The sequence below is a fragment of the Polyodon spathula genome, chromosome 4, assembly GCF_017654505.1.
Source record: "Polyodon spathula isolate WHYD16114869_AA chromosome 4, ASM1765450v1, whole genome shotgun sequence".
Lineage (NCBI taxonomy): Eukaryota > Metazoa > Chordata > Actinopteri > Acipenseriformes > Polyodontidae > Polyodon > Polyodon spathula.
Window position 1 is genome coordinate 44,768,891 of NC_054537.1, and position 144,179 is coordinate 44,913,069.

The 144,179-nt window shown below is 38.5% G+C and overlaps 1 protein-coding gene and 1 long non-coding RNA gene across 5 annotated transcripts; both read right to left on the minus strand.

Annotated features, from left to right (window-relative positions):
* Positions 1–2,759: 2,759 nt before the first annotated feature.
* LOC121314573 (solute carrier family 12 member 7-like) lies at positions 2,760–119,617 on the minus strand. Of its 4 annotated transcripts, XM_041247989.1 has the most exons (26): positions 119,319–119,617; positions 65,083–65,177; positions 64,633–64,764; positions 62,231–62,377; positions 56,430–56,484; positions 43,317–43,447; positions 42,905–43,143; positions 42,196–42,407; positions 41,622–41,783; positions 40,349–40,447; positions 39,746–39,803; positions 34,707–34,881; positions 33,470–33,588; positions 27,073–27,171; positions 23,311–23,430; positions 22,184–22,288; positions 21,671–21,839; positions 19,618–19,813; positions 19,166–19,335; positions 18,844–18,975; positions 18,395–18,502; positions 17,551–17,658; positions 13,445–13,617; positions 11,069–11,083; positions 4,398–4,531; positions 2,760–3,295 (listed from the first exon to the last, which is right to left on the minus strand). In XM_041247989.1, the coding sequence occupies exons 1-26, from the start codon at positions 119,506–119,508 to the stop codon at positions 3,204–3,206; spliced, it is 3,435 nt and encodes a 1,144-aa protein (XP_041103923.1). In that variant the 5' UTR covers positions 119,509–119,617; the 3' UTR covers positions 2,760–3,203. The 4 variants fall into 4 exon arrangements, with proteins under 4 accessions (XP_041103923.1, XP_041103925.1, XP_041103924.1 ...); XM_041247991.1 differs by lacking the exon at positions 17,551–17,658; XM_041247990.1 differs by lacking the exon at positions 11,069–11,083.
* Positions 89,729–92,370, minus strand: LOC121314574. The gene is made up of 3 exons (XR_005950121.1): positions 92,170–92,370; positions 91,213–91,301; positions 89,729–89,842 (listed from the first exon to the last, which is right to left on the minus strand). It is a non-coding gene; the product is annotated as an uncharacterized LOC121314574 (long non-coding RNA).
* Positions 119,618–144,179: the final 24,562 nt, after the last annotated feature.

Here is a 144,179-nt window from a genome sequence, read left to right on the forward strand (position 1 = left end):
TGAGTAGGGGGGTTTTCCTTACCTGAGTGCTGAGCAGTTCGTATTTAGTTCTGCAGGGTGCGTGGTCAGGCTGGAGAGGCTGGGCTCTTTCCCCCAGAGCAGCCGTGTTTCAGCTGCTCATTATCATTAATTTTCGCGCAGGTAGCCGTCAAGCACCCACGGACGAGGCCTCCGGCCAAATTTATTATTCACTCAGGCCGAGTGCCCTTCAAAGTTCATTAAATCATCTGTAATTGCAATCAATAAATCATTCATTCATTGTGGATTCTCCGTGCTGAAATGATTAGACTACACCTCAACTGGATGGACCAAGTCTTTGATTTCTGTTGTTATCAGATTACATCAGATTACAGTTAATACCGACATCAGCAAAGTTATTACCTGCAGTGTTATTATGTCAAAGTAGGGTTTGGATTTAGACCATTCTAGATTTTATTACTTGGGGGCCAGGTTTATGAAGCTCTTCAAACTTTGCCCTTTTATTTTCATGAAATGAAAATTACACAGTTAATGTTACAATGCTAGTAATACGAGTCGTCAAATTCACAAAATCAGTTGGTTGTTGCTAATGTTGTAACATTAACAGTTTAAATTTCATCTCACAGAAATGTTTGCAAATTGCAATTTCTTTATAGTTTTCTTTTTCTATTCCATACTCCACAGCAAGACAGAAATGATGCAGGCATGATTTAAAGTGCAGAAGATACTGAAAATCAGAAGTATTTATATTTTCACTTTCTTCCTATTACAGTCAAACATTAACACACTGAAAAAAAACACCACCACCACTTTAATCACACAATACAAACCTAAAGTGCATTTATTAGTTACTTTAAAAGAAAAAACCTTTGTGCTTGACAGTATATCAACTTGTAAAACCTGTGTAAAACACCAGCTAGTTTATAGTTCTGCAAAGCACAAACAGCTATAATTAACCGGGGCATGGCATTTCATATGTACTGTGATAAAATGAAAATGGCAATTGATGTTGCACAATGTATGCATGTTTGTTTCGACTTGAGAGCGCTGTCATTACATCATTACTGCATTTATTGTTTTTAATATCTCTGTTCTTATTGAATATCCCTGACCAAGCTTGAAATTGTATAATGTTCTGTGGCAATGTTGCCCTGCCCGTGTATTTTGTGTTGTATGTTGTGTGTTAATGTTGGTGTATGGTTATTGGTACACAGGATATAAATGGGTCTGTGGAACATGAGTTGTTTAAAATGTATATTTGTATTTAGGCACGAGGATTGCACAGCCCTTCACGTTTAGGTAAAATGTAATAATATGTGAGCACGGGGAATTGCACTTTATTAATTCACGTGCAGTTATACCGTGACTCCAATTGTATGATTGATTAGCAATCGAGTCTCAGTACAGCTGCATAAAAGCAGCATGTTTTCACCCACTCGGGGTTGTGTGTTCGGTGAGTGGAGAACAGGATTGGAGACGGAGGTAATAATTGTAGTAATAGTTAAAATACAAGCTCACTGTGTTTTGTCTTTGTAGTCCGTTTTGTTTGTCTTTTTGTTTTGGCTATGAGTGCCGTGTCCTTTGTCTTGTTTGTCTTTCAACCTTTTCTGTCTGTTTCGTTATTAAATACTGAGCGAGAACAATCGCTCAGCTTCACCAAACCCCACCTCTCTGTTGTTTATTTCTTGGTTCCTGGTTCTGGTCTGACATCACCCACTACAGCTGTCTTTGTGACATGTTCTTATTTACTTAATTTTTTAAATTGTATTTTACTTTTTTGCGTTGTAAATGTATCAATGAACCAAATGTATTATGGCTTTCAATAAGTAAAAAATATGGCAGGGACGGGAGTTGCAATTTACATAGCAAACAATGTGACAAAAAGTAGCTTCAATTTTGATCAAAAAGACTAGATTCATTCACCCCTAGTTTTATTAATAAATACTATGGAATGGCTCTCATTCTGTACATCACACACGTATTATTATTGCTTTTGATATAAACTAACAAACATATTATTAAAACAAATTTATTAAAAAAAAAAAAAAGTTTGACACTAAAATTCCAACATTATTGCATTGCTCAAAATGTATGGGCAAATCTACGTTCCTTCTAATTTTTTAATTTTTTGTTTTTTCATGAAATGATATGCTTCAGTTTATGTGTGGAATGTGTCCATTTTAATGCGCTAATTATTACTCTACAATAATCAAATCTACAAATTGCACACCCCTTGTTACAACAAATACACTGAAACACATGCTTTCACTATCCAAAATCTTAATTCTCACTACACAGTATAACAAATGCACAGGGAACAATGAACAAAAAAAAAAAAAAAAAAATCAAAAGATGTTTTTTTGGATATGTAAACCTTATTTAAAAGATTTTGCTTTAACAAGTGTAACAGCAACAAGTCATGAATTTTAAAACCAGTTTTACTGAAATATACATTTGCAGCAAAAGGGGTAGAAACATTGGACATCCTGCTTTGCTGGCCTCTCTATTTGAATACATTGCTTTACAATTTTAGTTTCAGAAAATGAATCACATTTTTATTATTGCAGTTCAGTCAAAACAAACTATAGATCTGTCCTACAGAAAGCCAATAAATGTAGCATCCTATTTAAAATAAAGGTGCTAAACCGGATTTGAAATGCATCACTAAATACTGTGTATGTACAAGGAATTATGGGCTGCATTGCATCAAGGAGTGAAATATGAAGTGTGCAATATTATTCTGGGGTCTCAATACATGCTTTATGCTTTATTAAAAAATAAATAAAACCCTACACCTAAAATAATGTTATTTTCTACTAGTTTCTAAAGGCTGGTTGGCCTACTAAATAAAACTGGTTATTAAATGTTTCTAAAATATGTTAATGCCATTTATCACATACTGTACAGGTATAGATGGAGCTTACTAACAAATAAAGCATAACTAGTGCTGGTGTGCTTGTGGATTCTGCATTGACATAGTGGTCTACTGCATTTGTCTTTGCACAGGCTGGAGCACCAGCTGTTCATAAAGATAGATACAGTGTTCCTGTTTCACTACCATTATTTCATTACATGTTCCCAGGTAGCACATCCTTTCAAAATGAACACCACTTTCTATAGCTGTGCTGGTATATCACTTGCACTAAGCAGGTTTTTATTTGAGGTCCAAAATCCAGTCTAGTGCCGAGTAGTGTTTTCTTGTCAGCTTCTCCTTTGAATCAGACCTAGGAGTAAATAGTGATCACCTCCCGTCCACCACCCCGAACCAGAAGAACTCTGTTGAGGCCCTCTGTTAGGACTTCTAAAAACTCCATATCTGAAGAACTTCACTCAAGGTTAATTAACTGTATCTCAGGTGACTTCCAACATGCAGCAGTATAAGCCTTAGTTACCTCTAAAACTCTTTATCCAGAGTTTTATAGGTTTAAATAAAACATGACATGTAACACTGTTTTTAATTGAGTGTATCCACACAGTCAGTGACGCCGTCGGTGGGGGGGGGGAAACTGGGACAATAATGTAATATTGTCAAAACACTTGTCCATTGAAGTTCTGACAATATTTTTTCACTAATTTAGGAGTGGTTTCTGGGTAACTCCAGTCAAGAGAGATTCATTGAAGGTTAAAACAAACTCATAGTGAATGTACATGCTAAGATTAATAAACAACGCAGAACTTTTCAGTGACATCAGGATTTGTGTGTTGTTAAAATAACTAAAAAAAATAAATAAATACATTTAGGCTTCTCATGTAGATCTGAAGAAGAAAACACAGGTTGTTATTATAAACCACTGGGGGGAAATTTTTCAGATGGTGCACACAGGTCATATATTTTAATTGTGAGTCTACAGCTATGGCCAAAAGTATTGTATCATCCTATAGAATTAACACGTTTTGCTTCATAAAGTTTTCCATATATTTAAAAAACTGACAATTGAAAAATGTGACAATTCAAAATCTAACATGAAATATTACTACTACTATGGCTTCTTGTAGATTTCTGTGATATGACTTTGTAGTTTCTTTGATTACATAAATAAAATATCTAAATTATGTTCATATAGTTATTTATAGCACCTAAAATTTTGATGATGCAACATTTTCGGCCACAGCTGTATATAATGGAACATATGATGAATGTTTACAGTATATATAAATCGTTAGGGAATGTATGATTCAAATAGGTTTACTGTATTTTGACCAAGCTGAACCTATTTATTCTTTAATCGAGACTGTCTTAACATGGAAAACAAACTAGAAGAGTGTTTACAGGGCAAATCCTGTCAATGTGGACTCGCTGGATTGAGGAGGGGGCCCTTTTCAAAGGACTTGTCCCAGGCCCTACATTTCCTGCCTACGGCCCTGCATACAATGTTATATTTTATGCATAAAACCTGGAAAGCAGAAATAAAGGATACAGTTCTCATCCCCACATTTGTTTTTCGGCGGTCCAGGCATGTTCAGCAACACCAGATGAGCATCCTGGGATTTATTTACAACCACCTCATTAAGTTTCACTGCAGTGTGCATTCTCCTCACATTTGACTGATTCCTGCAACAGAGTACTGTATGTTATTTTGGTGCCAGGACAAAGTAAGATATACACTATTTGGCATGTTACACCTGTCTTAGGAGATCAAATCAGTTTTAGATAACTAAGTTTCTCACATATTATACACATTGTGTATTAACTACACGGTACCTGAGTGTAACAATTACTGTACATAATCCCCATGTGTGTTATCAGCATTGGCCTACAGGTGGTGCCATACCTTTGTCATTAAAGTAAGCATGCTGATTTAGCAGATATTTGTTTGTACTGAATTATATTTGGCTGATTCTAAAGCTTGGAAATATGTAACATACGACTGCTCAACTCTGAACCTGGTTCATACGATAATTGGGTATTAAGTACAAAGTCTCCAAAGTCCAACATATTCTTGGAGGCAGGTCATTATACAGCCGCAGACAAAAAGTATTGGCACCTGTGATAGAGATGGCTGTAGGGTGATGTTAGACCAGGGAAATGAAACCACAACACTGTAGTACTGGTGGGCAAATTGAAACACTACGGCGCTCAGTGCTTTATTAAATAATAAACAAAAGATTTAAGTAAAACACAACTACACAAAAGAAAAGGGCACCTTGGCCAAACAAATAAATAATAATCAGAAACTAGTAGTATATTGGTTGTAAAATCAGCATATGCAGCAATTACACTATCCCCGAACAAGAAAAGCTGCAGGCTTTTATATTCTGGCCGAGGGGTTAACTAGCTGGTAATTATCTTATTACCCCTCAGCCATAGTCTGCACCAATTTAATAAGGATGCATGACTGTCAGCTAGTTAAATAATCAGTAGCAGAACACTGTAACTAAGCTCCATTGTAAAGTCAGTAGCCAAAAAAAGAGGTAAATGATTCCAACATCTGTTGAAGAATGTTTTGGCAACATAGCAGATGATAGCCAAGACAAAGGACTTGGATTCACATTTAGCAAACTGCAACAAAGGAAATGGCTACAGAACAGTACCAAAGAAATATAGGAAAGAGACAGAGGGTATAAAGGAGGAGTACAAATCAAGCATGCCGGTTCTCGCTACAGCAGCAGGCGGCAGTGGAGAACATGAAAAGGCAACGGATGTGGCTGGAGGAGACAGCCTCTATATTAAATGTCATTTTGTACCCATACTGGGACGTGGCTCAGATTAGCTCAGTGGGCAACCCCATACCAATAAGGAATAGGGGAGAGTCATTTAGACCCTCACCTCACAGATTAGGGGAGGTAGCAAGACTCTTAATATATCCATAGTTTTTCTTTGTAGTCTGGTTTAGTGTTTTTTGTTTTCCTTTTTCCTTTGATCTTTTGGTTTTTCACTTATCTATTTATTAAACTGGCCCTTGCATGTGCTAAAAGAACTGTGGCAACAAAAAGAAAACAAACAATGGAACAAGCTACCATTGTCGGTTATAAAATAAAACTGTGCGTCTGTGGAGCGTCTCAAAGAACATCTCTGACTCTCCCACACACCCCCTATTAAACAAGACATAAAGGGCCCAGATTTCATCAACAAGATGTAACATACTGGTTAAGAATCATCATAAGTGTTTAGAAGCCATAATAAAAGCAAAAAGAGAATATGCAAACTACGAAAGCAGGGGAGCCAATACTTTTGTCATGAACAAATACTTTCAATGAAATAAGTTTGTTGTTTTTTTTTTTTAAGATTATTTGTTAAATTACTAGACATGGTGTGTTTTGCTTTTTGTTTTATTGAGAAGTGGTTAAAGTTTACCAAATGCTTGTCCCTAATCTGTTACCTTGAATTATGGTATAAGTGTAGGTGCCAATACTTTTGTCTGCGATAAAACTGAATCAACTTCCTTTTCAAAATTTAAATTAATGAATGCCTCTCCTGATAAATACAAAATGAAAAAGTAATAAAACAAACACCCCACAACACTACAATTCCAACCGAGCCACAAATAGTTTGCAAGTTCAGCAGCTTAAAGATCAACTTCGTAGGGTTACGAAATATCAGTGGATTTAGCAAATGCATTCTTCTGTATCATTTTCTGTTTTAGTCTTGACACCCTGGTGACTTTTGATATCTATTACACTTAGAGCAAATGTGACAATCACTAGGGGAATGGTTCTACAGGGGATATTTTAATGGTTACTCTCTGGTATACCTGATGCAATTTCAACATAAGGCCACAGAGGTGCTTTAAACTTCAGAGATTGAAATAGTCACCAGGAAGTGAAACAGCAAATGATACAAATTGTATCTAAACAAGTGGAAAACATTACTTTAGTTAATACAGCTAGGATATTTCATATGCATACCAAGATGCTCTCTAATTATATAAGCGATATATAGTAGCTTGGTTTGAAATCCAGCCCTAGCGATGAGTTGTTAATTATACAGAATCCTGGAGGCACAATTTTCTTAAATACATAATTTGGTTTACACTGAAAATGAGAAGGTCAAAGTCAATATTAGCATTTATCCCTATAAGATATACCTGCATGATAATCAATGTTTGACATGCATTAAATAATAATTATTAAATAAAGACCTACAGCTATGGTCAAAAATTTTAGGACTGAGTCATACGTAATTAAAAAAAAAAAAAAAAAAAAAAAAAAAACAAAAAAAAAACACATGAACATAATTTAGATCTTTTACTTAACATCATGTAATCAAAGAAACTACAAAATGATATTGCAAAAGTCTACCAGAAGCCATAATAGTAGTACAGTATATGGAAAAATACAAAGTGGTATGTAATTCAATATGTTAACATATCATTATTCAACATGTTTGATTTGACTTTATGAAGCAAAATGTGTTAATTATATAGGATTATATGAAACTACTGTCCATAGCTGTGTATATATGTATGGGATTATCAATGTTAATGTTACACCTGACATTAACTGTGGAAACCCAAACTGTTGGAACAGACAACAAAAAAACAATAACATTTTACTTTAAAAATATCAGTACATATATTAAAATCACAGTATTTGAACGAAATGGCTAAAATATGTAACAATACTTCTCTTCTTTTATAGATATGTATTTAATAATTTAATGGTGCAACACTGCACAATGGTCTTTTTGGAAAAAACAGTACAATTCTAGCTAACATATTTTTGTGCCAGGTACAGTGCTAGAGTATACGACAATGGCTGTTTAGTAAAGCATGCTTTTCTGCTTTTCAAAGATGTAAATAGCTTTGTAAGCGCATTTCATATCTGTATGCATTATTAGACCATTATAACACCAGCATATGCTTTCCGTATTAATAATTTCTACAGTCTAAAAAACATCCTGTGTACAACTTGTGGAAAACAGTTTAAACTGAAGAAATATGTACCTATTTATTTCTTAATTTTAGAAAACTTTATTAAAAGATTAATAAAAAATTATTATATATTATATATATATATATATTATATTATATATATAGATATATATAATGAAATACCAACCAAAACGTGCAAAAACACTCAAGACTATATATAATATATATATATATATATATATATAAAAATACTATAATAGTATCTATATATATATATATATATATTATATATATATATATATATATATATATAGGGTTGAGTAGGCAGTTTAATGTTAAACCCAATTTCTGTACTTTAATAACTCTGACCCTGTTCAATGGATTTGCACGAAAATTTAGATGTGTGGTCCCTTTGGTTAGATCTCTTGATGTGGGTCATTTCCTTCTGCTCGGATATATGGATTCCGAGAGCCAGATAGTGAAATTTTTTTTTTAATTTTTTGCTGGTTTGTTTTGTCAGTCTCCAGCTCCAAAATGGTTTGGAATTTGCCTTTGAGTCTTAGTGGGGCCAGTACAGCTTCCATGCACTTCGAAAAGGCATGGGGAGCTAGAACTCATACGCTGTTCCCTGAAAGGCGAACTGCAGGTACTTCCTGTGCACCGGTGTTGGAAACAGGCTTCTTTGAGGTTCACCGTGGTGCACCAGTCACCTGACCTGAATGATTGCAACAGCTGTAACATTGTCAACTTTTTTAACCTCTTTCGGCACAGATACAGGTTGACCTGTCTGAGGTTGAGGATCGGTCTGAGACAACCATCCCATTTGGCCACTAAGAAGTACCTGGAGTAGAACCTTCCTCCAACTGGAGGTGGTCAATCATGCGAATAGCCCATTTATGCAGCAGAGCTGCACCTCGTGAGACACCACTAGAGAATCCTGTGGGTCCGTGACCAAAGTTACAGTCATGCCCTGAAAAAGGAAGGGGAGCATGCTTGAACTGCAGAGTGTAGCTGGTCTGAACGGTAGTAAGCACCCAGATGTCCGTGGTGCACTGACGTCAATACTCCAGATGGCTCATCTGAAAAGGGACCCTGGGCCTGTGGCAGCAAACTCCTAGGGCCGCTGCTCAACTTGTGGCATCCTTGGACAGGAGCGCTAAACTAAGCGCTTGTAGCAGCGCGCCAATTGAAGCTTCTACTGGCAGAAATTCGGTAGGGTGTCCATAGACTGGGAAAATAGGGTGTCCATAGACTGGGAAACAGCAGGAGCTGTAGCTGGGTGACCCCAGGGTGACTGATCTCAAAAAGAAAGTCCGGGTGCACTGAGTGGGGAACAGGAGAGATGGTAGGCTCTTCATTAAAGATAGATTACCTTGTCTCACCTTCTATATGCCAGGGCACGTGCAAGACTGCAGTGACCCTCTTGATCAGTGGTAGAAGCACTGCCGACAGGAAGTGCTTAACCGCAAGGAACGTGCTGTCTGACTCCACGTCCTCAGACAGGAACAACAGCTCCTGTTCTCCCACCTCCTCAGCGGCGGTGACGGACAGCATGTCACCCTGCTGCTAATCTGCACTCGTAACCCTTCGGAACCCCAAGGCAACAGGCAGGACAGACGGCGCAAAATGTTCCTTGGTGGGAAACTGCTAACTAGACCTTCTCCATCTTCTCAGAGTCTGCCAATTGCTTGGATCGGCCACTCTCCTTACTCTTCCTCGGAGGAGGAAAAGGAGAGGCATGAGGATGAGGAATACCACAAGGATGGCTTCCTGCATGGGCTTCTTTCCGGGGTGTGTCGTCCGCTCTCCGTTGGCACAGAGCCATGGGGGGAAGATGCAGCCACCTCTCTAACAGAGGGTGATGGGGAAGAGCACTGTGCAGGAGTGACGGATGCAGAGCACTCTGTAACGCTGTAGGAGAGACATTTCTCCAGTCATTATGTAAGTCGTAATGCAGTGTACAGTAACATTGCACAGGTGCTGCCTCAGTCTGCTTAAAGACAACAACAGGGCTGATTAAGAACAAGAACAAAAACTAGACTGGCTTGGTACTGGACCAGGGATGTAAGCACTGGTCGGTAGTGGGTTGGAACCAGGACAGTACCAGGATAATACGGGGTCGGTTCGGTGAGTTTAGCACTGGGTCGGTACAGTATGCGAGAACGGATTGGGTTGGTGATCTCGGTACTGGTACGGGTCTACTCAGTTCACAGTTACTGCAGGTAGCACTGTACAGGGATGCCCAACTGTGCAAACTACTGGCAAAGCCACTCGGTCAGTACTCACACGAGACTGAGGGAAGCCTGCCTGTTAGAATGAGCTGCTCTCACTACAGAATGCAATGCAGACAAGCCTGCAAGAAAATTCTCATACTAAATACAGTAACAACATTTACTTTATTATAAAAACCATCTCGGAATTGTGGCCGAAGCCAAAACAAAATACATTAACTCCAGCCGGAGTTATTGCAGCCTGGGAGGAGAGCACAAAGTCAGCCGACTTACGTTGCTTGATCCCTGAGAAGGGGTGACAAGCTGCTGGCTTCATGCAGGGCAAAAGGTCGCTGCGGGACATAACAAACTGGCCTTATCTGATATGCTTCTCCTGTCAGGTCAGTCTTGAAATGAAAATGGCACTGAGATCTGTGAGCGCTGTCATTTTATGCCCTCGGGGGTGGGGCATGACTGCGTCACAGGCTCTGCAAGCAGCTTTGACATATTTTATTCAAGGTTGGGGTCTTTAAGTGTTAAATACCCATTTGTTAATGGTTACATTTCGTACTTGAAAGGGAACTTTTGTTGCATGGTTGCATTTCCCACTATAGGATTGAACTGTCACAGTTCAAAAAATCACTCAAGCTAGGTTTTTCTGCAACTGCAACATTTTCAGTTAGTTACATGTGCAGAATGTGAACATAGGAGTGTAGGACCTAGTGTATTCTACAGCAAGCAATTCTTAAGTACTGTACTCTTCATTCAATTTTTTATATAGAAAGCAAGCGCTACATTATATCACACATGCTATATATTACAGATCACATGCAAATAAAAGCATAACCTTCCAGCTCACAGGACATTTATTATGTTTAAATAAAATGTACACAGTTTAGTGATCAGAAAACTATATGCCAAGATTTTAGAATATTAAAAAGGTTTAGATAAAAATTCAATTTGAAAACTTTGTTTTGTTCTTTGTGTGCTGAAAGGGAATAAAATGAAAGAAACACCAAAACAGAACTACTATCACACACAGCCTAAGTTAAAGTAAATGAGACTTACAGACTTTCCCATTCTCTAGAAGGTAAAAAAAAAAAAAAAAATCAGAAATCATGAAGATTTTACATCTATATCGTTTACAGATATAAAAAAAAAAAAAATTGTGAAATAAAAAAAGCGTTATTTCTAGGGGTACAGAATATCTTTACAAGAAATGAATTATTTTCTGTTGTCTCATGTGACAGACCTTAAAAGTTAATATCAAAATAACCATACTTGTTTATATGGTATAGAGGTACATAAAAGATGACCAATGCAGAAGCTAGGGTTGTGCAATTCCCTTTAACATATTTTTTGTCGACAGTAATTCAATGAAGCTGATTTAAACGTGCAGATTCTATAACACTGAACCAACCGGATCTGTTCATTTGGGTCAGTGGCAATCAGTGGCAATTATCTTCTGGACTGAGTGATTTAAAAGCCCCCCATTTTCCTTACTGTTGTAGAGATGAGTACAAATCAAACTCATATTTACTCAATTTATCTGCGTTTATTTGTCATACCTTTCTTTTATTCGTTTGAAATAAAATCCTTTTGATTTCACTTTCTGACTTGTGTCCGTTCCCATAGAAACCCATCTTTGTGAATTCTGGGACTGTAGTCGTGGGCAACACTTAACATTAAACTTGCCAACAACTGTATCTCCCAGTATACTACAACAGAATCAAAAGCAGTTGCTAGTTTTTCAACATGTTTTGTGTCAGTTTACAGCCTCACCTGAGGTACGGTAGTAAAAATGCAGCTCCTCGGGTGACGAAAATGTGCTTTCAATCAGCTTTAAATGACTCAAGTAATTTTCATTGAATTGTGCAGATGAGGGAAATACTTTACTATTCATCTTAGATATTATGTTACCTTTCTGTACAATTAATAATGAAAGTTACATTAAAATTAACAGAGAAATGTAGCACCATATTTTTGCAGGAGCTCAGATAAGCAGGGAAAGCTGCTTTATTTTTAAAATGCGTATTTAGAGTTTCTACTGTCATTTCTATCTCCCCCAATTTAGTATATCCAATTATCTTTCCTCAACACAAATATAACACCTCATAGAAGGTCAACGGAGAATGTTTGACACAGCATCATGCATCCAGTTTCTATCCAAATAAAATCTACTACACCAACATCCTATGCTCTTTTTGAAACACTACTGAGGAACAAAACACCCACATCAATGGCACAGTCCTACAGAGAAAGTGTAGTGATTTGTAAAATACCAATGAAAAGTGATGTGTTTATTATAAACATTACAGGGTGTTCTGTAAGCAGCTTTACAATGCACCATTAATACTAACAGGATTTGCAGTACAGCCACCTGGGCAAAAAAATCATAAGTAATAAACCCAGACAATGGACCTATGATGTTCATACCTTACAGATTACTTAGAGTGGTTCATAAGTTCAATATGGTTTTTATGATGGCTAGTCACTGTTATACTCCATTGTCCTATATCAGATTTTAAGGGGTGAAAGTAGGAACATCTTTAAGCAATTCCTACATGGGGTGTAACGACTCACTGTGTATTGATGATACTTTGCTTAGATGATATATTGTACCATTGTATGTATTGTACTACAAGACCAAAAGCACAACATTGTATTGCTCATTGCAGTTCATCAAATGGTTTTTGAATGAAGAATAAGTGTGTTTTATAGTTTGTCCCATCTATCCTATTTAATTGCTGTCTTTACACAAAATGGTCTATCATTAAATGACGATTTCATCTTATTATGCATTACACATATATCCCATCAGCACCACCACATATATTGTGATGCATACTGTACTGCTACCTGCATATCATGACACATATTGTGACATTAATGTACAGTTAAAACCCCTAATACCTACCATTTGAAAACATACTTGTAATTTACATTACTCAACTGGGGATATTCAGACCTGTCAACTCTCCCGTATTCACCGGGACTCTGGACTCTTTGGATTTTGGACTCTTCCCCCAGACATCTCCCGGGACAGATTTTCTCCTATATTTTGCTCAAAATGCTGTTAACCCCCTTATGTCAGCAAACCTTTAATGTCTGCAAAAGTCATGACCGGTGTGTGGTTACTGCAATCCCTGTCTATACTTGGCAGGGTTTAGGAACCAGGGGAGCCCTGTGGCAGGCATGCATTCAGCGTGTGAGTCAAGTTCACATACTTAGCCACGCACCTGGACCGCAGAACACAAACAGTTAAAAAGGTATCACCTTTGCACCTCCCCCCACTCCTGATTTTGTATTTTCAAAAGTTGACAGGTATGGATATTGTGAAAGCATCAACCAGCTGATAGGATTTAGGAATATAACCCATACTGCATGCTTTAAAGTTGGCCACTTGACATCTCCCACACTGAACTACTGAAAACGAGTACTTACGGTTTCATGTTGAAGAGGTCCTTGACCCCCATTCCTGCAGGTTCTCTGTTTCTGTTCCTTTCAGCAATGTACTTCTCTTTGGTCCACGTCATGTGGACTCGATCTGGAACAGCATCAACCTTCTCGCTAATGGCTGCATGCGATGCTGTGTTTCTGTCGTGGATTAACTGGGCCTGAGATGAACAAAATGGAGCACTGAAGCAGTTCTCAAAAATCAGAGTATTGCAGCTTCACGCAGCTGCAGCTGAAACATATCAGGCTTATGTTGGCACCCTTGTGACACAATATGAATGAAAAACCAGTAATTTTTAACCACAAGGATGATTGCAGTAGGCTTATTAATAGGGTGATAAAGATATTTACCTCTGTTATTAATTACGTAGGGATAATTCTACAATACCTGTAAAGTGACCCATTTTAGTTTGCTCATTACACTTGCTGTTTCACATTTTACATATTTTTTTGTATAGAACAGGGAAATAATGTGGGTTTTAAATTGTTGATTTATTTTTTGTTTAATCCTTAATATAATATTAGCATACAAGTAGGCTACAGTCTATAAGTGCCAATATTACAGAACCATTACTCCAGTTAGCAAGTATTAAAGGTACAGAGAAAGGGACAGAACCTGGGGAGGGACAATGTACTGCTAAAACACCAGCAAGCAAAACAACGAATCTTCATTGATGTTGTCATATGCCACACTAAACACTGAGTATCTGCCATTCACTTAACAACACAAGCAGCATCAAATCTCAGATTGCAAATTGCTAACTAAAGGTGTCTCAAATTAATGGGCCTTGAATGAATACCAAACTGTAAATAAAAATCGTCTTTGAATAAAGTGAGTTTCTTTGTGTGAAAGCTACATTACAGATACAAAATACGAAATGGGGTGTGCGAGGAAAATAATAGTTGAGAGGTGGATAGGCTTTGACATGCAGTACAGGTGTTGGGATAATGGAATACTTTGAGTGCCATTCTTTCTTATTATGGAAAACAAATCAATTTACTGTTGGTACATCCACATACCACTTAAATGCAGAAGACAAACAATTCTGAGAACTGATTCTCTCCAATTTTTTTGTTTGGTTTTATATACAGTACGTACAATATCTATACTGTTGCCTTGTTACATTTATTGTACCGCATGCAAGTGCCATGTTGTATAAATTTAAATACTTACACGACATTTAGAATATGTATATTTGACATGAAAGCTGAGAGTGATGGGGACGAATATAATATTTGTGGGTATACACTGTATAGGAAAGACAGGCAGGACAGACGAGGAGGAGGGGTAGCGCTATACATAAACAGTCTTGAAGCAGGTGTTAAACCTGGACAAAGAAAATAAAACCGTATGGGTCAGAATAAAGACAAAAATTCAAAGGGCATAATAATAGGAGCATGCTATAGACCGCCAGATTCAGACGGTGAGCACAATAATCTGTTAAACAATGACATTAGAAATGTGTGTAGCAAAGGAGAAGCCATACTAATGGGGGATTTCAACTTCCCCCAAATAAAATGGGAAAACCCGGTGGGTAGCGCGAAGGATGAAATAGAAATGGTGGAAATGACAAATGACTGCTTCCTAACACAATTTGTCAAGGCAACTAGAGGGGAGGCATGCCTTGATTTAGTCTTTTCAAATAACGAAGATAGAATAACTAAAACAGAGGTCAGAGAACCACTGGCAAACTCAGACCACAACATGGTCTAATTTGAAGTGTTTTTTAAATCCCCAAAAGTAAAGACTAAAGCTAAGGTTTACAATTTTAGAAAAGCAAACCATGAAACAGAAACTAACAGAAGTAGATTGGAGTAAAATAGAGAAAACACCCACAGAAGAAGGATGGTTGTTCTTCAAAAATGTAGTACTAGAGGCGCAAAACAATTACATCCCTAAAGTAGGACAAATCTAAATGTAAAACTAAAGCCAAAATGGTTTAATAGATCAATTAAAAAAATATTCAGCGAAAAAAGGCACTTTTTAAAAAAGGACCAAAAAGAAAGTACACAGAAAGAGTACACAGAACTGCTGCAAGTCAAAAAGGAAGTTAGAAAGGCCAAGAGAGAAATAGAAATGAACATTGCTGCTAAAACCAATTCCAAAATGTTTTTTCCAATATTACAACAGCAAGAGAACATTCAAAGAGGAGATTAAATGTTTAAGAGATACAAATGGCAAAATCGTAGAGGAAGAAAAAAAAAAAATTGCAAATATGTTAAATGATTACTTTTCACAAGTTTTTACAAAGGAAGTGACAACATGCCCCACATGGTTCCTATCCAGTTTTAAATAACTTTAGCATAACAGAGGCAGAAGTTGTTAAAGGGACTAGGAGCTCTTAAAATAAACAAATCCCCTGGGCCGGATGAGATCCTCCCAGTAGTTCAAAGAAATGAAAGAAGTAATTTACAAACCGCTAACCAAGATCATGCAGCAGTCTCTTGACACAGGGGTGGTACCGCAAGACTGGAAAATTGCAAACGTAATACCGATCCACAAAAAGTTGAACCAGGTAACTACAGACCAATTATTATATGTAAACTTATGGAAACTATAATAAGAGCCAAAATGGAAAATTACCTATATGGTAACAGTACTGGGAGACAGTCAACATGGTTTTAGGAAAGGGAGATCGTGCCTAACTAACTTGCTTGATTTCTTTTGAGGATGCAACATCGATAATGGATAATTGCAAAGCATATGACATGGTTTATTTAGATTTCCAGAAAGCTTTTGACAAAGTCCCGCACAAAAGATTAATTCTCAAACTGAACGCAGTAGGGATTCAAGGAAACACATGTACATGGATTAGGGAGTGGTTAACATGTAGAAAACAGAAAGTACTGATTAGAGGAAAAACCTCAAATGGAGTGTGGTAACCAGCGGTGTACCACAGGGATCAGTATTAGGTCCTCTGCTATTCTAATCTACATTAATGATTTAGATTCTGGTATAGTAAGCAAACTTGTTAAATTTGCAGACGACACAAAAATAGGAGGAGTGGCAAACACTGTTGCAGCAGCAAAGGTCATTCAAAATGATCTAGACAAGATTCAGAACTGGGCAGACACATGGCAAATGACATTTAATAGAGAAAAGTGTAAGGTACTGCACGCAGGAAATAAAAATGTACATTATAAATATCATATGGGAGATATTGAAATTGGAGAAGGAATCTATGAAAAAGACCTAGGAGTTTTTGTTGACTCAGAAATGTCTTCATCTAGACAATGTGGGGAAGCTATAAAAAAGGCTAACAAGATGCTCGGATACATTGTGAAAAGTGTTGAATTTAAATCAAGGGAAGTAATGTTAAAACTGTACAATGCACTTGTAAGACCTCATCTTGAATACCAGTTCTGGTCACCTCGCTATAAAAAAGATATTGCTGCTCTAGAAAGAGTGCAAAGAAGAGCGACCAGAATTATTCCGGGCTTAAAAGGCATGTCATATGCAGACAACTGTACTACGTGGCGACCTAATTCAAGCATTAAAAATTCTAAAAGGTATTGACAGTGTGGACGCAAGGGACTTTTTTCAGCCTGAAAAAAGAAACAAGGACCAGGGGTCACAAATGGAGTTTAGAAAAAGGGGCATTCAGAACAGAAAATAGGAGAACTTTTTTACACAGAGAATTGTGAGGGTCTGGAATCAACTCCCCAGTAATGTTGTTGAAGCTGACACCCTGGGATCCTTCAAGAAGCTGCTTGATGAGATTTTGGGATCAATAAGCTACTAACAACCAAACGAGCAAGATGGGCCGAATGGCCTCCTCTCGTTTGTAAACTTTCTTATGTTCTTATGTTCTTAAATCCTTGTCCATTTTTCAAACACTAATTAAAAAGCAAAATGATGGAATATTTCTAAAATACTTTTAAATGTCAGTACTTTCTATGTTTTGTGGAGTAATACTTTAGTTTCTTTCAAAAGACGGAAGTTTAATTAGTTTTATTTCAGCCTTCAGTTATTTTCATTATTTTTTTAAGTAGCTATTTTTCATTTCAGTTACTTAGTTTAGTGAGTTTTGCTGTGGCACTCTAAGTATTGGAATGGGAATGGCGTTGGGAGGAGTCACAAGTACTTGGACTACCTCTTTGTCTGCAAGCTGTATGACAGTTTCATCTTGGCCATCAGACGGCTGAATAGAGTGGTTCTTTCTTCTAATGGAGCTACGAGACCAGTCAGTGATGCTCTGAATCTGGGACACCATGGTCACCAGGTACAGACAAAACAGGAGAGTCAACAGTTGGTTATATTGAAGTAACACTAAAATTCTGCTGCTCCTGGAAGCCATTAGTTGTATTAGTTCTGTTATTCACTAAGGACCAAACCAACCACAATAAAACCAAGCAACTGTACTCATCGTACACTTAAAAAATAAAATTGCAAACAAAAAGATGCCTGGTATTGAACATTTCTAACTTTTGTTATTGATCAATCAAATAGTTAACTTTTTCTCTTATACTTAACCTTGTCCCTGCAATACCACTCATCTCTAACTCCTTCAAGCACACAGAAGCACAACCACATTCACAAAATAACATACAGTAAAGCAATTCATTTATATAATGATTACTATACCTGTTTCAGTCCTTGTATTAATCTATTATTATTGCATTTTTATTAAATAAAACATTGCTCAATTTCTGTAATCGAATGATTATTTCATAGTCAATGATCTTTATTCTAAAAGCTTTTTTACTAAAAAAAAAAAAAAAAAAAAAAATGCAAAGAAAAAAACAAAAACAAAACAACTAGGATTTCCAGTGTATGAAGTCTCTGCTGTTGATGAATAGATACAATTATAGTCAGAAGAAAACAAACCAGAAGTTTACACAATTATAGATATAAAACAAAAATGTAAAAAAAATACATATTTGTTATCCAATATCTTTTTTGCAAGATATATTGTGTGGACAGGAATACAGGGTTACCTCTCGTTCTCGTTCAGTCCTGGAGAGCTGCATCTGCTTCAGCATCTGAGATCTCTGCTCCATCACCAGAGTCTTTTCATATGTGAAGGCGGAAATGTCACTTTCATGCTGATTAATAAAACAAAGCACAAATAAAACAAATGCATAATATTCATTATTATTCATAATATTACTTATTGAATAACACATGTCTTTCTCTTCTATAGAAAAATTCAAAAAAACAAAAAATTTGATACTGCCCACTAATTGTAACGCACTAAAGGTTTTGGGAACAAAAAACACATAAACAAACAAATATTGACATATGTATAGTAACTGTTTCCTTGGAAACAGAGTGCAGAAAAAATAACACTTTGAAAGGGTAAAACACACAGGAACAAAACAACACAGTGAGTTACAAAGTGACAAAGTGCACAAATCACAATTATAGTACAACAGGAAGGGCTTACCATTTCAACTACCTCTACCTCTGCGTTAAGCCGCAAGTGGTATAAAAACATCTGCAAGTCTTTCTTCATCTGAATACTATTGTCATCCAACTGGGCCACAGTAAAGATGCGCATTTTACATTTCCTCCACACCTGAAAAGACCCATTAACATTTTAACTGGAGGTGGTGCTCAGAAGTACATGAGTTTATACAGAGGTTGAACATTATTTAATGAGATTTAAATCAACACATCATCCATATTTCAAGGCTAAATAAACAAGTGTATAACACCTGAACGGTCAACCCCAATACAGCTGCTTTAGAAATAAATGAGTTAAATACCTTGTGCTGTTGAAGAAGGAAGGGCAATAGCATAAGCAGTCCTCCATCGTGGACGATCCACCAGACATCAATTGTTCCATTGCTAAAGCGCTCTTGGTTGCTTGGAAATGAGTCAATGTTTTTAGCAACCAGCAGAGCCTGGTGTGCTGCAGTCGTCTCCCTTACGGTCTCTGCAATACAAAAGGGAAAAATCATTATGCTGGTATCCTGCTCATCGAATGGGTGACTAACTGATGCTCGTTTAGGCATCCAGCAATTTTGTCACATTTCAGATATAAGCTCACTTTTAATTTGTGCCTTGAGCTATATCTTAGTTTAATTAATACCACCCTACTGTTGCAAGCATCTGTCTCAAAATGTGACGTAGAGACAATGTTATGTGTGATCAGTGTAACATTTCGCTTCATGCTTTCAACTTTCTGCAGAAGACAGCAAAAATGAATGGCACCTACCAATAAAATTCCTCCAGGAGATGGGATCCTCTTGTTCTTTCCACAAATTTGGCCAGGCCATAAGAACAGTGTTGTGCTTCATTCCTCCCAAGCCTGCAGACTGGATGAGGTGGGAAACCCCATCTCGTAAATTAGAAGATACTACAACATGACAGAAACCTTTGGTCTTCTCTGCAGCCATCGCAGACTTAACATTCTTTAAAGCAAAACAACAAACAAAAAAATAAAAATAAATAAATAATAAATAAATACTAAAATCACATATTAATATTCAGATATCCATTGAAGATTTGAATATTCGCAAAACATTATCAAAGCCATAATATGTAACACTGTATTAAAGTTGAAAAATATCACATAAGTAAAAATATATTCTGAAAGCCTAACTTTAGTGAATTAAATGCAAAACAAAGGGTGCTTTACAACAGTGGCTGACGGTAAATATATTAGCCTTCGGATGAAGTGAGCTTTGTTCCCCTATTCAGAATGTAAGGTGATGATATGTTGGCTGCCATGGGAGGTAGACCACTAGAGTAGACCTACAGTAGACCACTAGAGGTCATCGGTCTGCAACATAATGGTGTAGGTGTGCAATGAATGGATAGTGATCACTACAATTTATCATAGGTGAATACAATTAAGCTATCATTACCTAGCCTTGGGGAGCTATTTAAAGCCCGTTGATAGCAGTGTTCCGGGTTGAGAAGTATGATACCTATGGTATGTGAAACGGTGTTCGGTAAATGATCAACTGTTATATTTTGAGGAAGTACATTCACAGGAAAATGGCTTAGCCATCCAGTTATCAGTTCAGGGACAGACCTGAGATAGGTGTTATTTAAATTTTTGTAAACAGTGTTAATTTTTCTGTAAAAATCTTTACTTTCATTCAACTCACGTCTTTTTGAAGATTTATTTCCACCTGCTGACCACGTTACCACAGTATTTAAGTTAAAAACAGCACATAATCATTCCCATTGTTGTGTCTCCATAATATACAAAGTGGCCGCTGACACATTTTCATTAAAAAATAATACTGGAAAAGAGGGTGTTGTGCAAGAAAATTTTAAAAAAGTATATTTATTCACCATTTTATTATATTCCACATAACAAATAACAAAAACTAGGAAACATTTATTTTACAAGTTGGGCCTGTGTTGTAAAATGTGAGGCATTTTAGAGTGACATACCTCATCTGTATTATATGGCACAGAAATGACCGTGATTGACTCAAATCTGAAGCAGCACCAGAGACTTTAGGTAGAGATCACTATTTTGCAGCTTGTGTTGCTTGTGCTTCCTATTTGTTCCAGCACTAGTATTATTAACCCGATATTGACAAATGCTGTTTCCAGGCAACCCACAGTTACAACACAGCTACAGCTTACAAAAAGAGCCAAAAACCAGCATATGGGTCATGTTAACGGTAACATTAAATTATAAAAACATAAAATACTGCCTGAATACAACATTTTGAAATACAAATTTAAACATGCTCTGCCTTTGGTAAGTTTAGCATACATTTTTGCCACTAACTATCCTAAAAAATAAATGCAAATCATGGCGACCATATTGTTGTTTGAGTTTGACATTTCCAAGAATTTCCAAATATACAGTCCATATCCTACATATTGTATATGTGTAAGCTGCAGTATGTTATGGCATTATTTTATATCTATGTGGATGGTGATATATCAAAATTCTACGGATTCTTAGACCTTAAAAACCAACTTCAGTCTCCCTCGATGGTGATAACGGAGGGATTATATCTCTTATTTGTGGTCACATTTTACCGTAACGATACGCAATTAGAAGTTTGTTTTTTGCCCAGGAAAGATTACAAATGAAAATTCTCTCCATTGGGAAGTCTTAGGGGCATCATTTCAGAGCACATGAGCTGCCTTGTGGTCTCCTTGTATCTATAATGTAGTTAATCAACAGAAATTATGAGGTAGCTTCAAAGGAAAAATAAACAATGACCATAACAGCAGTGAAAAAATAAAAACCCCAAAATGAGTTTGCACAGATAATACATCCCAAAATATCCTGGTACCTGCTCAGACTGTTTTGCTTCTGGGCGCTTTGCCATATATGTCCCCTCAATCACAGACCCAACTATGGTCAGTCCCTTCCCTGCCTTCAGCTGTGTGGTAAATGAGAGGAGTCCAGCATGTTTAACATTCTGTTCCGAGTCCAAGTTCAATAACACCATCAGCTGGGGCCTAACAAGAGACAAATCACAAAGCATTTTTGTTTTTAAAAAACAGCTATTTTCTAATTATTGTGAAAGTGCATATTTGTAGTATGAAAATCACAAAAGAACACCAAAAAAGTAAACAGCAGGCTGGGCATTTTAACTTAAAACAAATCTACGAGGAACGCAACAGGTATACAAAGGTAACTGTTTTTTTTAAATTATTTTTTTTAAGTAATTCATTTGTAGAGGGTGGGCTTTTAAATATCAGATATTGACAATCATATTTGAACCTGTCCTGTGCTTTGTTTATTTCAGTTAACATGCTTAATACAAGGATGTAGTTTTCCATCACATACAGTAAGAGCTTACCTCCAGTTCTTTGTGTGAGGAGGGGCTTCCTCCAGCCTGATCAGAGCATAGCGAGCTGCATTGAGAGACAAACCTCTGATTCCATCACCCCATTCCTTTTCAGCTCTAACAAAATAATATAACAAATGTACATGTTCCATATGATGAATTTACACACAATGCTATAAACTGAATGTACAGTAAACAGATAAATGGTGTACTATTTCATGTATTATGCTACTATCATGTATTATGTACTTTCCACTGTATTTAATGTATTATGCATTTTTTTTTTTTTTTTTTTTTTTTTTACCATATATCATGTATTATGCATTTCTCTGTATTTTAAGTACAGATTTTCTTGTAATTACTGCATCTTGTAAAGCACTTTGTGATGGTGTTCCACTATGAAACGTGCTATATAAAATAAAGATTGATTGATTGATTGATAAGGAACTACAAAATAAAAGGACCAGGCAAGTGATTCACTTTAGTTTTTATATTACACTACATAAATGCAAACTGCTTCTTTTTTTTCAGTTAGTTTCTTAATTGGATGGGAGCAATTACATCACTGTAAGATTTCCAGATTTTTTTAAATGTGTCACAACAGGCCATTTAATTTTTTGCATGGTTCTTTAACATGAATCAGGTATGTTAGTAACCATGACACAACAAACTACTTACACAGACTGACAGGCAGGAATCTCTTTATATCACCAGATTCTAATATTCACAATAACTTGTGCAAAAGAACTGCCTAAAAAGTTTCAGCATAACTGGATACATGTGTCTCTACATAGATGTAAACCATAGCGATGTGCCTACAAATGGGTGTTTGCAATATATGGCAGTAGCCAGGCATATGCATCCCTTGCAATAGAAACTAAGTGTGATAATGAAGTTATTGGTTTTATAAAGAGAATACTGATGTAGATTGAACTGCTTCTCCAATTCAGATTTAGGTCACAGTTTCTGTGTTTAAAAAAAAAAAAATAGATCAAGTAGACAAAAAGTGTGGCACTGGCAAAGTCAGATGAAAAATTGTCAGTCTAAATGATTTAGTTGCCTCTTAACAAATTCTACAAACAATACATACATATCAAGAGAATACTTAATGTACAAAAAATAAAATACGCTGTTCTTACCCTCTGTATTCAATATATTTGTATATACATCCAGCAATCAACATGGCAACCAAGGCGTAGTACCAAGAACAGATGAACATTAAGGCAAGACAAAGGCTCATTCCCAGGAATGAAAGAGTCCTAGTGAAATAAACATATTAATACAGCTTCAATACATAAAAACAAAAATGATAAAAAAGATGAATGTCCATGCACAGCATAATGGAATTTAGACAGATATTTGGACAAAGACAAAACCTTCCATGAGTATGACACTTATGTCCACAATGTTAGGTTATTATCATAACCTTGGTTCCCTGAAATAGAAATTTACCCATTACCTAATGGGTATTTATCCTAAAGACCTTGATAGCCTGAATATGATATATGAAAGCTTCAAGTCAGAGCCAATGATGTAGTCGTGCCCGCCCCCGAGGGCATAACTGGACTGCAGACACAGACATCATCATCATCACCATTCTTCCTTCAATCCTGCTGCAATCATGGACGCAGTGACCTTGAAAGTTAATGGTTACATTTCTGTTTCATGGAACCACGGTTATAATAATAACTACTGTTCCCTATCAAGTACGAAATGTAATCATTACCCAATGGATAGAAATATCAAAGCTGTCGCTAGGCAATATTGCAGACCAACTGGAATGCCACAAGGCTAGGTCAAGGCCACTTTGACTTTACCACGAGGAACCCCAGAACAAGTACCTAGGGCTAACAACTGAGGGAGAAACTCACCTCTATGTCTATGTGTAAGGGTTGACCAGGAAGTCGCCCTTAATACTTGTCCCAAAGCCAGTGTTTTTGTAGATCCACAACCTAAGTCTGTAGAACCTAGTAAAGATATGGGTAGTAACCCTGTGATGTGGTACTCCCCACCCCTGTACACATTATGTATTATTTTGTATTTTATTATGTATTACGTTTTGAACGAAAAGGCAAAAACTTGTCTGCCATTGTTTGTTATTGTTTTTAAATACCTCATGAAAATGCGTGACTGTCAAAGTAATTATTGAATTAGCAGACAGGCATGCATATTTATTAAACTCGTGCAGACTATGGCTGAGGGGTTAATAAGATAATTAATAGCCAGTTAATCCCTCGTCCATAATATACAAGACCTGCAGCTTTGGCTGCACGGGGTGGGTTGTCCAGAGGAGGAAAGAGACAAGTAAGAACCTATACTGCTGTTGTTGTGAATTCATTTCCTGGTCTGATGTCACCACCAGCCATCCATGTCACAATCCCACACCGATATATTGAAAACGTCACTGACAGGGCTCCCAAGTGGCACATCCAGCAAAGGATGAAATCTATGAAAAAGACCTAGGAGTTTTTGTTGACTCAGAAATGTCTTCATCTAGACAATGTGGGGAAGCTATAAAAAAGGCTAACAAGATGCTCGGATACATTGTGAAAAGTGTTGAATTTAAATCAAGGGAAGTAATGTTAAAACTGTACAATGCACTAGTAAGACCTCATCTTGAATATTGTGTGCAGTTCTGGTCACCTCGCTATAAAAAAGATATCGCTGCTCTAGAAAGAGTGCAAAGAAGAGTGACCAGAATTATTCCGGGCTTAAAAGGCATGTCATATGCAGACAGGCTAAAAGAATTGAATCTGTTCAGTCTTGAACAAAGAAGACTACGTGGCAACCTAATTCAAGCATTCAAAATTCTAAAAGGTAATGACAGTGTCGACCCAAGGGACTTTTTCAGCCTGAAAAAAGAAACAAGGACCAGGGGTCACAAATGGAGTTTAGTCAAAGGGACATTCAGAACAGAAAATAGGAGGCACTTTTTTACATAGAGAATTGTGAGGGTCTGGAATCAACTCCCCAGTAATGTTGTTGAAGCTGACACCCTGGGATCCTTCAAGAAGCTGCTTGATGAGATTTTGGGATCAATAAGCTATTAACAACCAAACGAGCAAGATGGGCCGAATGGCCTCCTCTCGTTTGTAAACTTTCTTATGTTCTTATGTTCTTATATAGACTGGGGATCGCAGGTTCGAGTCCAGGCTATGACACAGCCGACCGTGACAGGGAGCTCCAAGGGGGTGGTGCACAATTGGCCCAGCACTGCTCAGGTAGGGAGGGCTTAGGTCGGCAGGGGAATCCATGGATCACCGCACATCACTGACCCCTGTGGCCGATAGGGCGCCAGTGGTTCTGCAGCGGAGCCTCCAGATCTGTGTTGTCCTCCAGCACTATAGGTCTATTGGCCTCACTGTGGATCCGCAGTGCAAAAAATGATGGATTGGCAGGAGCACGTTTCGGAGGACGCATGGGGGGGGTGCAAGCGGTGGGCTGAGGATACAGATACCAATTGGGCACACTAAATTGAGGAGAATACCAGGGTAAAAAAAACTGAAGACAACTACTTTTTTTTTTTTTTTTTTTAATGTCATTGACAGATGCACCCTGGAATAAAACCCATGAAGTTGCAAGGCACCTGAAGGAATGGGCAGTGAGCTTTTTGGTGGGGGCAAGTTGGCCAGCTCATAGGCAGTCCTGACTGTGTCCGCTATCCATTTGGACAGCCTCTGCCTAGACAGGGCTTGACCATGGGACTCTGTCCCAGAGCAGTGAACACATTGTCGGGTCTGCCTCCAACTTTTTCTCCTGTCAACATAGCACGCCGGGGCCCACAGTGGGCACAGCATCTGGAACTGAGCTCCTTGTCAGACTGGAAGGAGGTGGAAAGAAGTCTCCAAATCCACAGACTGGTTGACATGGAATGCCGAGATAGCGTTCGGCAAAAGGCAGGATTGGTACAGAGCGTAACGCTTTTCCTGGCCTCTGTAAAAATTAAGCAGGTTCTCACTAAGGAGAAACCCTGAATCTCTCGCTCACCCGCTTTGTGAAGGTGAGAGTAAGCAAACAATCACTAGAGCAATAACATTTGAACTCAGCTGAATGTGTGGGCTCAAATTGAAGCTTCAAGAGTGCATTGAGCACCATGTTTAACCTCTAGCGAGGAACAATGGCCTTCATAGGCCCAAACCACTTGCAACGCGTTTTGCCCTGCCAGGAAGCTTAGCTCCTGGGTAGAGAGAGTCATTTTTACATGGCAAGCCGAATGGCTGTGCTGCATTCACATTTCTGTGAAAAAAAACAAACAGGAAAATACAAATTTTCTTACACAACAGTAATAATTTTCAAAACAAAAAATGAAATAAATATGTTTAAACTTCAAACAAAGTCAGCAGCCAGACAGCACAAGTATTTGACCTCAGGTTGTTCAATCCCAGGAAAAGGGCGATGGAGCCATTACCTTCGCGCGGGACACAAGGCCGCTGCGGGACTAACAAAAACCATGGCTCAGTGCACAATAAGTGTAAGTAATAACTACAATAAGCATGTAACAATAAATTGCATTAATCAGTGTAATTACACAAGCGAATAAGCAGATATAAGTAGTTTGATACTTATCTGTTCATAGACCCTCCTGCTCAGGTTTGGATGAAAGGTAAAATTACAACGTCTGTGTCTCCAGTCGAGTTATGCCCTCGGAGGTGGGCACGACTGTTTCAGAGGCTCTGATGTACAGCTTTGATATATCTTATTCAGGTTATCAGGGTCTTTAGGATAAATACCCATGAGGTAATGCTTACATTTTGTACTTGACAGGGAACCATGTTTCATCACAAATGGAGTGGTAAGCTCAGACTGGACTAATGTTTTTAGGAAGGTGCTTTGTTAAAATTGCAAAGTACAGGAAGGAGTAAAAACACTGAAGAACAAAAATGTACAGCCTGTTGTCTCACCAGTGATAGAATTTAAAGCGGGGTCTCCAGTTAGGCGTACAAAGCAGCGTTTGTACAGCACAAGCCAGGTTTACAAACATGTAGCACATCAAGAAGAACCTGTAAACATAAACGTAGTGCATGCCTATGAGTCAAGGCAATAAGTCACTCAAATTCATCCAGTGATTTAAATCAGTGTGGTCTATTTCACTTATCAACATTAGAAATTATGTTATATTTTAATACAATATAATAATATAATATTTAAATTCCATGTTAATGGTGAATCAAAATTTTATGTGTGTGTGTGTGTATGTGTGTGTGTATATATATATATATATATATATATATATATATATATATATATATATATATATATATATATATATATATATATATATATATATATACACACACACATATACACACACACACACTGTGTTCACCTACACATTGTAAATAATATATGAACGTATGTATAGTTTATATAATATAATATGTTCCTTATGTGTGTGTGTGTGTGTGTGTGTGTATATATATACAGTGCCTTGCAAAAGTATTCAGACCCCTGACCAATTCTCTCATATTACCGAATTACAAATAGTACATTGAAATTTCGTTCTGTTTGATATTTTATTTTTAAACACTGAAACTCAGAATCAATTATTGTAAGGTGACATTGGTTTTATGTTGGGAAATATTTTTAAGAAAAATAAAAAAAACTGAAATATCTTGCTTGCATAAGTATTCAACCCCTGTGCTGTGGAAGCTCCCAGTTTGCACCGATGAAAGAAATTGCCCTAACGAGGACACAATTACCTTACCATTGGCCTCCACCTGTGAACCATTAAAGTTGCTGTCACATTTTCTGGATAAAAACCCCACTGTTGAAGGATCATTGGTAAGGCTGTGAATCTGAAGGAAAATGAAGACCAAAGAGCATTCTACAGAAGTTACAAATAAAGTAATACAAATGCACAGATTGGGGAAAGGGTACAAAATAATATCCAAGTGTTTGGATATCCCAGTGAGCACAGTTGGATCAATAATCAGGAAGTGGAAGCTGCATCACACCACCCAGGCACTGCCAAGAAAAGGCCGTACCTCAAAACTCAGCGCTCAAACAAGAAGGAGACTTGTGAGAGAAGCCACAGAGAGGCCAACAATCACTTTGAAGGAGCTACAGAGTTCAGTGGCTGGGAGTGGAGTAATGGTGCACCAGTCAACCATATCAAGCGCTCTTCATAACACTGGCCTGTATGGGAGGGTGGCAAGAAAGAAGCCGTTACTCAAAAAGTACCATCTGAAAGCACGTCTGGAGTTTGCCAGAAAGCATAAGTGTGACCCAGCTGCAATGTGGGAAAAGTTTTTGTGGTCAGATGAGACCAAGATAGAGCTTTCTGGCCAAAACTCAAAGCGCTGTGTGTGGCGCAAACCTAACACTGCCCATGCTTCAAGACACACCATCCCTACAGTGAAGTATGGTGGTGGCAGCATCATGCTGTGGGGATGCTTCTCATCAGCAGGGACTGGACATTTTGTTACAATTGAAGGAAGAATGGATGGAGCAAAATACAGGAAAATACTGCAAGAGAATCTGCTTCAGTCCGCTAAAAAACTGAAGCTTGGGAGGAAATTCACCTTTCAGCAGGATAATGATCCCAAGTACAAGGCCAAAGCAATATTGGAGTGGCTCAAGAACAAAAAGGTGAATGTCAAACAGTGGCCCAGTCAAAGTCCTGATCTCAATCCCATTGAGAATCTGTGGCACTATTTGAAAATTGCAGTCCACAAGCGTCGTCCAACCAACCTGAACAACCTGGAGCAAATCTGCCAAAAAGAATGGGCCAAAATCACTCCGACACTGTGTGCAAAGCTGGTACATACTTACCCCAAAAGACTTAAAGCTGTTATTGCAGCGAAAGGTGGCTCTACCAAATATTAATGTGTGGGGGTTGAATATTTATGCAATCAAGATATTTCAGTTTTTTATTTTTCTTAAAAATATTTCCAACATAAAACCAATGTCACCTTACAATAACTGATTTTGAGTTTAAGTGTTTTAAAATAAAATATCAAACAGAACGAAATTTCAATGTACCATTTGTAATTCAGTAATATGAGAGAATTGGTCAGGGGTCTGAATACTTTTGCAAGGCACTGTATATATATATATATATATATATATATATATATATATATATATATATATATATATATATATATAGTCAATATCAATTCTCATTAATACAAATTCAGGGGACCAGCAGAAAAAAAAGAATCAAGAATCTAAAGTAAAATGCATACTGTCAGTTTTTATTGAAGTTACAGTAACCCTAAAATCAAATTTAAATTCCTAAACAATGACAAGTATTATAAAATGTAAACATACTGTGCGTTTTACTGATGATATGCCTGGAAGTACACTGCAAATGAACTGCAGTTGAAACCAGCATGTCCCATTCTGCTAATATTTTTAAACCACAAAAGCAAGGCATTCTTAACATCAGGGTATTGAACGAATCAAAAGCATTGACGACTTGTATCCACAGTTTGCTGTTCATAAGCCAGTATTATTGTAACCCTTTTTTTTTTTAAATGGTTGTGTTTGTGGAACTGTTGAAATCTATATCTTTTTCTTGTATGGCTCTGCATTTTCCATTGCTTTCAACACTTCCACTTTTGTCTGAAAGGATAGTGCATGGTTTTATGTGAGAACTATGGCAACTCGTGTTAAGTGAATTCATATTATGAGAGGCAATTTACAACAAATGACTGTAAATTTTGCGGGTTCCTTGTACTATCTGGTCTATTATTCGTTTTAATGAGAATTGACTAATTCCCTACATTACCATTTTAATATACTTGAATGCATGCAACGCAATGAGTGCACTTGACATTTACATATAAACTTAGTCATATAACTACTTTATGGAGCAAAGCACTAAAAGTGAAGGACTTGCTGTGAATGTCAAGTTTATTTAAAAAAAAAAAAAAACTTTCTGACGTATCTACTGTCAAATTGAGTTTCAGAATCACAAACATCTAATCTGAAGTACCACCTGTGTGCTAAACAGGCTTTCACTTCTCAAAATAAACATCCTAGCAACAACATAAAAACAGAATAATAGATGGGCTTCAGTGAGTAATTCCACCTAGGGTTTATGTGATGTTATAAAACTATAAGAACGTTAGGTTCAGTAGTTTATAAACTGTCACAGAAACCTGATTATTTTTTTTATAATATATGGATATTATCTGTGATAAAAAAAGTCAATAAACGGGTGTTAAGGTTCCAATTGCAAGTGAATTTAATGAATAATAATAACGTAAATTAAGTCAATATTAAAGAATCTAATGGTGAATTAAACTGGGTAGATAATGAACTAATAACGTACTTTTAAGGAGAATGTGTTTCAATGAGGTATGCTTTTTTTTTATTAGTCGCTCTCAGAGATTTGTGTGGCCACTTTGCTCCCGTTGGTGAAAATCATTGTAAATCTTCAGAGAGACAGATTTGTTAAAAGTGCCTAAAAAACATGAATTGTAGGTGTTGTCGAGTGATTTAAAACAAGGCATTTTGTTTGAAAGTGGTAGGGGTGCACAGGAGTCAAATATGGGTCAAAGGTCTAACAATCTTCTTCATGAATATGCCATCATGACATCACTACTGCTGTATTGTGCCTTTTTTTCGAATGGTTCAAGATGCAAATATAGCCATCATCCATTTTTTATATATATATATATATATATATATATATATATATATATATATATATATATATATATATCATCATCATCATCATCTTCAGCCTTTTTCTATCCATTCCTTCCTTTTCCTGCTTCTTCTTCTTTCCCAGCATGTGACTTTCCATACGTTGTTGGAAATTTTTGAGTCATTTTTGCACTGAGGGTCCAGGTTTTGCCTCCGTAAGTTAGCACTGACTTTCCTTTTGAGGCACAGGGGTAGTTTCCCTTTCAGAACCATGCTTAATCTTCCAAAGGCACTCCAGCCAATTTTTACTCTTCTATTGATTTTGCACATTTGGTTATCCGCTGCTGAAACTAACTGTCCTAAGTATATATAGTTATTGACTTCTTTTGCCTGTGGAGTGGTATATTTATTGAACATGACTTGAGTCTTCTTCAGGTTCATTTTCAAACCCGCTTTGATGCTAGCCTTGTGTAGTTCTTGTATTCTTGTTTGTAATTCTTCTGGGCACGTTGTAAATGTGAGGATATTGTCAGCAAATTGTAGGTGATTCAAGTAGACTCCATTGATTTTCAGCTCCTTATTTTCCCAATCCAGTGTTTTGAAAATGTCTTCTAGGGTGGCCGTGAAGAGCTTTGGGGAAATTGTATCTCCTTGATGAACTCCTTTTTCAATCTTGATTTTGTCGCTGTTTTCATGGAGTCTTACTGTGGATGTTGCATTCTTGTATATGGTGCTGATCAAGTGTCTGTACATTTTCTCAATTCCTTGTTTTTTCAGAGAACTTAATACAGATCTTGTGTAAACAGAGTCAAAGGCTTTTTCATAGTCAATGAATCCCAAGCAAAGTGGTAGTTCGTACTCGCGGGTGGTTTAAATCACTTGCCGTACAACTTGAAGATGATCCACTGTGCTAAATCCTCTCCTGAATCCTGCTTGCTCATTTGAATCTGCCGAGTCAAATTTATCTTGAAGTCTGTTTGTAAAAATGTTGTAGATTATTGGAAGTAAGCTAATAGGTCTGTAATTCTTCTTTATCTCCTCTCTTATGTAAAGTATCACTGATTTGTTGTTCCAGCCATTTGGCACTTTCTTTTGCTTATTACAATCTGTAAAAGTACGCAACAGTATTTCTGTCAGTTCTTCACCTCCTTCTTTCACAATGTCAATCGTTATGCCGTCTTCTCCAGATGCCTTTCCTGTCTTCATATGATAACATGTTTCACTTCTTCCGGTAGAATGCCTGGAACTTCTTCCTCGGGTGCGTTTTCTCTTTTCATCTTGATAGAATTTTCTATAAGTCTTCGACTCTTCAGAATCAATTGTTTGATTGCTAAAATCTGTTTTTTCCTGATGATTAGTCTTTGTTTTGCTTTCTTTACAGTTTTCTCTACCAATCTACAGCTGAACGACCGTGTATCCTCAGTAATGCGCTTTCTTACTGTCTTGCAGAGCTCAGTGCATTCAATCTTTGACTTCAGAGCTGCTGTTTGTTTCATTTCCCTTCTTTTCTTCATGAGGTCTTTTGTCTCTTGCATGATCTTGTGGTCGCACTTTGGAGTGGATCCAGATGAGCCAATGGGTGATGAGTGGGTGGGCCACCCAGCGAATTTAAAACAATCTGCATGTAGTTTTCATTTCTGTTCAATGAGGATCGAGAATAAAAAACTTTTTTTTTTATTACTGTCTCGTGTTTTGTGAATTAAAATTCCAGATTAAAACAATGGGCTGACTGTCTACCTTTACTATATATATATATATATATATATATATATATATATATATATATATATATATATATATATATATATATATATATATAAAACCTAACCTGGTTTTGGGTTTTAACTTAAACACCAGTTGATTCTTTTAATCTGAACAGGGACAGACTAAACCTGTTCCCTGTAAAAATCGGTTTAAAAAAAACCTCTTTTGTTTATGCTGCGGAAATGCTGTATACCTCCTTCTCGCTTGTCTCCTCTCCAAACATCATTGTTTCATGTAAACAACCCAATCAAACAATTAATAAAAACAATTATACAATTAAGAGAACGTTAGGAGACCGTCACCAACATGGACTCCTAACCTTCCCATCTTTACTAAGATGACGTGTACACTCCTTACCCTAGGGTCCTAAAGCCTCCAAAAACATACACACAGTATATAATCAAATTTTTGGCAGTGGTTTTGTAACTAATAACAAATAAAATGGCAGTTTGTCATGGAATTTAGAATGTAGTGGTGCGCAGTGATTTACTCAGTGTGAAGCGGCTCATTAGTATGCAAGCCATTGTACACGCTATACATAGGCATGGTCATGTGATGCTGATGTGAGGTGGTTATTTTTCCACGCTGTGTTTTATATATATATATATATATATATATATATATATATATATATATATATATATATATATATATATATATATATATAGATATAGATATAGATATAGATATTAGAGGTTGGCACGGGTAGAAAAAAATGTTTAGTTTCGAAAAATGTGTCTTTCGCTGGGAGCCGCACTTGAACTGCCCGGGACCTGTGGTTTGGCCACCTCTGACATATTTTATACAGCCCATGCAGATACCTTTTAGGAAACATTTTCAAATGCTCTAGAATGTATTGGCAACTCTACTACCAGTACAACACACACCCGCATGTGGGTTATTTCTTACTTACTGTTTAGATGGACAGTGTATACTTACATTGAGAGAATGGGTGCTACACTGTCAAGAGATGCTATCAGAATGCCTATTTCACAAATGCCTGCAGTGAGTAGCAAAGCCCAGGTTGGTTCTCCATTTGCTTTACCGTGACCAAACACCTAAATATGAGGAGCAGAAAAAAAAGATATTCATTTATAACCTTAATTTGAGCCACACATTAGGAATATTACTAAAGTGTCTTTTTTCATTTAGGAAACATAGCCATACTCCGGGTGCCTGCAGGTGGCCTGTACACAGTTCAGAACTGTGTGGTCCTCTAGTGCTGTAAGTTCTGGACATGGCTGCACTGCAGGCTTGCAGAGTGAAAAAAAAGTGGATGACTGATGGCACTCATTTCAGAGCTCGTCTTTGTCTCTCCAGAGTTAGTTGCAGCGGTGAGCCACGTTGAATAATAATTGGACATTCCAAAATTGGGAGAAAATTGGAAAAATTTATAAAAATAAAATATAGCCATACTAAGAAACTCTCTTTCTCTGACGCATGTTGAGAGACTGATGCATGCTTTTATAACATCTAGAGTTGATTACTGAAAGAAATGATCTACACACCAATGTATTGGTATGTATATATATATATATATATATATATATATATATATATATATATATATATATATATATATATATATATATATATATATATAGATTGATTGCAGTTTTAACAAGAACACATTACCCCTGTGTTAGCAGCCGCTGGCATTCTTTGACTTATAAAACTTTAAAATGTTGCTCCCCTATATCGAAAAGATTTTCTGATCCAATATATCCCTAGTCACTCTCTTCGATCACACGATGGTTTGCCCAGTATTCCACGGATACAGAAAAAGAATGCAGGTGGCAGTGTGTAACTCTAGAGTCCCTAAGTTGTGGAATGATCTAAAAGGATCTGTAAGCGAGGCACCATCTCTTGATGCTTTTAAAGTAAGATTAAAAACACACTTTGAGAATTTAGCATATATATTTTAAAGGGAGAATTAATCAGCCTATTTTGTACTATTTCTTTTTTTCTATAAACGATGTATCTTTTGCTACTGCGTAAAAACACAATTTTGATGTATGTAATTTAAAGGGGTTGTTTATCATGTTATTTTACTATTTCTCCAAATTGTTTTATATCATATTCATTTTTTTTTTTAGCTGTAAAGTGCTTTTATATAAGAAATACAGACTGATTGATTGAAACTGGGAAAAAATTATTCCAGACACTTTTTTCTTACTTGTAGAAAAGGCACTATTCCGTCTCTTGCAATGGCCTGCAGCAGACGAGGTGCTCCTGTAAGACTCTGCAGACCAGCTCCGCATGTGGAGAATAAAGAGCCAATGACAATCACCCATGGGGAGGGCCATGATAAAATACCAATCACCAGATTCCCGCTGACTGCCTCCCCAAACCTTTTAGAAAAAAACAATAACAATTTCAGTCTTAACAACACTATTATATGTTAAAGTAGTGTCCAAGGGTATATGTCAAGCTGGTTTAGTAGAGAAAGAGAAGAAATTATAACCCTTTTCAGCATTTTCCTTTTATGTTGTCTCATGCCCAGGCTGTTGAAATGGTAGAGGTTTGGTGTTCTCAACATCTTTTAATTTTGTGAGGATTAGCCCTGTGGGAACTGCAGGTTACCATATACAGGGCACAAGGAGGAATACGTTTCTTATAGTTTATCATATCTGCAATTCACACTTAATGTAATACTTTTATTGATTTACATTGTGTAAAGTCTTAACAGAACAATAACAATAGCATACAGATACAGGTGTGATGAAACTCACTTTCTGAGTGATTATCTTTAGGAACTGTGAAGTTTTTAGGTATCAATTATATGGAATAAAACATTAGGTTATTAGCATAACCCTGTAACCATTACTGTATGGATATATACCTCCTAAAGACCCCGAAACCTGAATAAGATATACCAAAGCTGTTCATAGAGTTTGTGACGCAGTCATGGCCCGCCCCCGACGCACTGCGGTCAAAGATCTCAGCGTCATTTTTCCTTCAAGTCTGCTGCCATCATGGACGCAGCAACACTGAAGGTTAATGGTTACATTTCTATTTCAAGGAATGTGACAGAAATACAATGAATCTTGGTTGTAAATCTCCCTCCCGACCTGTGAGGGCGCTAAGCAGCGGGAAGAGGGTTCTTTGGATGGGGTGGCCTGACAGTTCTTTCCCCGGGTCGGGGAGTCGATCAGTCTGGAAGAACTCGAAACTCGAAACAGATTGTAAAGGCAGCTGCACTCGTTTACCAAGGGGTCATGCGTGACAGCATATACGGGTGACAGAGAATCGTAGTCTGTTCCTTCACATTGGTTTGTAGTGAGTAAGAACAAGAAGGACAGTAAAAGTGTATCTAAAACTAAAATCGTGAGTGTTGTGTTTTGTTTGTTTGTAATTGTCTTGTCTTGTCTTGTACGTTACTAGATTGTTAACTTCCAGAGCTGTCACCAAGGGCCAACACTAAACCAGACAACACTGCACCTCTGTCACAAATATAAACCTGTATCACCCACCATTAGCACTACTGCACACACACAGGACTGGTGACCGTGCTGGTATCATTGTGGGATGGATAGTGTGTATTATTTGGGACTGTCTGTTCTTGTTATATACCCCGTGCTGTACACATTGGTGTGTACTGCCGGGGACTTATTATTTGGTCGCCAGACCTGGAAATACAAAATAAAACATTTCTAAAACTGGATTTCAATCATCTCTGTCTGCTTCTTTTCACGCACTGCATCACTCCTGCACCTGTATACAATAAAACACTTTGCCACAGGGAACCAGTTATGATAACAGTACAAAATGTAACCATTACTGTATTGGTAAGTGTACCAAAGCCGTCACAAGGGCAAGAACGATTTGTGTGTTACCATACGGAACTACAGTAACAAGTAGCTAGGGCTAAAATATTGAGGGAGAAACTCACCTCTATGCCTGTGCTGTAAGGGTCGACTGAGAAGCTGCCCTTAACACTCTGGTTCCAGAACTAGGGTTTTGAGGATCCCAACTTTAAGTCTGTAGAACCTTGTAAAGGTATGTGCAGTAGCCCACACCGCTGCATTGTAAATGTTCTTGACAGATGCACCCTGGAATAAAGCCCCTGAAGTTGACATGCCCCTAGTGAAATATATAGTGAGCTTTTTCTGTAGGGGGCAAGTTGGCTCGCTCAGAGGCAGTCCTGATTTGAACAGCAGCTGCTTAGACAGGGCTTGACCATGGGATTTGGCCCCATAGTAGACAAAAAATTGTTCGGACTGCCTCCAACTTTTCGTCCTGCCAATGTAGTATGCCAGGCCCCGAACTGGGCAGAGCACATGGAACAAGAAATCCGTTTTGAGTGATAATTAGTGCATTAAGCACCACGTTTAGCCTCCAGCGAGAAATAATATCCATCAGAAGCCAATAAGCCCCTTTCAAAAATTGTCCCGCTAGGAAGTGAGATCCTGGGGAGGTCGGGTCAATTTTGACCTAGCAAGCCGAAATGGTTGTCAGATAGATATTTAACGTGGAGGGGGAACTTGTCAAAACGGTTCTGCAAAATTTGAAGTATAACTGCAATGGGACAGGTCGTGGGTTTGACACAATGGCAGACACAATGTCTGAAAAACATCAAATGCAGCTAGGGGCCAGACCCAGAGCTGCAGGGGACGATGGGTCGGGATGCCATGAGGTCCTCCATGTCTGACTGAGCAGGTCCCAGCGCTTGGGCAGTCTCCACGGATGGCCGCTCAGGAGTCTCAGCGGCCAATAAGGGGCTACTAGGAGCACCTTGGCCTCAGCAAATTGTACTGGTAGGCTACCAGGATGCTATTATATTTGCCCAGCCTTGCGGCGAATACACTGGCTGAATAGGCATGCTTGAGGATCACCTCAGAGACCAGGCAGTGTACTTGGACAGGAGCACTAAATTAGGCGCCAGGCCCAGATCCAGTTCTCGGCATCATATACCTTATATAGGCCATCCATCAACCAGGAAACAAAAGGATCTGTTGCCGGGTGATCCCAGGAAGACTTGATTTAAAAAGAAACAGGGGAGAGATGGTAAGCACATTATGGAATATGGTCCAGGGCACTTACAAAATTGCAGTGGCCCTTTTTATCAGCAACAGGATCTTTGCTGACAGGGAGAGCTTAACTGCAGGGGATGCACTGTCAGACTCCACATCCTCAGACGGGACCACCACCTTCTGTTCGCCCACCTCCTTAGAGGTCATGTCCTCTTGTGGCCAATCTGCGGTTGTAGCTCCCCGGGGCCCCAAGGGGACCGACGGGGCAGGCGGTGCTGAACATTCCTACAATAATTCTGCGAGAACAGTTCCTTGGTGGCAAACAGCTGCCCACAGTTTCGTCTGGAACAGCGACTCCTCTTCTTCCTCGGGGGAGAACGAGAAGCAGAGAAAGATGAGGAAGACCATAAAGAAGGTTCTCTGCGTGAGCTACTTTCCTGGGTGCGTCGTCCTGTCTCCCTTGGCATAGAACCATGGGATGAGGATACAGCTACCTCTCTAACAGAGGGTGATGGGAAAGAGTGCTGTGCAGAAACTGTGGTTCACCAGTGCCTCCTTGGCATGCTCTGATCCCAGGCAGAAAGAGCATCTACTGTGCTGGTCCTCACCAGACAGACTGGCTTTGCATGTGTCGCAAGGATAAAACCCAGGCATGATGCAAGAAGTAAGCAGTGCAGTATGCAGTATACTGATGTACAGGTGCTGCCTCAATCTGTCAGTAAAGGGCCATGTAGAACTGTGTAGAAACCGGGTCGGTACCAGGTCTGTTCTGTATTGGTTTGGTGACTTTTAGCACCGGGTCGCTACAGTATGGTCCCGGGTCGGTTCGTGATTTTAGCACCAGGTCGGTACGATACCGGTTTGGTGAGTTTAGCACCGGGCCGGTACAGTACAGGTACAGTACTGGGTCGAAAATGGTTCGGTCCCAGTTCAGTATCGGTATAGTACAGGGATGCCCATAGGGATGCCCGCCTGTACAAGCCACTGACAAAATCACTCAGTCAGTACTCACACAAGACTGAGGGAAGCATTCTTGTTAGAATAAACTAACAACCTTCGTAATGGTGATGGTAAAGCTGTCACTAAAACACTGTGGGATAGATTGCAAGCAACCACAACCGATGCAAGTATCTTGGTCCTGCGCAGCCCAATAGCTGCTCTCACTACACGTGTGCCGTAACACCACGTTACAAACACGCCTGCGCTCTGTAAAAATAGAAAAATTCACAAGGAGAAAAAAACTTCAACAAATTAAACAGTAATTAAACAATTGCATAAATAATTTTAAAAAAATGTCTCGTGATTTTAGCCAAAGCCAAAACGAGCAATAAATAACTCCCAGCCAAAACTATTGCAGCCTAGGGGGAGAGCACAAAGTCAGCCGACTTATGTTGCTTGATCCCTGGAAAGGAGTGACTCAAACCACTGGCAGCTTTGATATCTTATTCAGGTTTCGGGTCTTTAAGGGGTAAATACCTATATGGTAATGATTACATTTCGTACTTGAAAGGGAACATGTCACTTACTCAACGCAAAACGATGCGTCCCTGAGTTTCCCTTGTTTACACAATTATTATCAATCAATAAATATCTGACAGCCTAACACTTTTTATATTTCTTTTATCCTTTTGATATGAAATTCATTTTTTCACTTTCCTTAATATCCTGATGTGTCATCTCTGCAGTGAATTGTGGGCTTGTTGTCCTGGGCAAGGTGTAATCAATAATTAAACTTAAATAAATAGCTTGTTAGCTTTAACAAACGGTCACATTTACATGACGAATCAGTTTCATTTCCTAGTTTTGCAACATATTTTAATTTTCAGTTTGTGGCCTTGGTATTGCAGTACAGCGGTACAAAAGTCAGTGCGGATTGCGATTAATTGGTATTCAATTGTAAGGGTGAGGGAAGGGCAGCTTCTCTTGTTTTGAAATCAACACATTAATAAACAGACGTTTTTGATTTATTTCATACCTGCCGACAAATACTTCTTAATTATTATTATAATAATTATTTGGAAAATCAGCACACGCCTAGATAAAAGTGCATGCTACAATATAATCTACATAATCAACAAAAGAAACAGAACTTTATTGCAGTGATTGGAGCCATTCCATTTTTTTGTGAGTTTAATTAGACACACCTGATACCCCATCAGGTATACATTATGTTGTTTCTTGCATTGTAAATCTATGAATAGTTAAACATGTTTTTAGAAATGGAAATTTGTAATTCTCTTACTTGTCTCTTAAAACCACACCTTCAATGCAAGCACCAAACAATACAACACAAGACATATCTGTTTTAGTTAATTAAGGTATAATCTGTTTAAAAAGATTAACAATAATTGTCAAGTATAAAGTGCAGTTGTAGTTATATTTTCATATAAATGACATTTTAGAACATTAACAAATATTTAAAAAAAATATAAAAAAAAAAAAAAAAAAAAAAAAAAAAAAAAAAACACCCAAAGAGTTTTGAATTATTTTAGCACAAACAGCAAATATGATTTACATAAACATAGCATCCAATATTATCAAATACATGATTTACAATAGTGCTGACTGACTGACTATTTTTACCTTGACTATTCACCTCCGGTTTCAAAAATGATGCGATTAAACCAGTATTGCAAAAAACAATGGGTGCTACAAAATTAAAGCAAGCAAAGTTTTTTCACTAGCGCAAAGTTGCTCTCACTTTGTCAAGCAACCTGGTTTAAAAAAACCACCTTATTAAAGTCTGAGTGCAAACTGAATGTTTGTTTTGCTTGGACTTATTCAAATACCATACTGCAAAATACAAAAACAGTATGACTGGTAGAAAGTTTATTTAAAAGGATACAAATAAATGAGGTGGTTGCTATAGCCATAATGGTGCCAACAGGGATGGACTTCTGAGCATCCTTAAGATCGCCTGATCTGTTAGAACCTGCCATGATACCTGAAGAAACAAAACATTAATTTTACATAGAAACAAGTAAAAAGTACAGTACACATTTCATACTTTCAATCTTAGAAAGTAAATATTTAACAATGGAACATATGAAGATATATATATATATTATATATATATATATATATATATATATATATATATATATATATATACACACCCTTTTTATTTTATTTAGAATTATGCTTTTTAGCTCAGGGTTGTACAGTTTTATTTTTAAAATAAAAATAAACTCAATATGCCAACTTAAGTTGGATTTTTAAACAAACAAATAAGCTTTTTGTCTCAAAAGGACACAAGCTGTCCTTACCAAGTTTCTTCCTCAGCATCGTTCTTTTGTGCATGTGGCCAGGTTAACTTGACAATCAATAACCAAATTTACCCAGCAGGCCACATTCTGCACTTGGATTTCCATTCTTCATTCTCCTTAAACCACATCCCCGCCAAACACTAAATGCATTTACAGTACTGATATATAATACTCATGTGAAGGGTCTTTACCTGTCACTCATACAGCCTAATTATTTGCCTTAACAACTGATATGTGAGTTTGATTTTTAACCATGCTCCTACTGACAACAGTGCACTACCTAATCATGATAAATACATTACTTTGAGGTCATATGTATAAATACATTGTTTTGTGGTCCAAGAGCTATATAGCCTTGTCTCTAACCTGAATCGCTTTGTGGTCTTGGCCTTCGCTAGACTGACCCCGTATTTAATCTGCTGCAGAATCAGTTACCATCTGCACAACTGAATTGGAGTTGCATGTCAGCCAGAGTATATGTGTCTCAGACAAATGGTTCACATGCATGAGCCAATTTCAGCCTGAAATAACATATAGTAATGTACTTTGCTGGCCTAAGAAGATCAAACACAATCTTCTAATTAAATTAAGAACATACTGTATATACAGTAAATTCTCCTTTTGACTGGAAGTAGAGCTTTAATATATATGTGTGTATATATATATATATATATATATATATATATATATATATATATATATATATATATATATATATATATATATACACACACACACACACACACACACACACACACACACACACACACACACACACACACACACACACACTACACCAACCCATTTATTGTGTATGTCAGTTCAGGTTTTTGGCTTGCCAATAATTTCTACCTGTGACAGAAGGAAAATAGATCCCCACCAAGAGAGTGAAAAAGGTAGCAATGTCATTGGACACATAGGGAGAAGTGAATTTTGAATCTGGTGCAGAGATGGAAGGCTGGCCTTTCTTTTCTACCAACATTCCCTGTAGTCCATAATCACTCCAGAGATTATCTAGGAAAAATGAAAAAAATGAAAATGATTGTACTGCTTTTGCATGTCATTCTATAAAACTGAAAACACTTGTTACAATATTTGCAACAAAGAGTTACGCCAAATCAGAAACAGATAAGAACAACCAGAAGTTTGTGTAGTTACATGAAAAGAGTGCACGGCCAAAAACATGACGTTATATTGGCTGACCATTTCCTAATCTGAATTCCTATGACTCGTGTTAGTAGGTCTCCTCCAGAATCCTGTTGGTGCCTCCAGCTGTCAGGTGTCATTGCTCTAATGCTGTTTTTATTTTTTCAACAGCAGCATCAAGCAGCTGCCAAGTATCTTTATACAACTCTCTCCCTCCAAAAAATGAACAAAGTGGGACATTCTAAAAAAAGAAAAATCGGTTAAAAGAATTTACACAAACCAGTTATAACTCCACTGGCAAGTCCAGGGATTCCTTGTATTTCTGTGACATTATTCATCTCAAAATATTCATTACAGGAGGCGTTGAGGAAAGGACTATCACAGAACAGGCTCCAGAGCTTGGTGGTCACAGTTTCATTTGCTTCTATTACAATCTTCGCACACACATCATAGTTGCGACTTAACAAGGTCCGGTTTCCCAGGAGACATATTCTGAATTTAAAAACAAAAGAGGACAGAGGTGATGCCTGAATGCACCGTTCCCTTTTGATTTGGATATTTGTGTTTAGTAGATAGTGGTCTGAAATAGACAGTGGTGCTACTAAGGCCCTGTAGAACAGCTTTTTTTTTTTTTTATTCTAATAGCAGCATAATTTTCAAACACTTTCCATCAGGCAGACTTAACATTCTATTTGACAATCTTTTGTGAATACAAGTGTGTATATATAGATATATATATATATATATATATATATATATATATATATATATATATATATATATATTATATTTCTTTAGCACTTCATCGATGCATTTTTTCCAATCATTATTGTCATTATTCAAAATTCAGCTACATTTACCCCCCCCCCATAAAAAAACAAACAAACAAACAAACAAACAGATGTACATTGATTTCAATATATGAATAAATATTATCTGCATGGTCTTACATAATAAGAAATAAACCCTAAATATAATTGTTTACTTACGGGAAATCAGGAGGATCAAAGGCACTTTTGATGACACCAGCATAAATCGCAAAAATAGAAAGCACCACGCAGGCTAGAAACACCAGTGCCAGTTTGTTCACGTATTTGACGCCAACATAAACTACCAAGGCCATTAAAATAATACAACAGGTTCCATAGACCCGCATATTGTTAAGCATGGCCTCTGTCTCTCCACCATTTTCACCTTTGAAGATGGCCGCATTTGGAACAATGTAGGTCTGGAGAAAATAAAAAATGAAGATAATAGGATAAATATACAATTGCAAAAGTGGCAATAACTGAATGTGATTACAGTACAGTAGACAGTTCAGCAATAAAGAGGCTCAAAAACTGGATGTGGGCCATCATTTTCTGAATAAATCATTATAATAATTGGGACTAACTTACTTACCAGAAGTATTTCAATGGTACCAAGGATATACATTGAACCAGCAAATGTTGTCCCCAGGTAAAAGCAAAGTCCCACTGCCCCTCCAAACTCTGGACCAAGCGACCTTGAAATCATATAGTACGAACCACCAGCTGTGAAATGAATATGATGGATCAGTTTAAACGGGAGTTGTAGAAATGGTTTCAGTCTGTGATACAAATCAATACAGCATTTTATGATCCAGTGAATTACAATGGGAGTACACATGAAGATTATTTTTCCATTACACAATGCAGAGGATTTACCGAATTTAACAGCTTTTGACAGCTCTGTAAATGTACTGCACTCACTCACTTGAGGTGTTAGACTAAAGTACACAAGCAGTTCCATCTTATGTATTCCAACTGTCCCCATTTCTGTCCAAAAATTGAAGATTTCCCCCCCTGGCTTTGCTGCTCTACTGCTTAGACACCTGATCTTGTTCAGCTTAAGCAACAAAACAAACATTGTTGTATGTTCAGTAGATATGTCATGCAGCTCTGCTTGCTTGTTTGTCAGGGTTCCTGTTATTGGTTAAAACAGTACATGGGAAAAACGTAAGTGAGACATACATGAAGTCCAATGGATGTTTGTGGCAAAGCGTAAGCCCTGCACATGGGGGAAATATGTAGTTTATTGTATGTTTTGGGGTTAATTACTATATTGATTTAATTAATTGTTTAGCTGCTGTGGCGCTCCGCTGGGGACGATTACCTGTCTGCATGAGCAGCAGCTGAAAGCAATCAGCTGTTCCAGCAGACGGGTGGGCGTGTCTCAGCGGAGCGTCAGTATAAAAGCATGGCGATCGGGGCTGCTGCAATGCCTGTCGTTTTCATGGCACCTTTGATTTATAGTTTGTGGTACTGTTTTATTTTGCACTTTTTGTACAGTTTGCTGTATTAGTCCTCTGTGCGTTACCATAGCTGGTAGCGTCACATGACCACCTTTATTTTACTTTCGTTTGTTATTTGTTTGTTAATAAATCCTGCGCGCCTGTGCCGGCATTTCAACACCACGTCTGTCTCTCTGTATGCATGAACAGCGGCTATCCACATGCATGTCATGAGTAAGACCCTGTCACAATGTTACAGTGTATACATTTACAATAAAAAAGACAATATGTATGCACATGTATTATATATATATATATATCCATATGTTACATGTCCATATACATATATAATAAAAATATATATATATACATAGCTATATATATATTATATAACCCATATCCTATATATGTATATATATAATCTTTATATATATGTCTAATATATTTCAAACGTTCTTAAGCCTTTAAGCCATTTCAAAGTGAGCCAGAAATCTCATAGGACAGAAAAAAGGCAAGCACGTCATTCTGAAATGCCTCGCTTAAACAGTACCCAACCTCCTGAAAATGTTGTGTAGTGATTTTTTATATAGAGTGTATATATTACCAAGACTCGACATTAATCTATATTTGGTACCATTTTGCTACCCAAAACTCTTAATAAACCACTAGTTCCCTTTCAATTTGAAGATGACCGCCAGTTATACTTTTGGGATATGCCTGCTTGTTAGGTATTCAATAAGCATTTTATATCAAAGCTGCCAATAGGCCCCTCCGCAGCGTGACGTCCTCGGTCCCGCCTCACTGAAGTAATAAACAGTCACTGAGCAGAGACGTCAGTCACTGCCTTTCACAGACAGGTAGGTAAGGTGGATGAGTATTACTCTAACCTTTTTCCAGTTGTGATTGACTCTTTAGAGCGCCTTCTTCGAGTTTTTGTGAGTTCCCTTGCAATTAATTGCTGGAAGTAGGCTTGCCACTTCCCTGGAATCAGAAACTCGGCAGCTGAAGGCTGACCTAACGCTATGCAACTGCATTTCATTTAAAAAACAAATAATAATAATCTTTTTCAACAGCCTACATCGCCTAGGCTTTCTAAACTCTGCAGATTGCTGCATGTTCCTACTATAATTTTTCTCTGCTTTTGCAGGTGTAAAAAAAAAAAAAAAAAAAAAAAAAGAGAAGGGAGACCGCTGTTGACTCGAGGGCTCTGGGCGACCTCAGTACACCCACTCGGTGTGCGCGGCCTAGCACCCCTACAGGTCACCGATTACTATTGATTTTACTGTTACAGTAAAAAAAAAAAAAAATCCAAAAAAACAAAACCAAAAAACAGTAAAAACACTCCAGCTTGCTGTCGAGTTCAGTGGCAGCTGGTGGCCAAAATTTTGGGGTGTTCACACCTCAGATGTAGCTGACGGGGTGGGTTCTGCGGGGGTTGCGTCCAGGGGGCCGACCTCAGTGGTAGATGCGCTATCTAGTGGATCTGTTTCTTGCTGGAAGTGATACAAAAAGTTTGCTCTGTGATGTCTTATCATGGCAAACTTTTCAACAACTTTATTATTAAAGTCAGGAATGTCAGTCATCATGTCTTTTTGAATTGACAACATGGCTAAAGCATGTAATCATTCAGTTTTCATACTGTTTCTCAAGACGGTTTTTATCCATTTCAGTGTTGAGAAGCACCTTTCTGCCTCTGCTGTAGTCATTGGAGTGGTAATAACGATCTTCAGTAGTTTTGTAATCTCCGGAAATGTTTTGTCCAAGTTGTTATATAGCATCAGTTCAAGCATACTTTATGCATTTTCAGCACTTCTAAAATCTTTAGTTTCATACACTGTTTGTAAGTCAATGCATAAAGAGGTCTTTCCAAGCACTGGATATGCTTGAACTGTTTCTTCTAGTACACTGTCTGGGAAAGCTACCTGATACTCATCAAAATGTCACTCTGCAGCAATTTTGCAGCAACAAGGTGCTTTCTGAAGGCAAACCGTTCCTTGGCATGATACATTATGATGTTACAAATTTTCAAGGCAGCTGTGTCACAATCTTCAGTGGTATTTGGGCTTCTTCTTCTTGTTCACATTGGTGGCAGGTTATCAGGGAGGCTAGATTCTCGTGTTCCAACACATGCTCGGATGTCCTGAATGCTTTCAACGAATTGAGTGACTGCTGCATTAGCATCAACAGATGTGACGTTTCTTGCCTGAAGTTTCCCATAAAAAATATCCAATTACAGCATTATCTTTTGGAACAAGTATAGGAAGTACTAAAACACTGTCATTGAGGCTATGGTAAAAACTGTGATGCTGTCAAAGTCTCCTGAATCACTGATTGTTTGAAAACACTCCAGCAGATGTTCACACTGTTCAAACACTGTCCTCACTGCTCAACTACGAAACTGGTTTGAGGAGAAGTTGGAAGTCTTTTCTTTACGTCATCCAATACAGCAGTTTTCTTTGGAAAGCGAGAGAAAAATGTTGAAAAACTAGAGGGTGTCTGTGGAAGAGTGGTGGGTAATTCACTGACACAGAAGACAGACAGGTGTACTTGGAAACACTGCACTGGTGTCCAGTTTTATTCACACAGTGCTTTTTTACTGGTTAGCCCGCAGAGGGCACTGTTGACCGTGGTCTGCCTACCAGCGATGGTAAAAACAGAACCACGGAAATACCACAGGCGGTACAGATCAAGTGCAGACGCACTTACAGGTGATCAAAACAATAATCCAAAACCCAAAGGTGAAAGAAAAAAGGGAAAGAAAACACAGTAATCAAAACTACAAATAAAAAGTGTTGCACTCGGCAGCGTTACCCTAGCCGTCGCTACCCGCACGGCCTAGGTATCCATCCTACTCTGACCATTCCTCAGTCTTTTACAAACAATACTCAGGGGTCTGCCCACAGTTTCCCTCACTACTACTAAGTTTCTGTTTCTTTTCAGTTTCGGTCCCGGTTTGTCTCTGTCGCGGCCGTTCTCGGTTCTTGACCAGAGCTTCCGTACTCTTGGTATGTCTTAAATGGGCATACCTGAAGGACCAGTAGAGTGTTATTTTATAGGGCTAGCAATCCCCCCAAGACCCACCTCTCAGCCACTCATTGAGAGGGAAAGCCACACACCCTCTTTCCCACCTCTCCGTGTCACTGCCATGACCAACAGGCGGATATTGGACGACTGCTGCCCTCTTCCTGCAACACTATGAATACGCCAGCAGAGTCAGCACAGATCTTCCCCTGTTATAGGGTCTGAAAAAAAATTTGAGCCTCTGAAACTTGACTTGCTGCTTGACCCATTATTAGATTAAGTTGATGGGCACAGCAATGGACATAATGTGCATTTGGATATCTGTCTCTGTGACAGGATAGCTGGGAGGACAGAGACTCTGAGACAGTAAAACTGCAGTTAAAGCGCTGCTGCGCTGTTTTAATCAACAAAAAAAAATCAAAAAGTCAAACAAAACACTGCTCACAGAGCCAAAAATAAAAGGTCAAACAAAAACTGTTCAGGCTGGGCAGAGCCTTCACTGAACTTTGTAACACAAATCAAATTTAGCAACACAATAACACTCACCCCAAAATACCTTCAACAAAGAAACCTTTTTATAGCATGTGGCTGGAGCCTAATTATCAATTACTCAATTAGCTCCAGCCTCATTCTCACATGTATTTTGGCAGCAATTGGAAATTAACTCTATCCCTGCCAACCACCACCAAATCACCACACAACAATATTTACAGACAGGGCCCTTCCCTGCAACATACTCCCCCCCCCCCCCCCCCGTGTCGCGTTTCGTTACCGGGTGGGCCACCACCCCCCCCCCCCCCCCCCCCCCTTTGAAAGCCATTCAGCCTCCTTCAAGTCCCATATTGTCCTTCCTCTCCCATCCTTGAGGAAGGGTTAGTCCATAGTCTGGCGCCTTCCTGGCAGGACCGAGACCTGGCGACAGGGGACCCAGGCATAGTGGATGGGGCATCAGGAGCACAGGCAGGCAAGCAGTCGGCTGCAGCCCCAGGCAGAGGTGCAAGCCCAGGCAATTATGGAACAACGTCTGGGAAACCAGGGGGAGCGGAGCAGGAGACCAGGTGACCTCCTGTGCCTGGTGGTGCTGCGACCTGGGAGTCAGGCCCAGCGACCAGAGGTCCAGACATGCAGCCTGGGTGTCTGGGAGACCAGGTTGAGGGAACCAATCCCCAGGCGCCAGGCTATGGCACAGGGGTGGTGGTCGGGGCTGTGGTGGAGGTGGTCTCCTCACCTCCCCCCCCTTCTTCTTAGCCGGTAGCTGCCCTTTGTGCAACTCCAGCCACCAGTATTCCCTCCTGCCATGAAGGGCTGGCAGCGACCCCAAGCAAAGCGAAGCCTGCAGTGACCCCAAGCAACGGCGGCAGCGGACCCTCAGGAGGCGACGGCAGCAGCGGACTCTCGGGAGGCGACAGCTGCAGTGGACCCTCAGCAACCCTAGGAGACAAAAAGGAGACACCAGCTGCCCCAGGCGAAGCAGAGCAGCAGGCAGCCCCAGGCAATGCGGAGCAGCAGGCAACCCCAGGTAATCCAAATGTGGCATCCCTGAGCGGTGCAAGGCAGGCATCCTTGGGCGGTGCAAGGCAGGCATCCTTGGGCGGTGCAAGGCTGGCATCCTTGGGCGGTGGGTGCGGGCATGGCTAACAGTGCAGGAACCTCTGGCCAGGGTGGCAGAGGCCAGACTTCCTCCTCACTGTCGGCCGGTGGAGGCAGTTCCAGCTCCTCTGGTGGTGGAGGCGGGTATAAAAACCTGTTTTCCTCTAGCAGCAGGGCTGGAGCTGAGGTTGCTGCCGGTTCCTCCGACAGCAGGGGTAGGGCAGGTGGCACTGTCAGCTCCTCCGACAGCAGGGCTCGTGGTCGGCATCTCCGCAGAGCTCCCTTCAGCAGTAAATAAAGGGGCTGCTGTGCAGGACCAGCTTCACACCCTTGTCCCTCCCAGAAAAAATCTAGGGGTTGAGCCTCCCATTCCTCCCTCTCCGGCTCACAGAACTGTAGCTCCTCTCCTTCCGTCTCTTGGGACGACAGTGACAGCTCCTCCCCTTCCAGCTCTTGGGACGGCAGCAACGGCTCCTCCCCTCCCGGCTCTTGGGATGGCAGCAACAGCTCCTCCCCTTCCAGCTCTTGGGACGACAGTGACATATCCGCCTCTTCCAGCCCTTGGGATGGCAGCGACAGCTCCTCCCCTTCCGGCTCTTGGGACGGCAGCGACGGCTCCTCCCCCTCATACTGCGTGGGGCAGGTAGCCACCATGTGCCCATATTCCCCACAGCCAGGGCACAACTCTTCCGCAAATCTCTTTAAAAAAAACTCCCAGCTGTCATCTGCATCCTCCTGGGCCAACTCCATAGTCAAAAAATAAAAAATTATTATTATTTCTTTTTTTTTTAAACTACAGTCCCACTCCAAGTCTCTAGGGGGCGCTATCCCACTTCTAACACCACATGTGACAGGATAGCTGGAAGGACAGAGACTCGGAGACAGTAAAACTGCAGTTAAAGCGCTGCTGCACTGTTTTAATCATTCTTCCTTGTGCTTCTTTATGGTGTTTCGGTAAGCACTGCTAAGTTGGACAGCAATATTCACTCTACTTAACACACCTAGACGCATTTCACATGTTTTATGAACTCTAGAAACCTCATGCTTCTTTGATTTGGAGGATAGATGTTGCAGGTCTGTAACTCCAGTTCTTGACGATGCTGCATCAGTGTCACCCCGAGCCTTAGCAAAAAGAAGACAAGGACAGCAGAACGGTTTATTGTGGCTTTCACTTGCACAACCCCATAGCCTCAGCTTATACCAGGCCTTGTTAAATGTTCGAGTGTATGCTTGTCCTCTGTCTGAGCTGCATTGTTGATGTGCCAGTGTCACGTGAGTGGGGAAAATGAAACACACGTCACCCAGACAATGGGAAGCGCAATTCATTTAGAAAATGCTGGGGGTTTGGCGAACATGCGAACACTGTTAACCAACTGCCACTGGTCGAGTGCCTCTTTTCTAATGCATTGCAATTAAAAATAAATAATGACAACCTCGTGCTTCCTCGATTGGGCCTTGGCCTTAAGTGTTAAGCAGACCGTGCACATATCTGCTCACCAATAAAGTGGTGTGTTCATGTGTAAAAAAGAATAAAAAAACAACAAATGTGTTTTCTTTTCTTCTGTCTGTTTTTTCCCCTTCTCCAGGTCTGCGAATGCACTACCCCGCTCCATGCTACGCGCTGCACCTGTTGCATGCTCCACGTGGTCCGGACACTAGCTTGGTTGCTCCACTCCACTGCAAGCTTTGTGCTGCACTGCTCGTGTGACAGCATTACAATTGTCTGAAGCCTCTACACTGATGCAAGCTACACACTGCCCTTGGTTGGTGCTTTGCCCTCGGTACTTGGTGCTGGGTGCTTCGGCGCCCCAGTGTCTAGGCCTCGATGCTCACAGTGCCTTCGGTGCACAAAAGCCTTGACGTCTCTGTGCCTCAACGCCCTCAGTGTTCAATCGCTTCCCAACATCGGTGGCTTTGGTGCAACACTGCCCCAGAGCCTAGCTACCCCGGCTCCTCGATGCCCTCGTTGCCCTCGTTGCTTCGAGAACTCCACGCCTCTGCGCTTCGAAGCCTCGAGGCTTTTCGAGCCTGTGCAGCGCCGCCTTCGGTCACACGCTGCCCCAGAGCCTCGGTATCCCGACATTCTTCAATGTCTTCTGTTCCTCGAAGACTCCATGCCTCAATGCATTGACGCCTTGGGCTTTTTGAGCTTGTGCAGTGCCACCCTCGGTGGCCCCGGTGCCCCTCACTCCATAGCTTCGGTACCTCAGTGTTAGACACCCAGAGCAAACCCCAGCTTCGCAAGTGGTTGCTGCAGAGGTTGAACAACAGGACGTGGTGATAAGCGAGGAGGAACAGGATGTGTTGAGGAGTCCATCTTGCGGACGGAGACACAGGACCCAGTCCTTACCAAGGTAACAGACCGCAGACTTCGACCCCCCAGCCTTTTCCGGCGTTCCCGGACTTCCTAGAGGAGGTAAAATCCTCTTGGCAAAACCCAGCCTCAGCGTCCAGCGTGTCCAAGAATACAGTCACACTTGCCAGAGGTGGTACGGCTCGCACAGTTCCCTAGCGGCCCTAGTACGATGACCCCCCCCCCCCCCCCCCCCCCAGTAGGAGGTCTATCTACGGATACTGTACGCCCTAAAGGCCAATGCAGGATCATGGAAACCCATCTGAAAAAGGCCTACTCCGCTGAAGAGCAGGTGACATGCCTTGCAAACACAGGAGGACTCTTGATGGCCTATCTGGACAGCATGTTGCGTTCTGTTACCCTTCCCAAGTCGCTACGTGCAGTCTCAGCCACCTTATTGCAGATATCAGGCTTCTAATGGCAACACCTGGGCAGAAGCCTGGCGGGCTTGGTGGTGGCTCACAGACAGCTTTATCTGTCTTAGGCGAAGGTCCCTGCTGCCTATCTCCCCTGGCCACACCTTTGGACCAGCAAGGACGGGGATACACTGGACGTAAGGCCCCAGTGCACCAGCGCCCAGGGAACTGTCGCAAGCAGCCAAGGCAGCCTCTGCCACAGCCTCAGCAGCCCCAGCAGGAGTCATCTCAGGAGTCAGACCCGCCCGTTCGCATAACTCCATCTGCACTACAGGCCTCAGACTCCTGGGTGCTCACCACCGTACACACAGGTTACGCACTGCAATTACACTCCAGACCGCCTCCTTTACAAGGGATCACGGTCACATCCGTAAATGACTCACTTCAGGTCTTGGCCCTCAGACAAGAGGTAGAAACACTACTTCAGAAACAAGCCAGCCATCTTGTAGAACACACCTCTCTAAGAGAGGGGTTCTGCTAGAGGATGACGGCCTTCGCCCCATCCTAGACCTGAGACACCCCATGGGCTCTTGAGGGAGAGGAGGTTCCAGATGGTAGACATCGCCACATCCTCCAGTCTGACCAGCCTGGACTGGTTTACAACAGTGGACCTGAAGGATGCGTATTTTCACGTTCCTATCCATCCAGCGCACAGGAAATATTTCCGCTTTGCCTTTCAGGGAAGTGTCTTCGAGTTCTCTGTGCTGCCACTCTGCCTCTCCTTAGCCCCCCGCAAATTTTCAAAGTGCATGGATGCCATCCTAGTTCCCTTGTGGCTGCAATGGATCTGGGTGATGAATTACCTGGATGACTGGCTGATTTCTTTCCAATCCCAGGAAGGAGCAGTGGCCCACACAGCAATTGTGATGGAGCATCTGTCGAGGCTGGGTCTCACCCTCAACAATGCAAAAAAGCTAATTAACACACGATTCAGATTACGGTATATTTGGGTCTCCGGCTGGATTCCCTTAAAATGAGAGCCTACCTGTCGGACAACACGGTAGCTGCTACTCACAACTGCCTGGCCCTGTTTCTTCCAGGGCCCACAGTGCAATTAGTGTTGTGCCAGAAACTACTGTATCTGATGGCCACAGCGTCTTCAGCCATTCAACTGCGGTTACTTCACAAGCACCCACTCAATGCCTTTCGGCTACACCCCAAGCTTGACAAACACCGTCAGCTCACAGTGTCTCGTCTGTGCTGGAAAGTGTTACGCTGGTGGAGGCAAGCCCCTCACCTGGCGAAGGCGTAATAATGGGAGTCATTTACAACCGTCAAGTGGTGACGACAGACGCATCCAACTCTGGTTGGGGGTGGTCTGGGCAGACATAGGTGTCCACGGATCCTTGTTGGGCAGTTTGACATCCCTGCACATAAATGCACTAGTGCTGAGAGCAGTCTACCTCGTACTGCAACATTTTCTCCCTGTGCTCCATAACAAACAGGTCCTTGTCCATTAAGACAACATGTCAGTGGTTGCGTACAAACCACCAGGGAGGGCTTATTCCTGGGGTTACACCACATAGTTTTTTGGCTGCTGATCGGGGTATAGAGGCACCTCCTGTCCCTCCGGGCTGTATATCTCCCAGGAGTGGTGAACTGGGTGGCGGACCTCCTCTTTAGGGAGGGTCCCCATCCCCACCCCCAACCCTGCTTCCACCCCCATCCCCACTCCCAACCCTGCTTCCACTCCCATCCATCAAAATGGTGACTGCACCCTCAGGTGGTGCAGCGCATTTGGAAATGCTTCGGGGATGCCCAGGTCAACCTTACTGCCATGGCAGAGACAACTCATTGCGGAGGTGCCTTAGTACACAAATGGCCCAAAAGTGCCTTTATATGTTCTCCCACCTGTACCGCTGTTCCCTGTCTTCCTCGAGAAGATCAGGAGAAAGTAACAGTTCTCCTGGTGGCCCCCATATGGCCAAGGGAAACCTGGTTTTTGAACCTCAACTAGCTGTTGTAGGGCTAGCCCTGGGAGATCCCGCTGTGCATTGATCTCCTCAGTCAGATGAAAGGCACCTTCTGACACCCAGAACTGGGCAGACTCCAACTATGGGTCTGGCCCCTGATGAGCAAGTCCGGGGAGGACTTGGCTGGCAGGGGAGAGTGTAGTGTGCACGGGGGAAGGCAGCAGCAGGGCTGGTAGGTGATGTAATCACAGAATGATATAATCATATACGCTCCTTGCAAAGGAGCCAGCTTTTTGTACAGCGGTATCGGCGCTATGCTTTAGTGAAGCACTTATCTGCGTTAACCAAGATCGCTACAATATATACACACACACAGCTAACCAATGTCACTGTTTAATAAAACGAACCCAGCATTTATTTTTGGGTTTTTTTTTTAAACCTTGGCTGATAATCCTTATTCTGTTATTACTTCTCAGTTAATTTCTTCAAAATTGTACAGCATTTAAACATACAGTGAAAAGGCATGGTGGGAGCATACGTATTTATGAACAAACCAGTTAGTAAAACAAGTTGCATGAATCTTTTACATGTAGCGATACCATGCTGAAATTAGCTTTCATTTTCAAAATAGCTTGGTTGTGGTTGTAACAAAATATTTTATAAGGTTATACAATGCCAGACTCAATGATATTGAGGCACACGTTACTTTTTTCTTTTTTTTTTTTTTTAAGTATGCAAGCCGTGCTATATGCTATAGATACGGATGGTCATGTGATGCTGTTTAACCAATCAGAGGTTGTTACTTGGATACAATGAACAATGAGAAAGATAATTGATCTAGTGGCAGCAATTACAAGGAAACGATAATTGATCTCCATTCATTTGCCTGGATGTGTAGTGATAAAACTAAATCAGCCTAGGATTGGATTCACTGATTCCCCAAACAGTCATTTTAAAAATGCTCTACTTAAAAACTAGCATTTAGCCAATTCACTTTGCAGGATTTGTGTTCAACTTACAAGTTCAACAGAGCTGTAACACATGGGTATTACAAGGAAATAGATATTTGAGACCACTGGTTGTTTTGTCAGTGGTGTAGATGTGCATTGTTAAACTACTAACTAAATAGCAGTAGCTTTGTAATGTGCCATTTTATGTTATAGTATACTATTATTGCACATGCTGATCACAACCAGTTCAATGTTCACATGCTCTGTTTAAGTTTGATTTAAAAGTTTACATTGCAACTTTTTATACACTACCGGTCAAAAGTTTTAGAACACCCTTATTTTTCCAGTTTTTATTGAAATTTAAGCAGTTCAAGTCCAGTGAATAACCTGAAATAGTACAAAGGTAAGCGGTAAACTGCCAGAGGTTAAAAAAAAAGTTTAGGTTACCAAAAACTGAAAAATAATGTATATTTCAGAGTTATACAAAAAGGCCTTTTTCAGGGAACAAGTAATGGGTTAACAACTTACAGCTGTTCTGAGGCAATGGAAATAAATTAAGCCTTGAAAGTTAATGCTAACAATTCCTACAGGTGTCGCAACTTTTGTTGATTACTTACAAACCCTCTGTCTGTATAAAAGCAGTGTTGGAACAGACTGTGTTACTACACCCTCTTAAGCATTATTTGGACAGTATTGTACTGCAGGAAGTAGTATATTGCTATCATAATGGCGAGAAAATGGCAATTAACAAAGGAAGACAGACAGACCATTATAACCCTTAAAAGTGTAGGTCTTTCCTTTAGAGAAATTGCAAAGAAAGCCAAGGTGTCAGTGAGTACAGTTTCCTACACCATCAAAAAGCACTTGGAAACTGGAGAAAACTCTGACAGGAAGAGGTCTGGCAGATCCAAACCCACAACAGAATCAGAAGACAAGTTTCTGAGAGATTGCGTGATAGGCGGCTCATAGAACAACAGCTTCAAGCACAGATTAACACTGGTCGAAGTAAGCAAGTCTCAGTTTCAACTGTGAAGAGAAGACTTCGAGCTGCAGGTTTGACAGGTCGAGTGGCAGTAAGAAAGCCATTGCTAAGATGGCAAAATAAGAAAAAGAGGCTTGTCTGGGCCATGAAGCACCGCCAGTGGACTACTGAAGACTGGAAGAAGGTCTTAGGGACCGATGAATCAAAATTTGAAATCTTCGGTTCATCACGCAGGGTTTTTGTACGCCGTCGAGTAGGCGAAAGGATGGTTCCTCGGTGTGTGACATCAACTGTCAAACATGGAGGAGGAAGCGTGATGGTCTGGGGCTCTTTTGCTGGATCCAGAGTCGGCGACTTGCACATAGTGAGTGGCACCCTGAACCAAAACGGCTACCAGAGCATTTTGCAGCGCCATGCAATACCCTCTGGTATACGCCTAGTTGGTCAGGGATTCATCCCACAGCAAGATAATGACCCAAAACATACCTCCAGGCTATGTCAGAACTACCTTAGAAGAAAATAACAAGACGGTAGGCTTCAAATCATGGAATGACCAGCACAGACTCTAGACTTGAACCCCATCGAGCTGGTTTGGGATGAACTGGACAGAAGGGTGAAAGCAAAGTAACCTACAAGTGCAACACATTTGTGGGAACATCTGCAACAGTGTTGGGAAGAACTTTCTGAACAATATTTGATTTCCGTTGTAGAAAGAATGCCACAAGTGTGTTCGGCTGTTATATCTGCAAAAGGTGGCTACTTTGATGAGTCAAAAATTTAGATTAAAGTTTGTTAAACCGATTCCATGATTTCTTTTTTATCTCCAATTGTTTATTTGTTCTATGCTTTAATTTCAGAGTACACTGAGACATAAAACTGCATAAATTTCAATAAAAACTGGAAAAATTGAGGTGTTCTAAAACTTTTGACTGGTAAGGTATGTACATTACAAACATAACATTACACATTTTTCAAAGAGTAAGAGTTATATTATTCACATAAAACAAGGTGCATATATATATAATATATTTATATTACCTGGTACAACACCATTTGTTGCTATCGCACTCATTGATATAGCAGTAAGCATAGTCTGTTAAAAAGAGAGAGTGAAGAAAGTAGTCAGTATAGAATTGCACAAACCAAATATTATAGCTATGCAGTACATGCATGGTGTAGGGTATAATGCAGAAACAAATATATAACACTGTGTAACACAATTTTTGTTCCTGGGTAGTAAGTGTTATTTCCTAATTGCTTATGCCTCAAAAGTATAGAAAATGGCTATTATTCCCCACAAACTTTGCTTTTGTGGCCAGGACAGTGATATTTCAAAATATCATATTTCCAATGGGAAAACGGGCAAATGTGTGTCTTTTCATTCACATAAAGTCAGAAAAAAAACAACATATGAATCCAAATTAACATGTATTTATACTAAAGTAATACAAAAATGACTACAAAAGATTTAGAAGCGAGTAGTTTTTCAAGATTTACAATTATACTGTATTTACAGTGCCTTTACCGGATGAGCCACTCGGGAGCCCCTGGATTTTATAATAAATAATAGTTTTAAAGTGTGTCCTTCATAACCAATATTTATGGCATCTAATTTAGAATTTGTTAGAAATTACTAACAAATTAAATATAAAAAATCATTTAATGTTCAAATGTTTTCTCGTTAGATCATGTCCATTGTCAATGGATGTACCAGCTTAGTTTCTAAGATTAAATCAGACAAAAGGAAGTCAATTATTTTGTCCACAGTATGTCTCAAGAGGAAACCAGATTAGTTAGTGATCTTATCCTCATCCATCCATTCTGAAATGTATTATCTGTTAATAAATCTATGTATAGGAATGAACCATTAACCGCTTATCCCCCCAACTCTTTAAACCCTGAGCAAATTCAGATCATAATGATGCACTATGGTAGACACGCAATAATGCTGGCACTCAGTAGTTTCTTTTATGATTTAAACTCTTCCTTGTACATCTGATTTGTTCAAAAACTAAATTACATCTTCATATAACCTGCTAGTATCTCTCTAGTTTGCGATGAATGATTCTTGTGGAAATGATCCAAAGCTTTGATTTGCAAAGGTGACTAAAGAGATGATTAGATGTCTAAAATTAGACTTTTGTTCTTTTTTTAAACATTATATGAACATGTGTTGGAAGACGTGATTCAATACTATTAAAATCCTTCTTTTCTAATACTGTAATTTAAAAATCTAATTGTGCACACAACTGCATGACTGTATTGCCTTGGTTACATCACTTGTTCAAAAGCACCTTGACTATAACATGCATAAATTCTACTGAAAATTGTAAAAGAATCCAAGTTTTAGTCGGAAAATTACGTTACACTTTGCATGTCCATTTGTTATAGGACATGCTGTCACAGCTGTCACAGTTTTTCAGGATATCACCACCAGCCAAAACTTATTGTATACTTGGCTGGAGATTTTGTTAGACTCACCTTATTTTTGGCTGCAATGTTTACCAACACAGATTTCGTGGTTGTTTTTTAAAACTACTGGCTCTGGTATTATGGTAATTAAGTTTGTCATGTTAAACCCCTATGTGACAGGACAGTCGGTGTTTAAGGTGATCAGGATGTAAAAAGAAGACTCAGAGCTAAAGAGCTGCAAATGTTTTTATTTTACAAATAAAAATGACAAACAAAAAGCACAGCTCACAGAGCCAAAATAAAGAGGTTTAACAGAACAATCGTGCATCACAAAAGCTGAACAGAAAATTCCTCACCCAAGTCCTGTCATGGTGAGTTTAAATATAAAGCATCTACCTCCCTCTCTATACAGCACCAAAAAACCTTTCACAATGGAGCTTTTAGCTCCCTTTTTATATTATGTGTCTGTTCCCAATAACCACCAATTTTTCTAATTTGGGAACAGCCACATTCTCACATGTATTTGGCAGGGATAGGGATTAACTCAATCCCTGCCAACCACCACCACAAACACTGCACTTATACACCATGTAATGCGCACACAACAGAAAATGCTCTGTTATGTGGAGGGAAGGCGGCTTTATTATTATTATTATTATTATATTATTATTATTATTATTTATTATTATTATTATTATTATTAATCAATAATACTAATAATAATAATAGGCTGTTCCCAAATTAATATTATTAGTAATAATCAGAGATCGCGCTAGCTTTTCTGTTCATGCATTCCTGAAACACACATGCCCAAAATTCTGCGTCCCAATCAACAGATACTAACGATGAGTTGTTAAAACAAAGGTTAATAAACTCCAGGGATGTTGTGAAAAAGTGCCCGCCCCTGTGTATATTATCTGTTATGTTGCGTGTGGTTTGTTAAATGTTGGTGTATAGTCATTGGTACACAGGATGTATATTTGAATTTAGGCACGGGATTGTACATCACTTCACATACATTTAAAGTTGTTAATATGTGAGCACGAGGTTGCACATAATTAATTCACGTGCTGGGATTCAAGTGAATAATTAATTAGTAATTGAATCCCAGCACAACAGTATATATAGATGCACTTTTTACTCACTCGGGGTTGGGTGTTCGGTGAGTGGAGAACGGAAGAGAGAGTAGGAGAGTTATAATTTCAATTGCTATTGCGTGCTGGTGGGACCAGCACAATACTTGTTTATTTAACTCACTGTGTTTGTTTATCGATCTGCTCACCGTATGTAAAGTGTTAGTCCGTTTTTGTTTGTCTTTTTATTTTGGCATAGAGTGCCGTGTCCTGTTGTTTCTGTTTGTTCAACTGTTTTATTTACAATAAACCGGCGTAAGCAAGCGCCATCATCATTTCACATCATCTGTCTTTGTGTTCATTCCTTTTCCTGACGCCGCCCACTTCGGCCGTCTTTGTGACAGATGTGCATTTTGGTACATTTTTATGAATGTTTAAATTCTATGTTATATCATAGTTTAAACAATCTCTGTCTGTGCATATATATATATATATATATATATATATATATATATATATATATATATATATATATATATATATATATATATATATATATAAAATATATATATATCTTATGCTAATTTATAAAATGGCTTGGATAAATTGTGCTGTGATTGGCTTAACACGGTCACGTGACCATGCGGTAAGAATTGTCTTACCGCACGTCTATGACATCATAGACCAACTTACTTACCTGATCTATTAATATTACTATACCTTAATAGTAACAATTATCTAAATAGTGTTTCTGTGGGTAAAAATGTTAACATACAACTGAAACAGCATTTAAATCCCTCAACAAACAATGTTTTTTCATCTGTCATTAAGAATTACAGAGAAAATGGCAAATATACTGTGGTATTTAGTGAGAGAACAGAACAAAGAAAACCCTGAGGTAAGCAGTAACACTATTCAAAAGCCATCTGAGAAATCACCATGCAAGTCTCACTCAGCATCTACTTATTAAACTAAATATCGCCTTATAAAATTGACTAGTGAGAATGCAATGTTTAAATTAGACACAAGAGATACATCTCACCACCACCCTCCGATTTCAGAAACATATTTAAAGTCTCTCCTCCTCTCTTCTGACACAACCATTGGGCTTTTAAACATTCTGCAGAGAATTCTATTGGCTCGCCACGGACGGGAAGGACTGCAGCACTGTGCAAACTGACAAAGAAGACATTTAGTCCACAGATCATCTAATGCTGGTTTACAATCTAGGGAAATGATGCTGGTTACTGGACATTGATGTGAAAACAGCCTCTCGAATTATTGGTCAGCTTCTCCTGAACACCACAAACCTGAGTAGGATCATTACAAACACACACACACACACACACACACACACACACACACACACACACACACACACACACACTCGGAAGCTCCTCCCTTGACGTAAAGTGCCAGTGCAGTGTTTAGCCATGAATCCTCCCTCAGATGTGGGAAATCAGTCTGCTTTCAATTCCCAAATGCCATTTTATCTCAAATCTTATTATAAATGGGAATTTTCAATGTAATGTGTATATGGCAAATAAAAAAGTACAAAATATATGTATTCAGGGACTATTTTTTTTTAGTGGAAGGACAAATAATTTTTTCCTTTAAAAAGCTAGCTTGTGTAATTATTTTCTCCCCAAAAATGTAGCCATTCTATAAGCTAAATAACCCACCCAGGGCGTGCTGTAAGAATTGTCTTACCGCACACCTTGTTGTGGGTTATTTCTAACATATACTAACAGTAAGCCGTTCCCATGACAACGAGACAGGATTCTAAGCATTGTTTGTTGCCTTCATCTTCATCTGTTTTCATCTTTTTCTGCATTCCAATAACAGCAACAGTACCACCGTGTCTGTGTCTTTTAAGCGAAGATTCTTGAAAATCTGTTTTGCTCAGCAGCTTTTCCACACACACACTACAGTACACCTTGCCGTCTCGATAAACAAGCCATGGGTACTTCATCTCCCATTCAGAATTAAAAGAACATATTTTTCATTTGCTTCTTTCTGCATTACTACTGCTTGCAAATGCTTTGGTCATTGTAGTACAGTAGTCTCTGACTAAAAGATCCCCCCCCCCCCCCCCCCCGGGGAAGCAAACAAAGTGTTCTCTAAGACGAAGTTGACCACCAGACACAATATGAATCATCAGTAAATAAATATATATTACTTATCATGACGCATCAACATATGACATGAACTGAATACGTATGTGCCTGTTAATAAACTATAATAATAAACAGACAAACTAACGTTAACAAACTAACTGTCAAAATAAATTGATCTACCACCCCTACACAAAAATGCAGTACCGATACATAAGACATGCACATTATTTAACAGAATGGTGAAGCAACTCATCAGAACAGGAAACATAAAATTGCTCAGTGACTTGTGTCTGATTCAGGTTTTTTTCAAGAGCTCGAACAATTTCCAACTTTTTGTAGCAAGAGAAACAGCAGCGCATTTCAACCTTTTGTTTACGTGCCATTTTGTAGCGATGAGGTGCACTCGTGGAAATCAGAATACAAAACAAGTCGATATGACAGCGGTTCTGGAAAGATTTAATAAACTAATCGGTGTGCCTCAAGACACTCTCACGATGACAAGTCGCTTTTGAAAAAACTGAATAAACCATTTTAATTTCAGGTTTGATGATAATGAGTTACCAGGTTACAAAACAGTACTTTATCCGTTGTGAATGAATCGCTATAGGGGTCAAGAAGGTTTTCTTTTAAGGGAAGTTCCTGTTCTTTTAACTGGAGCATTTACAACGGGAAAAATCAGTTTCACCCAAAGTGTGTTTCCTTAGGTGTAGTGTTCGCTTAGGAGGTGTTCCGCGGAGACTACTGTACTTGTACAGCCAGAAGAAGCTGACTGCTTAGCAAAAAAACTTCTGCTTTGCCATATTGTCACAGACATTGGTCTGGTGTCAAAAACGTTTAAAAGTAAATATCCTTCTTTATATTGGTATGCAAGCCAAATATGAGGCTTACTGCTGCCACCTAGAAAACTGGAGTGTACCTTAATCAAGACTGTTATATTCCAGAACAGTTTTTTTAAACAAGCAAGTATTGTACGACCATTTTGCTGCAGTTTAATAGATTAACACAAATATGCATGTCTGCGTCCCTTTCCCATTCTGCGCGTCCCATGAACCCAAGACAAAATATTTTTCCGTCGAATTGATTTCTTTTGCATCTATGTCGCAAAATTTTGCGTTAACGCGACCTCTGTAATGTATTTAGGTGTAATGCATTTAAAATATACCTCACAGTTCCTATGAGTATTTGATTACAGCACACCCAGGTAACAAGCCTAAACACGTAGGTGAAATTAACTTACACAAGAACAGCACATGAAGACAATGGCGAAGGACTCAAGGATGCCAGCAGTTCCAACAATCCAGGTGAAACGGAGGAAAAGGATTACTCCCAGAATGTTCTGCAAGCATGGCAGGTACACTCCAATGAAGGTTCCCATTTGGGGACTCTGAAGGAAAAACAATCAAATGAGTTTTTTGTAAGAATGGTTATGTTTCTATTTTAAATAAAACAAACACAAACATTGTAACTCAAGGCAGACTAAAACAGATATACCAGCTTACATATTTATAATAATGTTAGAGAAGGCAAAAAAAAAAAGAAAACACTGCATAGTTGTCTATAAATGTCTCACACATATGGTACACAGATATCAGATTCTATACTTTGCCATATTTACAAAGGGGTGGGGGGCTACTAGTATTAAGGATTTAGCTTTCTATAGAATAAATCCACCTGGGGTTTTGGACCTGTTTAAAAACAGCACCAAATTAAATACAAAATGAAGAACCCTCCAAAAATAATTACAATAAAACTGTGTATTATGGGACACATCCATTCACCACTTAATGCCGGGTTTAAGCCAGGCTTACACTGCACGATTTTGCAATCGGGAGACACAGCACCACTCACACTTGCCGATTGAACTACGATTTCTCACTGTAGATCGGGGATTGCAAGCTACACACACTGCAAAAGATATCTTGTCGCAGACTGCGCCTACTTTCATTGCAGAATCGTAGACTCAAGCGAGGAGGTGATCGCTGTTGTCTGTGCATTGTTCTGCACAGAAACAAAGAAGAAAACGCGGAGAAGACACATTTGGATGCGCAATTGGCTTAACAGATGTGGCCAGTACGGACTGATGATGCAACTCGAGTCGAGGTGCATCCAAAATAATAAAATCTAATCTGTTCAAAAAGCACAACGCTCGCTCGTAGTACAAAATATTTATTAGATTAAAAGATTGGCATGGAAGATTTGCCGTCAAGCGATCTTCATCAGAATACCAAATTCTAATGAATAATTTGAAGACTTTTAAACTAATAAATATTTTATACTACGAGCGAGTGTTGCGCTTTTGAATAGACTAGAATACAACTTTAATAGTAGGCCACTACAAGTTTGTTATAGGTTTAAATGTGCAACACCATTATCTACATTCTCTATTTCTCACACACACAGACGCGCACCCCTCCTCGTATTTTGAATAAATTAGCAATACAAGCATGCAGTAGGGGTTTGAAAGGGATATCGAATGTGAGTGACGTTAACAAGTTATAACAATTATTTACTTACCAGGTACCTTCAATGAGCAATCATGATAGAAAATGCCACTTATTTCAAAGAGGGGCACAACCTTTCTATTCGTTGCTATTCTTGCTAGCTTGTCCTATTGGCTGCTGGCAGCGTTTGTCAAGAAACTGGCCCATAGCCCCTCACACAATTCACAAATTGCTTTGTCGGGGACTAAAGTTTTCTGACATGTTAGAAATTTGTTGGGGTGTTGTTAGAGCGTTTGTGACACTGCAGAAGCTATTAACAGGGCATCGACCATTTTGTTCCCGACAACATCATTTTGTCCCAGATTTTAAGAAATTAGTCGCCAACTCCTCAGCTCGTCGGCGATCAGCAAAAATCGTGCAGTGTAAGCCCGGCATTACACTGCACGATTTTTGCTGATCGCCGACGTGGATCGTATTCTGATGAATGAAGATCGCTTGACAGCAATTCTCCCACCCGCCATCTTTTATCTACATAAATATTTTGTACTACGAGTGAGTGTATTATATATATTATATATATATATATATATATATATATATATATATATATATATATATATATATATATAGTGTTGTTGTTGTTTACAGCCTAGGAGGTTATAGAGGGAGTTAGGGGGTGAAAGTAGCATAGGAGCAGGGACCCAGATCCTTTTGCTGCTCGACCTAGCCAGGGTTGTGGTAGTTGCAGCATATTGCAAACGCTCCATCCCTACACATGTAGTGGCATTATATTCCCGTTACATAAGCACAGAAAAAAATGAAATGAATAGAAACAGAAAAACAGAAGCCATAACATACTATTGACAAAATGACCACAGCATATTAAAATGGCATGTACATTTGTGTGGTCATTAAACTTGCTCAATCTGATCATTAGAAGCCTTTGGAAACCAGGTTGAAAAAATACACCCCTCCCTCTGCCAGCCTGCATCCCATAGTAACTGTTCCCTTGGCGACTAGTAGTCAAGACCACAGAGGATGTTGACAAGCCCTTCTGTTCCCCAAAGGTACCAAGTGTGCACAAAGAAAAGATGCAGAAAAAAGTAGCATTAAAAACACGAAAAAATCACTACCACAATATTTTTATTTTTCTTACTCCATTATTACTGCCTAAACCCACAACGAGCATTGAACTTACTTTAACTTTCTTCTTCTTGGCCCCCTCATCATTCTCAGCCTCTTCATGTTCGACCACACCCTGAGTCAAATTAGTGTAATTTGCCAGTTTATTGAGAAGTGATGACACCATGGGGTTACTGTCCATCTCCTCCTGTTAACAGGGATACATGTAATATTATTTTAATTAAACAGTAGCAGATTAATTACAAGAAGTCTAACAAGGCATAACCAGGTTACATAGAGCACTCTAGTCTGAGCTAAGCTTGACTGGTTTAGTCCAATAACCCAACTGGTTCAGGTTTAGGGGAATGCCATCTGAGCTTGGGTTCAATGTCACAAAATATTCTTACACTGTAATTTAATAGAGCAAAAATGAATGTTATCTGAATAACAACGTTGATACTTTTACTGTGTCACCTGGAATTTCAAGGTTTAAGTGATTATTATACAATTGTAACGCTGAACTTACCTCAAACAGTGCCATGTTCTTCCCGTCATAGAGGTTTCCTCCATCAAGGTCAGAGTTGTTAATAAAGGGGATACTTTCTTTTGGGTTTCCATCTCCTGAACAACAAACAAACAAACAAACAAACAAACAAAGAGAGTTGGTTAACCAATAGTCAGCAGTTTACTGTGAGAAAAGAAAAAGGTTTACTGCGACCATATTGAGCATTCTTTAAACCCAGAAAACTAACAAAGTAAATATCATCATGCACGGTTTATAAATACAATTTTATGAGGATGGCTTTGGAATGAATATAAAAAAATGGTTCCCACAGCTAGAAGGAAGAAAGTGACTGCTACAGAATCCTGGTACCTAACTGCAAACAGCATCGAAAGCTCTCACATTTATACATGGCTGCAAATGTTGATTGTTGTTTGCAGAGCCAGATTAAAACAAAGAAGAGCACAACAAGAAGCTAAGCCATACAACTAATACAACAAGGACAAGTATGTGCATTTTCATGATAGAGAGGAATGGGTATAAATATTACTTTTTGACTGTATGTGTAATCATAAGGTTCGAAATGACCAGAGTTGTTCGAGTATAGCTGTACTTTAAAAAATGAAAATAGTTTAGATCTTATTTAGTTGCAACTGGCAAAATCACAGTACAATCAAAACAATCATCAGCCATTCTAGAAGCATTGTAAGACATTTGAAAGCGTGTGTTCTACTGAAACACCTCACTTCTCAGGCAGCTGAAGACACTCAGTCTTACCAGTGCAGTGTTCGTGTGTTATTGATCACATTAACCCCTTGTCTGATGAGCCCCTTTTGATGTTCAGTGCTACAATAATGTTGTGATTTTGGGAGTCAGCTGCTTTACACAAAAATGACCAAATGTTCCATTTAAGGTACCCCAGGCAAACTATATATATATATATATATATATATATATCACAATATAAACTTTTCAATTTTAAGCTGCTCGATTTGCCTATGTCTTCGTAAATCCTTGTAAATTGTTTTATTTGTTTTAGGGTTATTAATTGCTCTAAGCTGACATTTTGACTTTTCCACTTCAAATTATGCATCACACGATGTATATATCCCACCCCAATTTCATGTGCCCAGTACGCCACCAAAGAATGAAAAAGTATATATTTCCTGAATCTGCACAAAACATAACACATCCCTTCAATCGTTTGTTATCCAAGATCTCTCTGTCATAGAGTATCTTTGGCTACATGTTTTAAGTGCCTCCCCACACACGTGAGAAGTTTTAGTAATGTCGAAATGACAACCACAGAAGCAGGAGAGTCCTTCTGTAGTCACATCAACAAAAGAGAAAGTAGTACAGCAGAGAAATGCAGGTGTGTCACTTCAAAATGAATTCCACGAAACACAAGTAATCAAAGGTGAACTTTTTTTATTATCGATCCTCATTGCAGAGAAACACACAGACTGTTTTAAGTATGCTCTGGATGCATCATAGCTCTGGCCAGCGCTGGCATTCAAGCAGGCTGTAAATTAGGTCTAACAGCTGTGTCACAGCAAAGGTATTTTATCACTGTAACATAATGAAATTAGAACCACCAATCACATATTATCAGTAAAACCTTCTAGAGGATCGATCCTGAGTTAAAAAAACATCCAATCCAATCCATTTTTTTTTTTAAACATGTTTTTAATTAGGACATATCTGATACGTTTTTGAGGATGTAACAGATACGTTAGGCAACAAAGAAGTGGTTAACTGTACACATCATATGTATTTTGTGCACAGCTGGCAGGATGTGAGTGGTGTGGGGAAGAATATAATGTCCGAACAGAAATGTATTTAAAATCGTCCCAGGTTTATTGATATAATTGCTCCCCTCTACCATCAATGGTATTGGGAAGTTGAATCAGGTACTTGTGGTCCCAAACAATGAACAAACAAAGCAATAAATACAGTATCCAGGGTGAAGGTGTTTGTGCTCTGTGCTGCTGTACCCAGTTGTGTTGAGGTGGCAGTGCAGGTGCTCCGGGTGGTTATGCTGGCTCTAGTAGCTTCAGCTCTTGTGAACGTTGAGGTCTGAGTGGTGTCATTTTATGCCCTCGGGCAGGTCATGGACTGATTTGAAGACACTGGAGTGCAAAAAACCTCATTCTGCAAACTTGTAATGACCTTCCACTTACACAAGGCACAATGCAGAATGTAAGTTTTGCTCTCTTAACAATGTTTTTCTTCACCTATATATGCTAACAGGCATTCTCCAACTTGAATCTCATCAAAAACAATTTCCATCCCAGATTAGCAGAAGAAAGCCTCAATGTTTCCATGAAGCTAAACTTGACCAGCCATGAACTTCAAAGAAATGAGCAAAACAATGCAGCAGCAGAAGTCACGTTAAGTACAATAATCAATTTAAATTATTTATTTTATTCTGCACTTTGAAGTACATAAATCGTGTGTTTATCATTGGCTCTTTCAAATCAGTTTGGCTCTCTTGCACAAAAAGGTTGCTGATCCCTGCACTAAACCAACAGCATGTGGGAAACACAAACTTTCAAAACAAGTGTCTGTGTTCATTATTTTCATAACTATCATGCAGATTGTTAGCTTCACTGTATAGAGAAGATCAAGACCTGCACAGCATGTGTAATTAAAAAAAAACATTTAATACAGTATTAGTCGGCTTATGAACGCTAAAACTGGTGGCCATTTTCTTTTTTCAGGGGAGTAACTTACCTGACTTGTCCACTCAAAGTAATCTGAAACAAATCCTAGATTTGTTTGTGTATTTATTTTGACTTAAAGAATTAAAGTTGCCCATGCAGTGAATTCCACCCCTTATACTAACTTTTACTTCTTTATTGACACAGTTGGATTAAGAGGCTTTCCCATAAAGCTGTGTGGTAATAATACAGTAAGTCAGAATGTCCTTGTATAATACCACTCCATGCCAAGCTTCCCAAAAACAAACAAACAAAAAAACAACTGTACCGTTAAAGCTGATTAGCAATGACAAAAAGGAAAACCTGCTATCCCTCAAGTATTCAAGGAAATGGAAAGGTATGAACAAACATTTTACACATAAATCATTGTAATCCAATCCAAAGCTATATTAAATCCGCTTTGACAGACAGGTTAATTCCAACAGCCACCTTGTAACTCATTCTAGCTTCAGGGTTATTTTTCAGACTCATAGAGAACAGCAAAATAAATTACATTACACTTTATTTCAATTAACAATATACTGCACTGGTGTGAATTGTGAATTGTCCAGGACTGGACAGGTTTTACTGTTATACTTTGGACAAAGGAGGAGCCTAGTAAAGTTTGGATGCCAGTTCTAGGAAGAACATATAACATAACTCAAATTACAAACAAGTTTTAAACTGTATATAGTAGGAATTTACATTGTAACATATAGAATATCCTTCGCACAACCTGATAAAGAAATCACGGTTTACATTGTTTCTATATATATTTGAAAGAATATAGAAATATACACAAATTCACAAATACAGTTTCATTTCGCATGTTACACTGGAAAAACCACATGAAAACTAACGGTTAATAAGAGGCCAGCAACACATATGCATTAAACACATATGCATTGTCCACTAGAGCAACATTTCTCAAATGCGGCCACTGTGTGAAATTAACTTTAAAAAAATGCAATCAGCAAAGTGCTGCTTCAGATTTGGCAAGTGAGTCAGAATTGAGGAATGCAGATGCAGGGACGTCACACGAAAATGATTCACACTTTCCAAACACTGGCTCAACTTCCTTTTTTCTGTTATGAGTAGAGTAATAAACCAAAAGGGTATGTTTTTTTTTTTTATCTTTGTACGTCCCCTTTGACAAGTTTATTTAAGTTTTCACTTGCGTGTACAGCTAAAAGAAAGGCATAAGTAAACCTCAGTTATGTTATTCATGAACATGTGTCTTGCCACTTTGCTTACTGTGTAGAAACTACAATGGCAGGGATTTAAAAATAAAAATCAAATGTAATAAAAAAACATGCTGTCTACTTTTGAAATGTTTCTGCCTGAAATACACATGAGACAAAATGTATAACATTAACTACTGTTTGACATCTGCTCTATAGTTAATTCAGTGGGACAAAGTAAAGCCTTCACCACAACCTATTATTCTGGAATATTACAGTTTTACTTATCACTTTATTATATGTGAGCATTTCAAAGTTATACTTGTGTTAGATTTAGCTGAAAATTGTGCAGCATGCGATTGGAACTGGGAAGTGAAAGTCATTTTTGTATTTATTTAACTTCACTAGGTTAGTAATGTACTTCAGCTTAGGTATTGTATTCAATATCAATTTATAGGATTGATAAGCCTATTAAGTTTGACCTGTTGTCAGGTCAAACTTAATAGGTTAATCAATCCTATAAATTGAGCAAAACACCTGAAGTGTGTCTCCAGTTTATTATTAGAAGAGCCTGGGAATTAAGATCCTGTACAGAGTTGAGAGGGGTTGCTGTATTTTTTAAATGAAAAAAACACTTTAGCTTTACTATTAAAATACACGAACAAATGTTGAAGTGTATATGTCTGTATTTTCTTTATTTTTCTTATGATATAGTACGTGTTGGTGGCCACTGCACTAGGGAGCCATGGTGCCTGAAGCAGTCACCTTAAATGTTGAAATCTTACACTGTATGAACATGTGTACATGTCACTGTGACAAAGTAGCTGAGTGGCAACAAGTGCAGGAGTGATCCAGTCCGTGAAAGAAGCAGACAGAGATAATCGTAATCCGGTTTGGAAACATATTATTAATAAGTTGTACAAAGAGCATTTGAATGTAAAGTGGAGCGATCAAAAAAAGAAGCCAAGTGAGAAGCAACAATTGTGTGAATGTTGGGCCCCAGCACCTTTCCAACTGTGTTTATTTGTTTGATGTTTTACAAGGTTGCCCCAATTGCTTTTCCTAACTTGGGCTTTTGTGTTTGATATCACCACTTTAAACAGCTGTTGCATTTTTCTAACTTGTTTTTTTTACATTGACAATGTTTTTGTTATAGATACTTCTAAACAAGCACTAGTGCTACAGTTCTATGTTAGCATAAAAACATTAGAAAGACCACAACAATCACAGAGCAAAAAATACGGCTAACTAAACTCATCACAGCCGTGGTCAGACAGTAATCCAAACCTGACAACATATATAGTTCACCCTGACTATATATATATATATATATATTATATATATATATAGATTATATATATATATATTATATATACATTTAATGTACATTTTTGTCAGAAATTGCAGCGAAAATGTATGTGGGCGGTACAATCATTGATATTTATTCAAAAAGAAGATAAAAGATAAAAAGATTTAATCGATTGCTATTTGGCGTCTTAACTGACAGCCCCAATTTATAGACAACATACAGAAGGTGTGTACAAGAAAGGAGACTGTCTTTCATCCAGGAGAAAAAAGGTAAAAAACATGAATGCTGTATTTATGTATTTTCCAGCAGATTGATTTGGAACAGTGACTAAACATAGTCTGACATTCAAGGTCCTTTACGGGAGATTAAGGCCCTCGTATTGACCAATCAGGTTAATGGAAATCTCTGAACCATGCTTAATTGTACAATCTGGGCAAAGCATTATACTTTCAGAATGTTCTGTGCAAAAAAACGCAGACAGTTAACTAATTTACTATAATAGAATAGACCCTTCAGTGCTCATTGGTAGAACACTAAGAAGCTTATGCTGTATCTGGCACGTTGTTAACTCTTAGCAGTCTATTTATTCAGCGCTTGTCAGGCGTGTCAGGTCCAATTTATTTTCACTCACGCTGTTTATTTTACACATGTTGTTTAAAATAATAAAAAAAAAAAAAGGTTTAAAAGGCGCTGCATAGCAAAAGGACACAGCATTACATCTCCAACCAAGCCCCACCCCTTGTTTGCTGTATTTTTCACTCGGCCATTGAAAGGTTTTCTCTGCTTTTTCTGGAGAAAAAACGACTAGAGACCTGTGCTTGACGTCTTTTTGATGATGTCAGACTTGGTTCAACATAGGACCGCAAAGGGTTAAATGTCTTCACTCTTAAATGTTCTCTGGTACTTGAGCTTTAAGGGCATAAAAACATGTTATTATTGAAAAAAAGGTTGCTTTTCTTACATAGTGTTCTTTTTTTTTTATTTAGTCATTGACAATGGTTTTTACCCCAGTTTTCTCCCCAATTTGGAATGCCCAATTATAAATTTTATCCCCGTTCACCACTGCAACCCTCTGGTAACTTGGGGAATGGAGGCTGAAACACGTGTCCTCCAAAACGTGCTCCTGCCAATCCGTCATTTTTGGCACCGCGGATCCACAGCGAAGCCACCAGACCTATAGTGCCGGAGGACATCACAGATCTGAATGGCTCCATTGCAGACCCGCAGGTACCCTATCAGCCACAGGGGTCACTGGTGCGCGTTGAACCGTGGATTGTCCTGCCGACCTAAGCCCTCCCTAACTGGGCGGCGCTTGGCCAATTGTGCGACGTTCCCTAGCAACTGAACCCTCGGTCATGGTCAGCAATGACATAGCCTGGATTCAAACCTGCATCTCAAGGCTTTAGGGCGCATCCACACAGAGCATCTTTACAGGATGCACCACTCAGGACCCCCCTTTACATATTGTTCTTAAATTCAAATTCAAAATTATAACATTCTGAAACATAACATTCCTTTAACATGTTTTCACAAATAATGCTATTGAACAATGAATATGTTTTTGCAGTACGTAACAATACGCAAAAGCCCCCCCCAAAAAGAACTTGCTCTATTAGAATCAGCACTTTATTAAGGTAATTCGATTAAGTCCATGTCATGGTTGTAATAATAGATGGCTTTTTTTCCCACTACTTTTTCTTATACAGTAGTCTCCAGGTATAGGAACACTTCCTAAGAGAACACCCTTGTGGTGAAACAGACCTTTTCCCCATTGTAAATGCTCCGCCTAAAGGACCAGGAGCTTCGCTTAAAAGAACATCTTTTTGGCACCACTAGAGATTTGTTCACAACTGATACAGTACTGTTTTGTAACCTGATAATTCATCATCATCAAACTTAAATTCAAATAGTTTATTCAGTCTTTTCAAACGTGATTGGTTTTTCACACTGATTGGTTTATTACATCTTTCCAGAACCATCATCATATCATTGCCTCGTTTTGCATTCTGATTTCCATAAGTGCACCTCATCATTACAAAATGGCATGTAAACAGACGGCGAAACCTGCCGCTGTTTCTCTTGATACAAAAAGACGAAAATTGTTCAAGCTCCTGAAAAAAAACCTGAATCAGACACAAGTCGCGGAGCAACTTGACGTTTTACATTCTGGTGAGTTGTTTTACCATTCTGTTAAATAACTTTTTGCATGTCTTGAATATTGCTCCTGTGCAGGTATTCATAATTAATCTAGCGCTGGTACCACATTTTTAACATGTGTAGGGGTGCTGTGTTAATTTTGTTTGACAGTTAGTTTATCAACGTTAGTTTGTCAGTTTCTTTATTATTATAGTTTATTAACATACACTTGCCTATTGTTTTTCTCTTACTTATTCTATTCATGTCATATGTTGATGCACGTGCGTTAACTCCGTCTTAAAGAACACTTCGGCTATAAGAACAGTTCGGCTTTGAGAACACTTCTGCTAAGAGAACACTTTGGCTAATATAACACTACGGCTAGAAGAACACTTCGGCTAAGAGAACGCTTCGGCTAAGAGAACACTTTGGCTAATATAACACTACGGCTAGAAGAACACTTCGGCTAAGAGAACGCTTCGGCTAGAAGAACAAGGGGTGTTCTCTTAGCTGGAGACGACCGTATTAAAATTATTTTCATTACAGAAAACGTTCTTATAAAATCACATTTAATCTGACCTGCTGTAATAAAATGCTTAATGTGGGTCAAGATGTACAGTATATCTGTACTGTAGTTATTTGCATTTAAAATTATGCCACATCTAAACTTGAGTTATAGATACTCAATGAGAATACTAAAAAAAAATGCTGTAAAGTAAGAATGCTTTCAAAAATAGACATGTCAATAGTTTATATTTATCAATTAACTAAATGCAAAGTGAGTGAACAGAAGAAAAATCTACATCAAATCAATATTTGGTGTAACCACCCTTTGCCTTCAAAACAGCATCAATTCTTCTAGGTACACTTGCACACAGTTTTTGAAGGAACTTGGCAGGTAGGTAGGTTCAAACATCTTGGAGAACTAACCACAGTTCGTATGTAGATTTAGGCAGCCTCAGTTGCTTCTCTCACTTCATGTAATCCCAGACAGACTCGATGATGTTGAGATCAGGGCTCTATGGGGGCCATACCATCACTTCCAGGACTCCTTGTTCTTCTTTACGCTGAAGATAGTTCTTAATGACTTTCGCTGTATGTTTGGGGTCGCTGTATGGAAATACGGGGCCAATCAGATGCCTCCCTGATGGTATTGCATGATGGATAAGTATCTGCCTGTACTTCTCAGCATTGAGGATTAATTCTGACCAAATCCCCAACTCTGTTTGCAGAAATGCAGTCCCAAACTTGTAAGGAACCTCCACCATGCTTCACTGTTGCCTGCAGACACTCATTCGTGTACCGCTCTCCAGCCCTTCGGCGAACAAACTGCCTTCTGCTACAGCCAAATATTTCAATTTTGACTCATCAGTCCAGAGCACCTGCTGCCATTTTTCTGCACCCCAGTTCCTGTGTTTTCGTGCATAGTTGAGTCGTTTGGCCTTGTTTCCACGTCAGAGGTATGGCTTTTTGGCCGCAAGTCTTCCATGAAGGCCACTTCTGACCAGACTTCTCCGGACAGTAGATGGGTGTACCAGGGTCCCACTGTTTTCTGCCAATTCTGAGCTGATGGCATTGCTGGACATCTTCCGATTGCGAAGGGAAGTAAGCATAATGTGTCTTTCATCTGCTGCAGTAAGTTTTCTACGTCTACGGTCCTCAACGTTGCCCGTTTCTTTGTGCTTCTTCAAAAGAGCTTGGACAGCACATCTGGAAACCCCTGTCTGCCTTGAAATTTCTGCCTGGGAGAGACCTTGATGATGCAGTATAACTACCTTGTGTCTTGTTGCTGTGATCAGTCTTGCCATCGTGTATGACTTTTAACAGTAAACTGTATTCAGCAACCTCACCTTGTTAGCTGAGTTTGGCTGTTCCTCACCCAGTTTTATTCCTCCTACACAGCTGTTTCTGTTTCAGTTAATGATTGTGTTTCAACCTACATATTGAATTGATGATCATTAGCACCTGTTTGGTATAATTGTTTAATCATACACCTGACTATATGCCTACAAAATCCCTGACTTTGTGCAAGTGTACCTAGAAGAACTGATGCTGTTTTGAAGGCAAAGGGTGGTCACACCAAATATGGATTTGAGTTAGATTTTTCTTCTGTTCACTGACTTTGCACTTTTGAGATATATATATATATATATATATATATATATATATATATATATATATATATATATATATATATATATATATATACAGTACTGTGCAAAAGTTTTAGGCAGGTGTGAAAAAATGCTGTAAAGTAAGAATGCTTTCAAAAATAGAAATGTTAATAGATTTATATATATATATATATATATATATATATATATATATATATATATATATACATGTATATATATATATATATATATATATTATTATATTCTATATATATATAATATATATATATATATATTTGGTATGTGTTTACACTTTACTCCAAACCCGTTTGACACACGTATACCAAATTTTTCCGGAATAATGTCCGTTAAATTTATATACTTTTTGTTATAAACACGGAAATACTGACTCTAAAATTTATTTATTTATTTATTTATTTATTTATAGAAGTGCTGTTCAACGCAACCAACATTTGACAAATTAATCATAAGAAATTTTCAGGATTGTGATGTGATGCAGACTGCATATACTTAGCCGTTGGCTAGTTAAAAAAAGAAGATCATCAGCCTCATTAACAGCTATGGCCAAAAGTTTTGCATCACCTACAATTTTAGGATTGACACATAATAAAAAATAAAAATAAAATTAACTTTATGAACATAATTTAGATCTTTTATTTATCATATAATCAAATAAACTACAAAATGATATAACACAAGTCTGCTGGAAGCCATAATAGTAATACAGTATTTCATGTTAGATTTAAAAATGTCACTTTTTCAATCTGTCACTTTTTCATTAAGTATATGGGAAAACTACAAAGTGATATGTCATTCAATATGTAAACGTAACACTATTCAGCAGGTTTCATTTTACTTTATGAAGCAAAATTAGTTAATTCTATAGGGTAATGCCTGCTGCAAATCCTGAGAACTTCTTATGATTCATTTGTCAGATGTCGGCTGTGTTGAGCAACATTTCTATAAATAAAAAAAAAAAATACAAACATTTTTAGAATTGTAAAAGACACAAATATTTTTTCAAATATTTTAATTAAAAAATAGGCAATGCTATAGTATATAGCCAAGAGAGTTTAAAATTAATAAGCTATGTGAAAATTAAAGAAAATGCTTTGTAATTACTGTATGAAAGATCTGGCACCTAAAAGCCATTCTGAAAGACTCAATGGTTTTTATGTATTTATATAAAACTGACTCAAGTCTGTGTAAACGAGCATTCTTTGCATGATCGGATAACCTTTCTTATTCTTGAAAATATTTTTAAAAAATACTTTAAGGTGAATAGCCAGGATTTCCTAATTCACTCAAGATGTTGGCAAGTAGGTTGTAAGGTCAATTATTGTTTTTATTTGATATAATTATAGCACCCAAACAGAGCAACTATGTATACTGTATGTTTATTCTTCAAGTCTTTGTACCACCTACCAGTAACAAAAATGAAGAAACAGAGTATCTACAGCAGTAAATGGCAATGTGTGCTATTTATAAACATTAAACACTAATGCTTCCAGATCTCTGAGCTGGATTTGTACCTAAGAGCGGCTGAGACTGATTGAGGAATACAGCTGCCACTTCAATCCGTTTATCCAACAGTGAGGATATTACCTTTGCTATATCAATGTAGATCGCAAGTCACTAAAATCATGTCAAATCAGATCACAAAAATCTAAATTACAGTAAATAAAAAACATTTAGCACTTTGCAGCAAGATTGATTGATCCTGACAGTTGCTTTGTCTGAGTTGAATCCAAGACAAAGATATTCCACTGAGCCATAAGGGCTTGCAGAAATAGTTTTGATTTGATAAAACAAGTGATTTCTATGTGGCACTTACTCAGGCTTGGTGCCCTCTCCCCATCATCTTGCACATTCATATCGCACAATTGATGTTGTTGTTCTGCGGAATCAAGTGCTCAGATAACTAAAACAGTGGTAAGTCTGTATGTTGTCCTTTCCCAGGCTAACGTGAAGATCCTGATGATTGAGTGGTCTTAGGAGCAACAAGATGTATATCCAGGCTTCCTGAGGCTGACAGGCTACCTACAACACTCAATGAGGCTGCACTGCAGCAGCTCTTCAAATCCTGATCCGTGATCAGTGCAAAGGGGGGAGGAGGGGTCTTTCTCCTATCCGGTAAAACACACTTTATGGAAACAGTTTCTATTATATTAATCATTGCTCACATCCATTAAACCAAAAAAAAATGTGTTAAATAAGTATTTGAGTAGATCTAAGCAACAGTACGGTTATACATGCAAGAATATTTTTTTATGTGTGCAGCACCTGTCTAAGCTATTACACAATTACAATATATTGGCTATACTTAAACTGGGCATTACAGGCTTCTGCCCAATAAGGTATCAAAGTCATCCGTTGTAAGAAAGGCAAAGAGCATATATATATATACTGTCCTCACTCGTGACACGGTCCTCACTCATCCCAATTTAAAGACATTGGGGGTAATTTTCAAGGGTGACACGTAGGAGGATCACATTATTTTGACTGTTTTTTTAAGCACCCGTTTTTCCCACTGATTCAGTATGTTCTAAAGCTGCAGACAATATGGCGGGACTCTCTGCTAGTTTAGTTATTCTGAAGGTTTCTTTTGGTAGAATATGTAATGATCTAAGAATCTATGTCTAGTTTCTAAAGACGAAAGTGGTGGATAATGTAAACTTCCACCAATTAGCTTTCCGCCTGCTTCAGCACAGTCAGTATGACTATCCGCCAGTAAAAGTCAGTCCGAGTCTCCCTGGCATTCAGCGTGGACCCTATGTTAGAAGTAGCTGTGCAGGTGTGTATGTATTATGATCCCATTGCAATCCCATTGCAATGCACACAATTCTCTTTACCTCAAGCTGATCTAAAGAAGATCCGGCCATTAATGTGACGATGCTGAAGTTGGCTTCTTTTTCGCATCCCGCTTCTTATTTGCTAATATACACAAATGTAACTAATTGAATAAGTAACTGAGGTATTTCAGGGGATAAATCGCCTTGGGCTGCTCATTTCAAAATGAATACAAACACAGGGAGAACCCCTCTGCGTCATCCATATGTATTTATCCTGGCCCAAAACAGAACTTGGTACAAAAACAGCTGACAAATATGGCTCACATAGCATTATTAACATTGGGTTTAGTGCAATGTTACAAAGTAGTATCCAGAAGTGGAAACCCTGTGAGTGATCCATGTGTATTCTTCACTGGCTAACATGGAATTTGTTTTCCTTTGTTATCTTGTCTAATAACCCATTTTTAAGTTTCATGCTTTCCCCATTTAATATAGCATACTCACACCTCAATAACAAAAAGTCCAGGGTGACTTAGAGGGGTTCCCTCTGTGAAAATGAACAGTTGAAAATTTAGAACAGCGAAAAACAAAAATAGACGTGCATTAACAAAATGCCCTTAAATCCTGAAATAAAGAAAACTATTTAAATGAAACAATAAGCTCAATAATTAAGCTAAAAACACAGTGCAAAGGTAACTGGTTTTTTTTTTTGTGATCTCCATTAACTCTACGTTATCTTTCCCCAGTCAAATTGCAGAGTGCCTAAATAAACACGGTAATTTACCATAATAAAAACAGTAATGAAAAAGAAAATGTAGAACATAAAAAAAGCACAACGAGATACAGTCAACGAAAGACAACACATTGTTCAAATTCTTTGTGGTATTACATATTTAAGGTAAGGCAAGTTTATTTTTCTGTTAAAAGTGCTCCCGGCTATAATATTCTGCCTCCCGGCTGTACAGAATTCCTGGGGAGAACCCTGAAACAGTGAATTGATGCCAATTTACAATAAACCCTCAAAAAAGCCAAGATGGAACCATAAACAGAAACACAATGAAGCCTTCCTCAAATTTTACCCCATTGCTCACTAATAGAAAAATATCTGAAACATTACTGCGTTTACTTCAAACATTACTCTGAACTGTGCCAAAACAGAAGAATTTACAGTACTGTCCATTGAAGCAATCCATAGCAGTTTTATCAATTTGTTCATCACAGTGTCACATAAAATTGTATTTCTTTATTCCTGTTCTTTGTGCACACTCCAACAATCAAGTTATTCGGGTATCGATTTGTTTAATTTTCTAGCACCCAAACTTTTATAATAATCTCTTGAGAAGATTAAAAAAAAAAAATGAAGTTATTATCTTTTATATTTGCCCTTTTCTTTATACAAAGCTTTCAACTTGCATTCACATTAAATCTAAAGACATTTTTTCTAGAATGGACACAACTTGCCTCCAAGCTGCTGACATTCTTCATTAGACACTTATAAAGCCTTTTCAATGTGACTGTAACCACATAACAGGATTAAGCAAATCCTGTAATTTTTGCAGTGCTCAACAAATATAAGTTGCCGAAGAAGTGAGTTTTACAGAGAGACACAATTGAAATATACTTAATTTAGTATAAGATACATCTGATAACAGACTTCTTAGATAATATCTAATGCACTGGAACCCACTGTACAGTCAGCCCTGCACATACACCCTACCTTAAGTAGAGCATACGTAACAAACATATACAAAAAAAGCTTTGATTTTTTTAATTTATGTATTTGTTGTAATTAAATTGTTCAGTTATGCTTAAATGGTTAATTAAGCTAAATTGTAAAGGAACAGACGCAAGTCATGTAAAGTCAGAGACAGCACAGTCTGACGTTGTCCATTTTCAGGAGCCTCCATGGCAACCGGACGTCACAGTATTGCCATCACCACATTAATCCCACTTGAAGAATGAATACAACCCAGTGACTGCTTGTTTCACTCTACAAGGCCAATGGAAATTAGAAATGTTCCTTGCTTTCATGTAACAGGTCTACATGTGTTATTGTGTCTTTAACCTACATTTCACACTTCAGTGTTATCTGATGCTAAGAGGCATTGATAGCAGGCACTAATTAATCTTCATAAGCATTTTTTTCAGCATGTCGTACTCACACCCATGTAAAAAATCAGAATTAATCAATATAATCCTGTTATCTTTTAAGCTTGAAAACACATTAATACTGAGATTAATAATAATAAAAAAAACAGCAACAAATATGTTATTGCTATTTTCTATACCCATGTTAATGTATTTTCAGATTTTATCAGTGAGACATGCTGTTTTACACACCTCTTGATAAACAACTTCAGTATACAAGTTTACATGTAAATACATTGGTCTTTAAAAACATGTCAGCTTTAGTTTTTTGTAAATGCAGTAATTGGAACATACTGTACTCTACAGTGGAGTTTTACACGTAAAAATATATGTGTAGCAATTCACTTGCTCCATGAAGTGGGTGTAAATTTCACCCATCTGTCCCTTTAATTAGGGTCAGTAGCCTGGCCAAGTTAAAACTTATTTTCCCATAGTTCCTTGCTATCACCCTCTGTTCATCCTCTCCCCCCATTGGCTCATTCAGGTATCCACTCCTCCAATCTCAGAGCTCCTTGGAAGCCAATACCGGTATTAAAGCTGGCTGGCTAGGCCAGGGAGGACTCAATTTTTCTCTTGAGGAATCCATTTACAAATAAATAGCATATTACTTAATTAACAGTGTAACTTTAACTATTTTAGATAAATACTGGTGCATCCATTTTCTCTTTTCATAATCTTGTAGACAAGTTCCAATCACACAAGTCACACAAGTCATCACACAAGTAGTGTGTTCTGTCTCCATTTTGTTCCTGATCCTCCTGATATTTTCCAAATGGCTGTTCACCATTCAACCTGGTACTACTCAACAGACTCACCATTTTCAACGATCACTATTTTATCATCAACCTTCATCCACCATCATCAGTACAGGACTCTATTTGGGACTTCATTATTTGTTGGTGAGATTATTCCTTTTTTGTTTGCTGGTTTTTTTCTACTTTACTTTGGTTACTGGAATTTTGGTTTTGTTCTTTTGTTACTTTGGATTTCATCTGCATTACTTCACTGGACTTGTTAGGCCTAAATTTAATTTATTATCCATTGCCATCAAGACTGTCTTTGTAATTGTTTTCCCCATATACTTATTTATTCACCTTTGTCTCTATTGCCTGTCGGTGTGTTGGTTTTGTATTGGTGTGGTGTTTGGGTATCACCCCCCCCCGGGGTGTCGACGTGGCTTAACTCTGCCCGAGTAAATTGACCGATGTGTCTACTTTCATCTCGACATGTGTCGACGTACTTACCTGGAGCTGAGTAAAAATAGACCGCTCATGTCTACTTTACTCGATGTGTCGACGCATGAATTGACCTGGCTCATTTCATCTGGCTACACAGATGAAATGAGCTTACACAGCTGCATGAATTGACCTGGTCTGTTTTGGATATTTGTAGGAAAAGCAGATAGTGACATTCAGGGACTTGCGTGAGCTCAGAAGTGAAGGCCAGGGGAGGAAAAAACTGGAGGGAGAGGAGACAGCAAATTCAGGAGGATTGTGATTACGTGAAAGAGAATATCAGTAGTAACTGGTGGATGGGAGGTTACTGTGCCATCCCTCGGAGAAGACTGCGGACTGTGGGCATTGATAATGGGGGGTTGGGGGGGGGGGGGGGAGATACATGTGATAGACGATATTGGTATTGAACCCCTGCTAGGTAAGTTTTTAGGTTTCCGAAGGAGCGGTGTAGATGATCTTTTTTTGTGCACGAGGAAGAAAATAATAAAATCCTGATAGAAAGGAATTTAATTTTGCTTGCAGATAGTCGTGATAGTGAACCGTTTCTTGCGTAGGGGTAGATAGGCGAGGGAGGCGGCCAATGTATTCTTTAGCTGATGTGAGGAGATTGCAGTGGATGCTTACACTCAGCAAGAAGTATTTCTCGGCAAGTAGCTTTTGCAAGTAGCTTTTCTCGGCAACTACCTTTTTCCAGCTTTTCTTTCAGCTCGACTGCAGGGGGTATGCTGTTGTCGTAGAACAGAAAGGCCATTCCAGTGCTGAAAAAAGGAAGTCCACATCCTAATGTCTTTCCATGCTTCCTGGAAAGTCCGGAGATGAGGTAGGAAATTAATTTGCAATCAGGGTGATTTTGTAGCACCTGGGACAAGACAGATGTTGATGGGTGGAAGTGATGAGGAGGGATGACTATCAGTTGGAGGAAAACGGGCAGATGGAAAGGGAGTGAGCATCATCACAGAGGCTGCACATGTGCAGGAACTGGTATTGACTGGATGAGCAAAATGCAGAATTTAAATTATTGCATATTTGTATAACACCAGAGTAGCTAATCCTTTGAAGTCCTATGTAGGACCAGGTCCAATATTACACTTTTCCCTTTCCGGTCCGACATCATCAAAAAGACGTCAAGCACAGGTCTCTAGTCATTTTTTCTCCAGAAAAGTCAAGAAAACCTTTCAATGGCCAAGTGAGAACGATAAGAGAATAAATAAGGGGGCAGATCTGAGCAATACACCTGCACCACAGAGATAACATGGACATAACAAACAAAATAGCTGCTTCTGCATCCAGCGCTCAAATAATATCACAGCCATTTGCAAAACTTTGAGATGTTATAGCAATAAAATAATGACTTGGATCGCATTATTGAGGAATTTGGTGATAAAAGGAGTGATCAGGAGATGATTTATCAGTATGCATGACTATGAAGAGGTATGTGATAAATACAGCGAATAAGGGGTGAGACAGGGCTACAGATGCAGTACTGAGTGTCCTGTTGATATGCAGTGCCTTTTAAACCTTTTTACTCTAAAAAAAAAAATTTATTTTAAACAGCGTGTGTAAAATAAAAAGCACATGTGAAAATAAACTGGACCTGACGCGCCTCAGAGGCGCTGAATAAATGGACCTCAAAGGGTTAATAAGACGCACTACAATACTTTTGGCTTTTTAACTAAACAAGAACAGATACTACACCAAAATAGAAATAAAATAAATATATTTAACCTAAGTAATCACCAGAATCTGATGTGACTGGAGAACTGAAGTTTGTAGCTTCAGTTCGAGAGTTTATGGCTACTGCTGAAAGAGAAACACAATATTGCTGAATGAATTGCCTGGTCAAGAGCAGCAGATTGCATAGGGAGTATTATAATGTAAAGTGAGATTTGGGAGCTGCAGTGCCGGCAATCATGGCGAAAGCAACAAAGTAGTGACGATAATTAAACACAGAGTACTGCTTCAGAACACAGACTTCTGACAGAACTCCGAGCAGGGTCGTTCCTATCACTTTTCTTCCCACAGAAGCACAGGGAATCAAATTTAACAATGTAAGCGAAAGTCTGGCAAGGCACAGAGACGCATATATGAAAACAACAAATGGGGTCTGTAGGGGTGCGTGACAATAGGCAAATGCAAAACCAGACTTGATAGCTAACAAAAAGGGATGTACAGTATCTATTGCTGCATGTATCCATGTCCTGAAATAGCGGAAACAGTTTATCAAAAATATTATTTACTTTATTTGCTTTACTTTCTGCTGGACTGCAGGGGCGGGCGCTTCGCAGCAGGAGTGGCAGACGCTGCTGTCATGGTGGGTGTGTGTGAGGGGACACCTGCTGGTTCTAAGAGTGAAGTCCTGGTTTCGAAGCTCGTTCAGGTTGTTGGTGGCTGAAGAAACGGCGGTTGAGACAATATATAACAGAGAAACAGGAGGGTGCTGCACAGTACATGCCGAGAGGATAATAGCTTCAAAAGCCTGTATGCCTGAGCAGCAGGAATGTGCTGCGGCGGCAGCACATTCTGCAGAGAAAGAAAAGTGAGGTGAGTACTGTTTTCAAATTTAAATTGACAATGAGATTTACATGGTTAAATCTGAGTCTTGCAGGGCTGAGTAGCGATTCATGAACAAAAACAGACAGTGCTTACATAAAGTTTACAGCCCCTTTCAAAATGTTCACCTGTTATTGCCTTATAGCCTGGAATTAAAATGCATTATGCATTTTTTTTCATTTATTTACACATCATATTTGTAGAAATTAATTAAATAAAAACTGAAACAGCTTGGTTGGATAAGTGTCCACCCCCCCCCTTGTAATAGCAATCCTAAATTAGCTCAGGTATAACCAATCGCCTTCAAAATCACACACCAAGTTAAGTGGCCTCCACCTGTGTTAAATTGTACTGATTCACACGATTTCAGGATAAATTCAGCAGTTCCTGTTGGTTTCCTCTGCTCCTTAAGTATTCGACCCCTTTGCTACTGCAGCCCTAACTCAGCTCAGGTGCAAATGATTTGTTTGAAAGGTCACAAAATTCATTTCATTTCCCTCAGGTATATAAAGACTTTCAAGCTGCAACTCACAGTGATCCAACAAAGCAACCATGAAGACCAAAGAGCTTTCGAAACAAGTCAGAGATAAACAGGGAGAGAGGCACAGAGCAGGAGAAGGGTCCAAGAAAATTTCAAAGGTGCAGATTATCCTTGTTAGCACAGTGATATCCATCATTAAGAAGTGGAAGCTGCATCATACCACTAGACACTACCCAGATCAGGGCGCCATCCCAAACTGAGCAGCCAGGCAAGTAGGAAACTGGTTCGGGATGTCAATCTGAAGCCAACAATGACCTTGAAAGATCTGCAAAGTTCTGTGTCTGAGATGGGAGTCAGTGTTTACACATCAACAATAAGCCGGTCCCTACATAAAGCTGGCCTGTATGGACGGGTGGCAAGAAAGAAGCCATTACTCAAAAAGCCTCATCTTAAAGCATGTATGGAGTTTGCAAAAAAGCATGTAGATGATACTGCAGACATGTGGAAAAAGGTTTTGTGGTCAGATGAGACAAAAATTGAACTTTTCGGTCTAAATTCTAAGCATTACGTCTGGCACGAGCTCAACACTGCACCCAGTCAACACCATCCCAACTGTCAAGCATGGTGGTGGCAGCATCATGTTGTGGGAATGCTTGTTAGGATATATTGTTAGGCAAACCCTTGAGAAAAGCTTGTTTGAGTCAGCCAAATTCACATTTAAGCAGGACAATGACCCGAAGCACAAAGCCAAAGCCACACTGGAGTGGTTTAACAAGAAGAGAATTAATGTTCTTGAGTGGCCCAGTCAAAGTCCTGACTTGAATCTAATCGAAAATTTATGGCAAGACTTGAAGATTGCAGTCCATTGACGATCCCCAACAAACTTATCAGAACAGGAGCAATTTTCCTGTGAAGAATGGGCAAAAATGTCACAATCCTACTATGCAAAGCTTGCAGAGACCTATCCAAAAAGACTCATAGCAGTAATTGCTGCAAAAGGTGCTTCTACCAAATACTGACTTAAGGGGCTGAACACTTATGCAACCAGTAAATTAAATTTTGTACATTTTCTTTGCAAGTTTTGCTGACATTTAACATTTAACCTCATCATACAGCATTGTCCAGTTTAACCACTACAGCTTTGAATAAAAAAAATTGTTTGAAAAACTGTGCCCACATTATTTGTAATTCAACAAAATGTGACATTATTGGTAGGGGGTGAATACTTCTGCAAACCACTGTGTGTGTGTGTGTGTGCTCATATATATATATAGTATCACACACACACACACACACACACACAGTACTGTGCACAAGTTTTAGGCAGGTGTGAAGTAAGAATGCTTTCAAAAATAGACATGTTAATAGATTACACTTATCAATTAACTAAACACAATGTGAGTGAACAGAAGAAAAATCTAAATCAAATCCATATTTGGTATGACCACCCTTTGCCTTCAAAACAGCATCAATTCTTCTAGGTACACTTGCACAAAGTCAGGGATTTTGTAGGCATATAGTCAGGTGTATGATTAAACAATTATACCAAACAGGTGCTAATGATCATCAATTCAATATGTAGGATGAAACACAATCATTAACTGAAACAGAAACAGCTGTGTAGGAGGAATAAAACTGGGTGAGGAACAGCCAAACTCAGCTAACAAGGTGAGGTTGCTGAAGACAGTTTACTGTCAAAAGTCATACACCATGGCAACACTGAGCACAGCAACAAGACACAAGGTAGTTATACTGCATCAGCAATGTCTCTCCCAGGCAGAAATTTCAAGGCAGACAGGGGTTTCCAGATGTGCTGTCCAAGCTCTTTTGAAGAAGCACAAAGAAACGGGCAATGTTGAGGACCGTAGACACAGTGGTCGGCCAAGGAAACTTACTGCAGCAGATGAAAGACACATCATGCTTACTTCCCTTTGCAATCAGAAGATGTCCAGCAATGCCATCAGCTCAGAATTGGCAGAAAATAGTGGGACCCTGGTACACCCATCTACTGTCCGGAGAAGTCTGGTCAGAAGTGGCCTTCATGGAAGACTTGCGGCCAAAAAGCCATACCTCCGACGTGGAAACAAGGCCAAGCGACTCAACTATGCACGAAAACACAGGAACTGGGGTGCAGAAAAATGGCAGCAGGTGCTCTGGACTGATGAGTCAAAATTTGAAATATTTGGCTGTAGCAGAAGGCAGTTTGTTCGCCGAAGGGCTGGAGAGCAGTACACGAATGAGTGTCTGCAGGCAACAGTGAAGCATGGTGGAGGTTCCTTGCAAGTTTGGGGCTGCATTTCTGCAAATGGAGTTGGGGATTTGGTCAGAATTAATGGTCTCCTCAATACTGAGAAGTACAGGCAGATACTTATCCATCATGCAATACCATCAGGGAGGCATCTGATTGGCCCCAAATTTATTCTGCAGCATGACAACGACCCCAAACATACAGCGAAAAGTCATTAAGAACTATCTTCAGCGTAAAGAAGAACAAGGAGTCCTGGAAGTGATGGTATGGCCCCCACAGAGCCCTGATCTCAACATCATCGAGTCTGTCTGGGATTACATGAAGAGAGAGAAGCAACTGAGGCTGCCTAAATCCACATAAGAACTGTGGTTAGTTCTCCAAGATGTTTGGGCCAACCTACCTGCCGAGTTCCTTCAAAAACTGTGTGCAAGTGTACCTAGAAGAACTGATGCTGTTTGAAGGCAAAGGGTGGCCACACCAAATACTGATTTGATGTAGATTTTTCTTCTGTTCACTCACTTTGCAAATATAATCTATTAACATGTCTATTTTTGAAAGCATTCTTACTTTACAGCATTTTTTTCACACCTGCCTAAAACTTATGCACAGTACTGTGCGTGTGTGTGTGTGTGTGTGTGTGTGTGTGTGTGTGTGTATATATATATATATATATATATATATATATATATATATATATATATATATATATATATATATATATTAGATATATACTTACATTTGGTAACTCGTGAGCAGTTTACCAATTTAGTATGTGAGTACAGTTCATTTTGGCTGACTGTACATACTTCAGTGCTAACTTATGGGGTATGCTCTAACTACAGCCCTACATTTTAACTGTAATATTACTTTTAATTAATGTACAAAAATGTTACCTTACAGTAAAAATTTCCTTTCATTATTTTCATAGCTATTTAGTCCTGCCTTAATAATATTAAGTCCACGAACTTGCTGCTCTCGATGTAGTTGTTATATTAAATGCGTGCAGCTTTCTGTGTTCTGAGTTTCTCTTCATGCTACCCTGTCACAAGAGTGAACATCAGCTTTTTAAAACTGTTATTTAACTTTATGTAAATATGCTCTGTTATTTCTACAATAATACTCACCACAAAACTTTGTAAAAACAACATAAATCAAGGTGCACTAAAAATCATTTGCATTACCCTTTTGCCTCTCTTCCCATGCACCTGGGTTGATATAGGCCTAGTAGTTAGGGTTGGTGCTCGTAATTGTGAGCCCCATGGCATCGCATATACAATAGCAGAGCACATGACTTCCCCACCTCCACTTACAATTGCAATTAAGGAACTAACTAGCAGTCTCCCCAAGGCTGTTATGTGCAGCTCAATTTCCTTATCTGCCTCCAGTCATTTACCATCCCCATCCCTCTTATGGTGTTCAAGATGTTCCCCTCTTTAGAGTGACATCAGGCTGACGGCCTGCCACAAATTACCAAAACACCCATATACTGCACAACACTCTCCAAAAGACTTAATCAAAAACAATGTATTATAAATAAGGCTGTGTCACGGGTAAAATATCGTATTTTGCAGAATGTGCATGGATCAATTTTATAAATTATTTGTACAGATTATTATTGTTTTTTAAACATCAAATATAGAAATAAATGCACTGACTTCATCAAAATCAACGTCAAAGTTATTCAAGCACTTTACAATTAACAGCCTATATGAAAAGTGTATATGCAAGGACAGCTTTCAGTTCTGGTACGTCAGATTCGTGTTCACCATTTAACCCATACTGATTTCCATCATCAGTCGACTCATCAGTGACCACTGACAAGCAACCAAACTGTTTTACCAATTCCACAATCTCCTGCTTCTGATACTCGGCATCTTTAGGTAAGTATTCACGTCTCAACTGGGCTGATGAAGGAATCAGTCCACCATTTGCTACACTCAGTCTGAAAAATTTACGTAACTTTTGGTTGTCCAACTTTTCAAGAGGGATATTTGTAATGTGTTTCAGGCTTCACAGTTTTCTGTGGACTTTTGGAACATGGAAGTCACTGTTTTTTGTTTCTAAATGCATGTCACCAGGCAATTCTTGGTAGCGATCTACAGTAACGTTGCAGGACGTACAGAAGACCTTAACTCCTGCTGGATAGTGCTTTACCTGATCTGCTGCAGACACATTTTTAGCCTTTTTAGAGACATCATTTTCCTTGTTTACAGTGTGTAGTATTTTAATTTCCCGCCTAGACTACATATAGTCACATGACATAATCACTGCACAGCACTGTGCATGGTGAATAGTACACACAGGCATACACAGAGCTGTACAGTTTTGTTAATGTGATTATTTTTTTTTGTATGAAATACAAATAATTCTGAAAATGTATTTTTATTTCTTAAGAATACTGTACAAATCATGGTATTGGGCTAATTTCACAATTTCTGCGCAGCCCGTGAAATTGCAATTTACACATGGGCTTTAATTATAAAGCACACAACAGAAATGTAGTTATATTCAGCAAAGGTCCCCCTCTAAGAGTCAAATTCCCTGCATGAATAATAAAGTTACGCTCCCTTTGTACTATCCTTCTGGGACCAAAAGGTAGCACTCCAAGTCAATAAAACTAGGTGGCACGGCCCTTTACAACACCCAGGGGGAAGACCAGTTGAGGGTGTAGTAACAGGAAAGAAACGGAGAAGATTGTGTTATAATATTTAGTTACAATCAGCGTTCCCTCGAAGGCTAAATGTAAAAAGCGCTTTCGCGGATTGAACCTGTTAGAAACGTGGGTCACTAACTTTATATGAAATCTATATAAATATATATATATATATATATATATATATATATATATATATATATATATATCAACATTAAATTGAGACTCCAACATTGCATATCATTTTTGAGTATTCTTGCAAAGCATTAACATAAGAATATTCACGTCTGTCTTGCAGCGGATTCTCTGATTTCCCTCTGTAAAATTTATGCAGATCTCACTTGAGTGCAAGCTAATCTATAGGGTGGGTGAAGCAGGCATCTAGCGATTCTGCCTCAGTGGAGAGGGCTGCTGGGTGCTGCTCATGAACTTTGCAGTTTTTAACTCGTCGTGTAATTAATACTTATCAGTAAAGCACAATCTTTCTGCATTTCTTAAATATAAATACTCCGGCAAAAATCACAATACTCATACTCAAGCGTTTTGAAACTGGAAAAAATGTAAATCGGAATATTAGAGTTGAAAATATACATTTACGTGTATAGTAATTAAAGAAATACCATGTGCATTATTTATTTTTTTGCAAGTTGAGTTTATTTATCATGTGACATCAAAACTCAACATGGTGTCTGCACCAACGAAGAAAAAAAAAGCAATGTTTCAGTAAAAGATAGAGCTAAAAGAAAATTATATTTTAGAAAATGAGGATGGTGGGATACTATTCTTCAAGTTCTGCTGTAATTTGTGTGATCATGTACGAGTCAATACCATTAAATATCATAATGCCAGCCGTAAACACGTAGAGAATAAGAAAGCAAATAAGATGGCAACAATGGCAAAGCACTGCATTCTATGCTAAAAAACTTAGACCAATGGTATTGCACTCAAAGCAGGGCTTTCCCGAAGTAAGCTAAATTAATTGCATATTTCATTATTGGGGAGGGTCTAGGCCAGCCAGGGTGTCCTCGGCTCACCGCGCACCAGCGACCCCTGTAGTCTGGCTGGGCACCTGCGGGCTTGCCTGTTAGCTGCCCGGGAGCTGCGTTGTCCTCAGTGTGTAAAGAAGCGGTCGGCTGACTGCACACGTTTCGCAGGTCACTGTGTGTTCGTCTTTGCCGCTCCCGAGTCAGCGTAGGGGTGGTAGCAGTGAGCTGAGCCTAAATAATAATTGGCCATTTCAAATTGGGAGAAAAAAAAAAATAATAATAATTTGCAACGACTAAATTTTTATTAAAAAATAATAATAATCTCCCTCCCGACCTGAGAGGGCACGAAGTAATGTTAACAGAGTACCCTGGACTGCTTGGACTGACACTTAGTTCCTAGGGTTAAAAGCAAGTCGGTCATTTAGAAAAGGGGCAGAGTTTCGGTACATTAACTCATTGAGTCATAAGGGAAATTATGTGGCAGCAGCGGATTGGAGGAGCGGCTGCAGTCGTTTACCAAGGGGTCATGAGTGACAGTATAAGTAGGGGACGAGCAACGTAATCTGTTTCTTTGTTTTGGTTAAAAGCATTGAATCAGGAAGGACCCGTATTGTTGTATTGTGATTGTTTTATTTGTCTAATTTTTACTTGTTGTTTATTAGACAGTTAAAGCACGTTCCGGAGCTGTCGCTAGAGGCCAGCACGTACCCGGAACATCACTGCACTAGAGCATGATAAATTGTATATTCACCACGAGCACTACTGTACTCACTGAGGAATGGTGATCGTGTACGTGTATTGTGTGTGTGTGTCTTTTTGTGGATTATCATGTACTGCCTGTATTTCATTTACAATTTCTGTTGGTCAGTTTCAACCATTTGGATTACAATTTAAAACCCATCACTTCATCAGAACTGTGTCGTTTGTTGTTGTTTGGAGCACTGCATCACCTCTACACCTGGGCCCTATAACCCACTTTGCCACAATTCCTTAAAGGAAATTAACTGCTTTACTGTGTAAGGAATGTAGCCACTACACTACACAACGCTGATTTCATAAAGAGACATACTCATTGTTAAATATTGCAAATAACAAGACATAATTAGCAAAGAAACAATTGAGAGGATTAATTATGCTTTTTCATTAAAAGGGGCGCTATTTAAATTACAATCAGGTAATACATAGCAGAGAACATAGTTTTAGATCAATGAGTCAGTCAACACGCCTTTATCAGTGTTTCATATTTTATCCTGGTTATTATTATAATGCCAGTAAAAGTCTAAACTTAATTGGTGGAGTACTATACATGGGATTACTCTCACAAAACATTGCTGGACTGTTATTAAACTGTTTACTATTTATTATTATTGTAATGCCAGCAATAAGATAAACATGTCTTTTCTTTTCTAATCACCTTTATTTGTTAACTGAACTACAGTGTTAGTGTAAGACTGTAAATATGATACTCACAACTGTGCTGGACATTTATTTTCTGAACTGTCGTAATATAATTTTTAGGGTTTCCTGCTTATTTCAATGCCAGCAATGAGCCAAGTGGTGTTTATAAACATTATGGCAGTTTCTTCAGGTGCTTTACTTACTGTTTCAGCAACAAGTCAGATTGAAAAAAAAAAAAAAAATCATTGTGGTAATATTCTTTTTTGACAGCCGGGATGTAGAAAATGAATGCCTGAAATGAAATATTTACATAGGCATTAACTGTAATGCAAAACCAGATGGGTCTGTTTTACACTCACTTTATACACAGCCTGATAGTCATTTGAAGCTAATTTGAAATGCCTGAGAATATTTCATAAACTGACCTCACTTTGTAAGAGTATGTTGCACAATAGGGCAAACCATGGAACCAGCCCTGTCAAACTGTAGCATGCAGGAAACAGGCAATCAGGCCAGTTTGTAAAATTAGCTTTTTAAACTTTGTTTAACTGTTGCATTTGGACAATATTTAACCCAGACACATGCAACTCATTTAGAATCATAAAATGACGTAAATAACTAAAAAACTAAAATTAGAAATAAGCACACTGGGCTGTGGTTTATTGAAAACAGCTGTAATAAATAAATACCACTACAGTACTATTAAGAAATAGGCAAAATACTTTCTCAAAAATACAAGAAAAATAAATGTGAACTGTTAAATAATTTACAGAGAATAAGTGCGTAGAAAGTATGTTAAACCCAACCAAACTGTCGCTTTTAATACTAATATTTTCTCCAAAAGAAATACGACACACCTTTTTTTTCCCTTATTTTTGTAAATTTAGTTGTTAATGCCCCTAGATAATAAGGTACCTAATAATGCATGTATAAATGTTTAAACAAACATCAAGTATTAACCTTTTAACAGAATGCTCCTATAGACAGCATGAAATAAAAGTGTGGCTAACAATTGACAATCCATGTGATAGAAAATGATATGGCTAACAATTTCCTCAAAAGAACCAAGTTATCGAGCCTTAAAAGACAATGTATTGCTAGCCACAGTATCCTGCTTTGTAAACTGTTTCATGGCTAGGGTCTTTTCAGACTTGTCTCACCTGAGAAGGCCCCGGCAAAGAAATCCAGTCCTTCCTGTTCTCTGTCATTCAGGCTGCTCTCTCCTTTATCCTGGGCAGACTTTGCCCCGTCTTCCACAGGGACAACTGTGAAGTTGGTGGGCATTTTGAACTATGTGCTTTCTCTCTCTGTATCTCAATTTCTAATATAGAACTAAGTTGCTTTTTCACTTCTACTGCTTAGATAGCGGTCCCATGTGACCACTTTCCAAATAAGGAGTGTAGTAGAACTCCTCCCTCTGGTTTAGACCTTCACTAAACTAGATTATGTAATTATGCTCCCTGGTATCAAGGGCAGGGCTGCACGTTGTGAGAGATAAAAATCACATTTTGTATCAATGTTCATAATAATGACAGCAATATAAGGAATAACGTACATTCAACTGTGCATAATAATGCAGTAATTCTATCAAGGCTTTCCTGATGCGACTGTTGCATAACACACCACCTGATGCAAGGGAATAGCATTACAGAATATTAAACAGCTTTAAAGTTTGCTGGGTGAAATCGATCGGCCAATCCTGTAAATTTGCATCGCAAAACATAATACACAGAGGGCAAGTGGCTAACGTAATTTCTTATTAAACTTGCCATGTACTTACGTTATTCTGCTCTTCCATAGGTTTCTCCCAGTATTCTGCGGATATAATTTAAAATCTGCAGACCATTGTTGTTTTGGTATTGATGGTGTTTTGCTGTGTTCATGCACTGGCGGAGTTTGGTTTACAAAACTGAGGTTAGCAGTTTTACCATCAACCTTATTATACACAGGGCTGGCACCACCTCATACTCTTATTACACACAGGTCTCATGCCATCACTGTGTATAATAAGACTGTAAAACACCAAAGTTTATAGGAAATTATCATTCACCATTGTATAGAATTATAATAACAATAATAATATAAGTGGTGGGCAGGGACCTTGAGTCACACAGTTCATATAATAGGGTTCGAATCATTAAGGCTATGTAATAATACAGTAAATGGGGTGTTCTATTATGGGATTCAGTTGTGGAAACAATATTTGAATTTGTATACAATAGTTATCTGGTCAGCATGCCATTTTTCATTGCCATTTTATAAACACCAATCCCTTCCTTGTAAATGTACTCTATCTATAATATTGATAATAAATTCTGTAACTTTAGGACTACATTCTAACCTTTTCCATCACCACCAAAATAATTTTGCGGTTAGATCATCCACCCTAACTGTTCACAAACAAAAGCACATTATATTTAATCAACTCAGTTGTGAGTTATTAAAAAAAAAAACATTTGACATAACACTACAAAACAATTTTTTAAAGAGGAAAAAACAACAGCAGAACAATAGGGATATTGTTGTTTCTGACATGTAATTAAATGTTTTTGAAATCTTTGGTGAATGCAGTACAACTTTGGAATACAATTTATTATAAACCTAATAGGACATTGGACGCTGCATCAGCAAATCAAGATGAAGCATTTCAGATCATTATCTACCAGTGATCGCCTGTCAGTGTAAACAAAAACCCTAATTTCTAGGTTTTAAACAAGCAATATCAAAGTATTGGAGTACTTGTTATGTTGAAAGTTAATATTTAGGGACTTGACAGCTCCATTGCTAATACAATCACAATGAAATTCATCTACAGTAACCAGATGCAGTTCTCCTCCCCATTTTAGCACGTAGTTCATTGGTTGCATGGGTCTCCACATAACAAATCGAAAGTTAAAGATTCAGTTCAACAAAGGTAACATTAACAATGTAAAAAATATTTAAACGGTAACTGAAACAAAAACAACAGAAAATCACCACCGTGTCTGACTATTATACCACTGGTAACAATACAGTCATTTTTTATTTTATTTTTAGCAACAACTCCTCTGAATGCAATTACATCTGAGACTAAAAACAATGGAACATTTTTAATATTTCTTCAATGAAAATGTGTCACCATTTTGTTTAATGAAAAAACAAACAAGTCATATATTAAAATGTTTATTACCATAACGCTGGTTCCCTGAAATAGAAATGTAACCATTACCAAATGGGTATTTATCTCCTAAAGACCCAGAACCTGAATAATACATCAAAGCTGCTTGTCAGAGCCTGTGACGCAGTCATGCCCACCGCCGAGGGCATATAGGGACTGCACACACAACTCTCATTATCATTTTTCCTTCAAGCCTGCTGCAATCATGGACGCAGCGACCTTGAAAGTTAATTGTTACTGTAATGAGTCAAAGGGGTTTCGGTTTGCAATTCAGCCTCCCGACAGCAGAAGGTATCGAATTAACCCAAGGCTTCCCTTACCAAGATCACGTGACCGTGACTTAAGCCTCCTTTATGGGGGGTGCCCTCTTGGTGACAACACAGTTAGGGACCTCCATGTCCGTCATTAGCACTTAATTATACTGTAGCCACTTCTAAAAAACTAAAATTGATGCATTTAAATCCTTTTTTCACCTTGTTACTAAACTGTTCATCTGCTTTGCTTCTGAAGTCCTCTCTTTAAATACACTCCACATACATGGAACACTTCCCCAGTACTGACGTAGGCGCAGAGTTTCTACTGCTTTGCATAGCGGGTTAATGGTTAGTTGCCACGGAAACTCATTTATTTTATTTTTTTTTAAATCACATGCCAACTACATTTGTGAAAAATCCTTGTAACAACAAACAGGTGCCGCATTTTTCTTTAGAATTTAAAAACCATCTTGGCTGTACACCATATGATGTCGTTTCAAATTGTGAAATTATGTGGTCCTGTATCATGTTTTAAACAGTAACTGAAGCTAACTCTTCTATCCAAAAAAAAATAAAGATCTATATATATATTATATATATATATATAATATATATAATAATATATATATATATATGGTACCTGACAATTATATAAAACCGAAATGTAAGCAATATCAGGGTCAACCTTACTTTGGCTGGAAAACAGAATATTGCCAATGCCAAGATTTAAACATGTAGTTTCTGTCAGGTTATAATATAAAAAACACAAATAAATGTTGTTTTTTTTTATTTCGTCAGTTTAATAATGCCATGTGTATCATTAAATGGCGACAACAACTGGAATGTTTACATTTTTGCAAGAAGGTTTGATTAACCTAAATGTATATTTATTAAATTAATTTTATACTGTACATATTATAATGCTTATCGTGGGGTTAGCACTATGTTGCAGCATATAAGAATTTAAGTTGGGATGGGTATGTGTGGGTTAAGAATATGTAAAATTTCTTTGAACTGATCAAAATGTAAAGCTATATACAGCTGTAGTCAAAACTTAAACCATACCCCAATGGAAATGTATAATTTCTCGAAAACAAATAATTATAGGAAAAATCTTTTGTAACAAAAGTTTAGCTTTTGTGGTTGAAATGCAAACCCCAGTCCCACTTGTATCCAATTCACTTTGAATATCTTTGTCAGTCAATCTCAGATTGTTATTAACCTTCCTCACAATTCATTTTCTTGTTCTTGGTGAAAGAAGCTTCTTTCTTCCAGACCGCGGGAGCGTTGTGACAGGACCATGAGTCTTGTACTTCTTGATAATAGAAACAATAGTTGAAATTGGGATACTCACATGCTTGGAAATCTTATTGTATCCTTCTCCAGCTTTATGACAAGAAATAACGTTCTGCATAAGGTCTTCACATAGCTCTTTACTTTTCCCCATATTGACTCTCTGCTCTCCCAAATCTCTCCCAAATGATGCTCACCACGTCGTGCAAGTAGCAATGCAGTCTACAGTAACAATGTACTAGCAGCCTCCGTCTGCTTAAAGCCAGCAACGGGGCTGTTCAAGACCCGAATAAGACCAGCTTGGTACCGGACCGGGGATGTAAGCACCGGTCAGTACCGGTTCGGTGACTTTTAGCACCGGGTCAGTACAGTATGGTACTGGTCAGAACCGGGATGGCACCATAATGGTACCAGTTTGGTGAGTGTAGAACCAGGTCAGTACATTACTGGGTCGGAACTGGGATGGTTCGGAATCAGTTTGGTGACTTTAGCACCGGGTCAGCACGGTACGGTACCAAGTCGGAACCGGGACGGTACTGGGTTGGTTCGGTGACTTTTAGCACCATGTCAGTACAGTATGGTACTGGTCAGAACCAGAACGGTACCGGAATGGTACCGGTTTGGTAAGTGTAGAGCCAGGTATGGTATGGTACCAGTGCGGTAACCTCGGTCCCAGTTCAGTACGGTACAGTACCCCAAAACGGCATTAAGATGCTGTGGTAGAGATTGTAAGCAATCACCAACAGAGCACCCTTTTATCCTGCGCAGTGCCGCCGAGCTCAGCAGCTGCCGTCACTACACGCTGCAGACAGGCCTGCGTGTAGTCTCTGTAAAAACAGAACAGAATGAGAAAAAAATTATATATTTCTCAACAAAATACAGTAATAACAATTACTTTAATTACACAAACCATCTTGTAATTTGGGCCGAAGCCAAAACGAGAGTAAAATAACTCCAGCCGCAGCTATTGCAGCCTGGGGGTAGAGCACAAAGTCTGTGGCTTCATATGGAGCACAAGGCCGCAGCGGGACGTACCAAACAACAGGCTGTAGTGCACAAATCCATGTAATTAGTAAAATACAGCAATTATTTTAATATTATATTTAATTTGTGTAAAACCACAATAAATGCTCAAATCTATAGCAGAAAAAGTAACAGGTACTTAACTGAATAGGCTCTCCTGTCAGGTCAGTTCTTGAAAGGAAAAATGAAGCAGAGATCTGTGCATGCAGTCCTTTATACCCTCGTGAGCGGGCACTACTGCGTCACAGGCTCGGCTGAGCATCTTTGTTCTATCTTATTCAGGTTTCGGGTCTTTAGGAGGTAAATACCCATTCGGTAATGGTTACATTTCGTACTTGAAAGGAAACCAAATGTATCTGAAAGATACACAATTTGATTAAACCAAATCTGTAATAAAGTGATTAAGTTTTAAGATTTAGTTTTTGATTGGAGACAGCTCAAACAGTACCTACCTACTGCCTCAGGATTACACCTACCTCCAATTCAACCCTTTAAAGATGCATGTTGCCCTAACCACTTCTACTTTAAGAAACACAGTTTGATATGTGTGTATTGCTCTTTTTAAATGTGAAGAATGATACAGGCTAAAAACTGTTGCTTTGAACCAATGGGAAACGGTACTGATTGGGTACCGACAGCTTATAATTTCAGCATTTTATTCACTTAAGGCTAGTGTCAGCTACAATAATAACTGTATTATAATATAGCTGATATCATGTGTAACCACATTGTTTCAGGCACTGATTTGCTGAATATGTCTCCTAAACTTGCAGAGAAAAAATGTACGCATTAGGTTTAACACTAATGAAGGCACTAGGTGAAAGTGCAAACTGACAGTGGTATTAGCTTAACTATTTAAGACCTGATCCTTCAAAATGATGCTGTTTTGAATGGAAAGTATTTCAAAGCAGAAAACGAAACAAGGGAGTTTCATATTAAACCTAAAACAAAAAACTAAATAACAAACTTGGTCTAGCTGGTATAATTTACTGTAGTTTGTGAGTACTATAAAAGAGAATCTTCATCCACACTATTGCAGTTTTGGCGTAATGGAAGTTTGCATTTCAGATCACATGCTCTCCGTTTAATAACAACAGCACGATCTGCGCATGGAGCCTTCATAGGGCTGGAGTTCACATGCAGAGGCAGAAGATAAGAGAGGAACCTAAATTCCGAGGAAGGGCAATACATTTTTTCTAGGTGTGGTCAGGGTACTGGAAGCCAAAGAAAATGTATCTTTGGCCAAATTAAAAAGTGGGCTCTTTGTGTATTTCTGCTTGTACAAATATAAATTATTATGATTTATTGTATTACTGTGATTGATTGTATTATTAGGATTTATTGTATTATTATGATTGATTGTATTATTATGATTTATTGTATTATATATGACAGCAGAAAGCCTGTATTCTTATTATTTGTGGCACAGACGAAAAGTTGCAGCCATTTGTATTGTTTATTTTGCTGTACCTCTTATGAGAATGCGTGACTGTTGGCTAAGTAATTATTGATTATTGAACACAGACTAATTTAATGTGACCATCTCCGGATTGATTGTTGTTAATCTGGAGATGGTCGCATATAAATGGAGACCCACTGCTTTTGATGGGGGGAGTGGAGAACAGAGATGTGCCTGTCTGGAGAGATAGACTGGAAATACGATGGCTATTCTACAAACCCTACCAGCCTAATCACTTTCCTGAAGGGTACTCGTTTTCATTCGTTTTGTGTTCTGTTCTAGTGTTTGTTTACTTTGGCCAATGTGCCCTTTTGTTTTGTGCTTATTTAAAGTGTATTATTGTTTAATAAATAGTGAGCGCCGTAGCAACTCATATTTACCCCGCAGTTGCTGTGTGTGTTACCTTTACTTACCCACTACAGCCAACCTGCCACAGTATTATAGACAGACTTCAATTTTAACAAAGAAAATATTTATTTTACTGAAACAGCCCAGCTAGTCATGTCTAGGGGATGATCATAATTCATTTTAAAACCTTTTCTAAAGAGCATGTTTAGTCAGTTAGGCAAGAAGCTACAGAATAAAGTAAGCAATACCCATGGTACATGTAATACCATTATAATCTGCTGTCCAGTCAAAATAAAGAATACGGACCAAGTATGTTTACAGAGCACCTGCCTCAATCATTAAGAGAAGATGGGCTTAAAAATCTCACTTACATAAACAGAGTAAATAGAAATTGACATTGTATGTGTATTACCTCCATGCACTCAGATCTCAGCTGCTGATAGACTGTGTGCACTGTAAGTGATGCCATGCACTGTACAGTACCTGCTTTTTAGATATGTGATCAAGATCAATACTGCATTATACACATAAAGGTTAACTGGTTGTCTACCACTTGGTTCCAGAGGTTCCAAATGGACAAATATCTGGTAAACTTACATGTACCAAGAAGAAAGATGAAATCAACAGAACACAACAACATGCATCGAAAAATGAAGTTATAGGCAAGTGAGCCATAGGGCAAACAACCACAATACAATAGTGTGGAGTGGCATTAATCAAAATAAGAAAATATTAATCCAGGCCCGGTGGAAGCCCTAGGCAAATTAGGCAGTTTCCTAGTGCGGCAACTTTATGGGAGCCTGCAAAAAAAAGCAAGGAATCTGCATTATGTGCTAAACACCGTTCCTGTGACGTTTACAGCAGCACCACGGTAACTGGCATTGCACCAAATTTGTTAAATTAATAGTTTTAACGTATGGGAATTTACAGTGTTTTGACAGTAAATACCAATGTTAATAAAATGTGTTCCATTCCGTTCTCTGAAGTTCGGAATCAATTGACGCAAAAATAAAAATCTGAATTTTGCCTATCACACTGGCAATATTACTAACCTGTAAATACATATGTAATAAATTTAAATGGAACCCGGACACGTGTTGAATAAAGCAGTTATTTTTTTATTTGATGGTTTTTTTTTTTAAACTGATGAGCTAAACTACTGTCACATTCAAACTTACCCATATAAGTTGTCACCAGTGCATTTAATAGACAGGTTTCTGGTTTTCTGTCTCTCCCTCCGATTTCTCTACTCTCCAGTAAGAATTATTCAATTGATCCCTTAGAATTAAAAATATTTATTTTGTATAGCACCTTTCATTAAAAGAAATCCCAAAGCTCTAAGCTATTCGTGTATCTCAGTTACAATTGAGAAATGTATTAATAATAGTAATGATGAACTTGTGATGTACTGTATTGCGTGTTTGTGTATTTCTTGCACATACAGACAGTGTTTGCTGTGTTACCCTTAAGAAAAAAGAAAACAAGTTATGCAAGTATTCTAAAAGCATGAAGTTACTTTAATTGCAGACTGACGCTGGGAAGGTAGTAGTTGGCATGACAACGTCTGTGTTGCCCTTTCTGCAAGATTTTGTACATGTTTGTATTTTCAAATCATACGGTGCACTGAGAGTGTGTTCTTTTGATAATATTACCACATAACTAGTTCTATTTTCACCTCAGATAAACCTTTGTTACCCAAAGTGTTAGCACAACTTGTTAGCTAACTTAAAAAGCTATATCCTTTCATAAAAGGTCTGCTTAGCTTATTCTAACCATAATATCTGCCACACAAACAGTACTGTATTGTTCTATAGACATGTTCAATTTTACACTCTTAAAATACTAACTTAGTAAAAATAAGATGTTTTTCTGATATAGTATTGTTCTTCTGCAGGATAGATGTTTAAACAAGAAAAAGCTCATTTGCGATATCAAAGGAACATTAATGCCAAAACATTAACTTTCACCAGAACATTTAGTTTCATATTACAGTTCAAAATGTTATTGAACTTATGAAACAGTCCTTTAAAAATCTCATTTACCACTGAAAACCCTCTTTATAAAATCTGTACACGGTCCATATAATTTTTCAAAACAGAAACCAGGTTACATCCAAGCACACAGAGCGACTGCACAATACAAGCTGAATCAAAAACCTGCAGTTTGCAAGTTGCAGAGCACCGGCCCTGCATGTATCTATAATTCCAACTTGAACTTGCCTTTCACACATGACCCCAAAAAATGCTTACATAGTAAAAATACATACCTACAGGAAATCCCAAGCTGGAATGTGATTTGCTTGGCCAATTTCAGTATTTTTATATGGTATCATGTATATGCCACACAGATATGGCTTTTTCATTTTCTAATTTATTAAAACAAGTTTACAATATTGTATCTAAAATGACAAACCTATTTGCATCTTTTGTAGGTGCAATTATAAAGCCTGCATTCTCTGTTTTATATACAGGAGGCTGTTCTCACACTGGGTCCATTTAGGGGGTTTGGCCCACACTCAGTAAGGTACAGTTCGGTGCTCTTGGTATAAAGTGTGAGCAACAAAGTCCGCTGGGGAAACGAACCGTTCCGAGTCCACCTAAAGAGGTGGTCTCGGTCCTTTTGCACTTAGGAACTATAGAAGGTAACCTGTACAAGGTTGTTAGCATTTTGATGGTTCCCTGCATCTATATGCACAAACAGCTTCTTCTATTTCATGCCCCTTGTTTTGTAAGTATTTATACCAATGCAGCTTATATATGCTGCCCAATCTTGACCATGCTTTTTAATCATTCTTGCATTTAAATGCCCTCAAAATATTAAGAATCAGTTAACTCAAAGTAGGATATGGGCCAGGTACTATGTTTATCTGTTTCTATTGTGGTTTCTCGTTTTTCAAGTGTTGTTCTACTATGATTTCAATACACATATATTTATTCATGGGCTTTGCTATGGAATACTGTGCTGTCTAAAATCCTAAGAGTTGGGACAAGTAAGCAACTCAAACCGATAACAGCTTGGGCTGTGAAGCTACCCTGTCACAGTGGGCCAGCTTAAATATTGCAATATCACAAGCTTGTTTACCTGTAATTGTATTGACAACAATGGAGGTTAATGTTTTATTCAGGTTCACACGAAGATAAAGACTGCATAATGCAAGGCATAACATTTGCACAGATTTCAGAAATTCTCAATTGTTTTTGGCCAAATCATGTATTAACCCTGAACTTATCAACTATGATGTTTTAAATGTAACATATTATAAGCATTTATTATTTAAAATGATTATTAAGCAATTAGGTTTTAGTGCTTTTGCTAGTGGTTTTGTTTTACCCACACACTGCTGCCAGCTACAGGACTAACAAGGTAAAGCCTATTCCCACACAATACACACTGGATTTAATAATAATTTGCATGCATGCTCCAACTGACATTTAGTTTGAGACTGCTTATCTAATAATCATATTAAAATCCCCTAAAAACATGACCAACTCACAACTAAATTAATTAAATGAAAAAATAACACAAATTCCTTATTGAGGGAAGACTACAGTTGATAATTTCCTCTTACACTGCAGCAAATATGATACATTTTGTGTGAGTTCAGGCTATTAAGTACAATATTTATCAAATAAGCAACACCCTTACGAGGCATGTCAAAGTACTTTAATTTGGTTTATTCTGTAGCAAGCCGATATGATTAACTGTATTGAAACCTTAAAGGATTCTCACTAACGGGCAAAGAGTTTTGGGGAAGAACGTTTCACAGAAGGAACTTCAAAAAGTGTTAAGCTACTGTATTTACAGTATTACTTAGACAGCGTCCATTTACTTTGGGTAAAGCAGGATAACCAGCTTATACACTATTAACATGGCTGACAGACCCTCATTCCAGCCACATCCAGTAGTCTCTTGTAGGAATTCAGACAGTTAGATACTGCATTTACATAATAAAAATGTTACTTTTGCTGCTATGGAACTCTAATGGTGTGTTCTGGGTCAGTTTAAGAGTTTGGTACACACTCTGTACGGTTCAGTACATTTGGTGTGAAGTGTGAACAACAAAGTCTGCTTGGGAAAGAACCATGGTCTCGGTCAGTTTGACAAACGCACCAAGTCTGGTTTGCTTGCTAAACGTCAATGTGTACAACAGCTGGACTCAGACCTTTTACACATAGGAAACAAACTAAACAAGGTAACCTGACTCGGAAGTAAACATTTTGCATGTAGTTTAGTTCATATTCTGAGTAAACAAGTAGAGCAAAAAACAAAAAATGTCTTTGGGAACTTGTGACTTGTATCTTTTTAAATGTTTTTATTATTAAGTGCAAAAATGCATCAGCGTGCTCTACAAGTTAATAGCAGAGTAATGTATTAGGTTGTGTTAGCACCACTCAAAAATATAATAAACAATTATACGGATTATTTGTTTAATCATTCTGATTATTGGTACACCATAAGTTTAAATGGTAATAGCTGATCTATTTTTTTAAATCTCGCTTTTTGTACATTTAACACGTGTTGACTAGATGACAATATAAATAAAATAATGAGTTGTTATGATGTGCAATAAATTCATCCGATGTTTCATTTTTAAACTATCATTGTGTTATTATATATTGTTATTTTAACAGCTGCAGAGTTGCTTGGTGTCAGTGAATTGAATTAAAAAAAAAAGTCCCAGTTTTTCACTGTGGAAATCTAGTCGGGAGAAACTGAAGCTCCAACAGAAATTTGGTCAGACACCAAAATCCAAGCCGAACTGGACAAAACTAGTAAAATATATTCAGCCTTCAGCTCTGACGCACCCAGGGTGGGGGATGGGAAACCGGCAGGGACTCCTTCTACTCATTGCGCAACAACTGACCCTACTGGCCAGACACCGAGCACATTCAGAGCAGATAAAAAGCAGGGCTGATCTCTGTTCTCTGGGATCGGTAGCCCACCCACCTGCTCTGGACTGCTCAGCGTAAAAACAATTCTGACTTTAGGCTAGTGAGATCAGAGGATTCCAAACTGGGGGGAAAACAAATACAAATAATAATTGGTCACTCTACATTTTATTTAAAACAAGTAAAAATATTTTATTTGAAAAGTTAAAAAAAAATATTAAGTATATTGTATTTGGTTGTATTAATTAGTTTTCAACTTATAATAAAGTATTATACTAAGTATGTTTAAGAAAAATATGAACCATATATTCAGTTGGAATGCAGTCGTATATTTTCAACATAGGGTATGGGTTAATATAATTACGTCATAAACAATTTAAACATAATTAATACTACAATCTATGTATGCACCATGGAAATACATAAGTTGTTACCCATCCTTATTTGGGAGAAAGAACAGTCTGGAATGAAGGATTACATGGCTTTCTGCACATGGTTAATAGGGTTTCCGTTTTGTAACTTGAGATCCGAGTTGGGATCTATACACATGGGATTTGAAGAAAGACAAGATGGCATCTTCTTCACATGTTACAATGTCCCACAATGCAACAAAAACACACGCAGGTTGGCGTCCTCCATGTGTGTGTTACACTGTTGTTCAAGAAATGCAAGTCAGAAGTTTCAGTACAGCAGTCAAGGAATGAAGCGTTAACTTGAGCATATTTCAAAAGCACTTCGGTTTTAAGTAACTTCAGTATTATCTTGCATACATATTTGGGTAACTTTAGTAGACTGTTTAGTATTTTGTAACTGCAATGATATCTTTAGTAAGCAAAGTTTAAAACATTTATCTTCATCGGATTTCCATGAAACAGCATCAGTTAATGCAAAGTATTTTTATTCATCAAAACTTTGTCCCAGAGTCCTTTTGAAAGCGCCTTGGTGCTCATGGTTGAGTCTTTGCTTTAAAATGCACTACCCAGCAGAGGGAACCTACAGGAACTGCTGAATTTATCCTGAAAGCATGTGAATAACTACAATTTAACACAGGTGGAGGCCACTTAACTTGGTGTGTGATTTTAAAGGGGATTGGTTACACCTGAGCTAATTATCCAACCAAGCTATTTCAGTTTTTATTTTTAATGAATTTTCTACAAATTTCTAGAATTTATTTTTTTATATGGAAGTTGTAGGGTAGGATGTGTAGATAAATGAAAAAAAAAAACATTTAATGCATTTTAATTCCAGGCTATAAGGCAACAAAGGTGAAGATTTTGAGGGGGTGTAGACTTTCTATAGGCACTGTATATAGGCATCAACATTCTGTCTATCTATTTGATTATCTATATACGAGAGAGTGTGTATAATTCATCCACTCTGCACAGGAGTATTCTTGTGCATCGAACTAGTAACCATAACCTACCTATACACAGGTATATCAATTTCTTATCTTTTAATGAATGGCACTGGAGAACTGTAGTGTACTGTAAACTTCCCTGTGCTCGCTTTGTCCTCTCTATTAATAATATACATGTATATATGTGAAAATTGAAATAAAAATATTTAAGTGGGCAAGCATTATTAATATTATTTTCATTCAGCCGTCTGATACCCACTGCAGTGTAAAAAAGTTGCGGCTTATTGCATATACTGTCAACAGCCACAAAAGAAAAGCATTCCTGTTGGAGTTGAGCCTCGATCCCACGTTGCCATCTTCATCGGTGACAGTGCTACCAGATATGCTGCCACCTTCAGCTTCACCTTCTTCAGCAACAGGATCGATTAAACTTGCCAGCTGCTCTTCGGTAGATGGTGAAGTGGGACCCGAGAGTTGTTGTGGCTATTGTTCGTTTTGAGTTTCCTCCGTATTCCCGAGAAGTCCCTCGATCAGCCACTGTATTTGAAAAAAATGAAGCGTAGACACAAATACCCAACACGCCCGGTACACAGTCACATGGGGTGTTGACTTTCAATCCATGCCCATTATAGCTTTTCAGTGCAGGCATAGCATTTCAGTTAAAATACACATGTTAAATAACTTTTCCTAAGTTATTAATTTTTACTTGATAATTACATTCTACTCTCCTGATGTGATATCACACAATGCAGTACCAAATAAAATCATAAACATCCAATATAATTTTAATGAATTAACTGAATTTAAATCATTTTCTAAAGATACATTACTTAATTTTCAGTGATTTGAGTAAGGCTAATATAATTACTCAAAATTATACTGTAAGCTAATACACTACATTTTCAATGTTTGTAAATTTACAAGTTCAAAAGAATATTGATTTTATGAGTTAAGACAAACCTTGAGAAAAGCTCATGTTAATAAATTTTACTGAGCTGAGCAATCTCTATCATCCACCAGAGGGCAGTATGACATTTTGGACAGTTTTGGTATAGCACACATAGCCGTAGACATTAAGCCCACGAATTTACACTGCAGTCAGTTTTAGGGTGCAAGGTTTAAACAAAATCTGCTTGAAGCTGAGAGCCACAGCAGAGGTTCTGACTTACTAAGCAGTTCTCTTGATTAAGATAAAGATTTTTCAGACTTTCTCTCAGAGTTGTCAAAGGAATAAAGATTAAATGGGTATATTCTCAAGCAAATATAAATTGTACTTTTTACATTACAGTACAGAGTGTGGACCAAACCCTCTAAAAATACACTGTAAGTTAATATATATAATATATATATATATATATATATATATATATATATATATATATATATATATATATATATATGTGTGTGTGTGTGTGTATAATATAATATATATATATAGGATATATATATATATATAATATGTATATATATGATAGAAGATATATATATAATATCTTATCTGCGTCATGTTTCTATACAATTTAATGAACTGAAACCCCAGTTAGTTGTTTTTGACAATACGGTTTGACTTCGTAAGAACAAAGCAGTTGTGTTGGTCCGTTAACACACCATTCGTGACATATATTACTATTATATTCAAAGTTAGAAACTGCCCAAAATGGACTACTGTCAGAGTTTAATGATAATGCAACTTTGAAATACCTAAAATGACCCCACTTAAAACATTAAAGAATTACAGTTGAAAGTATGAATTTTTTATAAATGTAAACATATGTTGTAAAATTCTGTCTGTTTCAGCCCCTCTACAAAATATTTACATTTTCTGTATAATTCGGCACAATTTTGAGAGATGTTTGCATAATGCACAAATTAAGCCGTGTGTAAAACTGGTTTATCGTGCTACGTGTTTGTTCATAACACGACCAATTGTTTACTTCGTTACAAATCCAATCCAAGTGTTGAGGTCTTCAACCAAACTGTTATGCCAAACTGATGCATTCTTGTTTCTTCAAGCAACCAGGCAATTGTGTGGTAAGCTACTGTATATAATGAGTTTCTACTGTGCATATACTGTGCATATGATACACAAGCTATCATATGCATGCTCAACAGACCGTTTATCAATAAGAACTCACTGTTTACCATGTGTTCTCATGATTTTATCTGGTTGGAGCACTTAACCCCATCCAATCTGTCAAACAATAACAATAGTAACACCAACAATACAGAAAATATACAAATATATACAAGTCCCACCAAATCCCTATTGAAATGAATTGTGTGATACCCTCTACAATCCAGAATTTATTCTGGAATCCAGCACAATCTTAAGTCTTTTCTGTCTGGAATTAGAGTATATCTAAGCTCAGAAGAGGATCATTTCAGGATGTCCGCCCCTTTTATTATGATTATTACTTTCATTATGTTATCATTATTATCACTGTAGTAGTATGACTTGAATGTATTTCGTGTTTATTTAAAAACACACCATTCTGTTTGTTTGTTTATTGTTTGGCAGCAGGGATGGGAAAGCCCCATCCCACAAAACCCTGTGTAGAAGGTGACCATCTCCCGAGTTAATTAATTGATTAATTTGTGGCTACTCAGGAGATGGTCACCAATATAAAACCCTGCAGTTTTCGCTGTTTAGGGGTGGAGTGTTTTGGAGCGAGAGCGAGAGAGTTAGATGGGAGAGAAACAAAGCAAAATGAAAGAAAGAAAGAAAAAACAACAGGATCAGTGAAGGCGATTGCTCAGGTTTTTTTAGTGTTCGAGGTTTGTTTTGTTTAAACCATTAATTTGCTCTGCGAGTAGTGTTTTTGTGCAACCTTTTTATTTATTTTTGTGTGGATTAAAAACGGCACCGCAGTGCACACTTTCACCCCCGTACCTCTCTCTGCAGTGTCCTGTTTCTGGTCTGACATCACCACCCAGGCCACTCAAAGTCATCCTTGCCACACCATCTTTCTAAGGGAATGATTTAAACAGGCTCATGCTAATAACAGATAAAGATTGTGTTGAGGCATTGTGATGGACAAAGGAGGGTCCGGTCTGTAAATCGACCTTCCGATACTTGAGGGTGCTGAGCCAGATGAAGGTTTTCCCGTACCAGGATCCACTTGGAGGCACACAACTTTCCCTGCTACTCCTTGATCTACAGAGTTTTCCGTGGATTTTATTGGTTACAACTTACTTTTGTTTTGTGCACTGGGTTGCATCTGTCCTTACTTAACCCAACATGCTTAACACCACAAAAGAATAAATACCAGCCCTGGTTGTTTCTTTTAAAAACTGTTTGGACTTCTTTGTTTCTCTGTACCACATCATTGAGAGCTCGGCCATCCACAGACACTGTTGTGTTTAATGTTTGGTGAGTTATTATTGTCCTATAATACTGTCTATGTAAAGAAACCATTTTTTCAAGTGTACCAATAGTTTTGTCACTCCAGCACAATTTTTTGGTCCCAAATGAAGACGGACTGAACATGTTTTGCTGAATTCAAATTACTGAATGGATACCTAGAACAGGTAATAACCTGTTGATATAATTACAAGTTGTGAGGATGTTTTTCATGCAGCAGTAATGCTGTATCACACTTGAGGGGTAGATGTACTAAAGTGGCTGTTGCTATGGTGGCAAATCAGTTGCAAACGGGTCAAAGTCTAGGGTGAAATGTACTAAACAAGCACAATGCTGTTAGCAACTTTTTAGGGAATGATTTGTGGCAGCAGCTTTTCTTTGCAATTCGGCCTTAGATGAATATGTAATTAAGGGGTTCCTGCATACATTCACAAAGAATTGGGTGGCGATAGGGAATGGGGGTTCTCAAATATTGTAATGAGATGTACTAAAGCTGCAGGCAATTGCGACACTTACAATTGCATCAATTTATTAAGAACTTATGAAAGCATGTTTTAAACAGTCGCAATTAGGAAACCTTTAAAAGGCAGTACGACATTTCTAGTTTTCCAAACATTTTAGGAGCAATAGACTGCACACGTGTCACTAACCCCTCCAGCTCATTCTGAACAGCTATAGAATAGGAAACACATCTATCTGTAGATACTATTTCCGTCAGCACAGTGATCTAATGTGCAGGTGGTTTGTAATTGTGCACAATTTAGCACTGCACCCCTGACTAACTTAAATGAAAACGACTATACGGTTTTTACTGATTTATACCTGATTTTTGTCTGTTACTCAATATTTTCCTGGTACTATTTTCTAGGATCATATTTTTATCCGACATTTACTCCGACATTGTAATAAGCAGCCCTACACTGTATCCTAGGATACAGCAGATGCTTAGACGTCAGAGGATCAAATAACGTTCAAATGTGGTTCTCTGTCACTTCACAAATACATTATCACCTGATTATGTTGGCCAATCAAAGTACTGATTATTGTGGCAATTGCTGGGTATAGTAACTACTAGCTTGATCAAAAACTAAATTGAAATACTTACACAAAAATATAATTTTTAGTGGATGAGGAATGGGGAGAAAACGTAAATCAGTTTATGAATATTCAAAAAACTATACAAAACTATACAGAATTATACAAAAATTGCAGAAGTGGCTCAGATGAGGCAGAGGATGCATTGCGCTGCAAATACTGCTGCACTGAGGTACATGTTCACGCTGACAATAAAAGAACATACTGAAAAATAAGCGGGATATTAAACTAAAAGAACAAAGTGAACTGAGAGACAAGCAATCCATTTATACTGCTTTTACACACGCGTTAATAAAAAGAGAGCGCAGAATGACTGTTTTAATGAGTTTCTCAGAGCGCTGTGCTTTGCTGGACAGCCACTGTTTATTATAGAGGTATGTATTAGGGACTTCGTGTGACAGTACTGACCATCAGTTAAACACTGCCTAAGCCGACAATCTTAACCGTAAATATCTGACAGAAAATGGTGATGCTTTAGTTTGTAAACTTATATGCATTGATGGAAATGTCCAGTGTGATTTTTGACGCATCTCCCGATGGCTTGCACTGTCCAGTTCTGTCAATTTTCTTTTCTTTTTATGATTTCAAGGCAAATAAACCTGGCTTGTTTTGTGCTGATGTCATGTTCATACCATCTGTAGATACTATTTCCGTCAGCACAGTGATTGCTTAAACGTTTGCAAATTACCAGCTAACTTGGGAAAACGTGGCTTCGACTTGTACAGATTCTGCTTTATCAGATATGCCAGGGACATTATTAATCAGAAACCAGAACTGCTATGCATCATATTCCACATATAAAGTGTGTATTCTGAGATTTTTCCCCCCTGCTTTTTACCGATGTTTCAATTAAAAACAGTATTTACCGATTTTGTCCCTACTTTAATACAGTGAATGCCGGTTATTGACAACTTTCGGTTATTAACAACATTTTCACAGGAACCAATCCCATCCCATAGACTTTAATGTTAATGGATTTCGGATATGAGCAACTGCCTGCCGGTTTATGACAACTTTTTTTTTTTTTTACAATTTCTATGGCTATGGCGTGCACACGAATACATTGCGTGCATGTATCCAAGCGTCTATTTATCAGTTTTCATAACGCAGATATACATTTATTGAGTCTGATTGTTGTAACATGTAGACCTTTCTATAGCCGATAAAGTTCAGATTCTGGAGGCACTACGTGTACAAGCTACAAGTACGGGTAGCAGAAAAGTTTGGCCTCTCAGTCTGTTGTATCCCACATTTTGAAATTGTCTACGAAGCTGCACGCAAAATTGAGAGTGATTTACAGCTAGAGGTGGTGAATCATATAAAAACAAACAGCATTGAACAACTACTTCTTTTAAAATGATGCTTCTGTATTAAATGTGAGTCCTGTATACCAAGTTTGTTTACTGTTTTTAGAGATATTGATAGTATGTCGTTGTAGTACTATGTCAGGGGTAGCCAGCCTTTCACAGACCAAGAGCCAAAGAAATAAAATGTACAGTGACAAAGAGCCACAAACTTCAAAAAGTGCTTAATTTAGCATTTCACTGATATTTTTACCACAATTACTATCACACACACTATTAAATGCAGCTGACCTTTATTTTTTCCAGTACATATGTAATACTGATATCCAAACAAATATATTTTCACTACATATAAAAGCATAGTTTGGTTTTTGTTTCTTATTTGGGTGAGTAGCTTACTATTGTTTATTTTCTTATACCACATACAGGCAGGATCTGTACTCAGTGTGACTTTTGGCATTCTTTACTACGCACATTGTTCTGAATGCAGCTGTAGTTCAATGTCACTATTTAGATCTGAGATGGATACGTTCTATCGTGTGATGTGAGAGCTGCAGGTTTGAAATTTGCTTTTGCAGTTGATTGTTGTTTGAATAGCAATAACATCCCTAAGGCAAGATTTCACAAACTCACCTTCGGAGTAGGGCTTTTTTTGCACGGGCAGTGTTCCAGGCCACTTGCTAGGAGTAGGCTAGAGTCGCGGTCTCAGATTGTTTGGAAAATTTGGTCAACATTTGCGTCTGTTTATCCATTTGCTTTTTACTGACAGCAGTCATTTTGACGGGTACATTTTAATCAGCTCTGATATAAAAATGAAATACAGACTTTCCGATACAACTCAAAAGATGCATTCATGAACATATCTAACATTTGCACAGCAGAAACACCAGATTTAAATGGAAAAAATAAACATAAAATGTTTATTTTCAAAATGAGCACATATTGCGCATGACTATCATGGCGGTTCTAGCGATAACTTTTAAAGATAGAAGTTCAGAATCTTTTTGGAAATTCAGTGTCAATGCGGGCATGGTTTGTAGTGAAATAACGCTGCAGATTTGAAGATTTGAACTGCGACATAAAGGCGAGTGCCCGGTTGCATAACACCTTAAGTGAAATTCCCTGCTTAGTTTTCCCAAATGTTCTATTTAAGTAATATTTGTATTTAAGTACTTCCCTTAAGTTTGTTAACCGTTGCACAAAATGACTTTAGGGGATAACTAAGTGAAAATACTTAAATGTCCTACTGAGATCCCTTAAATCGAAAAAACGATATGGCAGAGTTTTTGGAAATTGAAGAGGACAGAGCCACACTGAGCAGAAGGATTTGCAGAGAGAAAATCCTTTGGCTATAACGGATGACGAGCAACTAATAACAAACTATTGATTTGACCGAAATACTGTCTTTTAAATGTCTGTATAATGCTGGAAGCAGATTAACAACCCCAAACAAGAAGAAATCACGCATTGCTCCCTGTTCTTCAAATAGAGCGGTGGCAACTGGCGGCTTTTTATTATTATAAAAATGTAAATGTATACTTAAAAAAAACATATTTGGCCAGTTGCATAACATCTTAAGTGAGATTAAGGATTAATTCTGCTAAATACAAGATACTGCTCTCACTTTTGTTGCGAACACAGCCATACAAATTGTTTAAACAAATATGTTTAGTGTACATTTTTTTTTGTAGATGTACCTGTTTTTTGTGATGCTCTTCTGAAATCAGAATATATATATATATTTAATCTTGTGAATGCTGGGATTTACCATTAAATTTCTTGCATTCAGACATTCAGTTATTTCTGCCAATTTTTTCTGCTTCATGGCAGTTGTCAAATTCGGACATAGTTTGCCTGTTATTGTTTGCTTTCTTTTATTATATTCCTCCATAAGTATTGTGTTTTTCCTCCTCTGTCCAGTTTGGGTTTCTTTTTTTTTTAATTTTTATCAGCCATACTGTAGTTTTCCTTAACTGCCCACACAGTACAGTAAACTACTTGCTTATTGGTTGAAATCTAAAAAGTCCATGCACCACAAGTTTTTCCCTTAGCTAAGGAGAGTGGTTAAGATGTTTTGAGCAACACCCTTCAGTTTTTCCCTTAGCTAAATGAAAAATACACTTAAGTGAAATACTTAATAAGATGTTTTATGCAACCGGGCACTGGCAAATAAGGCACTAGAGTTTTCCATTGCATTCAACAAAGAAAATACATTACTCCCCTACTCCGGTAAGAAGGTTCGACATTCATCTTCATATTTTCTTTTTCACTATTTTTTTCTGCCATTATGAACAAAACAGAAGCCGGTCCTGTTCAAAGTAAAGTTAACGGTTTCCAAGCTTCTGTAACTGAAGTCCCGAATGCACAGAAAAGGGTGGATATGATTTGCTAGTTAGTTTCTATGTAACAAAAAAAGTGTTGCTGCCACGCTGCTGATTGGCTAAGGTTGGAAATTGATCTGCTTGTGATGAAAAAAAAAAAAAAAAAAAAAAAAAAAAAAAACTCAGTTATTGTAAAAATAACACACATATAAAAACGAATTTTAAAAAAAGTAACTTATTCATTGTGTAATGAAATATATGGGAAGTTCGAAGAGCCGCATTTTGACCACAAAAGAGTCGCATGTGGCTCGGGAGACACTGGTTGGCCACCCCTGTACTATGTGTACAGTACAGTACTGTGTATACTTTTTTGTTTTATACATCCATGTAGTCTTAGTAAACAGTTGTTTGTTCTGATATTTGGTGTTTTTTGTGTTTATTTTTTAACGCTAATGAACCAAGACGTGTATTTCAGTGCGCGGTTTCTACATCGCTTTTCCATAGACATACACTTGAAAATGTGGCTTTTCACTTAATACAACGTTCGGTTAATGACAACTTTTTTCTGGGAACCGAGAGGTTGCTAATAAGCAGCATCTACTGTATATGTAAAATAAACTCAGAAAAATTCCCGGAATTTTTTTTTTAAAGATAAAAACCGAAAAATAGCTACTCATGATAATATGAAGTAGTGGTATAAAATTTGTTACTGGGCCCTTGAAATTTGTATGAATTGACAGTCCTCATGTAAGTATCACAACTTGTCAATGTGGCACCATGACCTATTTTGTGTTAATTGTCTAGACTACTAAGTAGGCCAAGTTAAAAATAATAATAATTGTAGAAAGAAATGCTAAAATCGTTTAGTTTCACGTTAAAATAATCTCTTATTCACACTGCACACCAATGTCTACAATGCAGCAGCAGGATTTATTATGTGTTACCAGTAGCCTAAAGGCTAAAGTAAAAAGAAAGTGTGTTAGGTATTATTAATTTTACTACTGTACTGTATACTGTACATGCCTACTGTACAAAGTTATATTTTTACATGATGACTCAAAATGCTAGCGATCTTGCTAAGATGACGCAACAAATATATAAATTAGTATATTGTGGTTCTCTTCATTAACATATTTTCTCTTAGTACATATGACAAAATATATACTATGCCGCAAAATGCAAACTGTGATATGTTTGCGCTACGACTTTCCCATCATATCCCATCTACACCTCAATGTTCCTGGCACTTACAAAACATGATTATACTTGAGGAACCCGATTAAAACAGAATGCTCGCAACTTGGATTCTAAATGCAGCAACAGCAAGAATTTTCCATTGTGTGTGGGTATGCTGTAATTGTATACCTGCCTAAAATAAATCTTCTGTTGTTTATTTTAAGAGCCTTAAAAAAAGACTGTTATGTTATTTTCCTGACCATGAAACAGATTGTTAAAGAGCAGCATCTTAGCACAGTGAGCACTGACATTTTAGTTTGCTTGCAACATCTGATTCAGTACTCTGATCTAAACCCTTTTTTCCAAGTGTGGAAAAGCATATTGTCTGTATTTCAAGCATGACCCATCACTATAGTACATGTTAATGCAGCCACACAAAGTATTGTTATTGGTTACAGTGTTTAATTTCTGGATCCAGTAATGCTACTTTATCACTTGTTTTAGAAACTGTCCAGTTATAAAAATGGTACCATCCTCCACAACAAAGAAGAAATGTCCACACTGGAACCAGCTTTGTGCAGCCCAGAGAAACCAAACAACAACTTCCAATGCATGTGTTTTAAGATTAATTTAATAACCGGTCAATCACATCTAATAAATGAAAGAAACTTCAGGGAAGGGCAGAGGAAATACTAGGATCAAATTCCAAGCAGAAAACAAGAGTAGATGGAAACCAAAAACATCTTATTCAAAGATTCCTCTATACTTGAGGTGCTAGATTTATTTTACATATAGCTGCACTGTAAGTCCACCCTTTAAAATAATAACTCTACACATTCTCTTCACTTTGAATTAAAAGGAATAGGAATCAACTATACAGTGCCACACATCAGTCTAGTACATCAATGAGTACTGAAAAGTACACTAACGTCAGACATTAAATACTGTTTGAATATTCAAAGGTTTTTGCTTGCTATAGAATTACTCTCCTACCCCCCACCAAAAAAAAAAAGTTCTAAAACTTTCTGGTGTTGAAAATTGTTATTTATTTTAAAACTGCATCTTGACAGCAAAAAAATAAAGTAAAACAGTAATTGCCTCTGAAGAGTTCTTTATCAAAATGCTAAAAACTCCACACATTTCCTAAAAGCAACTTTGAAGGGTTACACTTATAACAACCATCAGAAAAGCTAAGGTTTTACAAGTCCAAATACGGAATAATAGATTTTTAGCTAAAAGAACCTTGGGGGATTGTCTATATATATATAGATATACTATAATATATATATATATATTATATATTAATATATATATAATATTATATATATATATATATCCCTATATGAACTATCTATATAGATTTTCCAAATACAATTGTATTTTGTATTGAAAATAGTGATTCCAAAGTAATTTGTATTTTGTATTTTGATACATTGTTTTCTAAGTATTTTGTATTGAATATACAATTCCTGAGTATTTTGTCCAACCCTGATTGTATGTTGGATTACTGTAAGCCTCCCATCATTTTAAACTACCCAAATATTTTTTATGCACTCAGAATCATTTATTTTGTATTTTTATTAAAATCAAAGAAACAACATGTACAGTTTTTCCCAGTACAGTTTGTAATACATTTTACAGCTATTGTATTCTGATCATATCAAACTCGAATCACCAAACCCTACCACTTTTCTTTTTAATTGACAAATGGACACGCAGACAATTCTCAGACCAATGGTTTTAGAGATGTTCAAATTTCTAACCCATCACTACAGTACATGTAACCCAAGTACCGGGTCCTGTAATGCTATGACTTGTTTTATAAACTCTTACAGTATATATTGCCATCAAGCAACATTGGGGCAGCCTAGAGGACCTAAACAACAACTTACAATGCAGGTTTTTTTAAAGACTGAAAATTGAATGCAATTTCAGGGAAAGGTGGGTTAAATACCCATGTCAAGTAGTTCCCAAGTTCCAAGAAGTAAAGTGAAAACAACATAGTCAACAATTCTTCTTTATGGTCTTCGTTTTAATACAGATTTATTTTTCTGCAACATGTGGGCTACATGATTCACAAGCAGTTAAAAAACAAACAAAAGGACATATTACCTTACTATCCACAAATATAGTGAACTGCATTAAATCCCTATTGTCTTGCAAATATTGTATATTAACTAAGCCTATGTTGTAGAATGGGCCAAATTCACAAAGAACAGCAGCATGCATAGGAAAATATACTACTGTACATTCAATCAGAAATTTAAGGATTTAGCTAATGCTTACATTAATAAAAAGTCTTACATTGCATTGAATTGATTTTATCTGAAAATGGCTATTTGGTAGCAAATCAAGTGCAGAAAGTTTTAACTTTAAACAATTTGAAGCGCAGAGTACATATGAAAAACAAAATGTGTACAATTAAATCAGTACATTATTATTATTGTAGACCACGTTAGAGTTACAGTAGGTTTCTACTGACTGGAACGCATCACTGGAAAGAAGAGTTCACGATTTAGGTATTTATTAAAGTGTAAAAAAGACTTTAAAAACGGGTACTCTTCTCACTTAAATATACGTGGGCCTTTCTATAATAAAGACAACAGTAAGAACTGGAAGGGAAGTGGCAAGCACAGCAGCTAAGCCTACTATTGCCAGGAGATGTCAACACAATTTTAGGATCACTTTTTTTTTTTTTAAATCGCCATCCATAAATACAACTAACCAGATAGGGAAAAAATTGCATCTTCCACAGTTAATCTTCATATGTTGGTAACCCACAGTGCCAGTTAACTCAGCAACAAAAAAAGTTAAACCGTTAAATGAAAAACAACCTAACACAAAATGTTATCAAACTGAAATTAAAAAATGAACAAAAATGTGGTTGTAATTGTAAAATTAGAAAGAAATGAAGTTAAAAAGCTAGTTTGTAAAAATAGAACTCAAAAAGCGAATACAAGAATGATATTTTTTTCTTAAACCTTTATTTTAAGGTGAGCACATTGAGATTAAAATCTCTTTTACAAGTGCGACCTAGCCAAGAAAGGCAGCAGCAACACAATAAAACAAGATACAAAAATACAAATTATAATAATACAATCAACAATCAATGAAACAGTCAACAATCACATGGTTGCAAATTACTCTTAAATTGTACTAAAGTTATTTAGGACTGCAACTTAAGTTTAGATTGTGAATCATTCCAAAACCAAGGGGCAAAATAGACAGGTGATCTTTTAGCAGCCGCTGTACACACTTTAGAACAGTAAAGTATTGCGACTATAAAGTATTCATTTATATATGGAGGTAATTTACAAAGAATAGCCAGTGCGTCAATCTTCGCAAAGCCAAGGAGGTCCAGCCTACCTCAATGATGAGTACTGCACTTTAATTCATAATATATCTCAAGGCTGCATGATATATAGGATCCAGTTAGCGTAATCTTGAGGGTGATAACCTATAGACTGTGTCCTCATAATCAATTTGTGGTGAGAATATATAATCAATTAGCCCTAAACAAGATCGGAGTCTATAAAAGAATTTCAATTTCAATTCTTTTTTTTTTTTTTTTTTTTTTTTGCAAGATTATCAATATGGACCTTAGATTCGAGATTACTATCCAATGAGATACTTATCAACTACCTCAATAACTTTATCTAATGTAACTGAAGATAATTCTTTAGTAGCATTTGTGCTTGTAGAAGAAAATACCATAGCTTTTGTCTTACTAGAATTTAAAAGAAACTTTAGATTAATTAAGACTCACTGAATGGAATAAAAATCAGCCTGCGAATTATTGATTGCAAAGGGATGGGAGGGATTACATGAGTATACAATAGTATCCTCTGCATAAAGATGGTGCTTACAGTGTTTAATGTTATCACCGATGTTATTAATATATAGGATCAATAATAACGGGCCAAGAATAGATCCTTGAGGAACACCCTTATTTAACAAAACAGAATTTGACATCATATCTGCATGTTTGACAATCTGTGATCTATTAGTAAGGTCATTCTGAAGTCATCCAGCTGCTTGCAATCCAATACCAGCACTCAATAATCTTTTATTGAGTAATGCATGATCAACTGTATCAAAGGCCTTGGAAAGAGCAATAAACAGAGCTAAACATGTTGATTTTTGTATCCAGTCATGTTGCTGTCATCCATAACTTTCAACGCTGCAGTCATAGTACTATGACCTTAACTAAAAACTGGATTGCATGTTGTATAAAATGTTGTTTGTATCCAAGTAACATTTCAGTTGATTACTGAGCATAGATTCCCAAAGCTGACAAATTGGAAATTGGTATGTAATTGTTCATGTCAGATGGATTCCCAGCTTTTCAGAGAGAAGCAACATAGACTTCGAAACATTTGTCAGCTCATTTTTCTCAACCGAAAGATTATAAAACTAAGTAATAGATTTGCAATAACTACAGTAGCAATTTGAAATAAAAATGGATCTAGGCCATCAGGATATAAGTGGAATAAAAAAATAAAACATACAGTTTAATTGTAAAATTATTTTTTAAAAAAAGATAAAAATCCAGTTTGTAAAAATAGAACAATTAAAAACTATTAAAATAAATAAATAAATAAATAAATAAATAATAATAATAATAATAATAATAATAATAATAATAATAATAATAATATGAAAAAAAGATTAAAAGCTTAGGTTTAAAAAGCTAATTTATAAAAATGAGATTTAGAAACAGTTAAGAATTTTGTCACTGGTTTTAATTTCAATATCAAACAGATAGATCACACATGGCAGAGTTGGGATTCTTGCTGTAACATATTACACACCTACACAAAAAGGTCAACTAATCATGAAGCTATTGTATTTGATTTTGTTCCATAATCTTAAGAAACAAGCTCTTAAGATTAAAAGAAAAACAGTTTTTTTTTTTTTTTTCAAATTACAGATGCTTTTGCATTATTGCCCTTACAGTACATTAGTTGTGCCTGAAAAGTTATATATATAACACCACTACTAGTAATTATTAAAATAATATATATTTTAAAAATCAATAACACATCAAATGAAATGCGAAGCCTGTCTAATGTGCAGTGCATCATTTGAAACACAATATAGATTTGAACCGGTATTTTATACGTTTTCTTAGTTGGCTAGTAGTACTATAGATGCAACACGCCAACAGACTCTTTATTAGGCTACATTATTAATAACACAAGAATGATGCTTGGTATTCTTTTCGGAACGATAACTTTGCAAATAAAAAATAAATATGAACTTGTTTTCTTACCGTATTTGTTTGGTTCCCTGCTGTACTCTAAGATGGGTACAGATGTTTCTGGCGTTTCCTGAGCAACAGTAACGCTGTTATTCCCATTCCCAGCCCATCTTTGTCCCCCAGGTGAAGTGTCAGTCGTCACCTTGTTGTTTGTTTCTGCTGCAGGTCTCCCAACAGGGATAACTACAAACCTTTCAGACATAACACTCCAGTGGCGTGTATCTTTTTTTGTAACTCTTCCCCAGCGAGATAAACTTTCACAATGTCCCAGACAGATTAATGTGATTGAAAGTCAACACAGTATCCAATGAACTGCAAGCACAGAACACAAATGACACCGACTGATCCGTGGACTGAGTACACAAGGGGCGTTGCTAAATCAAACTCGCCTCCTATTGGCTACTCTTCCAGTTGAGCCTAACTCATCCTAGCCTAATGTAAACCAGGAAAGAAAAGGAACACTTTGCATCCATTCTTATGAATTGTATTAAGATAGTAGTTATTGGCATGTACTGAAATATACATTGAAGTTCATTTCTAAAAAAATAAATCTCCAAAGAATAAGCTTAAGCACATAATATAATACATTTGATTAATTAGCTCACAAACAATATTGTAACACTGGATGAAATTGCTATCCGAAAAAATAAGGCAGTCTTGACAACAGAGCACTGCTCAATAGCCGGCAGGCTCTTTATTTGCAGCTGCAGGTTCACAGCAAGTAGCACAGCTCACAGCACACGATTCTCCACTCTCTGAATCCACACATACTTACATACCTGATGCACCCACTTTTTCCCCCCTCACATCCAGACACAGAAAACACAAAGTGGCAGTTATGTGAGGCTCGCCCAATCAGCGCCCATTGACCTTTGACTAAAATCAATGTAACAGACTATAACATTGCTCACTGATTCAGAGTCTTGTACATCTGCATGAGGTTCATATGAACAGCACCCGATGACTCCTGTGTAGATTGATTGATCTAGCGTCAAGTCCCAGCACCCTGCTGCATGGTGCAAGCAATCAAGTCCCGCAAGTTATCAGTTTCAGAATGCAATACAGTCACAGTCAAAGCTAGTCCACCTGCACCTGCCGCTACAATATATATTAATTTGTTTAAAATTGAATACAATTGAATGCTGTAGTCGCTAGAATACCTTCACACTAATAAATATTGATTGAAACACTGGTTAAATGCATACTCGCTGTAATATTAGACATTTATATAAACACCATTGATTATTTAACATAAAAGGCCCTATGATATGGAATGAGAGTATTTTAGTAATGTGAATACAAGGTGGAAAGTGTGACTGAAACTCACAGACACCATTTTATTAAAGCATATCATACAAGTCTTTCTATCAAAAGGTTTCTACTCCTTCTTTCTCCTGCAGTACTTCAGCCATACAGCTCTGCTCTGTACAAAAGCACTTGCTTTTTTACATCTCCTGAGGTAAAACTAACATTATCCATAACATTAATATGCTCAATTGTTAGATATACACAGGTACAAAGAATAACTAGTTCAATTCTTTGTCAAACTTTTTTTTTTACACTACATCTGTATTAATTTCAAAAAACCTAAAGAAACTTAATAAGTAATTGTGTTTGTTCCACTTTGTGTAACGTCTCCCTTATTTATAAAAGCACAGTGGAGTCATTAACATAAATCTAAAATGACTTGAAGTGGCACTCCAGTGAGTGTTTAGACTGCACCCTGTACTGTTACCAGTTATTTAGTGTGCTAAGAAGTGATTATTTTATCTTGGATGTAGAATGTATAGGTTCTAGTTTAAAGTTGTGCTCTAAGCTCAACTCTAAACTAGAACCTATACATAACACATACAATTGTAGTTCCTCCAGTCTCTTGTGGAACACTTTTTGGTTTACCACAGGAATTGCTTCCTAAGCACACAGCTGTTGAATAGTGCTGAAATTAATATTTTAAAAATGAGAATCTAAATAGTTTTACACAATCCAGGCCTGGATATATCAGAAGGCATTTTGACGTCACATGTATATCATTTGTACAGCCTGCTTGTGTTCAGTTTTCCCTTTCACATTCTATGTCAAACAAAGGCTTTCAAAACTTAGTCACGATATCATTTGGCAATTTCCACATCCCACAGAAAATGACCCCTGGCAAGGTAACAATACTGTATATATACAGTACATGGGTGATTAGGTTTCTCAGCTTGCAAATGTTGGGCCTGAATTGAAGCAAGATGGCAAGATCTCAAAACACTGCCATCCTGCTGTTTCAAATATGCAAACTAACTGCACTAACACACATTTGGGTACTAGGTGAGACATTTTTCTTGTCTATGCTGCAAATGGAATGCTTACTAGAACATGTCTCAGTTAACTTTGCTGTATTGTAAAAACATAACCCCAATTTTCCTAGTTTAGTGGTTCCCAGATCCACAGTGTCGCAAATGTAACATTATCTTAATGTAGTTTTTTGCAATGAATTTCCATTGGTTTTGTAACTGCAGTTCACCCTGTGGGTTGAATCTAACTAGCTCTTGTAAAGTTGGCTTTAAGCCTCATAATGAAAATTCTTGTTGCCTTTTATTTTTTTTCTTGCTGTTTTAACTACACTACCTTATCAGCTTGCCCTGCATATTTTCCTCTGCACTTCTATTGATCCTACCTGTTGAGATGCACATTGCACTTTGTGTTTTAAATTTCACTACAAGACTGCTTATTGAATTGTGATGAATCTTGGTTAAGACATTCTTTTGCACATATTATCAGAATTTGGGGATATAAGGAGGTGCCTGTCTGCCTGCCTGTCTTTTTACATGCATATATATATATATATATATATATATATATATATATAATATATATATATATATAATATATAAACATAATTAACAATTGTATCCGAAACATGAACTATTTTTTTTTTTTATACGTACTATGATTTTTATTTGTACTTAAAAGTACTTTAATTAAACATGACACAGAATATGTGTCTTATAGAAGTTTAAGTTTTCTAGTATCATAGTGTACAGCGTATTCAATTCAGTATTACTGAGCCATTGGGGCTGGCAGGGGTTAGCCATCCTATCTGGCAGTATCCAGCTCTGTGTTTTCAAATGGAACAGGATGCTGGAGACACCCGCCCAAGGCTTCTAAGAAATTAAAGAGAAAAATACCCCTAGAGTCTGCGAGAGCGGGGGCAATCCTTTCCCGAATCCTTTCCTTTACCTATACTCCCTCCGATCCATTTCTGTAAAGACTCACCTCGTAAAATCATGTTCAGCTCCACGTGGAGTGCAGGATGTGCCCTATAGTCTGAGGATCGCAGGTTCGAGTCCAGGCTATGTCACAGCCAACCGTGACCAGGAGTTCCCAGGGGGTGGCGCACAATTGGCCAAGCACTGCCCGGGTAGGGAGGGCTTAGGTCAGCAGGGGAATCCACGCATCAGCGACCCCTGTGGCCGATAGGGCGCCTGTGGTTCTGCAGTGGAGCCGCCAGATCTGTGTTGTCCTCCAGCACTATAGGTCTGGTGGCCTCACTGTGGATCCGCAGTGTGAAAAATGACAGATTGGCAGGAGCACGTTTCGGAGGACGCATGCTCCAGCCTCCATTCCCCGAGGGGGGGGGGGGGGGGGGGGGGGGGGGGTTTGCGAGCGGTGAACCTAGGATACAAATAATTGGGCACACTAAACTGGGCAGAAAACCGGGGCAAAAAATTGGAGAAATTTTTTTTTAAAAAAAGGAAATGAATATGAGAAATGACAGTACTTTGCAAAGGACTAGCTCAAGATTTGCAGTTAGCAAAGACATGGTGCTCCAGTTTTGCGTCTGTGACTGGAGCAGACAACGGTTAGGGGTTTGAAGATTCATCAAGGGAGAAGAATGCTTGAGGGAAATTTAGTTTTTCAGCTTCAGAATTCACTGTTACATGGCAATGTCTAGATATTGGAATAATGTCAGGAAGCACCATTTCTTCACTGGCTTTTACCATGGCAATGGAAGTAATTATTAGGGCGTCAAAATGGATAGTGGGAGGAGACCGCTTGGCTCTGGAATGTGACTACCACCAATTAGAGCATACATGGATTATATGACAATCATGACTATAACAGTAGCCTTCATTAATCGGTTATTGGGCAAACTAATCAATAACATTGAATGGGCACGAATACAATTCAAACCCTCTAAGTCAAGGAGCATCTATATAATTAAAAGTAAAGTAGTGGATAAGAGGTTCATTGGTTAAGAGGTTGGTATTGCCTCACCGTACATTAACAGTGAGGCAATACCAACAGTGCCCGAGAAGCCTTTGAAAAGTCTACGGAGACAGTGTGATGGGGACCTAAAGGACATAGTTTGTGTGGGAGAAGTGAGACAACAAGCAGTGGAAGGGTTAAAGAGTAAAGACAGCAGCGCTTTACCAGGCAAACTGAAACTCTGGGGTTTTCAGTTTGGTCTACTGCCAAGACTTCTGTGGTCACTCAGTAGACAAAAGTAGAGAAGCTGGAAGCATGAATCAGTTCATACGTCAGGAAATGGTTAGGAGTTCCACGCTGCCTCAGCAGAGTGGGACTGTATGGTAAAGGGATACTGCAGCTGCCAGACTCAGATCTAATGGAGGAGTTTTAAGTGCGTCAAGGTTCAATTGGAAACGACATTGGTACAGTCACACAATGAATGTATGAGGGAGGCAGCACCTGTGTTGAAAACTGGAAGAAAGTCAGTGACAAAGGAAGCTGTGGAAGATGCAAAGGATGCCCTTCAGATCAATGATGTCATGGGGCAAGTACAGCATGGAAGAGGAGGCATTGGTGTCAGTTCAGCTCCTCCTACATGGCACAAATCAGCCCCAGCTGAATGGAGGAAGTTGGTAGTCAATGAGGTTCAAAAGCAGAAGGAGAGGCTGAGGTGCATAAAGACAGTTTCCATTCCTATCTTTGGCGAGAGCTGAGTCTAATATCAGCATGAAGTTTTAACACCTACTCTCATGTAATGGAAATCATAAATCTGGTACTTAAAACTGCATTACTTGTTTATTTCTTATTTAATGTTTTTATATAAATGCACATTTGTCATATTAGCAATCTTTTTTTTTTACTTTTTGCATCAACCCCCTAGATATTTTTACTTTAATAGCGTAAACATAATATAATTAATGGTAAGTGGTAATAAAAAAACAAAATGTACATCAGTTCAAACTGCCCGTATATAGTGTAGTCAATAATATTTTTAAACTCCAAAACATCATAAAATATAGCAAAATCAATCAGTGGTTTTGTTACCTGTGCTTCATTTATGCAAAGGTAGGCATTAAACAATTAACAAAGCCCTGCTGTAGTTTATTAGTTCAGCAGTGCAGGTCTGAACCTTGGCTGCTCTAACCAATAGCTCCTCTTCTGGTCACTTTTCTCAATTACTGGAAGATAGAGTACCTTCATGACATCAAAACTTTCATATCAAGACCCTTCTTTAGATGAGGTAGAAATGGGACCTTTTCTGCTATACCTGCATGTGTGCTGGAAGTATAAAAGTCAACAAGCTGACATTTAAATAAACAAAACATACATGGGGCAGTTTCAAAGCAGCCAGTATAAATCTTTAACAAAATAATATGCTCCCTATTTATTGGTACTGTATCATATTGTAACATGCTTGGATGAATGGATGCCTGCCTAAAGAAAACACACTACCCAGCAGGTAGTCCAAAACAACCCTACCCTCAATCCAGGGCTGTAACTTCTCTTTTGGTTGATTCAAGTTGCCTCCCTTCCACTCTACAACTGATTTGCCAATGAAGATAAAAAGATTACAAAACCAAAAGGTCAGATGTTACTCAATCTGTGTGCTATATAGATAGATAAATAGCATAGGCCACCTCACCAAAAGGAAAATTAGCAACTAGTTTGTGACTATACATTGATCCATTATCTTTTGACTGTTGTCCACAAGCAGATTTATTTTAATACAATAACATGATAAAACATAAGAGTGCCCAGTTGTAAGTGGTGCTGAAGCTATGAGGCTGTATAGTGCACTCATGAGACTGCACTTTGAGTACAGTGTTCAATTCTTGTCCCCACAACAACAAAAAGAGACTGTGGCTCTGGAGAGAATCCAAAGAAGAGCAACCAAACTAATCCCAGCGTTTAAAGGAGTATGCTATAAAGATAGCCTAGAACAAAAAAGAAAAGTCTGGGGGGGGGGGGATTGGGCAGACTATAGGGCACATCCTGCACTCCATGTAAACATTTAAAAGGAAAGGAGTTGACATAGTTAACCTTAACCAATACACTACGCGCAGTACAGAAACCAGGACAACAGAACATCATTGGAAATTAAGTGGAGATAGACTTAGGACCAGGAAGAAGATACTTCTTCACACAAAGAGTGGTGAGGGTCATGAACGGTTTACCTCGTCATGTTATGAGGCATTGTCACTTGGATCATTTAAGATTAAATTTGAGAAAGCTCCAAGATCAATCAGTTACTAGGAACCTGACAACCTTAGATGGGCCAAATGGTCTCTTGTTCTTACATTTTTAAGTTCTTATTTTAAATTATTCAAAATAAACAAATTCACCTGAACTGTAGTCAATAGTTGTGTAAAAATACTAGGAAAGGCCTTATTTTAATAATTACTAATAGTGGTGTTATTTAGTCTGGCAATGATGGTGAAAATACATTGCCTTTTTTTAAGTAATACTGGCTGGAAGAGAGGTAATGAAGTACTTGGAATAAATAAACCACTGCAGTAGTGTGATAGAGGGTCACTGTGAAGGTCAATTAAAATAGAACCCCACTCACCCATCCATTTGTCACTATAATTAGAGGGTTGTTGATGCATGAGCATATAGGCCATAGCCTTGAAAGCACACCCATTAAACAATCAAATGCTTGTATCAATCTGCACCATACATAACCGACAAATTGTAAAGATCATATGTCTACACTCTACCACTCTTCCTGTAGTTTCCTGTAGTTTATTTATCCAAAATATTATTATACCAGTATGAGCTCTTTTTCAGTTTTTTGGGATGCTTAAACTTAAACAGCATAGGTCTGTCCTTTCTTCCTACCCAGCTGTCTTGTTTGAAAATCAGGCAGCTATACTGGTAAATCTCTCAGCCAGAGTTTATTCCTCTTCTGCAATTTGTATTCATGCAAAGACAATGGGTGTATTATTTTACTTAACTGTAACAGATAGTTTTCACTGGAGTTGTTTCACATCACATTCAATTACAAGGTGTGGCCAGTTATAAAATAAAAAATCAATCTATTGAAAGTGTTTCAGAATGACAAATGCAAGTTTTGGATTTGATTTGCACTTTCAAGCTCACACAATCAATCTAGCATAAACCATTTCTTGTGAAATGAAAAAAATGCAGTTAATTTTACAAACTAGATAGAAATGATTACTTACTTTAATGTATATAAACTTGACCTTATTTGAACCAAAATCCACCATTGTTAAATTTAAACGAAAAAAAAAACTAAAACAAGACAAGTTCACCATTTTCTTGTTCTATATACCACTACAATAAAACAAAATAAAAATTGCAGGCCTAGTATTTTTGCTGTATGTAGTTAGTATGTAGTATTTTATTTGGCCATATTTTTTTTAGCTGTCATTGTTTATTTTTCACAGTACCACTATAGACTATAACCAGGGACGTTACTTAACACTGCCTCTATCTCCTTTGAGAGCTCATATGTTTCATCTTGATCTACAAATCTGTCTGCTTTACCACTGTCAACATAATGTTTTAAATTGTGAAATTCATCTTACATTATAGATGATTACTTAAAAATATTTAATAATAAGTTATCTAACTGGTGTGTTCTTTATGTTTAGATTCACTTTGTATTATTCTGTTTTAGTCCTCAAATGCCTTTTCAAACTCAATAGAGCTCTCAGAATCATATCAAACCTCTTAGTACACCAGGCAGAGTGTAACCACCAACCTGCTCACTTGCAAAACTCTGCCCTTGTGGTAAGAGTAAGATATATCACATACAGCAAATGTGATATTTCTTTTATCAGCTAGGGGCAGAGGGTTGAAGGGGAAAATGTTAATGGTTACATTCTGGTGACCATGATGTGCAAGGGTGGTTTTTAAAAAGACACATACCATGATTGCTTCTTTTACATTTGTATTGGATGAAGCAGCCTAACAAGAATTGCCTGTAATCATGTGTGTTAATGTTGAAACTTGAGTAACCTCAAATGTACTGTGTGAAAGTACAGTGAACTCAAAAGACACCACTTTAAATCATGGGGAGATGTTGGATGGAATTTAATTGTTAACGTTACAAACTTATACATATAATATGAAAATCATACGTACAAAAAATTGCAGCTTTTCGAAAAACAAAATACACAAAAGCATATTCCCATTCCCAGACAAGAACACCTATCTACATTCAGAGGCTTAGGCTAAGGTTTATGTTTGAGTTCTTACCATAACCTCCACCATAGATATAATATACTGCTGACTAGATCAGCCAAAGTGTCTTTCTACAATAAGCGCCAGCGCAATCTATTTCATAGCTACATGTTGCCTTGAAAACAAAATGAAACTTGATCTAAAGTAGCTGATGACAGGATATTCAGATAAGAAAAAAGTATCTAGGTGAGTTTGGGTACTTTAACAACAGGCAGGTACCGTACCTCTACTTTTTATAGGTGTGAAAACAGGGTAGCCGAGGGTGGGCCCAGCTGTTATTGGCAGGATAGAGATTCAGATACCAGGAAAGCTGTAATTAATAGCCCATGTGTACTTTTAGTAAACAAACAAAAAATACAAAATACAAAACAAAAAGCACATGGGCCAAAATAAAGGTTTAAACAAACCAAAAAGCTGTTTAGGCTGGGCAGAGCAGTCACTGAACTTTGACTTTCAAAAAATGCAAACAAACCACAAAAACCCCACAAACACAGTTCAGTCACCAAATCCCTTCCACCAATTTTTTTTTTTTTTTCTCCCTTTCTATACGATGTGGTTGGAGCCTAATTAATCAATTACTCAATAAAGGCTCCAGCCACATTCTCGCATGTTTTTGATAGGTATAGGAAATTAACCCCACCCCTGTCAACCACCACAAAAACACCACAAAGATTATTTACAGGCAGGGTCCTGCCCTGCCACACCTACCTTAAAGTTTAAGCACATACAATTTGTACATTTAAATGCAGCGTTATTAAAATGGCAGGGGCTGCAGCCTGTCACATTTAGCTATGTCAGTTATTTTTCAGCCGCTAAAATTATTTTGAGCAGAGGAAAGATTGCTTGCATACCAACAAGGCCAGTTTGAGCTGGACAGAATGATCTTGGCACTACAAAAACATTTACTGGTACAAAACATGTTTCTGAAATGGCATGCACCAATTTGCCTGTGTAAATATAGACGCTTGTTTTTATACTTCTTCTTCTCAGGCAATATGTATTCACTTTGAAATTGCTGGCAACAGATGTGAATTCTTGGAGTTACTCCACCTAGCATACCTGTGCAGATGTTTTTTTAGAATGTCTATTAGACAATTAAGAGTATAGGTGTGTGTTGCTGACTAACAACTGTACTGAGCCTGTGCTGTGTTTTTTTTTTTTTTGAAAAACTGTCTTAAAAAATCACCGTGTGGTTCATTTAACCAAGGCATTTGAAATGTGTTTTGCTCTAGAGATGCCTCCATACAGTGTGTTGGTACAAAAATGCAGGCAATAGGCACCAGTGTCAAACTAGGGATTATCGTTGCAGTTCTGTAGGTAGAAAGTCCTGTATTAAGGCATATTTTTTGCTGCTAGTGTTCAACTGCTGAAACTTTCTATTTGAAATTTATAGAATTCTCCACTTGCAGCCACAAGAAAAAATGACAGTTCGTGTTAAACTTAACTGCCGCTTTATTTTAGCCACATTTGTTGTATAATGACTCTTAAAACAAAAAGGGTATTTGTTGGACGTCCGGCCATCCGGCCTGCCGGCCAGAAGTGGGAGCTTGGAACGACGAGTAGTAAGAGAGAGTGAAATGGACCAGTAAATGGAGTTTCCCAACAATAAGTATTGGGCTGATTGTATGCCAGTGCTGAGTAATGAACGTGAGTGGCTTGAGTGTTTTTATCCTGTCGGTAGCCAACCAGAATTTAGGAACTCAAACCAAAGAAATGTTAGATTTTTAGAATGTGGTATTTCTTTTTTTTTTCTGTTTTTCCTGTATTATGAACTTGTATAGTCTCTCTATTTTCTGGGCAGCAGCATTATTGCACTTGCACTTTGCTAAATGCATTATCTCAAATAATATGAACCTGTAACAAGGTCTCGCTACCTATTTACAAGTGAATGGAATGACTGCCTTACACAAGTACGTTTTAAACAATGTGTTACTATTATTGGATTTTTTCAATAAACAAACTTCTATTGAATTTATTTGTATGGTTGTCTTGGTGACCTTGTTCCTGCAGTTTTAGATTTGTTGCACCCGTGCAGGAGAGGTGTTACATACAGATTTTGTTTTTAAACAGATCTATGTGGACAGAGTCCCCAAGAGCATATTTTAAATGCAGTATATTGTTTTGTTGCTGTTCTAACACCGTTGTTACTGTTTTGTGTTTCCCTGCCATTTTGTTTTGTTTGTTCTTCCTGTGGGGCGTGTGTATTATTTTGTATTTGTATTTGTTGTTATATTATTAATTAAAACGTATTGTTTAGTTTGGAAAAACACAATGTTTTGTTACTGTTTTGCCGCATGTATATGCATGAAATACAGAAAGCAACTGCTACCTACTGGATCGCTGTACCAGCACAGTGTTTGTTTTGCATTGTGTTTCTAGTGTTTGTTTGTTTTTGCCCTCTTGCCATTTTGTTATTGAAAGTGTCTCTTATGTAAGAAACAATCTTGAGCGCAGCAGCGTCTTGGCCCACAAGTATGGAACGCCATTTGTGCCAAAACTATCCAGCCATTAATTTGTCAATTAGTTTGTCAGTTTGTGAATTGATCAATTTGTCCGGCAATTCGTCTATAAATTTGTCAATTCATACAGTAATTCATAAAGGTATTTGTTAATTCATCTAATAATTCATTCATTAATTTGTCAATTCATTAATACGAAATGCTCTATGGACCTGCAAATTTCCAATCAACCAAATGAATTTCCCTGCAAACTTCTCAACAAGCAGACAAACTTCCAACTGTCAGTCTCGCACTGTGCTGAAAACACTGCAACCTTTCTAGCCAATGGGAGCACACACTAATATTTTAACCAAAGAAAATCCAGCCTCACTCAAAACTGCTTCAGCCAATGATATTGCACTTTATTAGAAAGGGCGTTGCAAAATATATTCTATTTAACAAGATGCTCAACTCCGTTGATTTTCAATGGAGACTTCCGTCTCACTGCATGCAAAGCATTGTGGTCTATAGAGAGTTAGGCAAAAACAATTCTATGGATAGTGAATGCTATTTTCTGAGCACTGTCCTGTTCCGCAGCGCATGCACAGTAAATACAGTTACTGCTGTTCACACATGTCATCGATGATAATATTTACTGACAGCTTTCGGAAGCGAGTAAGGGGGAATTTAAAAGCTATATCATATCAGATATGTTTTATTAATATTGTATGTTAATTGTTTGTGAAATCATTTTATAACAACTATACAGATTACCTTTTTTTTACCTGCTTTATCCAAGTAGCTACCGGTAGTTTGTTTATTGTACTATATTGCTGTGTCTTGATAGTATTTTATGTTGTGATGTTATGTATTTCTAAAGTAACCGGTGTTACAAGACTGTTAAATGATTTAATGAATACGCTTCTTCGAGAGATGTTTCTGCCTCCGAACGGGACAGTGCTCAGAAAATAGCATTTTTCAAATAACTACGTATTGTCATACTGTGCTAATGTTGCTGTTTACTTCAAAAGGCCTTGGGCAAATGTGAAATGCACTTCAAAAGTTTGATGCATTTTTTTAACAAGGCAAAAACCAGCAACATTTCTTACGCCTCCATTGACTCTCCATAGACACTCCAAAGAAATGTTTTTGCCAAGCGTATCGCATCTGCCACCCAGTGCGCTAGACGTTGCTTTGATAGGGCCTGACCTCTAGATCAGGACCCATAGCAGACAAACAGCTGGTTGGACTGTCTCCAAGACGCCGTCCTATCCAGGTAACAACGCAGAGCCCGAACAGGTCATAACGTGTGCTATCTATGTTCCTCCTCTGACTCGTGCGGGGGAGGTCTGAAAGTTTCCAAAACCACTGGTTGGTTAATATGGAATGAGGATACCACCTTTGGAAAAAAGGATGGATTTTTTCTTAATGTTACCCGCGAGTCATTCCCCGTGAAAGCTATGCATGTGTCATCAATGGACAGCGTATGAAGCTCACTTACTCGTCTGGCAACCATAATGGCTATTAAAAACACCACATTTAAGGAAACAGGGCGCAGGTCTGCTGACGCCATGGGCTCAAATGGGGTACCCATAAGGACCTGCAGTACCAGTGCTAGATCTAACTTGGGACTATACTTTTCACAAAGCCTCCGAGCCCCTTTAAGAAATTGTACTGCCAGGAAATGTGCCCCAGGGGACACCTCGTCAATTTTGTCATGGCACATTGTGATGCCAGGTATACTTTCAAAGTGGACGCTGATTTTCCTGTGTCAAACAGGTGTTGTAAGAAGTTTAATATCGTCTCAATAGGGCAGGTCACAGGATCATGACCTTCGGCAATGCACCAGTCTTGGAAAACTTTCCATTTTCAGTACTGGACTTTAGTGCTCAGCGCCCTAGCAGACTGTAGTGTTTCTACTACTACATTCGGTAAACCTTGTCTGAATAGACGGCTCCATTCAACGGCCAGACCCAGAGTTGGAGCTCGGCTCCCGCTGCGCAATGACCTCTGCTTGGCTCAGAAAGTCATTGCGCAGCGGGAGCTGCTATGGCTGATCCGACAACATGTCGGAGAGGAGAGCAAACCAGGGGCGTCTCGGCCATCTGGGTGCAACCTGCAAAACCTGTGCTCTCTCCACCCTGATCCTCTCTAGTGTCAGAGGTATTAATGGTAGTGGAGGGAACGCATTGTCGTCCACACCAGGGAGGTGAACTGTCCTGATGGAACCCAAGTTTCTGTGCATCCAGGACAGGAGTCTGTGCGCTGCGTGGTGAAGGCCTGGTGAGCGCAGACCGCCTTGGTGGTTTATGTAGGCTACCACTGTGGTATTGTCCGGATCAGTACATATTTGTGTGCTAATTGATGGCGAAAATGGGATAACATCAGGCACACTGTTTGGAGCTCTTGGGCATTTATGTGCGCTTGCTGCCAATATCCCTTCCACTGACCTCTTATTCCTCTTCCATTCCAGACCGCTCCCCTGGAGACGTCTGTAGTGACCACTTCCCTTCTGTGGAGGGATCTGAGGTGCAGATTGCCGGGACAGAGACACCACTCCAGTGTCTTCCAGCATTGCCTGGACACTCGCACCAGCCTGTACCGATCTCGGACCGGGTGCACCTTGAGCATATTTACCCAGACTTGAAGCGGGCACATAGTGGAAGGATTCTCAAGGCAGCTGCCATCAGCCTCCAATGACCGAATCCTGTCTTCCGACAGAGAGGCAAGCATGCTCACAGAGTTCAGTTTGATCCCCAGGAACACTGTGGACTGAGAAGTTGCACTTCTGTGATGTATCGATAGCCCTAACTTCGTCACATGACCAGTTTGGTGTGCGCCTCTGCGCGTGCTTTGGAATGCGCGCAAACTAACCAATCGTCCAGATAGTTCAGGATCCGAATACCCCGCAAAAATAAATTTCTTTGAAAATGTGTGGGGCGCCAGTGAGAGGCCAAATGGCAGCACTCAGAATTCGTAAGCGTTGCCTTGAAAGGTGAAGTGCGGATATTTTCTGTGCAAGGGACGGATTGGAACATGAAAGCAGGCGTCTTGCAGGTCAATCGAACCAGTCGCCCGGTTGGATGAACTGGAGGATACGTTGTGCTGTCAACATATTGAATTTCCTCTGTTTGAGGAACAAATTAAGGAACCTGAGGTCCAGAATAGGTCTGAAACGGCCATCCCTCTTGGGCACCAAGAAGTAAATGGAGTAAAAGCCTCTGATGGCATTGTTTGAACTTACCAAGCATACAGCGTTCTTCTGTTGAAGACTGGTGATCTCCTATTGAAGGAGTATTGCTCTCGCTGGTTTGACGGTGGTGAGGAGCACACCCTTTAAGTGAGATGGACCTATGCGGAATTGTAAAGTGTATCCATGTCTCATTGTCAATAGCACCCAGGAGTCCTGGGTTCAGCCTTGCCATGGGTCATTGCCAGTGGTCAGTCCAGTTGTGGGGGGGTTTGGTGGCAGCCGGGGCCCCTCAGGGGCGGTCTCCCTTGGGCTTGGGAGGGGGGGCGGGTCTTTCTTAGGCCCCGGCCTTGGTCTCCAGCCGGAGAACCGGTTACCCCTCGATGGCAGTGGTCCCTTGTCGCTGGCTCTGCCTCTGCCTGCTTGTCTACTCTGGGGTGGAGGGCGGTGTTCAGACCCTTTTACCCCAGCAGGCTGTGAATGCCACCTTGGGCGCTGACGGAAAATTCGGAGGCGACCTCCGTGGCCTTGTGGAACCTCTCAAGGCTCACATTAATGGTCGTCACCAAATGTCTGCCCAGGTGTAATGGGGGCATCCAGTAGCGCCACCCTCTCGGTCTGCACGATCTTGGCTTGCGTCGGCCACAAATGTTGGCGAGTGGCCACCATCGCCACCAGTGACCTCCCTGATGCCTGGCCTAACTCCCCCATTAGGTAAGTCATCGCCTATGCCACTGCCTGGAGCTCCCCTTTGTCTGCCTCTGTGGATCTTTCCTGCAGCCTCTCCGCTAACTGGGTTTGCTGCTCTTACTGACAGTGCTGCCGATGCATATACCTTCTTGAGCATGGCATCCATTGTTCTGCAAGGCTTAGACGAGCTGGTTGGGTCCTTATGCCCCCTGGTGAAGGTGGAACCTTGCACTAATACCGTGACCATGTCCCCAATAGTGGGGAATGTGCCTAGGCCCACTTCTTGGACGCTGCTGTTCTGGAGGCTGAGGGTGCAGATGCTGAGTTGCTCCAGGAGGAGCGCATCAATTCCAGGAAGTCCTGGCACAAAAGGAGGGCATACTGTGGGTGCCCTTTTTGCTGGAGGAAGCGGTTCCCCTTTCCCTCCTGTTCTGCTGGCCAGGGAACATCCGTGGCTGCAGCTGTACGCTACATTAGTACCCGGAACTCTTCCCTCTGTGACACATGCGGCAAGGCCGATAAGGAGCCCCGCGCCGTGGCCTGCCCGATGGAAGTAGCTGAGTCCAAGACATCCGATCTCAACGCCGTGAAGGACAGCTCATCTGGGCTAGGATGGCTAGGTAGTGGGGATGGGGAACGAGACTGTGGGAGCTGGGGCTGCCCGGTGGTAGGGGGCAGTTTGCCCTGTGATTTTAGTAGGGTCTCTAGCATGGTCTGCTGAGCCCTTACACTCTAGCTCCACAAAGCTCCACTCGGCCGAGCTTGGGCGCCACAAGACGACTGTGACGGGGATCATCTGTGCCTGCGTGGGGAAAAGGAGCAGTGTGCTCGGCGACCGCCTGTCCCCTGGTGAGCGTCCCCTCGAGCAGTACCGCCTCAGCGGTGACCATCTCGCCTCCCATGAGAGGTGTCTGCACCTCTATACCGGTGGTGGGGAAGGGGAGGGTGACCCAGGTGTGCGGGAGAGCTCACTGGTCACTGTAATGGGGGGGGTCCTAGAGGACCTCTGCAGAGGCCCTTGGACCACAGACCTCATTCTTCCATGGTTCGGGGAGAGAGACTCTGCTGGGGATAGGGCTGCTCTCCGGTGCTTAGTTCTTCCAGTGCTTTGGCCGCATGTTCTAGCCCTAAGCATCTGGCGCAGGACCGGTGCTCGTCCTGCCTGGGTAGCTTCGCCGCGCACTGGTCACACTGGTAGAACCCAGTGGAGGACCCAGTCGACTGCATTGACATGGCGTCATAGGCAGGGCTGCTGCACTCAGTGCCGATAGTAGCGCGGTTGGTGCCGGGCTGTAGATGGCTCTTAAGCAATTCACCGGTGCCGAATCAATCGGTGCTGGGATCGGCCTCGAGGAGAGTGCTGTCAGTGCCGAGTGGTCGGTGCAGAGTCAGTGTGTAGCGCGGTCGATGCTGGGCTGTAGATGGCCCCGAAGCTATTCACCGGTGCCGAATCAGTCAGTGCTGGGATCGGTGTTGAGAAGAGCGCGGTCAGCGCCGAGAGGTCGTGCCGAGTCAATCGGTGCCGAGGTCGGTGCCAATGGGTAGCGCAGTCGGTGCCGGGCTGTATATGGCTCCGAAGAGGTTCACCGGTGCCAAATCAATCAGTGCCAGGAAGAGCGCCGAGGAGAATGCTGTTGATGCTGAGTTGTCAGTGCCGAGTTAATCGGTGCCAAGGTTGGTGCCGATGGTAGGCACAGTCGGTGCCGGGCTGTAGTTGGCGCTGAAGATGTTTACACCGGTGTCGAGTCAATCGGGGCCAGGTAGGCGCTTTTTTTCGGTGGGAAAACCACGGTCGATGCTGGGATATGCAGCCGATTCAGTCGGTCGCTGAGGGCAAGTGCTGCCACACTAGGAGAGCCCGAGGCTTGAGAGGGGCGCTAGGCCCTGAGCTGTTTTTTGTTTTTTTTTGTGGTCGCGGGGTCTCCTTACAGCACCAGAACAACAGTAATGGCCGCTTACCAATCTCCCGAAGAGGGGTCAAAACCAGCTCTAGTCAGTAAACTGACGCGAGAATCAGGTAGTGACACTCTCACAATATGCTCGAAAGCGTGATTCTACCATGGAAAATCAAATTTGATGGTGAAAAACCAACAAATCAGCCAAATTCTGGCAAAGAAAGCACAAAGCAATCTGTGACCTGTCTCAGTGGAGTGAGAGAGAAAATGGCGATATGTTATTGTGAGGACGCCCCTCTTCAAGAGGAGGTGGGAGGGACTACCCCCTCACAGCAGGGCCCTGATAGGGCAGCTTTTTTATTTATGCTCAGTGATTGAATGTCAGAGAGGGCTCTTTCCCATTCAGTAATGGTTGTCATTCAATGGAAAGGGAACTCCAGGCAGCTGTTTCCCACCAAGGAACTGTTCTTCCAGAATTACTGCAGGAATGTTTGGCACCGCCTGCCCCGTCTGTCCCCTTGGGGCTCCACAAGGCTACGAGCACAGATGGCCACAACAGGACACACTGTCCATCGAAAACAATTCTAGTCTGAGAATGTGGAGTCTATGAGCGTATCCCCTGCAGTTAAGCTCTCCCTGTGGGCAGAGCTACGATTGATCAAGAGAGCCACTGCTATATTGCAAGTGCCCTGGCTTACAGAAGCAGAAACAAGAGTTGATTTTTAATGATGAGCCTTTGATGCGATGTCTCCCCCAGTTCACACAGATTTTCTTTTTGAAATCCAGTCTTCCTGGGATCATCTGGCAAAAGCTTCTGCTGTTTCCCAGTCAGCAGACGCCCTATATAGGGTGTATGATATGAAGAAGCTTGGCCTGGCCTAATTCCACATGTTGGGGCTTCTATTGGCACCTAATTTAGTGCTCCTGTCCAAGGATGCTGCCTGCCTTAACTAAGTGCCGGGTCTCTGAGGTGATCCTCAAGCAAGTCTATTCAGCCAGTATGTTTGCCTCAAGGCTAGGCAACTATACAGCATACTGGTGGCCTACCAGTGCCATTTGCTGAGGTCCCTTTCTGAGAGCCACAAGCCCTCACCACAACAGCTAGATGAGCTGCGCCAGGTTAATGCTACTAGGACTGCCAGGTTTATGCTACTACCTAGAACCTAGAACCTACTACCTAGAACCGCCAGCAGCAGTCATTTTGATGGGTGCATACTTCAAAGTAGCCTGCTGTCACAAAGACGGCCTGAGTTGGTGGCGTCAGACCAGAGCCAGGAAATAAACAACAAGAGAGGTGGAGTTTGGTGGAGCTGAGCAAATGGTTTCGCTCAGCATTTAATAAATAAACAGAACAGAAAATAAAAAGGTTTTAACCAAAACAGCACACGACACGTGAAGCCAAAATAAACAGACACAAAAAATGGACTAACACTTACACAAACAGTGGACAAACATACAAACAAGGTGAGTGAAAACAATGGTCATATAAATTACTTTGTTTCGTTTTCTCGTTCTTAATTCTCTCCTCTCCACACCCGTTCTCCACTCACTGAACACACAACCCCGATTGGGTGAAAACATGCAGCTTTTATGCAACTGTACCAAGACTCGATTGCTAATCAATCATTCAATTGGAGTCGCGGTACAACTGCACGTGAATTAATAAAATGCAATTCCCCATGCTCATATATTATTACATTTTACTTAAACACTCATGTTACACAGACCCATTTATATCCTGTGTACCAATGACTATACACCAACATTAACATACAACATATAACACAAAATACACACAGTGGCGGGCACTTTGCCACACCCCCAAATAGCACAATCCACACAGATGTACACTTATCAACTTGTCGTGTGCATTTCACACATACTCCTCTTTCACACTGGGCACAGATATCAGAAGTTTTATTTTTATTGCATTTAGTTGCCTAGTTTTGTTTTCTGTTGCTTGTGTCACTTGGTGTGCACTCAATACAAGTTGAGCTGCATTTCCTTGCCACTTTGTAGTTTTCTGATTGAAATGTTTCTGTCAAAGCTCCGTGGCTAGCATCAAGATGAAATCTCTTCTACTGATATTTTCCCTGGTGCATTCCTTGTCTAAAACGAAGGAATAATGCTGCCATGTCTAGAGCATGTAAAATACAGCAACTGTACACTAGTGCTGTCAGTTAACCATCAAAAGTGCAATCAATAATTGTGGCATATAAAATTGAATTAATCGATAAATTTTCGATTTAAATGCTTACCCTTTCAGTCTTCATTCCAGGAAATGAAAATGACCTCTCTAGTGCTGTATAAAGTCCCCAAAAACCTGTACATTGTAAAATCCAGATAAATCAAGACGGCTTTCGTAGACTTCTCCTGCACCTCGTGGGAGAATCTCCTACCCCAGCACTTAATTAGATCTTCTTTACTAGTCCTTATCAAGTTCTTAACCAGGACGACATCCTTCCTATGTGGGGTGGTTGGTACAACAAACACTGGAACTCCCTGGTAAACTTGGCCCAAAAATGCTATGTCCACCTTTATGAATCCTTTGTGAGGTATTTTCTGACCACCTGGTCCCTCGATATCTGCATTGACCTCTTCGGGCTTCCGTTACCTTAACTTGGGATGCCTTTGAAAAAGATCTTCAGTCACAGAAGTTACTTGCGACCCAGAGTTAATCAGGGCAGTGCAACTTACAACACACCCGGATATAGCCTTCATTGGTTGGGACAACTGTGTGCAAAGGGTTTTCCTTTGCCTTCAGCAGGCTCCCCTTAGCTGACAGGTGCCTTGTAGCTTCTGTTGTCTAGGTGCTGGAGCTTTCTAAGTATGTTGCTCCCTCTATCTTCTCTGCAGTAGGGGGAGGAACTACTTTAAAGGCTGGGCATCTGCATCGCTGGCTCCTCTAGAGTGGGTCGGCACTGCTGTGTTATGGTAGACTCTCTTAATATGACCCTCCTGTCCTCAGTTAAAACACACCACTGGCTCGTTAGGCCTTCCCCCCCATGTAAGGTGGTGTGCGGGGGGAATCCCTCTCTACTCTGGTCGGGTAAGCCATGTGGGTTGTACAATTTTTCTCCCATTCTCCTATCTTGTCTTCAAACTTTTGCTGGTTGGCCACCATCTCTTGGACAAGAACAGAGAGATTCAGGATAGCCCCCTCCTGCATTAGCCCAGCCTCCGGGGCAGCAGTGATGAACCTTCTTAGTCATATGGGGTAAGCTCTAAATGTTACAAGGTTTGTTGTTGCCCGCTGAAGACATCCTTTCCCATGTCAACTGCCGCAGTTCTGCCTGAAGCTCCCTGAACCTCATATACCAGGGCTGAATTGGGGCTATCCTTTCCCTGGCTTCCCTATCTTTGATGCCCTTCATAAACTGCTGGGTAAGCTTATAGCTTGAAGGGACAGTTCTGATAAATCTGTTCTTCAATGTTGCGCAGCAAAGCTTCTAATTCGATTGCATACTCAGTGGCTGTCTCCTGGGGTCTCTGTCGTCTCTCATAGAAATTCAGCATTGGGTTGAAAGACAAATGGCAATCGCTATATTTCGCCCTCAAATCTTCGAAGACCCTGGCCATATACTGCTCATTTGGGAGCAAGCTCAAGACCAACTTTCTCGCGCCACCTCCCAAGTGCCTCACGATGGTGGAGAACTGCAGAGTGGAGGGGATATTGGAAGCTTCTAACAAATACTGGACATTTTGATCCAATCTTCAATATCCAGTCGGCAGCCTGCCCCTCCGCTAAAGATTGAGCTCCCCTTTACTTGGTATATGGTGTTGGCGTGGCTCCCCAGATGGCTTGGCCCTTGGCTGGTGTAGGGCATGGCTGCTCCTCCCTGGGCAGGAGGCATCATGGGCCTGGGATAGTGTAATGTACTGCTATACCTTGCACTGAAATGTATTTCTATTATGCTTAGCCAATCCCCTTTAAAGTTCTTTAAAACAGAGTTGCCTCTGTCATACCTGCAATTTGTTTCGACTTCAGAGCTTCAAACAGATGCCACAAGACTTCAGAGGCGTTCCAGCTGAGTAATTGTTATGAAGAATATGAATCACTCCTGTAACTGGCATGTCTTCACTTGACCAGGTTGAATTCAAAGTTCAAAGTCAAATATTGAAGGAAAAACAAAATATTCTAAGTTCATATGTACAGTGCCATTTAAATTATCTAGTGTCATCATATAGTTCATAGGAAGTAGGAACATATACTGGTAATTTTCCTAGAATATAATGTGTCTCAATATGATATTTCAAATACATAGATGTCCTCTGTAACTGAATATATATAATTCATTAATTTTGCTTCAATTTGAAAAACACTGCACCACTGGACCTTGTCGTACAGATAACTCTACTTGAACATTGAATTGTATATATATATATATATATATATATATATATATATATATATATATATATATATATATATATATATACACACACACAGTCACATACCCACACATATATATCATATATAATATTATATATTATATATATATATATATATGTGTGTGTGTGTGTGTGTGTGTGTGTGTGCGTGAGTGTGTGCGTGTGTGTGTGTGTATAATGGGCACATAAAACTTGAAAAAATAAACTTTCTAGGACTTCATCATTATAACGTATGCATAACATATAATTATGTATGCGGAACTCTACCCAGTAATGTTACCATGCCCGGTGGTGTGACCCTGCCCTGCTGCTGTTTTTCCCCACTGAGCAGCCAGCAAGAAGTTATGTAAGTCTTGCAGCTGATGTTAAGCCCTGCATTTGTCTTTTGGCACACCTTCGTGGAACCAACCTTTTTTCATGTTTTCGTTCATATAAAACAAATATTTGTAAATAAATGAGGTTTAAGAGATTTTACTTCAATAATACAGGAGACCACTGGCACCAATTCCCAGCTCTGCTAATTTAATATGTTTTGGGGTACAAATGTGACTTGTCCTTGGTAGTTACTAATAATAGACACTTAAGGCTTGTGTACAATGAATTGTATCTTATTGCTAAGGGACAGAAAAGTCTAGGCTTAAAGCAATCAGCTAGCTGATGACCAAACATGAAGACAAAACTATAAAGCACTATTGTTTTATAAGTCAAATGGCAATAGTTTGAAATGCTGAATAAATGGTGACACTTAAAAAAAAATACTGAATGAAGAGGCCTCTAAAACCCTATAATTTATGTCTAATTTGTTTTCCTATTTGGTCAAAGAAGCTTGCCTGGGCTACTTCCAGCAGATCACAGTTGTTAATAAAGAATTATTCAGTACTGCCTTTAATTATAGTACTCACATCATGTTTTGGCTGCACACTTCATGTAGCGTGAGGAATGCCTGATAGGTGCGGCTATGTCACATTCTCACGCCAATGGAGAGAGAATTTTGAGTTTCTAAACTGAACAGAAAGACAATGACAGTATTTTAAAGCTTTTATTCTAAATCTTGAAAATCTGTTGTTTTTTTTTTTTTAGATAAATACAATACCAGAAAACACTGCAAAACAGTTTGCTCTTAAAAACATTCAGAAACAACATGAAACATTTGAGACCCCAAATACCTAACACAAATATTTTATTATAAATACAAAAAGAAAAGCCAAAGCACAGGTATAAATACTATTTAAACATCAACACAGTGTTTTAGCAAAAACTGCATGCCAAAAAACTAGTTAAAATGTATAGCATGAAAATAACACCACAACAGACTGTTTATGCTACATTACACAACACTTTTTAACAATATCTTTTAAACTGAGCTGATCCATGAAGCAATGTAAGTGTGTTGAAACTTGTTGTGCTTGTTAGAAAAATATACAGACTTACACTTAAGAACTTTACAATTTCAAACTGTTATTCGATATGTTATATTCTCATCCCACTGCAGCTTTACAGGCACATGTTTTTGGATGTAGACTGTGTTCAAGGTAAAGCTATTTTAAGCACATTTATTGATGGACGTAAATTAAAACCAGCAGCCACATTGTACAGTGTTCTTTTGACCTTGCAGAATTAAGTTCATGCACAATATCTTTACTGTTTTTAAGAATGTTATTCCCATGAAAATATATATAATCACATTATTTGCACTGTACACTATACAGTAATTCATGAAAACAATGTTAATACAAGCATTTAGTGAACATTAGCCACTAATTAGTGTGACAAAGATCAAAATACACAATTTCTGCACTTAAGCAATTTCAAATATTTCTACTTGGCAAAAGTATTGGCACCTTTTCATTAAAAAGTCTGTAACAATTTGACAGAACTAATTAAATGTATTAATTGAAAACCATTACAATGTAATTAAGCTACATTATAAAGTCAACAGCCAGAAAAAGAGGTCATTATTTTCAACATCTGTTGAAGAAGAACATTTTGGCAACACAGAAGATGATGGTCAAGAAAAGCACTCATAGCAAACTAATACAAAGGAAATGGCTACAGAACAGTATCAAAGAAATATGGAATACCAAAATCCACAATCAGAACAATAATGAAGAAGTACCACAGAACAAATTCAACTGAAACACTTGAAAGAAGTGGACATCTAACAAAGAACAAGGGTACATCAGGTAGAAGAATCGTACAAGCAGCTACTTTTTTTTTTTTTTTTAGATTAACAGCAAGGACTTAAAGAAAGATTTACACGCATCGAGCATAACCGTGCACGAGAGAACTGTACAAAGGCACCTGAACAAATGCAGTTTGACCATGATATGGGTGCGTTTTGACAATTCAGGAACCGGAGACACTCATGCGATTGAAGATCGAATGAATGCAACTATACATCATAAAAGATCTGGAATGGCCTTCGCAATCTCCAGATCTCAATTTAAGAAAAGCTTTGGACTGAACTGAAAAAAACTCTAACCAAGCATTGTATAGCCAATCTGTCCGAATATGCAAGACAGAATCGACCCAGATTTACCCAACAAGATGTAACATACTGGATAAGAATTATCAGAAAAGCAAAAGCAAAAAGAGGACACACGAAATACTAAAGCAGGACTGCCAACGAATCAATGAATACTTTAAATTAAAGTTTGTTTGTTTTTTGACAGATTATTTGTTAAATTACTAGAAATTTGTGTATTTTGCTTTTTATCTTGAAGTTTACTAAAGGCTTGTCCTTAATCTGTTACCTTGAATTATGGCATATTAAGGGTAGGATGCCAATACTTTTGTCTGCGACTGTATATATATGTTCGGACCACAAATCAAAATATGACCCCATCGGGATCCGGTCCACCCCATCGGCTTGGGGTTAATAGACTTTTTTAGAACCCCAACATCTTTTCGTGTTCAGCTTGGGGTTGTCTTGATAATGACCCCATCAAGATGTAGACAATTCACTTTACCCAAGCCTCTACAAGGTATTTTCATATAAATTGCTCTGAACTCTTTATATTTTTCAATATATTTCAATATTATAAACTGTCTGTTAAATAATATCAAATACCAAAATTGGCTTATAGATCAATCAAATTAAATACATAAATGTATTAAGGCATGGGCATATTCAAAACATCCTTCCTGAGATTGAAATTTGCCCCCACCCACCCAAAATCACAGCAAATCAGAAGGGGTGAAATGGAGATCAAGTTGGCTGCAGACAGGAATGGATGCCTGAATCTGCTGTTCCCTTCCACCAATAGTTTATCCGGGCATTTTTCAGCCACCTAATTCAATAAATTATAAAATATCGGAGATTGCAATGAAACATGATAAAGACATGGTTCCTCACCATTAAAGAAAAAGTTAAAGGATATGAGTACCGACCTCCCTAGCTGCGTGCTACAGTTGTGGATTTGCTGAAACAACAGCTCGGGGATTTGCATCCCCTAATGAGACATGTGATTTGGGAAGAAATTTATGGTTTAACGGAGAGGCTCGGATCCTTGGAAAAGGATTTGAAAACACTTAGTTCTAAGTTTGACAGGATGCAGGTAACTGTTTGGGTGGTCAAACAGGAGTCAGCTGAAACTAGACTCACTGTTGATAGATTGCAGGAGAAACTGGTCCAGTACGAGGACAGACAGCGCCAAAATAATCTAAGGCTTGTTGGGTTAGACGAGGGTGAAGAGAAGGATGACCCTATCAAATTCCTCCAACGTAATCTTCATAAATGGATTCCGGCTTTGGAGGGTAGATCTATTGAGATTGAAAGAGCCCACCACATCTACAGCAGAAAGGAAGGCCGTAAAAAATAGAACGCGTA

Excerpts from the sequence above, each read along its gene's own strand:
- LOC121314573 (XM_041247989.1), bottom strand. The coding sequence starts at position 119,508 with ATGTCTGAAAGGTTTGTAGTTATCCCTGTTGGGAGACCTGCAGCAGAA. Across the intron at positions 56,485-62,230 it reads TCTTCATGTGCTGTTCTTGT|ACTATGCTTACTGCTATATC; the intron begins GTAAGTTAATTT and ends TCTTTTTAACAG. Across the intron at positions 19,336-19,617 it reads CTCCTGGAGGAATTTTATTG|AGACCGTAAGGGAGACGACT; the intron begins GTAGGTGCCATT and ends TTTGTATTGCAG.